This window comes from Perissodus microlepis, chromosome 7 (genome assembly GCF_051167445.1).
Source record: "Perissodus microlepis isolate ML-2025 ecotype Zambia chromosome 7, ASM5116744v1, whole genome shotgun sequence".
NCBI lineage: Eukaryota > Metazoa > Chordata > Actinopteri > Cichliformes > Cichlidae > Perissodus > Perissodus microlepis.
Window position 1 is genome coordinate 27,832,621 of NC_140467.1, and position 143,148 is coordinate 27,975,768.

Consider the following 143,148-nt stretch of genomic DNA (forward strand, 5'->3'; position numbering starts at 1 on the left):
ATCACAGCAACATAACTCACAACACAGCAACATAACTAAGGAAGGATTCAGGGTCACGTGGTCCAGCCTATAACTATATGCTCTACCAAACAGAACATTTGAAGCCTAATCTTAAAAGTAGAGATAGTGTCTGTCTCCTGAATCCAGTCTGGAAGCTGGTTCCATAGAAGAGGGGCCTGAAAACTGAAGGCTCTCCCTCCCATTCTACTTTTAAATACTCTAGGAACAACAAGTAAGCCTGCAGTGCGAGAGCAAAGTGCTCTAATGGGGTGATATGGTACTACAAGGTCATTAAGATAAGATGGGGCCTGATTATTTAAGACCTTGTATGTGAGGAGCAGGATTTTGAATTCAATTCTGGATTTAACAAGAAGCCAATGAAGGGAAGCCAATATAGGAGAAATATGCTCTCTCTTTCTAGTCCCTGTCAGGACTCTTGCTGCAGCATTTTGGATTAACTGAAGGTTTTTCAGGGAGTTTTTAGGACATCCTGATAATAATGAATTACAGTAGTTCATGTCCCTAGAACAACACTCTCGCCAGTTAATTAGGAACTGCCTTTTTCAGCTAAGAAACATCTCCAAACTGCGAACTTTGCTGTCTAAATCTGAGTTAGAAATGGTTATTCATACTTTTATTTCTTCTCGCTTAGATTATTGTAACAGCCTTTTTCTTTGTTTGAGCAAAAGGAACCTTGAGCGTCTCCAGTTAGTCCAGAATGCTGCTGCAAGGCTTTTAACTAAGACACAAAAAAGAGAGCACATTACACCAGTGTTACGTTCATTACACTGGCTTCCAGTACATTTTAGAATTCATTTTAAAATCTTGGTACTGACTTTTAAAGCTTTGAATTGTGATGCCCCTGCTTACATTTCTGATCTTTTAGAACCCCACGCTCCCTCCCGCAGCCTGAGATCTTCTAATCAAAGGCTGTTGGTAGTCCCACAAACTCGTTTTAAGACTAGAGGTGATAGATCTTTTAGAGCGGTGGCCCCCAGGTTGTGGAATGCTCTCTCTCCATCATTACGTTGCCTTGATTGTATTTATTCTTTTAAAAAGCAGCTTAAGACTCATTTATTTAGATTGGCTTTTAATTAGATTTGTGCTGTGTGTTTTATTATTAATGTATTTTATGTATTTCTTTTTTATATTACTGTGAAGCGTTTTGTGGTTTTTATCCTGTGAAAAGTGCTATATAAATAAATTTATTTGATTTGATTTGATTTCAGCCTAGAAGTAATAAATGCATGAACTAGTTTTTCAGCGTCACTCTGAGACAGGATATTTCTAATTTTAAAGATGTTGCACAAATGGAAAACAGAAGTCCAACATATTTGTTAAATATGTGCATTGAAGGACATATCCTGGTCAAAAATCACTCCAAGGTTCCTCACAGTGTTACTGGAGGCCAAAGCAATGTCATCCAGAGTAAGAATCTGTATAGCAGTGAAAATGTATGCTATGCCTAAGGGATAGTATACAACGATATTGCCTAAGGGAAGCATGTATAATGTAAACAGAACTGGTTCTAGTACTGAACCCTGTGGAACTCCATAATTAACCGCAGTGTGTGAAGAACATTCTCTATATACATGAACAAATTGGAGTCTATTAGATACAGTGGCTTGCAAAAGTATTCAGCCCCCTTGAACTTTCCCACATTTTGTCACATTACAGCCACAAACATGAATCAATTTTATTGGAATTCCACGTGAAAGACCAATACAAAGTGGTGTACACGTGAGAAGTGGAATGAAAATCATACATGATTCCAAACATTTTTTACAAATAAATAATTGAAAAGTGGGGTGTGTGTAATTATTCAGCCCCCTTTGGTCTGAGTGCAGTCAGTTGTCCATAGACATTGCCTGATGGGTGCTAATGACTAAATAGAGTGCACCTGTGTGTAATCTAATGTCAGTACAAATACAGCTGCTCTGTGACGACCTCAGAGGTTGTCTAAGAGAATATTGGGAGCAACAACACCATGAGGGCCAAAGAACACACCAGACAGGTCAGGGATAAAGTTATTGAGAAATTTAAAGCAGGCTTAGGCTACAAAAAGATTTCCCAAGGCTTGAAAATCCCACAGAGCACTGCTCAAGCGATCATTCAGAAATGAAAGGAGTATGGCACAACTGTAAACCTACCAAGACAAGGCCGTCCTGTCATGGTCCTGGGCCATGTTGGCCCAGTATTCTTAGTTTTCGTGTGTTTTGTATTTTGTTCCTTATTTATGCCTTGGTTCCTAGGTTGTTCTGTTAAGATGTTCCTTATTTGATTACCCCCTGTGTGCCCCTCTATGTATCTGTGAGCCCTCGTTTCCCCTCCTTGTGTTTTATTCCATGTTTTCCCCAGCCCGTTATGTCTGTGCTCTCCCCGTGCTCTCTCTCCTCCTGTCTGAACCTCTGTGTACGTCCTGTTTTACAGTCTCTCGTCAGTATGCGTCATGTTGTGTTCACTCCTGCCCTGTCTCATTATGATTATCCGTGTCAGCTGTGTTCCTCGTGTGCTCCCACTTCCCTCGTTAACCCTCTGTGTATTTATGTCCGCGTCTCCCTCAGTTCAGTGTCGTGTTCTCCCTCATGACTGTGTGCCCCTCCGTGTGTTTCCTCGTGAGTCAGTTCCTTTATGACTTCCCAGTTTAGTTTCATATTATTTTGTATCGCCTTAACTTCCGTCAGCAATAAAACTGTGTTTTGAGTTCATTCCTGCCTCCGTGAGCTTGCGTTTGGGTCCTCATCCTGCCTGCAAACAGCCTATTCATGACATGTCCACCTAAACTCACAGGACGAACAAGGAGAGCGCTAATCAGAAATGCAGCCAAGAGGCCCATGGTGACTCTGGACGAGCTGCAGAAATCTACAGCTCAGGTGGGGGAATCTGTCCATAGGATAACTATTAGTCGTGCACTGCACAAAGTTGGCCTTTATGGAAGAGTGGCAAGAAGAAAGCCATTGTTAACAGAAAATCATAAGAAGTCCCGTTTGCAGTTTGCCACAAGCCATGTGGGGGACACAGCAAACATGTGGAAGAAGGTGCTCTGGTCAGATGAGACCAAAATGGAACTTTTTGGCCAAAATGCAAAACGCTATGTGTGGCGGAAAACTAACACTGCACATCACTCTGAACACACCATCCCCACTGTCAAATATGGTGGTGGCAGCGTCATGCTCTGGGGGTGCTTCTCTTCAGCAGGGACAGGGAAGCTGGTCAGAGTTGATGGGAAGATGGATAGAGCCAAATACAGGACAATCTTGGAAGAAAACCTCTTGGAGCAAAAGACTTGAGACTGGGGCAGACGTTCACCTTCCAGCAGGACAACGACCCTAAACATAAAGCCAGGGCAACAATGGAAGGATTTAAAACAAAACACATCCATGTGTTAGGATGGCCCAGTCAAAGTCCAGATCTAAATCCAATCGAGAATCTGTGGCAAGATCTGAAAACTGCTGTTCACAAATGCTGTCCATCTAATCTGACTGAGCTGGAGCTGCTTTGCAAAGAAGAATGGGCAAGGATTTCAGTCTCTAGATGTGCAAAGCTGGTAGAGACAGTGCAATGGAATTCCAATAAAATTGATTCATGTTTGTGGCTGTAATGTGGAAAAGTTCAAGGGGGCCGAATACTTTTGCAAGCCACTGTAGATATGATACAAACCACTGCAGCGCAGTACCTGTAATACCTACAGCATGTTCTAATCGCTCTAATAGGATATTATGGTCGACAGTATCAAACGCTGCACTGAGGTCTAGCAGGACAAGCACAGAGATGAGTCCACTGTCAGAGGCCATAAGAATATCATTTGTAACCTTCACTAAAGCTGTTTCTGTGCTGTGATGGGCTCTAAAACCTGAGTGAAACTCTTCAAATAAATCATTCCTCTGCAGTTGATCTGTTAGCTGTTTGACAACTACTCTTTCAAGAATTTTTGAGATGAAAGGAAGGTTGGAGATTGGCCTATAATTACCTAAGTTGCTGGGTCAAGAGATGGATTTTTAAGTAACGGTTTAAGGCCTGTGGTACACAGCCGATTATAAGAGATGTGTTGATCATATTAAAGATCCATCCATCTATCCATTTTATTCCACTTATCCGGGGCCGGGTCGCAGGGGCAGCAGCCCAAGCAGAAAAGCCCAGACCTCCCTCTCCCCAGCCACTTCCTCCAGCTTGTCCGGGGGAACACCAAGGCGTTCACAGGCCAGCTGAGAGATAAAATCTTTCCAGCATATTCTGGGTCTGCCCCGGGTCCTCCCGGTGGGAAATGCCCGGAACACCTCACCCAGGAGGCACCCAGGAGGCATCCTTGTCAGATGCCTGAACCACCTCAACTGGCTCCTTTCGATGTGGAGGAGCAGCGGTTCTACTCTGAGCCCCTCTCGAATGGCTGAACCTCTCACCCTATCTCTGAGGGAGAGGCCAGCCACCCTTTGGAGGAAGCCCATTTCCAACACTTGTATCCGCAATCTCATTCTTTCGGTCTCTACCCACAGCTCGTGACCATAGGTGAGGGTAGGGACGTAGATCGACCGGTAAATTGAGAGCTTTGCTTTTACGCTCAGCTCTCTCTGCACCACAACAGACCGGTGCAGCGTGCGCATCACTGCAGCTGCAGCACCAATCCGTCTGTCGATCTCCCGCTCCCTTCTCCCATCCCTCGTGAACAAGACCCTGAGATACTTAAACTCCTCAACTTGGGGCAGAAACTCGTCCTGACCTGGAGTGGGCACTCCACTCTTTTCCGGCTGAGGACATTGGTCTCAGATTTGGAGGTGCTGATTCTCATTCCCACCGCTTCACAGTCAGCTGCGAACCATTCCAAGGTGAGCTAGAGGCCAGAAAGCTGGAGGCTTCAATTAAAGATTGAAGCATTAATTAATAGCAGGACTTCTTTGAGCACTGTTGTAGGAATGGGGTCTAAAAGCAGTGTTGGGGAGTAACGAAATACATGTACCGGCATTACGTATTTAAAATACAACATATGAGTAACTGTATTCCGTTACGTTACCATTTGGAAAAGGTGGTATTCAGAATACAGTTACTTTGTTGAAATAAATAGATTACACTGCGGGTTTTTTTTTTTTTTTTTCCTGTTTCATATGTTAGGCTGTCCCCTCTCTATTCTTGGTAATGGACTACTTGCACTAGGGCATGTGACGTATTTCCGTTTCCAAATACTACCGCTTGGGCGTTTCCGGTATGTTTGTTTATCTATCGGTAGCTATGCTAATGTCACTTCGGAATGAGTATAAAAAGGAAAGTATTTAAAACAGAACATTTTCAAAAACAGGAGAAGAAATACTCCGAGCATTGCTGTGTCCCACTTTGTTCGGCTTCAGCCAAATTTAACGGCATACTAAGTTTTCATGGCGTTCCGACCCATTCTGACTTGAGAAGACAATGGCTGGTAAACATATGCCGGGATCATTTCACGATTACCTCTCACACCAGGGTCTGCAGCAGACATTTCGCCAATGATCAACTCATAGTGCCAACAACCCTTGATGGTCGAAGGCGGCTTATTAAAGGTGCTGTACCAACACTTTTTGAGTGGAATGGCTATAAAGTTGAACCACCGTGGCGTAGTGTTTGGGAGAGAACGGAGCGACGCCTTGAACTAGTTCCTCCTGACGATCAAGAAGAGCACAGTCTTACAAGAGATCATGACTACTGCTCAGTCCCTGAGCCGTCTGCATTGGACATATCTGCATCAGCTGCAGAAGACCTGTCCGAAGACGTGGAGACTCTGAGGAAGGAAATACAGGAGTTACGTGTCCAGCGAGAATTTGGGTTACAGCGTTTTGCTGGCTCCGACACCGACATCCGATTCTATACCAGGTACACCTAAGTTCTATTCAAGCTAACTGTTTAAAATATACCAAGGTTAAATTTCAAGTGTTTCCAGTCTTAACGAAACACAATAGAAATTTACTTTTTCTCTGCTGATTGTATGTTTCATGTAGATGCTTTAGTATTTAAACGATATCCTAATGCTACAGGTAAAATACAACACCAAATAGACTCTTAATCAGACTATTTTATACAGCATACTATTAGCATATTTGTCACAGTTTATATTATTTTTATGTCAGTGTGTAATGTTAATTAATGATTGACACGATGTATGTCTCTCTCGTGAATAGATTTCCAAGGTATGATCATTTGATGGCATTTTGGTTTTTGATTGAGCCTTGCATCTATAAAATGATCCAGGTTTCAAGAGCCAAGTCAGCTGCCAATAGGAACAAAGAAGTGTTGACACCTGCACGCTCATCAACGGTAGGTTATGGGTTTGTTGGTAGTTAGAACTAGAGGTGTAATGTTAATGTATTTATGTACAATAACATTACATTATGTACAATAGCATAAAGGACTCAGCATCCTTTACATACATACACCTGTGTACTACAGCACCTCATTGTTTACCCCATGGTACAGTATGGTATGCATAACCATTACAAAACATTTAGCCAAGAAAAGCGTAATTTTACTAGTTCATAGCTTAAGGAGTAACATTTTCCCTTTTGTTTTCACCTTTCAGAGGCAGCTGCTTCAGCCAATTGACGAGTTCTTTCTTTTCCTGTCAGTTGGTTTGAAGGTGAGGGACCTGGCACATCGATTTAACGTACACCAGTCCACAGTGAGCCGCATTATTGCAACATGGACAAATTTTCTTGCCACTGCACTGGGGTCTCAATGCATCTGGCTTACATGTGCAGACGTGCAAGCTTACTTCTCTGAGGAATTCAAAGATTTCTCAGACACCCAGATGATCCTTGACTGTACAGAGCTGAGGTGTCAGACACCATCCTCACCACTTCTCCAAAGTGAAATGTACTCTTCGTACAAATCCCACTGTACGATGAAAGCCCTGGTTGGCATAGCTCCACATGGTCCAGTGACATTCATCTCTAATCTGTATGCTGGTTCGGTTAGTGACAAGGAACTATTCAAACAATCAGGCATCGCTGAGAAGTTGACTGAAGACATGGCAGTGATGGTAGATAAGGGTTTCCTAATCACCGATTGTTGTAAATGCAAAGTGTACTGCCCACCTTTTCTATCTAAGCGGAAGCAGATGCCAGCATACCAGGTTAAGGAGACGCAGGCCATAGCCAGACTCAGGGTACATGTGGAGCGAGTCATTAGGAGGATCAAACAGAACAAACTTTTTGATAGCATCATTACCATGTCACATGTTTACAATATCAACCAACTGTTTGCAGTAGCATGTATGCTGTCAAATTACCAGAACACAACATTAGTTAAAAAATGGGTTAAGTGAGACAAGATGGATTTTTCCCAAGACACCAGTGCCAGTACCAGGAACTTATGGAAAATGACCTGCAGCTGAGGCCACTACAGTTGCATTTCTTCCTTGACAATACTTGATTACAGAACTGGTACTTGAGTGCTGATAGTTGAGTTCCAGTTATTGATAATTCTAACTCATTGCAAATGTTGAATGTTAATAATACTGTTTAATAATACTACTATATTACTATTCAGAGTCAACAAAATTGTTTATCAAAATTATAAAGTTAAATCACTAAATCGTTGGAGAATCACATTTGCTCAACACCTGCCACAGGTGGATGAACCGGAATGCTGCTTCAATACCTCAACTCTTCTTTACGCTCATTGTTATTGTTATAAACAGCTGCACTCACAGTTCAGACCTTCACTGTGGCATTAATATTTATGTTTATTGTAAACTTTTATTCTGCATCTGCTCTGTGAAGTACATGTCCAGTAAAACAAGATAACTTGATTTTAATCGTTCAGGGTTGTAAACAGGTCACAGTAGGCTTAAGGGCTTTTATTTTGAAAGGCACAGAGAGGAATAATCCATCAGCTGGGCTGCTAAAGCAGCAGCTGAGGTTTATTTTGAAGGAGGAACATTGCTTTCAGGTATGCTTGGTGAAAGAAACGAGTCAGAGTCTTCTCTCATAACAAGTTTCAGGTTTATTAGAATTTTACTCGCGTGCCATCAGCTTCTGCTTCTTCAGCTTCTTCTGTGAAACCTGCAGAGAGAAAGAGGCAGGGTTATGACATCATCGATCAGAGAGTTTGCACCGCTGCCTTGGCCAACAGTCGCTCAGTTTTAACAGGGTTGTTTTCATGGAGAATCCAAAGGTGTCCTAAGGAGTCATCACTGCGACGGGTTCAGATGTGCAGCCAGAGGAGCAGGATTCACTGTGTTTGCTGTGGCATTCATGGGACCTTCAGTAAAAGGGAAATCACAGCTCTCCAGGTCCCTAGAGACTAAGCCAACTTTAATTCGGCCCCTAACCTCGCTCCGTGCTGCATGTTTGAAGCCCCACCCCTCGCTCTTCCCTCTCCACGTTCTCACCTTTTTCTTCTGGGCGACCTCCTCCTCGGGCTTGGGGACGATCTGCTCCTTTTCTGTCAGGATCATCTCAATGTGGCACGGCGAGCTCATGTAGGGGTTGATGCGGCCGTGGGCGCGGTACGTACGCCTCCTCATCTTTGGCGCCTTGTTGACCTGGATGTGCTCAATGACCAGAGAGTCCACATCCAGACCCTGAAAGCACAAACACGGGTCAGAACCACCACGAGAAAATAAGACGCCATCGATCCTTTCAGAGCTCAAATCATCAGATATTAATCATTTATTAATCAAAGGCTCTGATTGGTTCACCTATTGCTTCCAAACATTTGGAGATGAAGACTAAACGTCACCCGAGAAACCGACTGCAGATCAATAGATGCTCAGACATCAATAATCAAACTGAGGCCTGAAGCATATGATCATTAAAGTGGTGTTGTCCTCTCGTTCCAGCTGTCTGTGATTCTCAGATTGCTCAGACTGTAATTGTTCTTTTCATGGTTAATACAAAGGTGTCCTAAATGGTCATCACTGCAATCTGCTGCTCACCGATCAGCTCAACAACAACCAGCTCCACAGAGCTGAAACAGAGCTCAGGGTCATCTCAACGTCTCCGCCTGCCCTCATGTGGAAGCTCGCCTCCCTAAAGCCTGCCTGTGATCGCCACCTGTAGGCTGATGTCACGATGCAGATAATCATTTTAAACTTAAAGAACGCTCTTGTGTCATAACTTCATGAAATCAAAGCCAGTGTCCTCAGAGACCTGCTTTCTGTTGGACCAACAAAATCCAGATATGCTCAACAGATTTAGATCAAATGTGCATACTCTGTCACGTTTAAGAAGTTGAAACGCACGACGGAGTATCATTGAGAGAAAAATATTAGTGTTCAGTTTGAGAACCAAGTTAAAACGTGAGATTAAAGCTGTCGATAAGTCAAAGCTGCCACGGCTCCTTTAGTTCATAAAAACAGCGTGATGAGTTCAAGGACGTCACAGAGGCAGTACAGAAAGCTGCGTCTGGGAAACGCAAGGATGGATGTTACAGCTCATGCCATACAGAGGAGCTACGACTCATCACAGACATAAGACAGCTAACTCATTTGCAGAACAGTCCAACATTTGGACTTTAGTCTTAAAATAAACAAGTATTTTCCATTAATGCGACGCTGACATGCACACTACTTAAGAGACGCCACATTTAGAAAACTAACAACGATTCGATCACACAAACTACTTTGCACATCACTAGCACAGTTTCAGGTGTTTAAAGCTGCAGACAGACGGGTGCGACCTTCAGACTAAATTGGAATCGATCCTTTCAATATAAAAGTGTGTTCCAGGGAGTCCATCTCTCTGTCTGCTTGCTACACCCGTTGGCCCCTCACCTCCTCATGACCTCACCTTCAGCTCAGCGTTGCTCTCGGCATTCTTGAGCATGTGCAGGAGGAACTCGGCACTCTTCTTGGGCCAGCGTCCCTGGGTCCAGCCGTGCTGTTTGGCCTGAAAACAGAAAACATCAAAGGTGCTTTTAGACCATGCCTCCAAGCTCAGAGGCGGGGTCACTCTGGCCGCCTTCGCTGCTGCTCAGATTACTAGATTTAGTTTCATCTTTAATCCAAAGGTGTCCTAAGAAGGTCATCACTGCAGCTGTCAGAGTGATGCCACGCTCACTGGGACCTCACCTGAGCACAGCGGCCAACGCCGCCGTTGTAGCGGCGGAAGGGGACGCACTGGTGCTTGACGATGACGTCCCTCAGGTACTTGTTGGCTTTGCGAATGTGCATGCCTTTGATGGCCTGGGCCGTCTCACGGGTGTTCTGAAAGTGAGGACACAGACGGGTCAGAGACCGGATCAACAAAGTGGCACCTTTATGTCGTAACCTTCATGACATCAGCATGACGTCCAGATGTCGGGTCAGTTCTGAGGGCCTCGGCCGTCACATTAGATTTAATGAAAGTTGAACGTGTTTATAGATTTTAGGGGAGGCAAACAAACCATCAGAGAATCTGTGCAATCTGATCGATTCGACAGAAAACCAAGTCTCTTTAATCCACAGCCAAACAAACCTAGGAGCACTGCAGCCATCTTTAAAACTAGAGCTCCTCCCACTGACATAAATATTAGACCAGCAGCTCATTCAATCACAGCAGATTGTCTATTCAACATTTCTAAACACACAAAAGTTACTCAAGCCGTTCACAGTAATTTATTTTTCCTGTAAAATCCCGACTTATTCACTCCTTATCCTCGGGAGCAGAGCTTTAAGTATCTGAGCTTAAATATTAACTTCAAATTATATACACAGAAATTCTATTTAATTACAGGAGGATTACACCTGTATTCAAAAGAGAGATTAAAAGTGTCACCATTTATTTTCAGACATCTCACACATTCTGCAGCTGAAGCAGAGCTCCAAACAAACTGGGCTGTTCACAGAAACCAGGCTCATGCCGTTACCTGAAGCTCTAATGAACAGACCTCACTGAGGTTTATGCTTCAGCGAGACATCAACCTCAAAGGATATTTAACTACACATCACAGATAGCTCTTAAACACCACTGACCCCTCCTGTGTGGTTTTTACATGTATCAGTGAGAGAACCATAATCACTTCTATCAGGACAATTAACCACAGCATCAATGTAAGGATCACTCAAACTGGGTGTGAGGAAGTGGAAAAACTGGGGGGGACAAACGTGTCTGCGTGAAATAAACTGACCAAAGTACAGTGTTTCTATTGGCTGGGATCATAGATAGACATAATGCAAGAGTATAAAACATTTCAGTGCATCTCCCATCACTCCCCGCGACAACGAGCCATTCACAGTTTCATGACTCTGAAGTAAAATGGGATCATTTTTCTCTACTGAGTCAGAGCACCATATTAACTCTGAACCCACATCCACGTGTGTTTAATGAGTTATTAGAGCCCAGATTCAGAAGCCTGCTGCTGCTCATGTAACCTACTCTGAGCCTCTACACACCTTTACACCTGAGAGAATCTACTTTATCATGGACACGCGTGAGACTACAGATGAACCCTGTGATCCCCTTGGTCTGTGCCCACATGTGGACTCTTACCTTGAAGTGCACCCGGAGGTTGGATCCCCTCGACTTGCATGCTGAAACACAGAGAGAAGCCGTTAGCACCCCCAGCAAAGACCCGGATCACTCCACCAGTGAGTGCGGCAGCTCAGTTGTGTCATTAGTTTGTTTTCATGTGGAATCCAAAGGTGTCCTAAGAGGTCATCACGGCCACCAGCTAACCCCCACGCATAGCTGAAGTTCACCTTTACTCACATTTAGTCGGGTTCTCGGGGTCGAGAGAGTAGCGGACCATTGTCAGATATCTGTAAGAAGAGGCACACGTTAGTCTCCTCAGGCTAGCACACAGCAGGTAAGACCATCTTAGACAGCACCGTCTCAGGTGACGTTAAACAGATTTAAACCCCACAAACACGGAGAAAAAGAGCTGCTAGGGCCGCTTTACAACTCCTATCCACGCCACACGGAGCCAACATGGCGGACAGCCGCCGGAGCCACCAACCCGGCGTCTCCGCAAATATCTTCATAAAACTTCATTTAATGGCTCCAGACACACAATTCAACCATCAGCGCACACATTTACACACAACTGACACAATCCAGCGGCTTACAGCGCAGGATGCAGTATATTTACTCAGATTTAACATGGATTCTCCGCTTCGTGAGCGGGACAGAACTCCTACCTCTGAGGCCGCGGAAGGAAGAGGAAGTCTCCCGGACGGCGCTCCTCTACTTCTGCCTTCCTGTGAGGGTTACCGCCCCCTGGCGGTGAGGAGGAGGAGGACGGTGCTCGGGGCGCAGTGAGGCGGAATGGACAGCAGGGGGTGGTATTTCACACACACACACACACACACACACACACACACACACACACACACACACACACAAAATACGCGAGAAAAATTGTTTTCCCGTGGTTACGCCATGATTATGACGTAAACACGATAATAGTGATGGGAAGTTTGAATGCTCTGTGTGTTGATAAACCCTTTTGCATTTAGTCTTTTTATGAGATGCCTTATAATTGCCTAATATTGTGTATTTGTTCTGTTAGAAAAGCAGGCATTCTTACTTTTGTATAATATTTTAACTTAACTTTTGATTTTAATTCAACACAAAAACAAAGCACTGCAAACAAATCCACAGAACAGAAACAGAACCAAACTCAGCAGCCAAACAGTATGTCCTCAGGTTGACATTCAGAATAATCAAATGCCTCAGCTTGATGAGCTGATGCAGTTTCTCATCTTAGTTAGTATCTGCTTCTTCTTTAAGCTGGAGCGAGATGCTGCTTCGTTTACAGTTGTCAGTCATATTTACATGTTTTTACGATGCACTTGGACTCTCATTCTCACCGCAGTCTACTGTCTCACTGAGGAATATCGATACTTCCAATACCAGCATTTCATGTTGCAGGATCAGAATCAGAATCAGAAAGGGTTTTATTGCCAAATGTTGAGCAGGTTTACAACATTAGGAAATTGCTGCGGTGCTTAGTGCAAACATACTGTCATAAATAACGCTTAAATAGACATGAGAAAAAAATAAATAAAATAAGAATAAGAATTAAAAGTGCTAAGTAGATAGATATATACATGAGTGCAGGTGGTGATCAATGCCAAACATGGAATGATGCAGTAAACACAGCGTAGGGTCATGTGTTAGTGGTGGGAACAGTCATACGGTTATTGTTCATGTGTCCAACAGCAGAGGGGAAGAAACTGTTCTTATGGCGAGAGGTTCTGGTGCGAATGGACCGGAGCCTCCTGCCTGAGGGGAGCAGGTCAAACAGACTGTGTCCAGGGTGAGAAGGGTCAGCTGAGATCCGAGCTGCACGCCCCAGTGTCCTCGAGGTGTACAGGTCCTGCAGAGATGGGAGTCTGCAGCCAATCACCTTCTCAGCAGAGCGCACAACACACTGCAGTCTCTGTTTGTCCCTGATAGTGGCTCCAGCATACCACACGGTGATGGAGGAGGTGAGGATGGACTTGATGATTGCAGCGTAGAATTGCATCATCGTCCGTGTTGTCAGGTTGAATTTCTTCAGCTGCTTCAGGAAGTACATCCTCTGCTGGGCTTTCTTAATGACGGAGGTGATGGTGGGCTCCCACTTCAGGTCCTGGGTGATGGTGGTACCCAGGAAGCGGAATGAGTCCACAGAGGTGATGAGGGTGTCAGTCAGGATGATGGGGGGAAGTGGGGCTGTGTGCTTCCTGAAGTCCACAATAATCTCCACTGTCTTCTGGGCATTCAGCACCAGGTTGTTGTGGCTGCACCAGGACACCAGACGTTCAACCTCCCTCCTGTAGGCAGACTCATCCCCGTCCGAGATGAGTCCAATAACGGTGGTGTCATCTGCAAACTTGATTAGCTTGACAGACTGGTGGGTGGAGGTGCAGCAGTTGATGTACAGGGAGAAGAGCAGAGGAGAAAGAACACAGCCCTGAGGGGAGCCGGTGCTGATGGTCCGGGAGTCCGAGACATTCTTTCCCAGCCTCACGTGCTGCTTCCTGTCCGTCAGGAAGTCAGTGATCCACCGGCAGGTGGGATCAGGCACATTCATCTGGGAAAGCTTGCCTCGGAGATGGTCTGGAAGGATGGTGTTGAATCAATTCCCATATGAAAAATTATAATATCTAATTTGATTAAATTAGTTTTTAATCATAAATATGACATACAGACAAAAGTCGGCAATACCCTGTTAATAAGAACTACAGTCGCCTTCTGCCTCTCATTCATGTTTTTTTTTGTTTTTTTGTTTTGTTTTTTACAGCTCATTGTGTTCTACGTCCTGATTGGCTGTAGAGCATTGTCAATCAATCTCCGTGCTGTGTCGCCTGTACAGTACAGAATGTGTTTAACTTGTCAAATTTACATAAAGTGCTGTACTGTATGTTGTAAATTTTCTCTCCAACAAACACAACAATGTTGACGAAATGTGTTGCACCGTCGAAGGCAGAGGAAGATGCTAAGCATTGCACAAAAAGTTGGACTTCTGGTAATTGTACTTCATGGAATGGACTTCATGCTAACGGAATGTAGAAGTTACTGTATTTTTCAGATTATAAGGCGCATTAAGCAAAACAACACAGTCAGATAAGTCAAACTTTATTTAACTCATTCTTCTTGCTTCCTCTACTTCCGTACCATAGATTCATTGCTGTTGAATTCTCTCACAGCTGCTCTGTTCCCATATTCTGGACGTGAAAACAGGGTTTGATCTTTGGTTTCATTCTGTAATACTGGACTTATTTTTCTACGTAGGTTTGAACTTTGAGAGTGGTTAAATAAGAGAGAAAAGTGTGAAAATGTTGATGCCTGTCTGAGAACAGTGTATAAAATGTGTAGTGAGGGGTTTTACAGCCTTAAAATGTAATTGTGCCCAGAATGCACTTTGTGAATGATGATAAACAGATCAAACTACCAGCGTTAGCTTCTGCTCTTCAATGTCACAGACATGAAACTGCTGTAGGTTATTCCCACTGTGATAAATCCCCCACACTGAGGCTGTGACAGGAGGAGTGAAACAGTTTTTGACATTTTAAAGGTTTTTGTGTGGATATCTACTCGACTTATGAAATGAAAAATGCTGCTAATGATAAAGAACTGATTCTGGAACCACTCGTGTATTCGGAGGGCCTGAAATAAAAAAATATTCGTAGTATGAAGGTAAATCTTAGCATGACTTTATTAAAATAATGTGTTATAATGTGTTTTCCTGATTTTACTTTACTTGACTTCCCTCTAGTGGGGAAGAGAAATTATAATTAAAATTGATTCAGTGGTGGTCATTTTTTTTTTTTCACAAGCTGGAAACAAAATGCTGTATGAGGAATTTCAAGTGTGTGATGATTTTTCATTTTAAAAATATAAGTGCTTGTATTCACTTCAAGGACTCCTCCAGTTATCTGTTGCACAAAAATGCTCCACCCAAGAGTTCATAAATGAAGCTGTGGCACAAAAAACTGCAGTTCCTCTGACATCCAGAAGAGGCAGCAATGAGACCCATGTTGAAACTACAGCAGAAATAACTAGAACTCACCTGTTTAAACTGTATCAAGGCTTAAAATTTGCATTATTGGGGGTGTGGCCTTTTGACTGACAGGTGGATGGCGACACAGCTGGTTGTAGCTGCTAGCTGACTGCTAGTCTTCTCCTGATTGAATTCTAAACTGAACTGGGCCTCTGGACCATGTTTGTGCAGTTGTGACCTACAAACTGTACATTTTCCCAGTGAAAAGGTGAAACTGTGTTTAGAGCGTGAATGAATGACATGGCCTGCAGGTATTAAAGCAGTCATTGTTTATTTGGTATTTCATGATGAACTGTGAGACGCTGGAAGGAGCTACATAGAAAACCCCGTGTGCATCCTCACAGTGAGTCATGCACATCATTGCACTGTAAAGAAAGTCAAAGCTCGAGTGGCGACACCTCAGGCCTACATACAAAAATAAAGATATTATTTACAAACAACAACATTTTCCCATCAGCACGTGTCAGTGTTTTCATCAGACAGTGAAAAGAAGTTCAACGTGTAGAAATCACTGTGGTTTCATTAGAAGACGCATAAATATCTGTACACGTGCCATATCCTCGGCCCGAAGGCTCGTCTGCTACCTTCACATCAGTGTGTTCATCACAGTGTGTCTGAGAGCGAGTGCAGACCACAGGCTCCGAAACCTCAGCAGCCCCACACCATTGCACACCCCACACTGTGGAAATGTTTGAACAGCTCAGACAGAGGATCTCCACACTCAGCATTCCCGTTTCTCACAGCTGAAAAAAATCAGTTTCATCATCTTCACGTTAAAAAAAAAGTTGTATTTTTTTAAATAAATTCACTCTGAAACCTCGTTACCTGTTCAGTTCCGTTACAGTGTGTCGTGAATAACGTTTGTGTCACACGGTTAAACACTGTGATTGTGTTTATAGTTGCACACATGATAATATGTGATCATGTGACTGTTGTTGTCCCAGCCCGAAATGTTTTAGGAGAAATATATTCACGAGATAATAACAAAAAAAGAAATGTTCAGTGAACGGCTACATGGTCCTGCTAGTGCTGCTTTTTTCATGGGTTTCATGGGAGATGAACTGAACCTAATTTGATGAACGTCAGAGAAGGAGAGACAGTAAAAGAAAAAATGTCCCCCTCAAAGCCCTGATGCTCTCAGAGCTTCTACAACTTTGTTCATTTACTTATTTCATGAACTTAAGTTCATATATTAATTAAGGTCACAAATGGGGTAAAACACGGCAGAGGAAAAATGGTTGAACTTCCTGCTGTTTTTGTCACCTGTGGTTTTAAGACTTTTATGCGTTTCCCCGTTAGCTCATCCCCATTCTCCCAGAGCTAACAGAGCCAATCACCAATCATTTGCAATGTTTTCTAATTGTGAAACAGTAATTCTCATTATTTCTGCACTGCTAACAGTTTCTACACTGTTAGCTAGTAACCTAATTTTTAAATTGTGAATCATTAATTTTCATGATTTCTGCATTTTAACCCATAATAGTTTTGTAATTGTTACCTTTAATTTCCATCAATTTCTAATTGTGAAACATTATCCATTTATCCCCATTGTTCCCACTGCTTTGCATTGTTTTTTTGCCATTGCTTTTGTATTTTTGTATTGCTAACCATTAAATCCCACTGTTTCCCATTGGTAAGCATTATTTCCCATTATTTTCTCGCAGTCATGTGTGAGTTGCTGATATTTTCCATTGTCTGTGTGAAATGAACACTTCCTGATGCTTGATACAGCGTTGATGCTGTAACTGCGTCCGTCCCATCATCACCTGAGATCTCCCGCAGAGCGCGTCGTGATCAGAGTCGCTCTGTGTCTCCAGCGGCGACCCGAACCTCAGTTTCACAGACTCCTCCCAACAAACTGTACGAAATAACAGAAAATCCAAATGTCCTTCAGTCTTTACAGCCGTAGATTCACACAGGAGGAAGTGGGCGTTACTGTTCAGAGAGAAACGTGTGAAGCAGCGCGCCTCGGTAACGGGACCGAGGACGAGGAGGAGGAACCCTCATTAGATGCTACAGACTGTGTGGATCGCGTCGGGCTCACTGAAGCTCTTCAGATACCGCTCAGTGCGACGTGAAGAGGCGTCAGAGACCTGCATCACAAACAGGAAGTTAAATAGCCGCCAGGTGAAATCAAAGAGTCTTTAATTCACTTGGTCTGACGGTCACGTAAAAAATGTAACTGTAGCAACGTTGACATAAAATCAAAGTAAGAAAAATAAGAAAAGCAAATAAAACTTCAAAAGGAAAAATAAACTCCAGGAATACGACAGAGTACGGTCATTGTATAAAACATATACTTTTTTATACTTTGAAATATAAAAATATAAAGATAATAGTAAAAAAATTAATTTCAATTTAATTTGAATCATAAAGCTTCAAATCACAACAACAGTTACCTCCAGGCACTTAAGATAAGATAAGATAAAGACTCTACAACAATACAGTGAAGCCCCAACAATCAGACGGCCCCCTGTGACCAAGCGCTTTGGTGACAGTGGGAAGGAAAAATTCAGGTCACACTCTCCTCAGTGTAATATCACAATACAAGTAATATTTGTTCATACAGTATTATTAATTTATTATTATTATTTTTTTGAAATATAAAAAATAAATAACCTGATTAAACCGAATGTTTGGTGTTACAGATTATAAAATGTGGAGGTTTTCTATCCATCGCAGTGTCCGTTGTTTTTATGGAGCTGATAAACGAAATCATTATTTTTTTATTTGTATCACCTGAATGTTTGTAAACAAAAATACAAACATAACAAAACAAAAAAAGTGCATCTGGTGATCTCTGACCTTCGCTGCTGTGTTCTGTAATTACTGACGTACACGTGAAGCAGAGACCCGTCGAGCTGCTCGCTCTGACTGTGGAGGAGGCGAAGTGGTAGTTGGTGGCTCAGAAAGGTGACAGACGATGGAAGCCGGAGGTCGGAGGTGGAGGCTCTGGTGACGCAGTGAAGACGAGCCAGGTCGGGGTAGATGGGTGGGCGGGGCTTCATTTGAGACAGGGGCTGAGCACGGTGGGGGTCGGGGGGTAAACGAGGGCCACGTTGACCCGCTCCGAGCCATTCTTTGGACAGACGATCTCGGTGAGGCCTTCGGGCCGCGGCTGGCTCAGCAGCTCACCTGCAACAGCGAGAACATCAAAGACGCTTTAATACAGGAAACAGATTTTCTCTGCAGAGGAAGTAGGACATTCCCGAAACATCAAAGAGAAACCATCACACGTAAAGAAAGCAGGATGCTCTGGTTTTAGGAACAGAAGAGGCAGCTGCTCTGCTGTTATCAGGGAGGAAAAGTTCTCCTCCAGTATGTCAGATATAAAACAATAAATTATCTGATGTTGGACCAGGATGCTGGGTGGACACTGATCTGCCAGTCAGACAGATCTCGAGGCAAATCCGCCTCCAGCTTCTGGAAGTTTCTCCTGTTCTCGCCTCTAGATTTGTAGTTGTTTTTTTTAATAATAAACTGCTGGCACAAATTTAAATAACTGAAGACTCACAGACATCTACAGGCAACAATAATCCTTCACACTAAACTCCATTTACTTGTCTTTAGTAAGAACCTGCAGCAGCAGAAGCTTTTATGAATTCGGCCACAAGGTGGCAGCAACGTCCAGCTGTGACTTCATGCTGCAGAGCAGAGTCCCACCAGCAGGGGGCGCCTGGTCCTCCTCTGTAAACCACAGTTTAAGGTCAGTCCTGGGTTTAGCTGCAGGTTTAGCCAGTGCACACAGCCGAGGGTCTCTGAGGTCAAAGTTCAGCCTGGATTCAGATTCAGGATAATTTTTTCCCCTCATTTTTATGTAATTTAAAAGTGCGGAGGAATAGATGTGTTTGTGTTACTGGGGAGAATTTCATGACGAGAGCTCTGAATTTTCTTCAAGCATGACCTGCTGATAAAGATACTTAAAAGGGGAAATGGTTATAGGAGGTGAAAGGTTAAAGGTCGAGGCAGAGATGTTTAGTTCAGTGTCTCAGCTCTGGTGCTCTGCAGGGCGTTTTTCTTCTACTCTCTCCCACTGTTATTAGAACTCATAACAAGGCGCGATTTCTGTAAAGCAGTAACAGGTCTGAGCTCAGAGCTGCACACAGGCGGCTCTCTGACTTCAGTTTCCTGCAGGGCTGAACGCCGTTCCTGTGCACGTCTCCATTTATAAGGCGTCCTCTTCGTTTGTGTTTCCGCTGTGGATAAAAATACGATTAAAATCATGCACACACTTCCTGTGTGATCCCTCGTGTGTTTTTCTGGTAAACAAAGAAAAGCTGCCATCTGCAGATCGACACAGCCATCCTTTTTCCTTCATCATCATTATGGCTCCCTCCTCATCGAACAGCTCAGAGCCCAGCCGGCGACTGCTTGAGGAGGTTCACGCGAGCTCCGCCGGGATTCAGTTTCTTACTCAAACCATGTTTATAAATCATTTTAATATCTTTTTCCATCCATGTTTGTTTCTTGCTCTTCAGCATCTCAGTGTGTGAAAACTGGACTGGGTTAGTTTGAGTTTGTAGCCACGTGTTCTCTTTATAACTCTAAGCTGCACTTTATGAAATGATTAGCGCTCTCCATCTTTGGATGGATGTACTGATGAGGGTGGATGACGGATGACCTCAGGAAGCGTGTGACACGCCCTCCTGTACTGTTACCACTTGCCGTTCTAAAACACGTTTCAGTTGCTGTTATTTCCCGTTTTATTTTGAAAATCTCATCAGTTTCCACATTTTGAATTAGCATTCCTTATGTTCTCATAAGGAATGCTAATTCTGTTTATGTTTTTCATAATGTACTCTCCGACACTCAGCTCCACCTGGGTGTTTGTTGTTGCAGAGCGCTGATCATTCAGCCGCTAACAGAGACACGCCCAATGCATCACTCTGCTGCACGAACAACACTGAGCACGCTCCATAGCCAGTGCCTGGATTACACTCACTTCATTTTCAGGGCATCAGCAGAATAATACTGTGATCTGGCTTTATCTGACACACACACACACACACACACACACACACACACACACCTAATATCCTAACCTGCAGAGAGATAATGCAAGTCTCCTGCAGCTCGGCACTGAAGCCCTACTTTTTTTTCTGTCACCGTGAACATTTACACAAATTAAATGCCAGATGTGCTCGTGATGTTGGATGATTTGTGGCAGATGTGCACAGTGGTGACCTGCCACATTTTGAGCTGACTGATGTTGAATCTCCAGGATTTTCAGAATAATTCTTCCTGGTCAGATCAATCTGTTAATCTGGCTTTTCGTCCCAGTGTGCCTTCAGAGCAGCAGACCAGCAGGTATGGCAGATCATTTTGCTCTCCGGAGCAGGAAGGCCAAGGTTTCGAGCTGTGACCTTCTAGCAGCTTCCTGTCATCATTGTGAGTCACTGATATTACACAAAACTGCATCTCAAACGTTCAGCTGCAGTGAGAACCAATCATCTAGCTCCAGAGCTGAAAAGCAAAGTGATGGCTGAGGAGCCAAAACCTGCAGTTCCTCTAATATCCAGCGCGTTTTACAGAAGAAATAAGTTATTGTGAAGATTGAGAGTTTGTGTCTGTGAAGGTTCTCAGTCATCCAGGTCATCATAGTCAAAGGAGCTTGGAAAGAAAAGCATCTGGACTTCTTTAAGTTGCTTGAAGACGTTTCACCTCTCATCCGAGAAGCTTCTTCAGTTCTAAGGTCAAATGGTGGGGAGTCCCAGATTTAAACCTAGTGGGAGTATCCCCCCACAGAGGGACAAAAGGACCCCCTGATGATCCTCTAATCGCCTGAGCCAAGGTGTGAAACTGGGTGTGGGTCCCAATCAGCCAGGGTTTCGGGTGTGTTCATTGTGAAACCTGGCCCCACCTTATCATGCGAATTCCTGAGGTCAGATGGCCCAGGGTGTGAGTGGGCGTTAAGGCGTCTGGGGAGGGAACTCAAAACTGGATTATAGATGGCAGACAGTTGGTGTTGTAAACCACCGCCTCTGTTCAAAGATGGTCGCTCACAGTGGACATAGATGGCTTCTTTCACTCCTGAGGAGTGATTGAGAGTTTGTGTTAAGAAACATGAGTTCACATCTTTAATGATCCTCTAAAAATCCAGCCGTAAGTATTTTACACCCAAACCAGAGTTTTTCTGGAAGCAGTAACCATCAGAGTGGGTAACAAAAACCCAAAGGAGTTCCACAGGCATCTATTATCGATCCTCTGCTTTTTAAATTTTACTTTTGTTTGTCAAAGCACAAAAAGTTTCCTCCTTCATAACAACATGGAGCCTTTTGGAGCATTTTTAATGCCATCATCGAACTAAGCACGCCGCTAACTTACCTACAGGCTCCAGAACAGGTGATTATAAATCTACGGGTGGTGTCATGGTGGCTACGTCTCAAAGAAATGAAGCAGATTTGTTTCTGACGGATGTTTTCACATCAGCTGCCTCAGACATCACTCACAGCCCGTCTGTCCGTCCGTCTCAGCAGCACTTAAACCATTAGGCTTATTGATCGTGTGCGTTCTCTCAAAGTGTCTGCAGCTGCTGGCTCTGCTGGCCTGAAGCCAGCGTCACAGACACAGTCAGAGTTACGGTCAGAGACGATTATTTGTAAGGAAAAACAGCTCTATTATAACCATTTTATTAAACCCGAGTACTGCAGAGCAACCGGAAGTACTGGGATATTTTACATCTGAGTATTTCTGCAGGTCTTTGCCACCGGCTGTGTGGCTGCAGGAGCTCCTGCTCCTCAAAGTCACTTCAGCTACAGTTTGTTTCTAACCTGCTGCTGAGCTTTGCTGCCACAGCCGGAGATCAGATGTTTATTTCATCAGTGGACGCAGCTGACGGCTCACACATCCGGCTGTGTGCCCTGAATTAGGCCACAGCCTAATAACTCCTCCTCCTCCTCCCTCTGACTGAGAAGAGTCACGCAGAAACCCACAAAGACCTGATTTCAAGGAACAGGAATGTTCCTCCCCCCTCAAACACCATCAGCAGGTAGAGGAGTCATGTCCTCCCTCCTGCTCCTTTGCTGTCAGCCATAAAAGGGAACAGCCTCCACTCGCAGAGAGGAGGAGGAGGGGAAAGTGTACCCGTATCCAGGAAACTCCCACTGGGATGTTTGGAAAATGAGAGAAGTAGTTTCACTCCATTCAAAAACTGCCCAGACCTCCGATTTCATTTCCTCCTCTGTTGTGAGGACGACTTTGAGGATTTGTGAGAGAACGTGTGCAGCGGGAAGGTTATTCCAGAGCTGAAACAGGAAGTTAGTCTGCAGCCAGTCCGACCCTCTGGAAGTTTTTCAAGCAACGCTGACAAAAATCTGATGGTTCCACTTTTTGAAACAGTCTAATTTTTTAATTTTTCTCTGCTGAAGCTGAATGTTGGAGTCATTATGAAGAATTTCCAGTGCTCGCGCTCTGCTGCCCTGTTTTATTCACTTATTAAAGAGAGATTTTCTTTTATTTCAGTGACTTTTTTGGCCACGATTTAGCTCTCTACATAAATTCATAACACCAAACTCCCCGGTTCCGATTAGCCTGTAAACACAGCAGTCTGTTACTCTGACAGTTTCACGTTTTCTCACCCTAAACAGGAAACTGTGTTCACACAGACGAGCTCCTGCTGCCCCTCAGTAATGTGATGTGACAGTAAAGAACTGTATTTAAGGCTCATCTCATGTTTGAATCAGTTCATCACTGTGAACACAAACAGGTCTGCTGACTGTTCACAGTCTCGCCTCGCTCCTCCTGGCGTCACTCATCCTGCTGGAATATTTGCTGTTTAAATATTTACAGCCTTCGACCTGAAATAGAAATTTGTTCACAAAGCCGGAGAGGCCACACAGAGAAGTCTGCAGAGTCACCCTCGCTCCATATTGATGAGGGACGATCCCGTCTCTGCTTTCACCGCTGCACACAGAGCGAGGCGATAACTGGGCCACGGCGACGACCCGGCTCAGAACAAAACATCACACGGGAGCAGAAATCTGCTTAAATCGCTGCCAAGAGATTTCAGGGGACATCATCGACCTCAGCCGACCCCTCGCTGCCCCGCTGAGAGCCGTGAAGCTGCTGCTGTCCTCACTGAGACTCGTTGTTTACAGGGTGGAGATGCTTCAGCCCATAAGTTATTTTTTATTTCCATAACTATCTCATGAAGCAGCTGCAGAGCCAGCACCCATATACTGTATATAACAGACAAACATGGCCACTGTGACACGAACTACCCGCACAGCAGCCAAATTAGGTGATGCCATTAAAAATGCTCCAAAAGGCTCCAACAGCCAAGCAAGCTTTAAACCAAATACAGTTTAAAGAGGTGACTCACCGGAGTGCACTCTCCCGGTACACTTTATCATTTTTCTCTGATCAGGACTGAAGTTTGAACTTTGTGGTTGAGAAACATTTAGTCTCCATATCAGCGACGATCAGTATCAAAGGATCTGATTGATGAAGGCTTCATAGTTTATTAGAGCACACAGCTCAGATCATCTGGGGGTTACTGAGCACGTGCAGACCCACGCATGTGTTAACAGGAGCCGTTTGTCTTTTTCCAGGCCTCACTGTGTGTGTGTGTGTTCCTCTGTTTTAACACACTGAAGTGTTAATCCTCAGACTGAGCCGATGGCCTCTGTCAGCCTGGCAGCAGCTGCTCCTCATTCATTCATTCTCGTCGCTGCGCAGCTTTTCTCGTCGAGGACTATTTGAAGAGGATCTGCGAGGCGGTCGAGCTCTGGTTTCTGCTTTAAAGGTCACTGAATGTGCCTTCACATCTGCTGCTGCTGTCACCACTGTTAGCAGCTCAGGACTCAAAGGTCAAAGGTGAAAAACAGCAGCTCGCGATGTGCATTTCAACCAAAGACCAGCAGCAAAGCACCAGAAAACCTCCACGGCCCACAGTTGACACTGTGAAATACAGCCAACTATAAATACACAGAGAAGTGCAGACCCCGGACACCACACCAGGATCTCAGGCACAAAGAAAAGGCTCTGCTCCATCTCTAACACTGAAACACTCACGAAAAGGACATTTCAGGAGAATCTAGTAGATTATATTACCACATCATTATTAACTGGCTGAAATTAAGTTTCTCCACAGCAGCTGATAGGAATGAAAAACTAAATCTGCTGACTTCATTTCTGCTCTGTAACCTAACAGCAGCATCAGTTTGAACGCCGCTGAGCTGTGAGCTCTGCCGCCCTGAGCCAAGGAAGTGTGCGAGCAGGATCTGCACTCCATAAAATCCAGGATATGTGAAATGGAGCAGAATGAGGTGGCGGGATGAGTCTCAGAGAGCCGCCTCAGACTCTGGCAGACCCAGATACCGTGACCGCACCGCTAATCTCCTGTGATCAGCAGCTGTACTGGCAGTGAGGCCGATCCTCAGGAATGCGTGGCCTACTTCCAGAGCGCAGGAAAACCACCAGAAATAACTGCAGCCGGTCAGCCGGCAGGTCTGAGCGCAGCCACGCTACCCGAGCAGCAGGATTAACGGCCATCTCTGCTGTGGAGGTATGAGAGGAATGTGATCACGCTGCTGAGGATCCAAACGGTGAACGATGGACTGTCTGTGTTTCTGTTCTGGTGATTTACCTGCCAGAGAATCTGAGCTTCACAGGCAACTATTAAAACCGCTCAGGATCGGCACAGCTGCTGTGAAACTCACCAACACTACTACCACTGACATATCTCACTTCTTCTGAATGTAAGGAGGATTCATGATGAAGCATTTCTATTTCCTCTGATCGTTAAATAGAACAAACGTCAGAAACTTTCACTTCCCTGTGCAAAACAGCCTGAAGCTCCTCTCACATCCCGGCCTCGGCTTTCTCTCCAAAGCTCCGGGATTCCCCAGAAATCTGCTGCTAATAATCCTCCACTCGCCCTCTGTGTGTGTGTGTGTCCAGCTGTTGACATCTGCTGTGTAATGACATTAAATGGTTTACAGCTGAGCAGATAATTGGGGGTTATTTCAGCGTGGTGTATTTCCCACCTCCTCCAACATAAAACTGAATAAACGAGCTGATTATGTAAGCCGCTGAATGCCCCCGATGGAAATCTCAGTTCCAGGAAGCGTATTTCAGTGTTTCCTTTCAGTCAGACAGAAAGCAAACATTTTACAAAAGGGATCTTTTTTGGAAAGGTCGCAATTTTTCCACCCTGACGTACTCAGGCTGACGTGCTGTGACCCAACTTCTGGTTTCAATACGACAGAGTTCGCGTCACAGCGATGCGCTTGCACAAAAACAGTGAGCAGGTAGTAAAGAACGTTTCTGTTACACGACAGAAAGCAAGTGAGGCTCTGGAACAGAACCAGGATACACAGCAGACTAAACAAAGCTGCGCACCGAGCAGAGGAAAATACAGCACAGGTGAACCCGGGACAGTGAAGACAACAACAAGGGTGAGAACAGGAAGAAAGGAGAAAAGGTGAAAGAATGAAAGAGGGACAGTAACGCAGAGGTCAAAGTCAAATGAATAATAATAAGGCAGAAAATAAAGTAAAGATTGGACAGAACGGTTCAGGGGAACTCACTCAGGAGAAGAAAAGGGCAGTAACACAGCGAGGTACAAACAGGGAAACAGGAAGTAAAATGTTATAATGGTGCAGGTGAACTCAGGACAATACACAGGCGGGAGAGAAACATGAAATATGTCTGCATTTATCCTCCTTAACTCAAAGATCTTCATGCATACGATCACTCTCAACATCTATTTGTTTTAAAAACTGTTTGAATATAAAACCCACATCTTTTTTATTTTCATGTTCATCACCTCCCTGTGAATGCCGCGTTATCTTCTCTGTTTCTGCCACGCACCTTCACTCTGAACATGTCAACAGATGCCGAGGATCAACCAGCCTCAAATGAACCGACGCTGTCCTTCAAGGTCAGGCTCTTCTCATCACATCATGTATCTGGACTGTTTTCACTGTTTTAGTGAAACCAGTCGGAGCTTCTTCGACGTCCTCTGCTCTGCGAGGTCATTATCCTGCAGTCTGATCACATGACCCCACAGCGCTGTTACATAATCCTGATAATAAGCAGAGCGCTAAATATCAGACACACACACACACACACACACACATTTCCTGTGTTACTCAGTCTCAGGCCGACAGACCAACAGACAGCAGATCTCCTCATCCTCACACTCCAGAAACACTGCAGGCGTGTTCAGAGGAGAAGGCGATGAGAAACGCTCCAGCTGCTCCGACGAGAACCGACAAGAACTGGGGGTCAAAAAACCGAAAGCTCATTTTAACCAGACAAGAATCTGAAGGCCTGACCTCGTGGTTCAAAAACATGAATTACAGCTTAAAGCACCAAATCTGACTGAACTCAGAGGATGTTTAACAAGCTGGAAACAACAGGAAGTAGGAGGCAAAAAGCTTCAAGTGTGACACTTTAACCTTAAGCAGCACGTTGTGCCTGCTCCCTCTCTGATGACGGGAAAAGAAAAAGGCTGCGGTAACGTGTTGGAGGTCAGACTCATGGACTGTAAATGCTCAGGTTTAGTGAGTGCAGCGGTTCTCCTCACTGCAGTCCTGTGTTTGTATCTCAGTGGTTTTTATGGCTGAAGACTGTGTTCAGTTCAGCAAACAGTGGGTCAGCATGACGACAGCAGCTGTGGTGATTGGATCCATCTGTCCAGAGCTCGTAATCACTGAATGTGTAAAAGTTAATAAAGCAGCGCTCCTGTAGAAGAACTCTATGAGCAGGCGAGATCTCTGTGCCATCACAGGAGGATAACTACAAAGTAAATATGAAGCAAAGGCAAATATTCCGCCCGTTTCAGCCGTGACTTTTTTTAAATCTGCTTTTTGATCACAAAGCTGAAAACATGAAATAAAAGCAGCTGGTCTTCACTGGGTTAGAGGCCTTATGGGAGTGTGTCAGCCAAAACATTTTAAATATGGAATTTAATGAGACATGAAGAGTTTCTTATCTGCAGAATGGAGATTAGATTTAACTTTGTCGCTGTGCAAAGTGCTGAAACAGGAAATGGAGTTTGCTTCTAAGCAGACGTGCAAAAGAACAGTTTTACATACAGAGAGAGCCGGAATATAAGGTTAAAGGTTAAAGAGCTGCAGCATGAACAAAGTTTGTTTTCTGTACATAGTAACTGCAGAATGTACAGTTGGATGTATGTACAATACAAACAATGTAAACGTCAGAGGTTCAGCCAGTGGTGAAATCAGAGCAGGAATATGCTGCTCCAAAAATTGCAAACTTTTGTGTTCAGTAGTTGTTGGAAAGCAAGCCAAAAGGTGCAAAAAACCCAGGGACAGGTAGGTTCAGTGACAGGCCATTGATACTGCAGTGTTAGTGTGTGCTGCACAGGACACCAACACTGCAGACCAGTGTCAGCTCTAACTGTCTGCTGGGCTCAAAGTCCACATCAGTCTGTGCACAGAAACCATAAATCAGGCTTCTGGCGGTTTAACATCCCCATAAAAATCATCTTAAATACACACATTGTGTTCCAGACGTGGTTTGTGTTTGCATCCAGGGAACAAATGCGTTCCTGCAGCCCTCACTGAGCTGCTCCCACTTTTCACTTTCCACATTACCTTCTTAAATTCCACTGAAACTGTGAGCTGCGATCAATGAACGAGCCTCCCGCGGTGCGTTTACTGTCTAAGCTGCTGACTGAAAGATTGAGGCCGAGTTTCCACGTCCGGCAGGCCCAGTGCTGTCTAAATAAAGCTAACGGTGCCAGCAATAAACCTGGAAGGAAGCTGTAGAGACAAACGGATGTGTTCTTATTGTGAGCGGCGGCTGCTTTCTGAGTAGCTGCAGGGCTGATGTTAAGGGCGTCGGGATTCCTAATTTACTGAGCTGACAAACAGCTGCTCGCGGGGAGCAGACGTACTTTCAGCAGCCAAACACCTTGCTGCGGCCAGGCTGCGATTTAGCCGTCAGAGCTCTGAAAACTGATGAATGTTCAGTTACACTGTGTTCAGTTTTTTCAGAGTCAAAGGCCATGCTGCAAACAGCACCTCTGTGCTCAGCGTTTCTGGTCTAAAAGCAGAAGTTAAACGACTCATCCATTCTGAGCATGAGTAACTCTCTAACTCTGAGCTAGATTACACATCAGGAGTGGTCTTCAGCTCCTTTTATTTCCCATCCCTTCTCCTGATGACTCTCTTCAGGTCGACTCATCTGCGGTCAGCTGATGAGGAAATCCTCCACCCTGCCAGTCACATGTCTGAGCAAACAGAGCGGGATTACAGTGTGGTGATGTAACGGGATTGCCTCCTCACCATCTCATTACGTGTCACTCACATGAACAGAAAGAACACAAATGCCTGTCAGGTTGTCCCATCAAGGCGAAGCTCGAGTCTGATGCTGAAACTTCACAGAAACCGGACGTGTCTGAACAGGTGGCCTGAAAGCCAACCATCGCTCATCATCTGAGAACAAACCACAAACCTTCTGCTTCTTTATTCCAGCACAGACCAAAGTTCCCCAAAGTGATAACATCAGTGTTTGTCCGGTGAAGGTCACATGATCTCACCGAAAGCTCCCAAACAACCATAAATGGAGCGTCTAAAATGAACTGCTTTCATTGTTTATGACGTCAGATCCAGCACGAGTTCCTCTTTTAGGCACTCAGTGAAAACATTGACGAGTTCAGACATGTCGCTCCTCATCCTCACACACAGGTAACTGCTCACCTGAGACCATCACAGATGCTCTGAAGGCCTCACAGCGGATTCTTCACACACTGAGATGTTTATGAGCCGTGTGACAGCTGTGGACGCCTCAGTGACGGATTCTTTGTTCAAGCAAACATCACAAGGCAAAGAAAAATAATGACCCTTCATTCTCTGATGTCTTAATTAAAAAAAAAATCTTAAACTGCACATTTTCTTTTATTGCATTTTCCTTCTTGAAAGATATTTGAAAAATAAAATATGTCATGGATGACATATCTGAAATACGACAAAAAACTGCTGAGTCACAAAAGAGAAACAAGGGTTACATTTAGTAGGTGTTTAAGGGGTAAAGAGTTAAAAAGAAATGTTTTAAGTTTGGTTGAAAAATTAAATGTGAAAAGTTTTCGTCACAGTCTGATAATAGGATATGAACTTTACCCGAGTTTACCTCTGTACATTTGTTATAAAGGAAGAAACATTTTGTGTTATAATTTAAACATGAATAAAAAGTAGAGGACCGATAATCGAGCCCTGTGGAACGCCACAATGCCCCATTCTGGTTTTTGTTACAGTGATCTCTGAAGGTTACTGCTTCCATTAAAACTCTGGTTTGAGTGTAAAACTTTTCATACCAGATCTTTAGAGGCTCATTACACATGTGGACTCATGATAGAATTTAAACAAGTGATTTATAAAAATCACTGCTCCGTGAGTGCTCAGCCGATGCTTGGTGAAAGGCTGCTGACAGCAGTCACACAAAAGCCTTTAGCTGGCATACACAAGATTTATTATCTGCCAGACAATCTGTGACTCTGCTTTCAGAGTGAGAATCAGATGATGCTTGCTTACACACTACATCTGCTCAATGCCGAACTTGTAAAGTCAGTAAAAACCTGTGACATCGTCACGGTGATTAAAAAACATATGGAAACGTCTTTAAAATGTGTTCCCAGGAGGCTCCCTGTTTTCATATTTCCATATCAAATGATTTAAATTTGATTTATGTCCCGTCCAATAAAATCCTGCTCAGACAAACAGCTCAGTGAGTTAATCCAAAGTCGGAGCCTCCAGTCTGAACACGCTCAGACTGATACCTGGCTCAGGTTCAGAACGGGCAAACATGCGACGCCACGGCAGCCTGAGGCTAAACCACCTCTGTGCGGTGAAAACACAAAGCGCGGGAGGGGGGCATTTGGAGGGCGTGAACACCTGACGGGCAGGTAGGTCGCATACAGACTGCACTGACTGCAGCACGACAGTTAAAGAGGCTCTGCATCGGACCCGGGCTAATCCCAGCACATCCTCTAACTGGATTAACTGGAGATGCACAACAAGAGTGAAAGTGCTCAGACCACAGCCGCAACACGTCCTTCTCACACACACACACGCACGCACGCACACTTCTGTTAAAGATTAAATAAATAAATAAATTCTAAATACAGAATATAAACTCTTAGTTACTGTCAGTGTGAGTACAGTCTCTTTGGGTCTGTTTGGGTTTTGGGTTTCCAGTCTGAGGATTGTTGTGGGGGACACGTTGTGGGCATGTGCTCAGACTAAGTCTTTCCTGTCAGGTCCTGAAGCTCCGATGAGTCGGAGCTGTGAAGTCAGGATGTTCGAGCAGAAGCTATTTTGACTGATGTCTAATTTAGCACCAACATGACTTCCAATGAAGCTCAGAGAGGTATTTAACATCGACTGCTTCAGGCTGACAGAAATACCCACCAGTCACAGTGAAGGTCCAGACTCCCCGAGGAGCCGGCCCTCCAAAACAACGTGAAATATACAAGTTATTTTACAGCTGAGCTGATCAGCCAATGCCGGGCAACGCTCCAAATGATCAAACTATAGTCATCTTAAATTATTTCCCCAAATCATTTTAATGTTAGTTATACAACAAAAGGCATCTGACACTGGATCCAGGTCAGGACTGTCATACTGACAGTCAGGTGTGCAGTATATATATATATATATATATATATATATATATATATATATATGCTGCTCTCAGATGATGGACAACATACACCACATGCAGAATGTAGAAGAAAGCAACAGAATGATGAGCGCATGCATCACTACGAATCAGAAAGTGCATGATCTTACAATAATTCTTAGATTTTAAAATAACTCAACAGTTTTACAACTTTTCCCTCTTTTTTAACAGCTGGTCAGAGGTGAAATGCTATCAGAAGCAACCTTTAAACGACAAAACTGTTATTAAGGACCCAGAGTCGGGCTGATAAAGCCCGTTTTAGACGTTTCTGCACAGTCAATGTGAACTCTGTGAGGTGAAGGTAACGCGTCACAGGTTTACCACACCTGTGTGCACTCAGTCAAAAGCAAACAGTTGAGCCATCAGCGTGGCGTGTTTCACAGTGAAGAACAAACAGTATTTTTGCTCGATATGTGCACACAGAGCTCCTCTGACTAATTATTACCGTTTTATTTTATAGTCTAAATGTTTTTTAAAAAATCTGTAACAGATGATCTGTGCTTCAAAAAGATATATAGACTGAAAACTGACAAAGCAATCGCAAATAGGTGTTTCAGTTGGACGCCTCCATCATTTCCACAAGCCTCAGATCTCAGAGCTTGAAAACAACAAGTTTTCACATAAAAATGAATTTTAAAAAAATGGATCATCAAATATCAGAACTGCGGTCAGTTATACTGATATCACTGATAAATTGATGAAGAAATCATCCGAGCAGCTCACAGGTGAGTCAGGGAATAATGACAGTGCCGTGTACAGTGTGCACCCCGGGGCCCCAAAGGATGGGTCGAACCTGCTGCAGAGTTTGCATTGAGGTCACAGTGAAGCGAGACAAACGGAGGAAACACAACACAGTGTGAGAAAACGCAAACATTTTTCAGTTCCTTCCACAGCGAGAACAAACTATGTTTAGTCTGTTCGACTCCCTGGAGCCGAACTGATCAACACTCGGCAGCCAAAAATATCATGACCATAAAAGGCCCGAAGAAACATTCTGCTGACCAGCGTTAACGGGCAGATCTGCTTGCAAAGGTACGAGAGTGTGTGTGTGTGTGGACACTGTTAGAGGACCAAAACAAGTCCCTTCTTTTCCTCGCTGCCTGCTGATGTCGATTATCCAATAACAGCTGCTCCTCTCATCCTGTTTAACCGTTTAAAAAAACAAACAAACAAAAAAAAAAAACCAAACACCTGACCTCTATCGAAACAGACAAAAATACACAAAATATCAAAACCTGAGGAATAACTGTTACTTTTAGTGGGATAATAAAATAGTAGAATATCAGTTTTCACACATGTTGAAGATTTTCTCTTTCATTAAGTGATGATAATCAAACCACAGAGTACAGTTTTAAACAACCAGGTTAGTCTGCATCCACAGACTCAGAAACCTGCTAATTGTTCTCAGCAACATCCAATCAAAAACCTCAAATTTCACTCAGCACAACTGAAGCTTCATGGATGCTTTGTTAGTACAATTACCTCACTGCAGCCACGTTATTAATTAGATCAGGTCATTAAAAATGCTTCAAAAGTCTCCAACAGCACAAACACGCTCCACAGATCCAGTTCAGGTGAAGCCTCGAAGACAAGTAACAACTACAACCATCTACCTGTCAGCCACACCCATAATCATGCAAAGTTTAAGCCTTAAAACAGGTGAGTTATGAAAACATTCTCCTCCATACAGGTGTCATGAAGGAGGAAACATTTTGTGCTTTAACAAACAAGTATATCTTTAAATATGAATAAAAAGCAGAAGATTGATAATAGAGTGGATCCCCACAATCTCCTATTCTGGTTTTTGTTACCCACAGTAAGAAAACTGAGTCACTGCTGGACTTTCTGCTGGACGTCAGAGGAACTGCAGTTTGGCTGCTTCTGGCAGCAGCCGAGCTTTGACCAGCTAACCGTGACGTCTGCACGTTCTGTTCAGAGTTTACTTGTGTTCATTTTTTAAAGGATTCTAGATCTTTTTGTTTTCTTTTTTTTCCTGTGACATGAATCAAACCTTTACACCAAAATAATCATAAGAACTCTAAACTGTCCACATTCTGTTATCTAATCGTGAAGCGGGGCAGCACCTGCGTCCGCTCACTGAACCTGAAGCCTGTTTCCTCTGACAGCCGCTGCTGGACTTTCCCTGCAAAACAAACCCTTTTTTCTGAGTTTGATGTCTGGGAGGAAGTGACTCCACGGCTGCCCACTAACAAAGTTGTTCTCTTTAAAAAAAAAGAAAAAGAAGAAGATCTGCTTTCTTTTTCCACGAATGAAAGGAAAAAGAGAATTGCCTGACGTGTTCGAGCTCATGGAGCTCTCACGGAGGACTTTCTCTCCCTTATAAGCTATAAAACGACTCGTTGAACATCACTGCTGTCATCATGAATCATATTTGCATCAAATATTTCAGACCAGGCAGGGACCACCTTGAAATTACACAATTATTGATCTTTTTTTTGCTCATTTTAAAAAATGTGTTTCAGTTTTTACAGTCAGATATGATGGGCGGTTTTCATTCCCAGGGTTCATCATCCTCTGTTATCAAGCAGGGTGTGTTTACTTAACTTTAAATGCAGTTCTTTGTTGACCCTGCGAGAAAACTTACTCAAACTGACTCGACATTTCTCATTGCAGAGGGTTAATGAACCAACATGCTGATTAAAACTGAGCAGCAGGTGAAGATCTGCAGGGTCCATGTGACACCTCAGGATGAGAATGTTTTGAATTTGATTGCACCGACTCCAAAATGGGGTTGACGCTCAGCCACTTTATTAGAGATATCTGTTCAACTGCTCATCAGTATCTAATCAGTCAATCACGTGGCAGCAGCTCGGTGCATTTAGTCATGTAGACGTGGTCGAGATGCCTGCTGAAGTTCAAACTGGGGATCGGACTGATGAAGAAAGCTGATCTACAGTAAGTCACCGAGTGTGGCATGGTGTCGGTCTGAGTGTTTCAGAAACTGCTGATGTGCTGCCATTTCCCACAAACATCTCTGAGATTACAGAAAAAATATAATACTGCCGCTCTATGGAAAGCAAGCTGATAGAAGGTAACAGGAACTCAAATAAGCACCTGTTACATCCAAAGTATGCAGAACAGTATCTTTGAACCTAGCAGCAAATGAGCTGCAGCAATTGAAGAGCACACTGTGTCATTCCTGTCAGTAAGAACAGGAAAGTGAGGCTGCAGTTCACACAATAAACAAAACTGGACAACAGAAGGTGGAAAAACTAAATCATGACGTGTCAAACTGAAAGGTCAGAGAGAAAATGCAGACTGTTCTGTGCAGAACCCGGTGACAGTCGGGAGAAGAAACCCCAAAAACTCAGCGACACAAACTAAAGCATGAATGAAACAACGCAGATCAGCTTCATCAAGAACATCTACTTTAGATAATAAAAATGAATATCACAGCAGATTCACAGCACTAAAACTGAGAATATCAGACGACTTCTTTATCGGTACTGACCTCACGTGTTTGAGAAACACCCTTTGTGCTTCCACCCTTTTATTTTGTCCCCCAACTTGCTGCTCCTGATCAGAGCCTGAAGATCTCCCAGAGCAGACAGAGACTTTTGTCTGCATCAGTCTGATTATCATTGATCGACGTTCACGCAAACGATTAGTTTGATTATTGATTAGTCAGCTGGTTATTTGGCTTGTTTAAATGACAGTAAATATCAACTCCACCTCCTGGAGCTTCATGAGGACTAAAGAGAAACTTCTGGGTGTTTCCCCACAGGATAAGGGCCGTGGCGCATCTCCTCCTGTGGGAGTGTGTGTGTTAGAAAACCAATTTGCTTCCTTTAAAAAGTGCTCTGAGCTGAGTGAGCCTGCGCTGGGCTGCTGATGATCTAATGTGAATAAATCCAATAAAAGCAGCATGATGTAAGCGACACCTTACATCGCATCACGTGACTCTGCTGACCGCTTTACGGGTGCAGCATTGAAAGCAGGTCACTCTGCAGCTACAAACACAAGCAGCAGGATTAACTATGTCCCCGAGGCTGGGAGAGGGGGAGGGAGGGGGGCATCCTGCACCTCTGTGCACCTCCTCCTCCTCTCTGTCTAACCTGATGTCAGAGGCTTTTGTTCGGCTCTCTGAGGCATCCTCTGCATGTTTCATGGAGCCTCGTTGAGATTCAGGGCGTGACTGAATCTGATTAACAGGAGCCGCAGAAGCACTAAAGCGAATCTGTGGAGGTAAATGTCACGCTCGTGTTACAGTGAAGTCAAACAGGAAGCAGAAACACCGTGAAGTCCATTACACTCAAAGAAAACTCAAAACCCTTCGGTCTACAGCGTCGTTTGGAGAAACGTCTGCTTCCTCTTCAGTATAATGGAATAAACGGCCCAAAGTGCTAAAAAAGGCAATCAGTGAAGCACAAAGTCAGCGGCCCGCAGGGCGTCACCCAACCTTCCACTGGGTCATTAACCCATTGCTGCTGTTAGCCAGTTTTACCCCCATAAAAGTCACCCCAAAAGTCATAAAAGGGAATAAAAAGCAGGCACTGCTGCTGAGGTGAAATCAGAGATCAGACATCCATCATCTCAGACTCCAGACTCACAGAGCCACCCTGAAAACCTCTGAAGAAACGAGCTCAACTAGTTTCCTACATAAAGGAATTTTAAATGAAAAACATTTAAATCACCTCGATCTTCTTTAAACTATTACATTTAGAAAATGGAATAATAATAATAATGATAATACATTAAAGCACACTATACATATTATAATACATTATGTTTTCACTTCATTTTAACTGACTTTAATGAGCTTTAATATTTTTCATTTTTTTATTACAAACAACATATGCTTTTGTGTTTTTGTATAAGATCAACAGTGAGATTTACTCTCACTCAGAAATATAGTGAATATAATCAATGACAAAACAAAATAATGGTTCGATAAAACAGAATGTGACAAAAATATAACTAAAGTAGCTCTCAAGTATGAAAGTTCAAGTTATTTTACTTCTATGAGCTGTTTTAGTTTATTCTACTCTACTGAGCTGTTTCAGTACAGAAATTTCCTAATTTTTGACATAAAGAAAGTTTTTCTCTGTCCTTGCCATCTGTCTGTTTTCTTTTGAGAAATAATAATAACACACACATTTGTGTGTGTGTGTGTGTGTGTGGGGGGGGGGGGGGGGGGGGGTGTATCCCTGCCCAGTGGCCCTGCAGGAGTTTTTGTCCGGCCCTGTGCATCCAGCATTCAGGTTTCCATTAGCAGTTAAAGGGTCACACAGTGACTCAGAAGTACTTTTACTTTTACTCATATAACAGTGTTAATATAAACAGCTATAAGTGAGTCTGTGACTGATCTGCATGTATATGGGACAAAGCCCCATCCTGACTGTTGGTGAGTGAAACGGAGATTAATGAGGTCTTACCTGGGAAGGCGTGTGGGTTGGACGACCCTCTCTTGAGGCACTTGGAACAGAGAACATGTACAGAGTAGTGCAGACCGGGCCACTCCTGCAGCAGCATGTTCAGCTCCTCCACCAGTGGAGTGATGGCCTGCCAGGCAGTCCAGATGTTGGGCAGTGAGGCGTGGCTGGCGATGGAAAGAGTCTCCACCTGCAGCTTTCCTTTGGCAGGCCGGTGGCTGATCACCACGGGAACTTTACCCCGATAAGCGAAGATCTGGTGCTTGCTGTCTGAACGCTGCACCACGTGGCTGTTGATCTGCACGCTGAAGCGTGCGAACAGTCCAGGAGGAAACAGGAAAGGGAAACTGTACTGGATGTGCAGCTGCTCCACAGAGAAGAAGTTACACAGAGGCAGAGAGCTCCCGCCGGCTGAAGCATCCACCTGGACCTCCTCGCTGCTGACGTAGCTGGGGAACTTGTACCACACAGTCGCGCCATTCAGAGGCTTGCTGCGGGGTTTGTTGATGCAATAGCAGATCCCCATTTTCTCCAGTAGCTCCATGATGAGATGGAGGTCCTGCTGGGTCTGGATGAGCGGTCTGAGGAGCAAGCGGATGACATTAGAGGGTAGGAGTCCATGCTGGAGGAAGCCCTCAACGTGGTGCTGCAGATGGGTGACCCTGAGGTTCTCTCCCTTCTCGTCCTCTATGACCAGACTCACCCGCCCCTTGTCCCCCCTCTCCCCTTCAGAGAGGAGCCGGTCCAGCAGGGTGGACTCATCCCTCTGGAAGAACACATTGAGAATTGCGATGAATCGTGGAAGATTGTGAAAAACGTATTCCCTTAGCGTGAGGCTGTCCTCAAAGTAGAGCAGCTTCCCACTCTCGTGCAGGTAGGATAAAGCGCTCTGCAGCCGGTCCTCAGTGAGCCCTGCCTGCAGGCCCAGCCGGGCTGAGTCCCACCACGAGAGCCACAGGTCTTTGGGCTTAAAGTGCAGCTCCTCCAGCATCTGCCAGGACTTTGGCAGCACACGATGGAGGTTGGGGAAGATCTCCCTGTGTTCTGCAACAGACATGAGCTTCTCCCTCAGCCTTGGGATGTTCCTCAGAGCACCTGTGCAGCTAACTCTCAGGACAGGAGAGAGGATCTGCAGCCGGTGGTTCAGCATGTACTGCAGCTGGGCTTTTCGGCGCCTCAGGTTTTTGTCAGTGACACCGTAAAAGAGGATGTGAGGGCTGGAGGTGCGGACGTTGTAGCCCTGCTCCAGAGCCTGGTCCACCTGCAGTGCCAGCCCCCTTAAACTCTGGATGTCCCTCTTCTCCTGCAGGCCAATCTGCCTGTGGATGTCCAGAGTCTTCTCCTCCACCTCCACCTCTGCACACAGGTCTGTGTGCGTGCCCACCAAGCAGACTACAGCATGGGGCACTTTGGTGCAGAGCAGGTGGAGGAAATACCCAACATGGGTGTAAAAGTTCTTGGGCGAGTACGTTTTGAGGTTGATGACGAGAATGTAGAGAGCACCGGGGGAGAGAAAGAAGGGTTTGATCAGGTCGTAGTTTTGCTTCCCTGACAGGTCATACACGAGGAACGTGAGGTGGCGATCAGCGTCTGCCACCCAGTTGGTGACTTCAATTCCTTTGTTTCCCTGGTTACTGCTGGCGTCCTGCTGCGTGCTCACCAGGCTCTGCCTCAGCCGGGTTTTCCCTGCGTTTTGGGTCCCCATCAGGACCAGTTTGAGCCGCGGCTTCACGGCAAACTGAGAGTGTGCAAGCTCCTTCTGATACACTGCGATGTATGGGATTCCCTTCATGCACACCTCGTACGGTGGCTGGATCAGAGGGTTATCCTTCACTTTCCAAATGTTCACTTTGGAAAGCTTTCCAAAGTTATCTGGAAGAATGGCTATTTGGTTACCCTGTAAAACGAGCTCCTCCAGATTCTCCAGCTCCACGATGGAGTCAGGCAGATATGTGATGCTGTTATTGTCCAGCCACAGGTTCACCAGCTTCCCCAGCTGGCCGATTTCCTCTGGAATATGAATCAGTCTATTCCTGCTCAGGTAAAGCTCCTCTAATCCCGTTATGCTCAAAATAACTTGGGGAAAGTTTTCAAAGTCATTTGAGGACAGATTGATCATTTTGAGTCTTTGCAGGCTGCCGAAGGAGGGGGGCAGCTCTCTGAGGTGGTTCCCGTCCAACATCAGGCTCTCCAGGTGCTGCAGGTGACAGAAAGTGTGGGGTAAGGAGGACATGTGGAGGCTGCTGAGCCACAGGATTTTGATGGACTGCAGCTTCCGAACGTCCGCCGGTAACACCTCAAACTTATTCCCAGAGCAGTCGAGCTCCTCCAGCTCACTGAGGGCCATGATCTCGGGGGGGAACTGGTTCAGCTTGTTGTGATCTGCATCCAGAGTTCGCAGGTGGGCGAGGCCGGAGAACGACCTGGGGAAATCGTGCAGGTCGTTAAAGCTCATGTCGAGCTCCTCCAAAGACTGCAGAGCTCCGATCTGAGCTGGCAGGTGCTGGATTTTGTTGTGGCTGATGCACAACTTCTTCAGCCCTCTCAGCTGCCCCACGCCCTCAGGAAGGCTCCTCAAACAGTTGTGGCTCATGTCGAGCTCCACCAGCCGCCCCAGCTCAAACACTACCCTAGGGACAGAGCTGAACTTGTTCCTGCGGAGGACCAAGACGTGCAGGTTGTTCAGGGAGGATCCCAGGCCGTCCGGCAGCTCCTGCAGGGAGTTGTTCCCCAGGTTGAGCGCCTCGATGTCGGCTATGTCCTCTGGCAGGATGATCTGGTTGTTTTTGGAGCAGAGGGTGAGCTGCCTCAGGTTGCTCCGCAGCTTCCTGGAGCGGAGGGCGGCATCCCTCCACAGCCTGGCCGTTTTCAGATTGTTCTCCTTGTCCTCCATGGCGCTGCAGCCGGACCCCTCCTCCTCCTCCTCCTTCTCCTTGTTTTCATTGAGAGTTTTCATGGATCCTGAGCGGGCAGCATGGTGGACGGAGTCCCTCAGAAATCAGCGCACTCCTCACCCACAAACCCTCCTCCTGAGAGGGCAGACGATCCGCTTCGAGTCGGGAAATGATCGAGTTTGTCGAGAGGAGCGGGAGGCGTGTGTGCGGCCGCGGAGGCATCCTTTTCTCCTGCGCCACTCAGCACACAATAAAGGCAGACCTCAGCGCTCACAGCTCCGGCTTTAAACCGAAACTCCGGAGCCTCGCTTCTCCTCCAGTCATCACCGCCGCCCTCATCGCCTCCATTAGCCGTCCTCCGCCTCTTTCCGTCCTGGTGGATGTGCGCGTTTGTGAGCGCTCTCCGAGCCTCCGTGTCGCTTCCTGGGAGCGGGGAGTGGAAGTAAAGGAGCAGCCGCTCACTGCGTCAGATCTCTGAGCCCTCCTCCTCCCTTTCTCCTCCTCCCTGCACTGTGGGGAGCAGCAGGAGGAGGTGGAGGAGAAGGGAAAGTAATCGGAGGGTGAAAGCTCCCTAAACTGTGCAAAGAAATTCAGACCAAACACAAAAACAGTGAACAGTTCGACAGAAACATTTCTGCCGAGACAGAGAGAGACGATCAGCTGATGAATGCAGAATTTATAAATATAGTCTGAATATTCATGTTTACACATGCATAGGTTCAGAGTCCAAAGAGGATAAATGCGAGTAAAAAAAATAAAAGAATAAAGGTGATAATATGAGTGATAAAGTCTGAACATGAGCCCGAAAAGACTGTAAATGTGAGTTCTCCGACGGCAGAAGAAGGACTCTGCCTCCACGTGCTGGTCATGATGTGGAAGTACACCAAACAGCACGTTTAATTCCCAGGCGTCTCCTACAGAGCTGTTTTAGCTTAGTGTTTCTAATTAGTTTATTTTTATTTTCTGTTCTGCATTCACTTCAGCTCAGTTTCCAGAGTGTGTTCACTCATTTCAGTATTCTGGTTGGAATTTCATTAGTTTCTCTCTTTTTTATTATTCACAGCATTTTAGATGTTTTTGATACTGCAATCATACTGTTAAACTGAGTAACCTTGATAACCTGCAGTCTTACACACACCACTCAGGAGCTTCTCTCCTCCTGTCATGCTTACATCTGCAACACATGTAAGACCACATCTGTCTACAACACTGAAATCCACACACACAGATCTTTATTTGTCCTCTGCCTGAAATCTTTCTACCTATAAAAGCATGTTGGGACTGAAGCTGTTTACAGACTACTGCAAGCTGACAAAACAATAGGATATCTCATTGGCTTTGATGTTTCCATTAATGGCATAAAATCTAATATTGTGTTTAATTAAGTAGACCAAACTCAGTTTTTATCAACTTGTTATTAGAGCTCAGTTTAAGTAAGTTACCGGTACTTTTCAAAAAGCTGATCAACTCAGTTTATTTGAGTTGATATAAATTAGAAAAACTAAATAAACTGGAAATGTATTCAAACTGTTTTTGTGCATTCTCTCAGTTTAGCACCAGGTTTATGAACTTGCTAACTAGCCAGTTTTAGCCTAGCTTTTCATATCACCGATGCTCAGTGTGCATGCTGCTGTGTCTCAGCTCATGTTACTTAAAAATTAACCCTGCAGCTTTAAAAACCTTGTATAAAAATCGTATACATTTTTTGTTGATTGTTTGAAATAGAAAAGTGAGCAGCTATAAGAGCCCAGATGAAACTTATTCAGAAGATGCAGCCGTTAGGGGGCGGGGCTTGTTTTTAATCCATATAAACCTTTATAACATATGAACTGTATATTTTAACCCCTGTATTTATTTCAATGCTTTGTGATTGCTTTTCAACATCTGTGACATCGATTAATGTCACAGATCTCAAGTGGGGTTTTTTTGTTACAAAACGTGTTTAGACAGGTTTTGTTGTGAAAGTCCAAAGCCATAACCAGATTACCGGCTTGTTAAATAGTTAAAGTCTAGGTTGGCTTTATAGTTGAAAATAAAGTAATTCAGCTTGTCCTTCTAAAGAATTAAATTAAATCCCATGTTTGAATCATATGAAACATTTTGGGTAAGCACTGCCACATGTTTTATCAGGTCATTGTGCTTATTAGAAACTTTATATATTGGATGTTAGCTTTTAACAAGCATGTAATGATTACATTTAAATTAGGTGGTCTTTTTTAAACACGTATTTATTTAGGCCTAAACTGACAGTGGCAGTACCACACATTCAGACACAGTAATAGACGGTGTTTTTAATACTATATGTGTTAGTCTAATTTGGTTGTATGAGGTCTACACTGACCTTCTGTCTTGTAAGTTATAATGACTGCACAACCATTAGGGATCAAAACAGCTTCTAAATAATTTTTTGGTCCCTGTACTTGTTTCTTACTGTCTTTGAGGCTCGCGACCAGCACTCCCCACGTTACATCAAACTCGTACAAGTCTAGAAATGGAGCTGTTGGACAGAAAGACATCAACTGAGTGGTAAACATTATTGGGCAAGTTGCTACAAATTGTTTTTTAATTTAGTAGAACTTGAAATGTTTATCTGTGGGTAAACATTTAGTATTTCACAGTCAGAAACATCAAGTTATTCTTAGTATTGTATACTTGCAATGAATAAGCTGTCCTAACGTAGTTCTTTTAAGTAAGCTTTACTTAGATTTTTTCAGGCAACGAGTTTGCATTGTTTTTTTGTTTTTTTTGGTTCTGTGAACTAATTTGATTTTACAGTGCAGTTGTTCATGGGTGACTGGTGCATCTGTCATCAACAGAGACCTTAAGGCCAATTAACTGACCTGGTTTGCTCTGTTTTTTTCATATTTCCCCTCTGAATGGAATTAGTTCAACCTCTACCCCTTTTAAGGGAATAATTATTTATTCTCTGTTGAATTGTTAGTGTTCTCCTTCACAAAAAAATAAACAGTCTCTAATTGTTATGGTAGTTTTCATTTTAATGGAGAGCAACAGAATATCAACCAAAATTTAAAAAATAAAGGAAAAATCACATTACATAAAATGTATAAACTGATTTCCATGTCAGGGAGTGAAAGAAGTGTTTCAATGCCCTGTAATTTTTATTGTGCCAAATCACAACAGTCTCCTCAATGTGCTTCCTTTTCCAAGATGGCGCAGCGAATGGACGCCCTGGTACTTCAGTGCGTATTTTCCGTCTTGTTTTTTGCATAATTTGTGTTTCTGGACACTCTTCTGGATATTCTTACACCAGAGAAGCACTTCTTAACTACAGGACTACAACACCGGTGGACTTATTTCCAGTATTTGTCACATCTGCGGTGGATAAACTCCCACCACTTACTCTGATTCAAACACATGTCCCTGTATTGTGGTCTATGCACCTGTTCCATTCTTGCACTGATCATCACCTGCACTCATGTATATATCAATCTGCTTAGCTCTTTTTATTTTTAAGTGTTTGTCTTACCGTATGTCTTGCACAAAGTACAGCAGCAATTTCCTAATGTTGTAAATCTGCTCAACATTTGGCAATAAAACTCTTTCTGATTCTGATTTATACTGTAAGATGAGGACTCTACAGTAATACAAAGAAACCCAAAGAATCAGATGATGCCTGTTAACAAACACTTGGTCACAGTGGAAAGGAAAAACTCAGTTTTAACAGGAAGAACCTTCAGCAGAACTAGTGCTCAGGGAGGGGCGGCCATCTGTCGCCAGATGTTCACTCTCACTTCACTTCCACATATAGAAGGAAGATGTTTGTTTGCATGATTATTTAGTGCAAACATGTATTCTGTCAGATATCTCAGACTTTTATCTGAGTTAGTGCTCAGCTCAGATAAAATAATTATTGTTGGTAATTTTTACATCCATGTAGATGAGAGTCCCCTTCTGCTTTTGGATCATCTCTCCTCATCTCATTTCATTGATTTCTTTGCTCATGTAATGGGTGCATTAGAAAGATTTTATCATTATTTTTCATGAATATTTATATGTTTATTTTGTGTATTTGTATTTTTGTGAACTTTTATTTTGTTTGTGTGACCTTTGACTTCCCATGTGTGTCACTTCCTACTCTCCTCAGTCAGCCGAGGCCTCGCTGGGCAGAGGTGAGTTTCTGTTTCTGCTCCAGTTTACAGAACAGTTGCATGCAGTAAAGGTGCTAAAAAAAGGTTCAAACCCAGTTGGTTATATTTTTATAATATTGTTGGATGTTTTTAGTCTAAACTGTTTTTCTGTTGAGTGCAGCACTTTATTGTAATATGCTAATTTGCTGAACTTACGCTAGGTTAAGAGAACATGCAGATGGTTTCTCATGCGGCCTGCTACTTTTCCCTCTTATAAAGGTGTGCACGTAGAAAATTTAAATGGCAGCATTAAAAAAAGATCAAATAGAAGAAAGTCTATTAATGTTAATGTTTTTATTCATCAGAGCACAAATAAAAAACACAAGTTCACCTAAAGTATTTTCTTTCAAGTCTCCAAAAACTCAAAACCTGATAAAAATGAACACTGAGCAAAACTCAAACGTCTCATTTTGTGCCGATGAACTCTGCCGTGACCACTAGAGGGCGCCATCTCCGTATAACTGAGTGGACGCTGCGACTGTGGTCAGCTACGTTTAAGTGGTGTTACATGGAGAGAAAGCAAGTGAAGCGCAACAGAAGCAGTTACAATCAGATTGACAGACTTTAAACTTACACACCAACGCTCTGCTTCATTACATCCATGAAACTCCTTTTGGGTCCTCTTTTCCTCCTGTCTGGCAGGTCGAGTCTCAATTATACCTTTAAAACCATGAGAATAAAATCAAAGTGTGAATGAGAGTTCCTGATAATCAGATTCTATAGAAAACATGGAGACTGTAGAGTATTTACACTGAATATGTTCATTTGTTCCCTTCAATAAAAATCAATCAGTTCATCAAATAAAATCAGTCGTTGATCGACTCAGTTTGATTGACAGGACAGATGATCAGAGGTGCAGAGAATGGGTGGAGTTTGTGAATGAAGGAGCAGCCAGTAAAGGAGTGGATAAGAGCTGCAGCACCTACATCATAAAAGGAGACCAGACCCTCCTCATAATCCACAAACACCCCCACCATCTCAGGACCAGACTGAAGACAGAGGGGGACTGGGGGACCAGCAAGAGCTCTGTATTCATTTCCATTTCTCAGCCACACAGTCCAGAAACCATCCTGAGGACACACTGGGATTTTTCCCTTCCTGTTGATCGACTCTCTGGCCACTCCTAAAGTCCAGGCAGTCTTTCCTTTAACCTGAACCTCAAAGTAAAATCTGCCTGAAGAGAAACTCTGATTACAAACAGAGTTTGTAAACATTACAATAACGTGTAAATCTCTCTGGGTTGTCAGGAAGTTTCTTCCTCACATCACCACAGTGCACTTGTTTTTCATCATCAGACAGGATGAGTTTAGAATTTGCTGTATCCAGATCCAGAGTCACATCCACTGCATACTGCTGGACCCTCTTCAGCTCAGCCTCAAACAGCTTCTTCTTCATGAGTTTCCTGAGCGTCTCCTCCAGCTGAGCCACAGCTCTCACCACAGTCCCCTCATATGATGGTGGACGGACGCTGACTCCTCTCCAGTCCTTGGTGGGTGGAGCAGCTTTCAGGGACAAGAAGCTTTGGAGTAGGTGGAGGTGGTCTTCAGAGCATGAGAGCTGCTCCACCTCAGATCTTCTCTTCATCAGCTCAGAGATTTCCTGTTCCAGATCTTTGATCAGACCTTCAGCCTGTTTCTCTTTTGTTTCCTGTTTGTCTTCAATCTCCTTTATGAGCTCCTTCAGGCCTCTATCGACAGACTTCTTTAGAGCAGTGAAGACCTGAACACCTTCTGCTTTCTGTCTGTCTGCAGCACCTTTAATCATCTTCACTGACTCTTTGATCTGCTGAATCTTCTGTTGTCTCTTCTGGATCATCTGCTGAATTTCAGCCTCTGTCTTCTCCAGCTCTGCCTTCTTTCCTTCATATTCGTCCTTCAGAGGAACAAACTCGTGGTTCTTGTGGTCTGAAATAGAGCAGCATGCACAGACACATGTGTGGTCAGTCTTACAGAACAGCTCCAGAGGTTTATCGTGCTTCTTACACATTCTGCCCTCCAGGTTCTCCACAGCATCAGTCAGCTGATGTCTTTTCAGACCTTTCTTTGTGAGATGAGGCTCCAGGTGAGTCTGACAGTAGGACTCCTGACACACCAGGCAGGACTTCAGGGCCTTCAGTCTGGTTCCAGTGCAGATGTCACAGGGAACTTCTCCTGGTTTGGCAGCTTGTTGCTCTGAGCTACTGCTGCTGGATTTCTGCTGAACTTCACATTTGAACTGAGCGACCACCTCAGAGATGAAGGTGTTGACCCTCAGATGAGGTCTAGTGTTGAAAGTTTCATTACACGTGGGACACTGACACCTCTTATTTATGTCCCAGTACTCAGTGACGCAGTTTTTGCAGAAGTTTTGTCCACATGGTATACTGACTGGATCAGTGAACACATCCAGACAGATGGAGCACAGAAACTGATCTTCAGATCGCAAACTGCTGGCAGCAGACATGTCTGCACTCTGACGGAGAAAAAAAAAGAAACACTTTTTTTTTAATTCACAAAAAAAAGAAAAGAAAAAAGTGTCAGGTTTGTACTCTTTACATGTGTCTGTCAGCAGTTAGAGTTACTATCTATCTACTGTGATAGGATTTATATTCCTGTAAAAAGCAGAGTGATGAGCAATGACCAAAACTGCAGGTGAATATAAAAAGTGTGTAAATCTCCAAAATGACTCCATGTAGTCACCTGAGGTGACTGGCATATTATCAACCTCTGATGGTTCTTGAATAATGTGTAATGTACTTTCTGGTCCCAACAATTTAATAGCAAAATCTACAAAAGTTTAACTTATCCTTCTTAATTAAATATGTGTTTAGAGTGTTACAAACTATAAACTTTTCCTTCTCTGTGTTATATTCAGAGTATACATCCATTAGAATAGAATAGAATAGAATAGAATTCAACTTTATTGTCATTGCACATGCACAGGTACAGGGCAACGAAATGCAGTTTGCATCCATCCAGAAGTGCTTAGTTTATTTGATGCGTGACATACTTTTATAACATACCACTTTACAAAAAATAAATGTTTTTCCAATTAAAGCACATATTTATTTTGAAAATGGCTCAGAACATTTTATTAAGGATAAAGGAAGCAGACAATAACCTTGTGTTCTTCTGTGATGTTAGTGTTGGATGAAGGGAGCAGTATCCTGTCGGCCAAGGATCAAATGCAAACACATGACACTACAGAATGAAGTGAATGTGAGCCTTTAATGGCTGATGCAAACAGGAAGAGTGGATAATAAAAGCCAGAAGAGTCAAGAAAGGAGTAATTAAAAAGAAAACACAGCATGAAACATCACAGCAACACTGATGAGGCTACTTCTTCTAAATACTAAAAATGTCTTTCTTACATAAGTGGAAGTAAAAGGATATTGAACGTAGTCTGTGAGCAGTTGGCAAACTTTTGCAGACAAGTCTGTGTTTTCTATGCAAACTGCAGTGAGCTCGTCAGCCTGCAGACACCAAAGCGAGGGAGCTTTTCAGTGCAGCACCAATTTCACCAGAAGACTGCCAGTGAAGGAATCCACATTCTTCCATAGTGACCAGTGGTTACCAAGAAGTCATAAGCTGATGTCGAGGCCTGTTTGACTGCAGTGTAAATGATCCACATTCCAGTGTTACACTGTGCATTTTTAAAATGTTGCCTCACCGCCTTCCCTGGTGGGTGATCTATCTCTACACATTTCAGAATAATTAATGAAGATATTTGTTAGTGAGATGTGTTTACAGATTTAAGTCTTCAGCAGAAAACTGAGCTGATGGTCGCTCACATCAGCTGATTAATTCATGTGGCTGTAGGATGAGCTCTTTGGAGGTCCTGCTGAACTCCTTTATTTGCAGCCGTCCCTCCTTCACCTGCACAAACAGCCTGATTAGAGTCAAGCAGCTCAGTGTTCTGTCTGCTGGATTTCTGCCCCCTGCTGGCCTGGAGACAGATGACAACAGAGAGATCAGAGTGACAGCATCACAGGCTGAGGGCTTCATTCTCAGATACAAACACGTGTTCAGTACCTGACAGTAGAAATAAAGGGCAGTGATCACCAGCATCAGAGTCAGCGGTAGGATGAGCATTGTGATGAGAACTGTGAAATCTGTTGGAGCTGATAAAAACACATTCATCTTTGTATTAAAGTGAAAATAGTAGGATAAAAAGGGAGAAACAAGAACGTAATACTGTGGTAATTTCTAAGTTATTACCATTCAATTAATGCTGGTAGTTTCTTCTTGATGCATTCTCAATCATCCAGGAAAGTAAATCTCCAAAAAGTTGATTCTGTTCATCTGGACGTAGAGTTTTATGGGAGAAACGTTTCATCACTCATCCAAGTGACTTCTTTAGTTACTTCAGTTCAGTTTGTACATGGAAGAAGTGGAACAGAGAGGGTTTTCTATCCTACCCTAGAACACCACGAAGCCATTGGTTCAGATATGTGGATGACACCTGGGTGTAAATCAAATCTCAGGACGTACCACAATTCACGGATCACATTAACTCGGTGGACCGACAAATCAAATTCACCATGGAGGATATGAAAGTGGCAGGTTAGCCTTCTTAGACTGTGAGATTTCCATCAGTAATGGGGGACATCTAAAAGCTGACGTGTACCGTAAACCTACACATACGGATCAGTATCTAAGGTTTGACTCTCATCATCCACTGGAGCACAAACTGGGTGTCATCAGGACGCTACAACACAGAGCGAACACCATCCCCACTGACACAGTGGCCAGGGAGGCAGAAGAACGGCACATCAAGAAGGCCCTGAGTAAATGTGGTTATCCCAGCTGGACTTTTATCAAAGCTGGAAAGGCACCTAAAGAAAGCTCCAGCCGATCCAGGAGAGAAGGACAACCGCTGCCCAAGTGAAAACCTGTAGTGATCCCATATGTGTCAGGAGTATCGGAACAGTTGAGACACATTTTTTCTAAACACCGGGTCTCTGTGGCTTTTAAACCCCAAAACACGCTGCACCAAAAACTGGTCCACCCCAAGGATCGGGTCCCCCGACACAAACAGAGTAACATAGGAACGCTGGTTTGAGCGCGGAGTCGAGGAGGCCATTTACGTGAAAAGACCATCTCTGAATCGAGGAGGGGGCCTAAGGGTACATCTTTCGCCATCTTACAATGCTGTGATTGCAGCCATTCCCCAACTCTCTGTGAATGGTACTCATGGCCATTGATCAGTGGTCTTTGATCAGTGGGTTTTGGTCAGTGGTTGTTGATCAATGGTCATGAGAATTTGCATAATTAAGATTAAGGAACTGACCTCCCAGCCCATTGTTCCTTCAGTGGGCTGGTTTCAGTTATTATGCAAATGTACTGTTTATAAGATTGGGGAAACCTGCAGTCAGCTGAGACTGAAGAAGTCACTTGGATGAGTGACGAAACGTTTCTCCCATAAAACGCTACGTCCAGATGAACAGAATCAACTTTTTGAAGAGGCTGGTAATTTCTGTGTAATAAGCAGAGCTTATTACAGAGCTGCAAAATGCTGAACTGCCTGTTTTTTTTATTAATAACATATATGTGATTATTAGCTGGAAACACGTGTTAGTTTCTGTGTAATAAACATAAATGGAAAAAACCCTGCAAAGAGCCAACTGCCAGTAGGTGGCAGAGTGCTCACCCGAAAACCTTGGCTGATTGTGACCCACACCCATTTTCACACCGTGTAATTAGGTAGAGGATCATTAGGGGGTCCATGTCCCTCTTCGGTACACTCCCATAGGGCTTAAATCTGTGACTCTCCACCATTTAAACTTAGAACTCAATAAGCTTCTCAGACGAGATGTAAAACATCTTCAGGAAACTTAAAAAAGTCCAGACGCTTTTATTTCCAAGCTCCTTAGATTTTGCAGCTCTGTTTCCTCATTATTACACAGAAGCTACCACTAGTAATTGAGTAGTAATAACTTGGTAATAACTTGAGTGGTAATAACTTTATTATGTGGTAATAAATTACCACATTACATTCTTGTTTACATTCTTGGATTTAATTATATTCTGCTGAAATAAAAACATTTAGTTGGAAAAATAATTAGCATATAACAAACCACAGCTTCTACAGGCTTAAAAAGAATTCAAACCGACAGATGTCACTGAAACATCGATTTTATCTGGCTAATGTGGATTCAGGTCATAAACGGTATCATCAAAAATTCTGACAGCAAACTCAGAAATTCCAGCTTCCGACTTCAACTGGAATGTAACATATCCTTCAGGAAGCCAGGTGACCTGGTTCTTTGGGTCATCAACTCATTCAGCTTTCAAAGCTGTAAACATCTGAGAGTCTCTGCTTCAGCTTACCTGACACAGTGACAGACAGCAGGCGGCTCTCAGAGGAGAAGTTATGAGCGATAGCATAGATGTGATAAACACAGCTGTAGTTTCCTTGGTGGGCGAGCTTTGCAGCAGGAAACAGGAAATAAGCAGAGTGATTGACAGCTGGTTGGGTGTAGTTGTATGCTGTGTTGGAGGAGGTGAAGGTGAGCTGGAAGGAGCCTCCTGGGTACTGTGGCTGGATGGAGCAGCTGATGGTAAAGTTAGAGCCCCTTGATACCCGAAGCTCCTGCTGCTGGGCATTGGAGACCCCGTTCATGGAGGACACAGAGATGACTGGCTGAACCAGGAAGTCTGTAAACACAGAAAATCTTCTGAATCTGAGGTGAAAGAGAGAGGCTTGATTCATTCATGAGAGGTGGGACGGTGGAGCGTTTTGGTGTTAGCAATATTTAAAATGGTGAAATACCACAAGCTTGTTAATGCTACAATCCAAAATAAATCCAAATTTGTGTGTCCACTTCTTATTTTTAAAGTCATTAAAGATATATGCTGTGCAAACACTCCACCCTGGAAACAGAACAGCTCGAATAAATGATTGAAAGCTCCAAATGATCCTGACACTCACACCATGATGAGTGGATTTTGAACACAACTGTAGTTTTTGATGGTTGAATTGTACACCAGTGTAATTAATTTACACTGTTAGGCTGATATAAACACGTTTTATGTTCTTGTACAGACAGAAGGAATTCACAGTGATGGTTTAGAGAATCGTCTTTGAACTGTTACAGGCTGGGTTTCCTTGTTTGTATTTCTGATAAAATACTACTTATTATTAATCTATCCTCCTGACTACCAGGAAAAAAAATGTTGTCCAATCAAAATTTTTTTTAAATCCCCCAATGTTTGTAAGGTAATTAGAAGACTGAAATCATTTTTTGGGAAAAAAAAGTTTACATTTTTTAGATATCACATGTCCACTGTAGAGGACATTGGAAGGCCAAACATGTAAAAATGAACTTTGATGGCAAATATTTGATGCAACTCTTCACCAAGGAGAAGTTTGAACTCAAGGAACTGTAGTGGTTTCTTCCCCCAAAACTGCAAGTCATTGCTATACTGAAGCCATGAGTTGGTGATTGCCAGATCAAAAAGTAGAGAACTGCACATACTGTCAATTTCTGAGTGCGAGAGACCATCCTGTAGAAACTCAACATTCGGCAACAAGGTCCACGTCACCTATATTGGTAGTGTACTCAGCAATTGCCAGTGGACTTGGCACATGGACAAACCTTTTGTTTTTCTTAGACCATCTTGTGCGTCTGTCCTGAGGTTGATTGCCATAGGCAGAGGATGCCATGACAACTGGCTTGTTGTCCAACCACTTAATGACAGCAAGTTCAGGTCTGAGTACCATCTCTGATGCTCCTCCTTCTTTCTTCTTCAAGGGCTTATTTCCTATGATCTTCTTCATCAGACAACTCAAGATCTGAGTTTCCCTCATCAAACTGCAATAAATTTCTTTCTGCTTCTAAAAATGACTCCTTTTCTGGTCATTTAAAAAAAACAGAACAAAATGGAGGAAATGACTACAAATGTCCACTACGGAGGACATTTTTTAAACACTTCAATACTATACTAAAATGAAGTTAGAATTAAGCATACTATGTTTTAATGTGTTATCAAGAGACTTATTTAAAATATGTTAACAACATTTATAGCTATAAATTGCTCAATAAGAAGTTTTATGCACTTACTTTTCTTCTTCCCATAAAATGTGCTTGCAGCGATGGCTGCCATGTTCCTTAATGAAAAAACTAAAGTTCCCAAAGCTCCACTCCTTCACATTTGGTATCATTGGAAAGCCCTAAATGTCCTCTGTAGATACCAAAAGGAGGCAATTCTGTAGTATGCAGTGCATGGGAGATATTCAGGTTTAGAAAGGTGCTCTACAGAGGACAAAAGACATGCTGGTAGTCAGGAGGCTATTGCTCTCTTTCACAGCATGTCTTTTGTCCTGTCTTTCTTCTCTCACCCTAACCAGTGGCGACAGATGGCCTCCCCTCCCTGAGCCTGGCTCTGCTGGAGGTTTCTTCCTGTTAAAAGGGAGTTTTTCCTTCCCACTGTAATCAAAGTGCTTGCTCATAGGGGGTCATATGATTGTTGGGTTTCTTTCTGTATGTGTTACTGTAGGGTCTACCTTCCAAAACGACGCACCTTGAAGTGGCTGCTGTTGTGATTTGTTGTTATATAAATAAAACTTAAATTTAAAGGAATGGTAAAATGACAGCAACATGGTGGCACAGTAGTTAGCACTGTTGCCTCACAGCAAGAAGTCCCTGAGTTAAATTCTGCCATCGGACCACGGTCTTTCTGTCTGTCTGCATGTTCTGCCCATTTGTGCGTGGGTTCCCTTCAGGTACTCTGGCTACCTCTCACAGTCCAAAGACATGGAGTCAGTGGGGTTAGCTTGATTGGTAACTCTAAATTGCCCATAGGTGTGAGTGTGAATGGTTGCTTGTCTCTTTGTGTTAGCCCTGCAATAGACTGGCGACCTGTCCAGGGTGTACCCTGCCTATTGCAAAAAGACAGCTGAGATAGACTAAAGCCCCCTTGCAGCCCTGACAAGGATAAGAGAATGGAATGCATTTCTTTTAATAGCTAACTGAGGTTTCTGGAGAGATCTTGCATCTGTTTCTAAAAACTGTTTTGATTGCCGGTCTCTCACCTCTGACATTTGGGGCAGCTTTGAACTCCAATTATTTCTGATGGAACTCTATTCTCCTGTGCTGGGTGCACTTGTTTATCACCATCCCAAGTTTAACAAGGATTTCATTTCAAGACCTTTCTGTCTTTTTATCTGGGATCTTACCAAGATTTGACAGCATTCTAATTCCTGGGGTTTTTATATTCACGTTTGCTGCTACCAAAAATGTCTTGTGAAAGATTTCCCTTATCTTATTGACTCTTGTAATGTTGTTCAATCAGTCAGGGATCCCACCCATGACCATAGACATACTTTGGATTTAGTTTTATCTTGTGGTCTGCAGCTCCGCGATATTGACATTTGCAAGCTCAACTTTTCTGGTCAGATGCCTGTAATAATCCAAATTTCTGCACCATGTCCCCGAGTTAAACCTCTTTTACCTGCGTGCAAATTCTGCATCATCCCTCCTGCTACTGCTGGACGTTTTTCTGCTGTTTATCAGAATATTGGTGCACTTCCCTTGGACAATTACTCCCTTAAGCTCAGCGCTGATCATCTGCTCACTTTGTTCAGCATGTTCTTGATGCTGTTCCTCCTTTTAAAACTAAGTACATTAGACCTAAAACAAATCCCTGGTTAAGCAATATCACTCTCAGAAGGACCTGCAGAAAAGTGGAAGGAAAATGGCAAAAAGATCAAAACTACAAAAACGAAGTATTAAGTATCAGACATCATCTCTAATAACTGTTACAGGCCCTGTGTCCAGTGTGAAGGTTACTCCAGCCACCTGTGGAAGCTTTTTACAGTTTTTTGTTGATAAGGTTGCTACTACCAGGTCTAACTTTGCTTATAAATAAATGGATTGATTGATTGATTGATTGATAATTAGCTAAGACAGCTGGGTCATTTTCTCTAATGGTTACATTTTTACTTGAAAACAAATGTATTAAGTCATTACTTGGTACCCATAAGGCATTCAAATGAATTAAAACTCTGTCTGGGTCTTTGATTGAATACTAAGCTGGAGTTGAGGGTTGCTACCACACCCCCCGCCTGTGCTAAAGGATTCTGACAATGGTATAACTCCATCAAAGCTCTGTACTACTTACTTATTAAAAACAGAGGTTAGGACTTTTTAAACAGAAAGAGCTGATCCAGATGTGCTGTACTGGAGTGCCGGTTCTGCACATCAATAACAGAAAGATCTTTTCTTTATACTAGTCTAGCATTTGATTGTTCTAACATATGAAAGCATGGCACTCTCGTGATGCACCCACACAAAAAAGATACAACTCAAGTGAGCATGTGCAATTGGTGCGAACCAGAACAGGTGTGATCAGTGTGGTCCAGTATCACATAGAGCTACAACAGGACCAAGGTATGTTTTAGTTCCTGCTGTCAGCTCAGGTTCTCCTCCCTCCTGTCCTGTTCCCTGTTCCCAAACAACCTGTTAACTAGTTTAATTATCCTACAGCCTTTGTGTCTGTACTTGTCTATGAACTTTGAAAGCTGTTAGGCTGAAGGAGTCCTTCAGGCTGGTTGGACATTGGTTTAGAGGATTTCTTAAGTTCTGCCATGTTGTGACTGCTGGAGACAGTCTGTTGCTAATCTTGCTGCTATCTTTCACAGCTTCATAAATCTCTGTCATATATGAAGTCATGGATGATATCATCAGTATGATTACCTGAACAGGTTAGTTTCAGGATTTGGTAAGAATAATCTGTTGTTGCACAACCCCTCAAAGGAGATGTGGATAGAACACACTCAGGTGTAATCAACCATGCAGATGTGCGTGAGGAGCGTCGCTTTTCTATAGAAACAGCTGAGCCACAGTCCAGATGTTCACAGAAAACAGCTGCTTCTTTCAGGGTCCAGGAATCATGAGAGCCACACAATGGTCTCCATCCTGCCAGATGTTTCAACTCCAGTGTACCTGCACAGCGACTGGGTCCTCCTACCAGCCTGACATCATTATCTGAAGAGAAAGCAGAGAGGAGCAGAGAGTCATCAGTAAAAGAATAAAGTGAGTTTGAACCACATCAAAGCTGCAGCTCCTCTTCTACCTGAGCAGGTGAGTCCAACAGCTTTGCCAGGTGAGCAGCTGTTTCTAGCTAAGCTTGAGCTTCTACAGTCCAGGAGAGCAGACTCATGGCCTCCACACTGGAACTCTTTGCTCCACACTGGAGCCTCCACTTCTCCATAGAGCGCCCCCTGGAGGACCGAAGGAGGCCCACAGCCGAGCTGCCTACAGACCACCTCTGCATCCTGCTGGTCAAAGTCAGCTTCACACACTGAGGACCAGCTCTGGTTAGACTTCACCTCCAGTCTGCCTGAACACAGACTGGAACCATTCAGCAGCCTGACAGAGTCTGGAGACATCAGAGAAGATCAAACAGAGAGATTAGAGACAGCAGACACACAAGAAAAAGATGGCAGCAAACAACTATTCACTGATTCAACCTCAGCACAACTCATCATGACTTCATCATTAATAATAATAATAATAATAATAATGGATTGCATTTATATAGCACTTTTCTAGACACTCAAAGCACTTTACAATTCCACTATTCATTCACTCTCACATTCACACACTGGTGGAGGCAAGCTACAGTTGTAGCCACAGCTGCCCTGGAGCAGACTGACAGAAGCGAGGCTGCCATAGGATGCAGTAGGATGAAGTGTCTTGCCCAAGGACACAACAACCAGTACAGACAGAGCTGGGGATCAAACCGACAACCTTCCGGTTACAAGAGAAGCTTCCCAACCCCCTGAACCACGGTCACCCCCATTAACAACAGAACACATCTTTATAACAGCACACACTGGAGACATGTTAGCATAACAGTTAGATTTCATAATAAAACAGCTGTAGTTGCAGGCCCAGCCTACTGGTTCCCTTTGTGGATGTGTAGTATTGTCCCTTTTTCTTGTGGAACCAGTAAAATTGGTGCAGCTGATGCAGGGACATAACATGGCCAGAGAGACAAATTTGTTGACATATTATATTTTATGTTTCTTTATTTTCCTTTTGGTGGTGATGGTGTATTGTCTGTCTGTGTAAATGCTCATTTGATGGTTTTATTCCCAATTCTCCTTCCTATCTTTGTCTTGCCTTGAATATTGTTCTATGAACCCAGTACCCAAAAAGAGACGGTCTGAATCTCTCATCTTCTGAGTAGTTCCCACTAGGCAGTGCACAGCTAGAATAGAGCCAGGGGGTGATGGGACTCGTACTGTTCCAACTCCTTCTATCTTCCATTTTTATTCAATTCAATTTTTTTAAGTGCCAAAAAAAGTGCCACTCCCACCCACACTACCAACCAGGATCCACAAGGAGTAGTGGAGTCTGCCACGATGACAATATCTCGAACATCAAAACTTTTCTTGTTCTTTGACCACCACTGTCATTCCTGCAACAATGCTACATGTTTTTCTACCTTCTACCTCACACAAAAGGGTTTGTAATCATTTATCATCCACTCTTTGTGCTCCCACAGTATCCTAATTACTTATGAATGTGATGTAGAATGAAAGTAGAGACATGAGGAATCACTGGATGTTTCATATCATCATGCACAGCTAATTAATTAAGCCTTTCCCCAACTCTGAAAAATTAATTCTCGATTACTAGACCAAGCTTATAGAGATGAATGCTTTCCTTTCCTCCCATTCTGTATTTCAAACCAGATATTTCATCACCAAACCTTTTTAATAGTTAATGATGGCACGCCTTGCATCTTGCGTATCAAAGGATAAACACCAGCCATCCAACGTCGCCTGAAAGCTTTTAATATATTTTTCAAAAGTATTTGTTGATATATTTAGGCCACTTCATGGCCCAACATATCCTGGACTTCATAGCGCGGTGGTGGTGGGTGTGGATAATTTTGCGGAAAAAATGGCAGACAGCTGAAGCAGAGCGGCCGAAGAGTAAACTTTCAAAATTAAGTACCGAATATTATGTCACTTATTTATGTGCAAATGTTAAATAACGAAGAACATTAAAACATTACTGTTGGCCACATGTCAGCAAATTTATGTGACATTAGTGATGTTTGTACTTTCTGCGTTAACTTGGTTTTAAAGCCTTTAAAATATACACCGTTCAACAGTTGGCCTTAATCTTACAGAGAATCTGATGATTTTATGGATAATTAAAGTCAGTCATATATCCACAAACACAACAAGCTGAACGTCAGGTGTCAAAACGTGTGACTGTTTTGACACCTCTGCTGGATGCGCAGTCTGACTTTGGGACTGTTAACCTCACAGGGTTTTTTGTGTTTATTTAGGGAATGGTTTAGTGAAGGTTACAAGGTTACTGTTGACCATAATATTCTATTAGAGTGATTAGAGCATGCTGTTGGTATTACAGGTACTGCACTCCAGTGATTTGTATCATATCTATCTAATAGACTCCAGTTTGTTCATGTAGATAGTACATGACTTAATAATTGATCATCAAATCGATTTACTCTGCCTTACAGAAACCTGGTTGCAGCCGGATGATTATGTTAGTTTAAATGAATCAACACCCCCGAGTCATTCTAACTACCAGAAACCTCGAAGCGCAGGCCGAGGGGGCGGTGTGGCAGCAATTTTTCACACCAGCCTATTAATTAACGAAAGACCAAGACAGACTTTTAATTCATTTGAAAGCCTGATGCTTAGCCTTGTCCACCCCAGCTGTAAAACTCAGAAACCAGTCTTACTTGTTATCATATATCGTCCACCTGGGCCTTACACAGAGTTTCTGTCTGATTTCTCAGACTTTTTATCTGATTTAGTGCTCAGCTCAGATAAAATAATTATTGTGGGTGATTTTAACATCCATGTAGATGCTAAAAATGACAGCCTCAACATGGCATTTAATCTGTTATTAGACTCAATTGGCTTCTCTCAAAATGTAAAAGAACCCACCCACCACTTTAATCACACTCTAGATCTTGTTTTAACATATGGCATAGAAACTGAACATTTAACAGTGTTTCCTGAAAACCCTCTCCTGTCTGATCATTTCCTGATAACATTTACATTTACAGTAATTGATTACACAGCAGTGGAGAGTAGACTTCATCACAGTAGATGTCTTTCTGAAAGCGCTGTAACTAAGTTTAAGAATATAATCCACCCACTGTTATCATCTTCAATGACCTGTACCAACATAGAGCAGAGCAGCTATCTGAACGCTACCCCAACAGAGGTCGATTATCTTGTTAATAATTTTACCTCCTCACTACGTACGACTCTGGATACTGTAGCTCCTGTGAAAACTAAGGTCTCAAATCCGAAGTACCTGACTCCGTGGTATAATTCTCAAACACGTACCCTAAAGCAGATCACTCGTAAGCTGGAGAGGAAATGGCGTGTCACAAATTTAGAGGATCATCATTTAGCCTGGAGAAATAGTTTGCTGCTTTATAAGAAAGCCCTCCGCAAAGCCAGAACATCTTACTATTCGTCACTGATTGAAGAAAATAAGAACAACCCCAGGTTTGTCTTCAGCACTGTAGCCAGGCTGACAAAAAGTCAGAGCTCTGTTGAGCCAACCATCCCTTTAACACTAATTAGTAATGACTTCATGAACTTCTTCACAAATAAAATTCTTATCATTAGAGAAAAAAATTACCAATAATCATCCCACAGATGTAATATTATCTACAGCTACTCTTAGTACCATTGATGTTAAGTTAGACTCTTTTTCTCCAATTGATCTTTCTGAGTTAACTTCAATAATTACTTTCTCCAAACCATCAACGTGTCTTTTAGACCCCATTCCTATAAAACTGCTCAAAGAAGTCCTGCCATTAATTAATGCTTCAATCTTAAATATGTTCAACTCATCTCTAATAATCGGCTATGTTCCACAGGCCTTCAAGTTGGCTGTAGTTAAACCTCTACTCAAAAATCCATCTCTAGACCCAGCAGTCTTAGCTAATTATAGGCCAATCTCCAACCTTCCTTTCATATCAAAAATCCTTGAAAGAGTAGTTGTCAAACAGCTAACAGATCATCTGCAGAGGAATGGCTTATTTGAAGAGTTTCACTCAGGTTTCAGAGCTCATCACAGCACAGAAACAGCTTTAGTGAAGGTTACAAATGATCTTCTTATGGCCTCAGACAGTGGACTCATCTCTGTGCTTGTCCTGCTAGACCTCAGTGCAGCGTTCGATACTGTCGATCATAATATCCTATTAGAGCGATTAGAACATGCTGTAGGTATTACAGGTACTGTACTGCAGTGGTTTGTATCATATCTATCTAATAGACTCCAAGTTGTACATGTAAATGCAGAGTCCTCTTCACACACTAAGGTCAGTTATGGTGTTCCACAGGGTTCGGTGCTAGGACCAATTCTGTTTACATTATACATGCTTCCCTTAGGCAGCATCATTAGAAGACATAGCATAATTTTTCACTGCTATGCAGATGACACCCAGCTCTATCAATCTATGAAGCCAGATAACACACACCAATTAGTTAACTGCAGGAATGTCTTAAAGACATAAAGACCTGGATGGCCGCTAACTTTCTGCTTCTTAATTCAGATAAAACTGAGGTTATTGTACTCGGCCATAGAAATATGGTATCTAACCAGATTCTTACTCTGGATGGCATTACCTTGGCCTCCAGTAACGCTGTGAGGAACCTAGGAGTCATTTTTGACCAGGATATGTCCTTCAACGCACATATTAAACAAATATGTAAGACTGCTTTCTTCCATTTCCGCAACATCTCTAAAGTTAGAAATATCCTGTCTCTTAGTGACGCTGAAAAACTAGTTCATGCATTTATTACTTCCAGGCTGGACTACTGTAATTCTTTATTATCAGGATGTCCTAAAAACTCGCTGAAAAGCCTTCAGCTAATCCAAAATGCTGCAGCAAGAGTACTGACAGGGACTAGAAAGAGAGAGCATATTTCTCCTGTTTTGGCTTCCCTTCACTGGCTTCCTGTTAAATCCAGAATTGAATTCAAAATCCTGCTCCTCACATACAAGGTCTTAAATAATCAGGCCCCATCTTATCTTAATTACCTTGTAGTACCATATCACCCTATTAGAGCACTTCGCTCTCCCACTGCAGGCCTACTTGTTGTTCCTAGAATATTTAGAAGTAGAATGTCGGTCACGTGATGGTGTCAGACTGAGCGGAGGTCTTCCTGAGCTCCCGCCGCTACTGAGCATATCCTGCTTTATTATCGATACGTTCTGAACATCCTTGAGGGATAAAAACTTTAAACAAGAGTCTGTTAAAATGCCTCCTAGAAGAGCTGCAAAATCTGCATCCAACAAATCTCCTGAAGAATCAGAAGCGAAAGAGGGTATGTCGACGAGCACAGCTACCACTCCAAGTACACCTGTGGACACCGACGCGCTCGCTGCGGAAATATCAAAGACAGTCGTGGACAAAATATCTACTATGATGGAGAATAAATTCGACGAGCTCTCATTATCACTAAAAAGTATATCGGCACAACTGGAATTAAATTATCAACGGATCTCTGACACGGAGAATCGCATTTCAACTGCAGAAGACTCGCTGTCAGGTATGGAAACTAGACTGGCTGATATGGAGACTAAAGTGAATACTCTTATGGAAAAATGTCTAGACTTGGAGGGCCGGAGCCGAAGAGACAACATTGTAATTCTGAACTTAAAGGAAGGCGCTGAAGGTCGTGAACCGGTGAAATTCCTCGAAGGCTGGCTACCGACTTTGTTGAGTATTCAAACTAAACAGGGGAAAATCAAAATCGACAGAGCCCATCGGTCCATTGGATTATCAAGACCTAATCACCCTCGTGCAATGATTATTAAGGTGCATAATCCGGTAGACAAGATTAGGATCCTCACTGCAGCTAAAGATAATGGCCCCCTGACTTATGATGGACAGATCATTCATATTCGACAAGATTTGGCAACAGGAGTAAAAGAGATGCGACGTGCGTTTAACGGAGTGTGCCAAAAACTTATCCAGAAAAATATGCGCTTTTATATGCGCTATCCTGCTACACTTAACTTTTCTCACGGAGGGAACAATTACTCCTTCCGTAAATCTGAAGATGCTCTTGCTTTTTTGAACAATTTGAGTTAAATTGAACACCGACAGCAATTGATAGAATATGATTAGTTCTATTATGGCACTTAAATATTAGACATACTCTTAATTTAAGGATACCCAGTCCATGTTAAGGTATATTGGAACTGGAAGTTGTACACTTATTAAGGAATGATTTAACTGTCCCGTCCCTTCTTATTTGTTTTTTCTTACAAACTTTATAAAGTAAAACATGTTTAACTCAGAAATATAAATGAGGTTGGCTGGTTCTCTCGGTGGCATGCGGGAGTTTGGAGAGGAAGTTTTGTTTCTTTTTCTTTCCTTTTTGCCTCTCTGTCAGTGACTTTTGCTCGGTTTCACGAGACAAAGTTTTCTTTTTTGATGGATCGTAGGATCGTTTTTGTGGGGGGAGGGAAGGGGGATTTTAGGGGTTGTTTTTTTTCCTTTTTTTTTTATTTATTTATTTTTTTTTTATCATTAATATGCGTGGTTATTGTTTCTGTTGTTTATTTATTTATTTATTTTTTCATGTTTGTGTCTATATAATGTATCTAAAATTACCCGCATTCCCTTCTATGGAAACATCTGTTTGCTTAATTACAGTAGCGCACTCCGAGAAATGGTTTCCCACACATCATGTTATAATAGAGGGGGAAAAGAAACTATAACAAAAGAGATTGAGCTGATATGACTGACCTTAAAATAATTTCTTTAAATGTTAAAGGGCTGAATAATGTTGTTAAAAGACAAAAACTTCTTTCATTCTTGAAAAAGGAAAAAACACAAATTGCCTTACTTTCAGAAACTCATTTAAATGATTTGGAACACTCAAAACTAAAAAGAAATTGGGTTGGCCAAGTTTTTTACTCATCATATAACACAAAAAGCAGAGGAGTAGCCATCCTTATCCATAGCAAGTTGCCACTAACCATAGAAAAAGTCATAAAAGATAAGGAAGGACGCTACATTCTTATATCTGGTTTCTTATTTAGAGAATCTGTTTCTATAGGATGTGTTTATGGTCCAAATTCAGAAGATGTCTCTTTTTTTCCCAAATCTCTTAACCCATGTTTCAGCCATAGCTTCCCCATATTTGGTGTTGGGAGGTGATTTTAATTGTGTTCCTGATCCTAGGGTTGATAAATCTCCACCAGGGAGTGAATTGTCGCCAAGAAGCATTAGATTGAAAGAGTTCTGTTCTGATCTAGAAATTTTTGATTCCTGGCGAGTAGCTCACCCCACAGATAGGGACTTCACTTTTTTTTCTTGCCCCCACCAGAGTTTCTCAAGAATAGATTTGCTCCTGTCATCCAGGACGGTGTTGGATAGGATGGAAGAGTGCTCAATAAGGTCTTGTCCATTATCTGATCATTCAGTAGTAAGTATAAATATTCACCCACCTTATTTTGAGCCAAATTCCCGCCAATGGAGGATGAATCCTCATTTATTGAGTGACCCCTTATTTATTGAATATATCACTAAAGAGTGGAATGTTTTTATGACCACTAATAAAACGGAAGATGTAAGCCCATCTTTATTGTGGGAAACTGCTAAAGCCTATCTTAGGGGTAGTATTATCTCATACACTATAGCGCAGAAAAAGGCGTCAATGAAAGAACAACTCGATTTAGAGTACATAATACAAAAACTAGAAGTGCAGTTTAAAATCTCCAGGTCCAAAACTATACTTAAGAAGTTAGAAGCAGCCCGCTCAGCTTTAAATCAATTACTGACTAAAAGAGCAAAGGCAGCAATTTTCTTTGCTAAGCATAAATTATATGAATCTGGGAATAAACCTGGCCGTCTCTTAGCAAAAATAGCAAAAGGTAGGACAGATACAAATGTTATACAATCACTGTTTGATAATAAACATGTTAAGCATTATAAAACAATGGATATTAATCGAATTATGAAGCAGTTTTATATACACTTATACTCATCAGAGTGTAGTAATACAGATGGGAAGATGCGGGAATTTCTAGAGAAGGTGCCTGTTGTATCGTTATCAGAAAGTCACAGGAAAGAGTTAAATAACCCTGTGACAGAGGAGGAAGTGCGCCTTGCTATTAACTCCCTTAAAGGAGGAAAAGCACCAGGGCCTGATGGTTTCTGCCCAGAGTTTTATAAAAAACTAAGTCACCTTCTTGTAGGACCATTGACTGATATGTTTTTAGACTCTTTTAAGAATGAACAATTGCCCCCAACACTCAGACAGGCTAATATTTTGTTAATTCTAAAGAAAAATAAATCTCCAGATAGGTGTGAATCATACAGACCGATCAGTCTCATCAATGTTGATGCTAAATTACTCTCCAAGCTATTAGTAAGGAGGCTTGAGGGCATTCTCCCACTGCTCATAAACCCTGATCAAACAGGCTTTATCCAAAATCGTTTCTCATCTACAAATATTAGACGACTATTAAATATTATACAATACTCGAATCAGACAAATCATAAAGCCTATGTTATATCTTTAGATGCCGAAAAGGCATTTGACAGAATCGAGTGGACATATCTATTTAATGTATTAGAGAGATCTGGCTTAGGCGAGGGTTTTATTGCATGGATTAAAACTATCTACAAATTTCCAGAAGCTTGTGTCATAACTAATGGTATACAATCATCAGCGTTTCCATTGCAAAGAGGTACGAGGCAAGGCTGTCCCCTGTCCCCTCTCCTCTTTGCATTAGCACTTGAACCTCTAGCTGAGGCTATTCGCCAGCACCAAGATGTGCATGGTATAACAGTGGGTGGAACAAATCATAAGATAGCATTGTACGCTGACGATATTCTGCTGTTCTTATCAAAACCAGAACAATCAATACCAGCTATTATGTCTACCATACATGAGTTCAGCTCATTCTCTGGTTACAGAATTAATTTTGGGAAATCAGAAGTTATGCCGCTGGGTGATCAGATTAACTCTTTGCCAGATATCTCTAATCCCTTTCAATGGTCCCCCAGCGGCTTTTCATACCTTGGGCTAAACATTCCACCAGTTCTTAAAGATTTATGGAAACTGAACTTATCACCAGTCATAATAAAAATCAAAAAAGATTTAGATAGATGGCAAAAACTGCCGCTTTCTCTTATGGGGCGTGTGAACTTAATCAAAATGAGTATTCTCCCGCGTTTATTACATCCCCTACAAATGCTACCTTTATTGATCACTCAGAAAGTTTCTTGTGATATAGAAAAAGCCTTTTCAAAATTTATCTGGTGTGGCAAGAAACCTAGATTAAGGATTGGAACTCTACAACTGCCTATAGATAGGGGAGGCTTAGGCTTACCAAATTTAATTTTTTATAATTGGGCATGTCATAGCCGGGTCTTATGGGAGTGGCTACATGCTTATCTAAATTCTCATTCTCACCTAGACTCTTGGTCCACTTTACCTTATTCCCTTTGGAGCTTAGCTGTCTGTGACAAAAAAACAATATTAAAAATGGGGATTAAGAATAACCCAATCATTTATAATACAATAAGGGTCTGGGGGGAAATGCGTAAAAGGTTGGGTAGAGAAGATTGCACTTCATTCTTGACTCCTTTACTGAGAAACAAAGATTTTGTTCCAGGAATGCCTTGTAGCATGTTCGATAAGTGGCACAAAAAGGGATTAAGGGTAATTGGCGATTTGTATCAAAACAACACACTGATGAACTTTGAGCAATTGCAGTCAAATTTTAATATTCCTAGAGACCACTTTTTTGGCTTTCTCCAGGTTCGTAACTTCGTTCATTCTAGAATTCCACAGTCTTCAGAAATAGTTATATATGATGATATTGAGACATTTTTTATTAAGCAAAAAGACAGAACTCATTTTATCTCAGCTTTTTACTCTCTCCTATATACTCTTAGTAGCAACACACTGAGCGCTATTTATAAATGGGAGAGAGATCTTAATAATCAATATACCGAAGAGGAGTGGAAAGGAGCCATTAACATGAGTAGTTCCACTTTTACTTGTAACCACTTGCGAGAAACCCAATACAAAATCATACATCGCCTTTATATAGCTCCTAATGTCTTGCATAAGATTGCACCTCATATTTCCCATCTTTGTAGTAAATGTCAAAAAGAAACTGGCACTTTTTTTCATTACTTTTGGGAATGTAAATTAATCAAAAGATTTTGGAGCTTCATATCTCAAGAACTAAGTAATATTTTTAACAACCTGATTCAAAGGGACCCCGGGTACTTTCTTCTTGGCCTACCCTCAAAAGCATTAACATTGAATCACTTGCAGCGCAAATTATGTCACAAACTATTGCTGGTAGCTAGGAAATGTATTCTCATTAATTGGGTTAAGGATAAACCTCCCTCTGTGACGTTGTGGTACAGAGAATTATTTAAAGTTATTCCTCACGAAAGAACTGCTGCTATTTTAGGAGGAAATGAGGGTCTCTTTCTCAATGTTTGGTCCCCTTTGCTTTCTTATTTGCCAAATGATTTGTCCCAACTGTTGAGGGGGGGTGGTTGCGATTAAGATGTTCTCAGTTAAATAGGAAGCAAGTGTAAAGGACAATTCATTCTTGGAGTTTATCTTTTTCTCTTCCTATATCTGTGGGTAATTGAGTGAAAATATGTTTTTTTGTGTGTCTGTGTGGATGTGTTTTTTTTTTTTTTTTTTTGGGGGGGGGGGGGTTGTTTGTTGTTTTTTTTTTTTTTCCTTTCTTCTTTTCTTTTTGGTTGTTATGTTTTATGCTATTCTTGATAACGAATAAAAATTGTATATCTTAAAAGTAGAATGGGAGGGAGGGCCTTCAGTTTTCAGGCCCCTCTTCTGTGGAACCAGCTTCCAGTTTGGATTCGGGAGACAGACACTATCTCTACTTTTAAGATTAGGCTTCAAACTTTCCTTTTTGCTAAAGCATATAGTTAGGGCTGGACCAGGTGACCCTGAATCCTCCCTTAGTTATGCTGCAATAGACGTAGGCTGCCGGGGATTCCCATGATGCATTGAGTTTTTCTTTTCCAGTCACCTTTCTCACTCAGTATGTGTTAACAGGCCTCTCTGCATTGAATCATATCTGTTATTAACCTCTGTCTCTCTTCCACAGCATGTCTTTATCCTGTCTTCCTTCTCTCACCCCAACCGGTCGCAGTAGATGGCCCCACCCCTCCCTGAGCCTGGTTCTGCCGGAGGTTTCTTTCTGTTAAAAGGGAGTTTTTCCTTCCCACTGTCGCCAAAGTGCTTGCTCATAGGGGGTCATATGATTGTTGGGTTTTCCTCTGTACCTATGAAGCGCTTTGAGGGGACTTTCGTTGTGATTTGGCGCTATATAAATAAAATTGAATTGAATTGAATTGAATTGAATTAGATGGAGAGTCCTCTTCATACACTAAGTTTAATTATGGAGTTCCAGTGGAGTTCAGTGCTAGGACCAATTCTGTTTACATTATACATGCTTCCCTTAGGCAGTATCATCAGAAGGCATAGCGTACATTTTCACTGCTATGCAGATGATTTATTACTTTATGATGTCCTAAAAACTCTCAACTCTGGATAGTCAGATAAGATATACCAGAACACCAATGTGCATTTTTAAAGGAACAGAAAGTCAAAGTCTACAACAAAGAGAGCACACAGTCATGGATAATATCTTCAACATAATTACCTGAGCAGGTGAGTTTCAGGATGTAGTCAAGCTGATCTGATATTGCACAATCCCTATTGGACAGAGGAGTTTTGGACACAATACAGGAAGACCTGATCAACCACACAAATTTGTATGAGGAATGTGCCGCTTCTATAGAAACAGCTGAGCCACAGTCCAGTTGTTCACACACAACAGCTGCTTCTTTCAGGGTCCAGGAATCATGAGAGTACCCCATTGGTCTCCATTCTCTAAGATGTTTTAACTCCAGTGTACCTGCACAGCGACTGGGTCCTCCTACCAGCCTGACATCATCAGACTCTGAACAGAAAGCAGAGTCATCAATATACAAATAAAGTGAGTTTGAGCCAGATCAAAGCTGCAGCTCCTCTTCTACCTGAGCAGGTGAGTCCAACAGCTTTGCCAGGTGAGCAGCTGTTTCTAGCTGAGGCTGAGCTTCTACAGTCCAGGAGAGCAGACTCATGGCCTCCACACTGGAACTCTTTGCTCCACACTGGAGCCTCCACTTCTCCATAGAGCGCCCCCTGGAGGACCGAAGGAGGCCCACAGCCGAGCTCCCTGCAGACCACCTCTGCATCCTGCTGGTCAAAGTCAGCTTCACACACTGAGGACCAGCTCTGGTTAGACTTCACCTCCAGTCTGCCTGAACACAGACTGGAACCATTCAGCAGCCTGACAGAGTCTGGAGACATCAGAGAAGATCAAACAGAGAGATCAGAGACAGCAGACACACAAGAAAAAGATGGCAGCAAACAACTATTCACTGATTCAAACTCAGCACAACTGTAACATGACACTGGAAACATGTTAGCATCACAGTTAGATTTCATAATAAAAAAAGCTGTAGTTGCAGCCCCAACCTACTGGTTTCCTTTGTGGATGTGTAGTATTGTCCCTTTTTCTTGTGGAACCAGTAAAATCGGTGCAGCTGATGGAGGGACATGACATGGCCAGAGAGACAAATTTGTTGACATATTATATTTTACGTTTCTTTATTTTCCTTTTGATGATGATAGTGTATTATCCATCTATTTAAGCGCTCATTTGATGGTTTTATTCACAAATCTCCCTCCTGTTTTCGTCTTCCCTTAACATTTGTTCTGTGAAACCAGTGCCCCAAAAGACACGGTCAGATAGAAAGCAGCAAGATACACAGGGCTTTTTTTTTTTTTAATAAAGCAGCAAACTATTTCTCCAGGCTAATTGATGGTCTTCTAAATTTGTAATACACAATTTCCTCTCCAGCTTATGAGTTATCTGCTTTAAGGTCTGCATTTGAGAGTTTATACCTGGAAGTCAAGTGCAACCCCAATTCCCAATGAAGTTGGGACATTGTGTAAAATGTAAATAAATGCATCAACACTACATATGAGCGGGCGGAGGGAGGTTTTGGAGTCTTCTCACACCCCCGTTCTCTGCGACCTGCTGGAGCGGGGGGCCGGGAGGAGGAGTTGGCCATCCGACTGGGGTCTGGAGTGTGGGGCCTCCCTGCTGCTGCGGAGTAGGGGCGGTCTGCTTCTCCCCACCGCAGGGAAAAAGGGTAACACCACCTGGGTCTGGGTGCAGTTTCCCCCTCCAGGGGCAAAGGTACCTAGACCCGGTTCGTAGAGTACGCTTGGGGAGTGTGATTGTGTGTACAGTGTCTCTCTATGTCTGTCTCCACGTTGGGTGAGTGTTGAGTAATTGCATATGAGAGCATGAGGGTGGGAATGGATGTTTGTATCTGTGTGTGCCTGTATGTCTGTGTCTATATGTCAGGTTGGGTATCAGACGCCACCTCTCTGGGGACATCTCAGGCCCTCTAAGGTATGGAGGCCTATCTCCCCCCACCACTTCCCCTGCCAGTGGCAGACGCCTTCAGACATCGGCATCGGTGCGTTGGTGGTTCTTTGTGTCCGGGGGGTGGGCGCCCAGGTACATACTGGCTCACTCCTTGGTGGCTGCTTATCGGGGCCTGGAGCCTGGGGCTCGCTCGGGCCACTTTGGGGGTGGGGTGCCCTCGGCCTCTTGTCCTGGGGCTCGGTCACTCTGGCGCAGCTGGCTGCCGGCAGAGCTCACGGGCACGTCACTGCAACCCCCCCTGGCTTCTGCTCCGCGGCTGCTGGGTGACCCCTCATCTGGGACTCTCCTCAGCTCCTTCTGGGATAGTGGCGCGGCTGCCCCTCTGTTGGTCTTCCTTGGTCTCTTGTGTTCTGAGGGCCTCTGGATGTCTGGAGTCTTGATCTCCTCCATTCCTGCTTCATGCCCTGGAGGACGGGGCTGTGGCCCCCCACACCCTCTAGCAGATCATTACATGAAGGAACCTTTTAAAAACAAACGCGTTCATGCTCACAGGTGTACACATAGGTGCTCACACACACAAACTACACCCTTTTTGGCTCCTACCTCAAAGCACACTGTGCGTTGTCAATCTTACGTGCTGCACAATAATGTTTAATATTTAGTATTTACTGTTATATTCCCATATATCATCGTGATGTTGTTTATTGTATTGCTCTCGTTTCCTTCTGCTTGTTTTCTTTTTTCTTTCTCAACAGGTGATCCAGGTGATTGATATATGTATTTTTTTTGTGTCTGCTTATTTAGTTGGTTTTTGTTTTTTTGCCCTTTATCCCCGTCCCTCTTCTCCGCTGTTTTTTTCCCCCTCTTCCTTTCTCCCTTTTCTTTTCCTCATTCAAGTCTGTCCCGTATCTAGCAAGTGAAAATTAAAAATAAATAAATAAATAAACAATAAAAGGTGAATCAAATAGACCATTACGGCAAGGCTGGGATGGTCAATTTGGTAAAGTAAATCCGTTGGGCATCTTTCCTCGCCTTTAGGCAATAATTCTGATGGCAAAAGAACCAAACGGGACAGGCAAAAAAAAAAAAAAAAAAAGTAAATAAAAACAGAACACAGTGGTCCTTTCTAACGTATATTCAATTGAATACACTAGAAAGACAAGATATCTGTCTTCAAACTGACAAACTTTATTATTGTTTTGTGTTATTTTGAATTTGATGCCTTCAACCTGTTCCAAAAAAGCTGGGACAGGGGCAGCAAAAGACTGGGAAAGTTGAGGAATGTTCAAAAAACACCTGTTTTGAACATTCCACAGGTGAACAGCTTAATTGTCATGGTATAAAAGGAGCATCCCCAATAGTCTCAGGTGTTCACAAGCAAGTATGGGGTGAGGTTCACCATTTTGTGAACAACTGAGTGGACAAATTCAGCAGTTTAAGAACAATGTTTCTCAACGAACAATTGCAAAGAATCTAGGGATTTCATGATCAACTGTCCATAATATAATCAAAAGATCCAGAGAATGTGAAGAAATCTCTGCACGCAAGATGCAAAGCCGAATACCAACACTGGATGCCCGTGACCTTTGATCCCTTAGGTGCATTAAAAACCGACATCACTCTGTAAAGGATGTTACCACATGGGCTAAGGAATACTTCAGAAAACCATTGTCAGTTAATCCAGTTCATCGCTACATCTACAGTGCAAGTGCAAGTTAAAACTCTACCATGCAAAGCAAAAGCCATATATCAACAACACCCAGAAACACTGCCAGCTTCTCTGGGCCTGAACTCATCCGAGATGGACTGATGCAATGTAAATGTGTGCTGTGGTCTGACAAGTCCACATTTCCAATTGTTTTTGGAACTCATAGATGTTGTGGCCTCTGAACCAAAGGGTAAATGGGCCACCCGGATTGTTATCAACGCAAGTTTAAAAGCCAGCATCTGAGATGGTATTGGGGGTGTGTTAGTGCCCATGGCATGGGTAACTTGCACATCTGTGAAGGCACCATTAATGCTGTAAGGCAGCGGTCCCCAACCTTTTTTGTGCCACGGACTGGTTTATGCCCGACAATATTTTCATGGACCGGCCTTTAAGGTGTCGCGGATAAATACAACAAAATAAAACTAGTACCGGTACCAAAAAAAAGAAAATTTATTCATAACACACGTGAAAAGACCAAGGAAAACCGAGTAAACGATAAAAACGATAACAAAATAACGCTCAAAACCGATAAAAACCCTGAAAACTATACATTTCACACCTGAGCCTCACTCTCGCGGCCCGGTACCAAACGACTCACGGACCGGTACCGGTCCGAGGCCCGGGGGTTGGGGACCGCTGCTGTAAGGTACATACAGGTTTGGGAGAAACATATGCTGCCATCCAAGCAATACATTTTTCACAGACCTGCCTTCTTATTTCAGCAGGACAATGTGAAGCCACGTTCTGCATGTGTTACAACAGTGTGGCTTTGTAGCAAAAGAGTGCAGGTACTAGAGTGGCCTGACTGCAGTCCAGACCTGTCTCCCATTTAAAATGTGTGTCCATTATGAAGCTTCTGTCCTGTGCCACATCATCAATAAACACTAGTGTTCCACTGCCACTGGCAGCTATGGATGCCCGAGCCATCACACTGCCTTTGCTGTGTTTTACAGATGATGTAGTATGCTTTGGATCATGTTCCATGCCTTCTCCCTTCTTTTTTCTCGCTGTCATTCTGATAGAGGTTGATCTTGGTTTTATCTGTTAAAAGTATGTTTTTCCATGTTTTTCTATTCTTGAGGCATATTAGTGGCTTGCACATTGCAGTTAAACCTCTGGATTTAATTTCATGCAATCTCCCCTTTATGGAAGACTTATATATCCATACGCCTAACTCCTGGAGAGTGTTGTTCCCTTAGTTGGCTATCGTGAAGGCAGGGCTCTAGACTAACTTTTTGCCACAGCACAGGGGACCTTTGGGCAGTGCATTTATCGCGGCATATAATGTGTGCTTTAATTGTGTGTTTCAGTTCGAAACATACTAGCGCCAGTCACAAATGCAGTATTGCCAGCCATGATCTTTCCACACTCACAACAGTAAATGCAGTGCATCATGTTGTCAGATTTACTGTATCTTAGCCAGGGAAACTGGTCAAGCCACTTTCTTCAATACAGGGAGTGCAGAATTATTAGGCAAATGAGTATTTTGTCCACATCATCCTCTTCATGCATGTTGTCTTACTCCAAGCTGTATAGGCTCGAAAGCCTACTACCAATTAAGCATATTAGGTGATGTGCATCTCTGTAATGAGAAGGGGTGTGGTCTAATGACATCAACACCCTATATCAAGTGTGCATAATTATTAGGCAACGTCCTTTCCTTTGGCAAAATGGGTCAAAAGAAGGACTTGACAGGCTCAGAAAAGTCAAAAATAGTGAGATATCTTGCAGAGGGATGCAGCAGTCTCAAAACTGCAAAGCTTCTGAAGCGTGATCATCGAACAATCAAGCGTTTCATTCAAAATAGTCAACAGCGTCGCAAGAAGCGTGTGGAAAAACCAAGGCGCAAAATAACTGCCCATGAACTGAGAAAAGTCAAGTGTGCAGCTGCCAAGATGCCACTTGCCACCAGTTTGGCCATATTTCAGAGCTGCAACATCACTGGAGTGCCCAAAAGCACAAGGTGTGCAATACTCAGAGACATGGCCAAGGTAAGAAAGGCTGAAAGACGACCACCACTGAACAAGACACACAAGCTGAAACGTCAAGACTGGGCCAAGAAATATCTCAAGACTGGTTTTTCTAAGGTTTTATGGACTGATGAAATGAGAGTGAGTCTTGATGGGCCAGATGGATGGGCCCGTGGCTGGATTGGTAAAGGGCAGAGAGCTCCAGTCCGACTCAGACGCCAGCAAGGTGGAGGTGCACTCAGAAAAATTATGGTTCTTAAATGGTTCTTCAGATGTCTTCATGGTTCTTTAAAGAACCATCATACATCAAAGAACCTTTTTATTTTGTGGATGGTTCTTCAGCTATTACAAATGGTTCTTTAAAGAACAAAAGGTTCTTCATCCTTAGCAATCTAAGTTTGATGGTGTAAATGGCATAAATATTTATTCACTATAACGAGGCTGTGAATTATACTGTGTGTTTTCTTTGTGTGCATGTGTGTGCGAAGGGGGAGGGCGGGTTACCTGGCAATTACCCTTTAAGAGAAGATGGTAGGAAACTGAATATTCAAATAAAAGTTAGAAATATTTGCTTAAAAATATACTGGTGGCAGGGGTGGGTGGGGGGGGGGGGTGGAAGCCTAAAGACCCAACCCCCCCCCCCCCACACACACACACACCCCTAACCCTGCAAACCCATTATGAATATGGTGAGTTAACAAACAGTAGACACAATACACACATTCAAATACTGTACTTTAGTTTTAAATGTTAATAAAGTATTACTATTTTCTACTCCAAGGCATTACTTTTGAGATTATTATATATTTTTTGAAAATATAGCATAATGATAATACTAGTTATTGTAAAAACTTTACAAACCACCCAGCAGTATGTAAGTCAAATTATAAAATACAAGTAAATAACAATTGCAGAACAGAATGTCAGTGTAATGAACACACACTTTGTTTTGACAAAGCACACTGCTTAGGTAAATGATCTGAGTAGTTGTTCATCACTGAGCAATTTGTTAATATGTGTTTCGAGCCAAATAAATACAGGGAGAGAGAGAGAGAGTGACGTCAGAACACGTCATACTATAACCTCCCGGGAGCGGACGGAGGGGGTCAGTCGTTGGGATGCGCATGCGCAGACAGTGCGCGAGCGGCGGGCCTTGACCTTTAGGGGAAAGAAAACACTTTCTCACGGCCGGTGACAGCGAAACGGATAACAGTCTTCAGTACCTGCTGGACTTTGAAGCTCTGGATTCTGGGACTGTTGGAAAAGGTAAAACATTTTCATTAAAACCTTATTACTGTTTTGTTTTTGTTACTCGTCATTGTAGCTTGCTGTTAATGTTGTGCTAACAGTAGCGATTAGCTAGATACGTTAGCCGTTGACGTCAGCGCAATTTAGTATCCGGTATACAGAAACTGTTTTCCTAACAAAACCACTGTTATAATTAAGTGAAGCTGCTCCCAACTATTTTGAACCTTTGGCTTCTAAAATATGTGGTTCAATTGCGAGCTGCGTACATAACCTAATGTCAGCTAGACCGATATTAAAATTTAATATATTGTTAAAGTCACTAAAATGGCGCCTGAAGCCTGTTGTGACGTGAGCTCTGTGTCTGCTCTAGAAACTCTGTAGATCTGAGCCGTACATTAAATACTCACATGAACCTGTACTTTGAATTCTGTATGAGCTGTATAAAATACAGCTATGCATAAGTGTTTTGAATGAATAATTAGATTAGATAACTCTAACTCTAATTATATAGAAATGAATAGAAATGTGACATGAGAAGGCGTGTCTTTGACTGTTCCTGTATAACTTATTTTCGGACTAGTTGACAAGTTATGCTCCGGTCTTTTCTTTGTATATTTCATTTATCCACCATCATACATACAAGCTAAGAAGAGGTCGTTATACTAACAAGAGGTATCAACGCTGGGCTAAAGTTCAGCACATGGTTAAAGTTTGTAATCCAGCCAGGGTGTAAATATCACTCAGCAGCCAGAGCTGAAGCAGGTAGCATCAACACATAAATCTACCCGGCTTAAATCACAAGAGCACCTCTGACCAAAAAGCTGTAGATTTTTCTTGTTTGCACAAATTAATCCAGATTCACATTAATTGTGTTCACAGCTCCAACAAAATGAGGAAGAGGAGGGGGAGAAACACAATTAGGTTGAATTACAATTGGATGGAAGGCGAGGACAAGGAGAAGGAAGCTTAGGATGACGAGGAAGAGAAGCAGCAGGAGCATATTTAGGGATCCCTATGATGTCATTGAGGTTTGTTTCATTAATATGGTCCTCTCACAAAGAAAGATGACTTGTTTTAGTTCACTTACTTCCTGTATTAAATAGTGATGTGGAAAACGTTGTGGAAAACCACAGAGCAGGCACGTATAGGGCATCTGCAGGTAAATGAACATCAAATCTCTAAGACAGACTGAAATCTGTATATTTATCACCCTTATGATGAAACCCATGTCAGCCATTGGTTTATGGACTTTGTATTTTGAAGCCTCAACATTTGCTTTATTGCTGTTGCTATGTTGGGACCATATAAGGATGAGGGATCAGAATCTGGAGTCATGCACACTATTGTTTCATTTAGTGTGTATCCATAAGATTCGTACAGCAGATCCAAGTTGTGCCTTGAAAACAGGAAAGTCGTCTGCATAGAGGAGAACTTTAATAGCAGGCTTGTACAAAGTGAGGCTTTGTGCTCACATTTGCTGCAAACACTCGTTTTACCCTGTTTTGATGCAGAATTCATTTGAAATCAGGCAAGAACTGGACTTGTTTTTTATAATGTGTTCTTGTGAATTGATTGTGTATCGCATATGTTTGAATGATTTGACTTTCTGCAAGACAACAGTCGTCCGCTGGCCAAAAAAGTTTTCCAAATACCTCCACGTGATCTAGCCTGGATTTAGAAAAGAATAGCAAAAAAAATCTGCACCTCCTGCTTCAGATGCAATTTGTGTTTCTGTGTTCAGAGGCAGCGGCGAGAGGGGAGACCTCGGCTCATCCAGCTGGAGAGCCTGACCAGGAGGAGTCGAACATTAGCTCAGCTCTTCCAGGGCACCCTGCAGACTCGGCTGCTGGCATCGGCGAGGGATGACGTGAACGCCAAACTGGAGTCCATCACAGGTCAACTGCAGGTATGCGAGTCAGACCTTCTGAGGAGGGTTTCACTTTTCTCTCTTCTTTATAATTGACTCTTTTCTCTCTCTTTCAGCTCCTTGTCTCAGAGTGGGAGGGATTTGAAGCACAAAGGGAGGAACTTGTAGTTTGGTTGGCTGATATGGATGTCCACCTGAGTGAGGTTGACCACCTAACAGGAAACACCAGTGAAAAACTGAAACAACTGCAGGTGTGGGCTTGTTTTGATACGAAATATATTTGATATGATACATACGTCAGAGACATTATCCTAAACTGGACTAACAAAGGACCATGAGTACAACATGAAACGTACATTACATAGCGTAAGGCTGAAGTTCATTGATCATTTTAATCATAAACTTGTTGTTGAAATATTTTTACTGAACATGCAAACATCTGCTGATGAAAATGTGTTGATTTATTGGTCTGTTATGAAGCTATTGCTATTTCTAATGTGTTTTATCACTTTCTGATGTTTTATTAATTAAACAATACATGTATTCATTGTTGTGTTATCTGTAGATATAGTATTTATATATATTTATAGTATAGCAAATATATTTAATTATTACTGTTTAAAACACTAATATGTGACATGTATTAGTAGTGATGTTGTGCTGAGGGTTAAAATGCCTTTTTGTCTTTTGGTAACTACAAAATGACAATAAACCATTAATATATGTCTATGCTGTGCTCGTATTTATTTTACCCTACTCAAATTCAATTTATGATACATTTTATTTTGAAAGATTTAAAATGGTTTTTTAAAGAACCACTCAAAAAAGGTTCTTTAAAATGGTTTTTTTAAAGAACCATTTGAAGGACCTTTTTAAAAATGGTTCTTTAAAGAACCATTTTTAAAAAGGTTCTTTGAAAAACCATTAAAGGTGCCCCAAAGAACCATTTCTTGATGGTTCTTTTGGGCACCTTTAAAGGTTCTTCAATGAACCACTGAAAGAAATGGTTCTTCAAAGAACCATTGTTTGAAAGGTTCTTTGTGGCACCAAAAAAGGTTCTTCTATGGCATCAGTCTAAAGAACCACTTTTGGTTCCAGTTGGCACCTTTATTTTTCTGAGTGTGGAGTACTGGTTTGGGCTGGTATCATCAAAGATGAGCTTGTGGGGCCTTTTCGGGTTGAGAATGGAGTCAAGCTCAACTCCCAGTCCTACTGCCAGTTTCTGGAAGACACCTTCTTCAAGCAGTGGTACAGGAAGAAGTCTGCATCCTTCAAGAAAAACATGATTTTCATGCAGGACAATGCTCCATCACACGCGTCCAAGTACTTCACAGCGTGGCTGGCAAGAAAGGGTATAAAAGAAGAAAAACTAATGACATGGCCTCCTTGTTCACCTGATCTGAACCCCATTGAGAACCTGTGGTCCATCATCAAATGTGAGATTTACAAGGAGGGAAAACAGTACACCTCTCTGAACAGTGTCTGGCAGGCTGTGGTTGCTGCTGCACGCAATGTTGATGGTGAACAGATCAAAACACTGACAGAATCCATGGATGGCAGGCTTTTGAGTGTCCTTGCAAAGAAAGGTGGCTATATTGGTCGCTGATTTGTTTTTGTTTTGTTTTTGAATGTCAGAAATGTATATTTGTGAATGTGGAGATGTTATATTGGTTTCACTGGTAAAAATAAATAATTGAAATGGGTATATATTTTTTTTGTTAAGTTGCCTAATAATTATGCACAGTAATAGTCACCTGCACACACAGATATCCCCCTAAAATAGCTAAAACTAAAAACAAACTAAAAACTACTTCCAAAAACATTCAGCTTTGATATTAATGAGTTTTTTGGGTTCATTGAGAACATGGTTGTTGTTCAATAATAACATTATTCCTCAAAAATACAACTTGCCTAATAATTCTGCACTCCCTGTATGTATACACTTTTAAGTCAAAGGAGCTTGCAAAGAAAAGCGTCTGGACTTCTTTAAGTTACTTGAAGACGTTTCACCTCTCATCCGAGAAGCTTCTTCAGTTCTAAGGTCAAATGGTGGAGAGTCCCAGATATAAACCTAGTGGGAGTATCCCCCCACAGAGGGACAAAAGGACCCCCTGATGATCCTCTAATCGCCTGAGCCAAGGTGTGAAACTGGGTGTGGGTCCCAATCAGCCAGAGTTTCGGGTGAGCTCATTGTGAAACCTGGCCCCACCTTATCATGCGAATTCCTGAGGTCAGATGGCCCAGGATGTGAGTGGGCGTTAAGGCGTCTGGGAAGGGATCTCAAAACTGGATTATAGATGGCAGAGAGTTGGTGTTGTAAACCCCCGCCTCTGTTCAAAGATGGTCGCTCACAGTGGACATAGATGGCTTCTTTCACTCCTCTTTCAAACCATCTGTCCTCTCTGTTCAAAATGTGAACATTGGCATCCTCGAAAGAGTGTCCTTTATCCTTAAGATGCAGATGGACTGCTGAGTCTTGTCCTGTGGAGGTGGCTCTTCTGTGTTGTGCCATGCGCTTGTGAAGTGGCTGTTTGGTCTCTCCAATGTAGAGGTCTGGGCATTCCTCGCTGCACTGTACAGCATACACCACATTGTTAAGTCTGTGTTTTGGCGTTTTGTCTTTCGGGTGAACCAGTTTTTGTCTGAGCGTGTTGCTGGGTCTGAAATGCACCGGGATGTCATGCTTGGAGAAAACTCTCCTAAGTTTTTCTGATACACCGGCTACATAGGGGATGACAATGTTGTTGCGTCTGTCCTTCTTATCCTCCCTCGTTGGTGTCTGGTCTTCTTTTCTGTGCCTCTTTGCTGACTTTAAGAACGCCCATTTAGGATAGCCGCACGTTTTGAGTGCTTCCTTTACATGTGTGTGTTCCTTCTTTTTTCCTTCAGGCTTAGAGGGAACATGTTCTGCCCGGTGGTGTAGGGTCCTAATTACTCCAAGTTTGTGTTCCAAAGGGTGATGGGAGTCAAAGAGGAGGTACTGGTCCGTGTGTGTGGGCTTCCGGTAAACTTCGATGTTGAGTTTGCCGTTCTCTTCAATGTGCACAGCGCAGTCCAGGAAAGGCAAACAGTTGTCCTTTGTGTCTTCCCTGGTGAACTTGATGTTTTTATCCACAGCGTTAATGTGCGCAGTGAAGGATTCCACTTCTTGTGTCTTGATTTTGACCCAGGTGTCGTCCACATATCTGTACCAGTGGCTGGGTACTCTTCCTTTGAAAGAGCCAAGAGCCTTCCTTTCCACTTCCTCCATGTAAAGGTTGGCTACAATAGGTGACACGGGGGAGCCCATGGCACAGCCATGTTTTTGTCTGAAAAGCCTTCGTTGTATTTGAAATATGTAGTGGTGAGGCAGAGGTCTAACAGTGTGCAAATCTGATCGGGTGTGAAGTTGGTCCTGTCCTCCAAGGAGCTGTCTTCTTGTAGTCGTTTTCTGACAGTCTCCACGGCCTCCGTGGTGGGCTATGCAAGTGAAGAGAGAGACTACATCAAAGGACACCATGGTTTCATCTGGATCCAGGGTAAGTTTCTGGACCTTGTCAGTGAGGTCGGTGGAGTTCTTGATGTGGTGTGGGGTGTTCCCCACAAGAGGAGCAAGGATGGTAGCAAGGTGTTTAGCAATGTTATAAGTGGCTGAGTTTATGCTACTGACTATGGGTCTGAGTGGGACAGCTTCCTTGTGGATTTTAAGAAGTCCGTAGATGCAGGGTATGGCATCCCCTGGGTAAAGGCGGTGATATGTAAGGCGGTCAATAATTTTGTCCTTTTCAAAGTCTTGAAGGCACGCTATAACTTTCTTTTTGTAGCTGCTTGTGGGGTCTCGCTTTAAGGCTTCGTAGGTATTGTTGTCACTGAGGAGAGAAGTGATCTTTGTATGGTAATCTGTAGTGTTTAGGACCACGGTGCATCTTCCCTTATCAGCTGGTAAAACAGTGATGTTGTGGTCTTTGCTCAGGGAAGCGACGGCCTTCTTTTCCTGTATTGTGAGGTTGGATGGAGGGACTTTGGCACTGGAGAGCGTGGCTGAGACTTTCATCCTGATTTGCTCTGCTTCTGTCTGTGATAATTTATTAATCCGTATGGCAGATTCTGTGGCTGTGATGAGGTCCACTATGGGCAACTGTTGTGGAGAAATGGCAAAATTGAGTCCTTTGGCTAATACTCTCTTTTCAGGTTCAGTGAGAATCCTGTCTGAAAAGTTCTTAACCCATTTCTCCTGACTGACTTCAGGTGTGTTTTCATCTCTGGGTTGTGTAGGTTCAGGATGAGGAGTGTGTGTTTTTGAAAGCAAGGTGTGAAATTTCCTGCGTTGTCTTTCTTTTCCTTTAGAGTGTTGGGCCCGCTGAGCCTTGTCCACAAACTTGTAAACCTCTTCTAAGATTGGAGAGGGTAGAAGGATTTCCAGTTCCTGCAGGGTCTGGCTGATCTTGATCTGGAGGGCATCTATGGTGAAATGGACCTGTCTTATCCTTTCACTTAAAAGGTGATTTTGTGCTCTCTGTAGAATCAAGTCTGCTCTGTATCCCCTGACAGTGGATCCAAGGCGCAGGCTCTTAGGAGTTCAATGTTCACATTTTGGACAGAGAGGACAGATGGTTTGAAAGAGGAGTGAAAGAAGCCATCTATGTCCACTGTGAGCGACCATCTTTGAACAGAGGCGGGGGTTTACGACACCAACTCTCTGCCATCTATAATCCAGTTTTGAGATCCCTTCCCAGACGCCTTAACGCCCACTCACATCCTGGGCCATCTGACCTCAGGAATTCGCATGATAAGGTGGGGCCAGGTTTCACAATGAACACACCCGAAACTCTGGCTGATTGGGACCCACACCCAGTTTCACACCTTGGCTCAGGCGATTAGAGGATCATCAGGGGGTCCTTTTGTCCCTCTGTGGGGGGATACTCCCACTAGGTTTATATCTGGGACTCTCCACCATTTGACCTTAGAACTGAAGAAGCTTCTCGGATGAGAGGTGAAACGTCTTCAAGTAACTTAAAGAAGTCCAGACGCTTTTCTTTGCAAGCTCCTTTGACTACGATGACCTGGATGACTGAGAACCTTCACAGATATACACTTTTAAATTAAATTCCCCCCTGGGCTTTAGCTTGGAGTCTATCATTTTTTGGCTTTTTATAGCATATAACTGCCTTAAAAATATTCTGCAGTGAATCAAAAACTGAAGAACACATTGAATCAACATATGACCATTACCTAATGCTACTGAAGTGAAGCAGAGGAAAGTTAGAGGTTTTGCTAAGTGTTTTGCAATTTTGGCAAAAAAACAAAACAAAACAAAAAACAGTGGCCGACAGCACTGTCCATGACTTGTGCGTAATCATTGACTGTAGAAAACATGGACGATGCGACAGCTCCCCAAAAATGAAGCCAAAACATCTCTATCGACCCCTGGTGTCTGGCTGCAGTATAGGTCATAAACCCTGCCTCTTCCATGTTAGCGGATGGGACTGGGGTCAGACTAAAATAAATAAATTCTCCTTAGATAATTTTTTTCCAAAGATTCTTTCTTTTGTTATCAGTAGTTCTCCTCATGCTGATTGATGTCCAAGGGTCATCATGTCCAAGGCATCTCTGTTCCCATAAGTTTGATTCTAATTCCTACTGCGGTGATGTTAAATTGGGGTGAAACGTCATCATAACAGCTTTGACTGGCAGCTGCAGTCACAGAGAAACTTGCGTATATCTGTTCGGGAATAGCAGATAGAGCGTAGGCTCTGAGAGGAGGGCCAGCGTTTACGCTACGAAAACACGACCGAGTGTTTTAACCTGACAGCCTGAGGTGTTCTTCAGTAAACTGGACTAGCTGCCAGAAGGACCCGAGGCCCCGCTGAACTTTTTCGGTAAGTTAAATGTGTTTGTAAGCTAATCTGTAACTATCATCCTTAGCTAGGTCCTCAGACCTAGCTAGCTAAAATGAGCACTCGGCTGTCAGGGTTCGTTTAGCTAATCTGTGCAGGTGAATGAATTTACTAAAGAAATTTACTAAAGAAATCAAGAGAAACGCCCCGGGCTACTCAGTCACTAATTACTGTTACTGTTGTAAGATGGTGCCGAGTATGGCAGCCTCGTCGTGAGCTCCCCCCAAGCAACAGCTGTTTTTTGTGTTTAATTTTCCTTTTCCTTTATTTTTTCACAAGTAGCACATGTCTCCTTGTGTACGACCGACAAACCTTACTGGACATAAAAGACTGACTTTCTCATTACTTTCCGGAGTTCAAGTTTTGCAACACGGACCCTCCGTTTGCAGACCCCCCATTCATCTCACCTGAGACGCCTTTGTTCTCTTGCCCTGGAGGCCGCAAACGCCGACGCAGAGGGAGAAGATCTGGCATTCTAGTTCGACTGAGACGGCGCACTAACAGACCACCGTTGCCCAGTTTATTACTGGCTAATGTGCAGTCTCGGGAGCACAAGCTGTGCGAGCGTCGGGCACGGATCTCATTCCAGCGAGAGATGCGGGACTGCTGCGTGATCTGCCTTACAGAAACCTGGCTATCGGATAAGGTACCGGACTCCGCAATACAACTACCGGGGTTCTCTGTGCACCGCGCGGACAGGTCACAGGATCTTACTGGGAAAAGCAGAGGCGGTGGTGTGTGTTTCATGATCAACAACAGCTGGTGTGATTATGCGAACGTGCACCCGGTCAAATCCTTCTGCTCACCGGACCTGGAGTACCTGATGATTAAGTGCTGGCCATTCTGGCTACCGAGGGAATTTACAGCAGTGATTATTACGACTGTTTACATTCCCCCACAAGCCGACACTGACCGAGCACTCAGGGAACTGTACAGCGCGATCAGCAGTGAGGAAACCGCACACCCAGAGGCGACGTTTATCACGACCGGGGACTTTAATAAGGGAAACCTGAAGAAAGTTTCACCAAAACTCCACCAACACATCCATTTCAACACTCGTGGAGACAGGCTACTTGACCACTGCTACACCTCTTTCCGGGATGCATACAAAGCCCTCCCCCGCGCTCCATTCGGCCAATCAGATCACCGCTCCATCCTGCTCCTGCCCGCCTACAGGCAGAAGCTGAAACAGGAAGCTCCAACCCTGAGGGCGGTGCACAGTTGGTCGGACCAATCGGAGTCTACGCTGCGGGACTGTTTTGATCACGCGGACTGGGAAATGTTTCACGTGGCTGCTAATGACATTGATGAGTACACAGACCCAGTCTGCGGATTCATCAGGAAATGCGTGGAAGATGTCGTCCCATCCAGAACAACGGCGGCGACGTGGAAACAGCTCAGGGGGCCGACCGTGCGCACGGCAACGGCGGCGACTCAGGCGAAGGAGATCTTGGGGACGAGCCGGCCGTGCAAAGTGTGGACGAGGAAGTGGCGAGTCAACCGCAGGACCAGGCGAGGCGGAAGGCAAGGAGGCTGGACCAGGCGGCGTGGATGAAGCTGCTGCAGGCGGCGTGGATGAAGCTGCTGCAGGCGGTGGTGGAGCCGGTGGCGGCTGAACGGTCTCGCCAGAACCGTCAGCAGACATAAAGACGTGCTGGCTGGGTCCTCCTGGACCCCCAGCTGACGAGGCAAGAGACTGGACAGGTTCCTCGGGCCCTCCAGCTGACGAGGCCGCTGCAGGCGTCGATGACGGTGATGGCTGAACGGGCCCCTCGGACCCTCCAGCGGAGACGGGTGGCTGGCCGGGCCCCTCGGACCCTCCAGCGGAGACGGGTGGCTGGCCGGGCTCTCCAGAACCCCCAGCGGAGACGAAAAAGTGCTGGCCGGGCTCTCGAGAACCCCCAGCAGACACGAGGAAGGGCTGGCCGGGCTCTCCAGAACCCCCAGGGGACAAGGCAGGTGGCGGCGTGGGAACCGCGGAGTGCTGGATGGGCTCATCCGAGCTTCCAGCAGGAGCTGATTTAGAAGTCCGAACGTCCGGCTGTGGGGTGGTGCACCGGCGGCGCAATTGTCGTTTCTTCCCCGCAGAAGGCTCCGACGGGCCAGGCAAAACCACATCCAGCCGGTGAGGCTGGCGCGGCTGCTCCAGGGTGGCTGTTGTCTGTTGCTGCTGGGCCAAGTCCGATATTTCCAGAGCTCGCGCCGCCTCCCGGGCTTCTTTCAAATTGGCCAATAAGTCCAAACATCCTCTGACCTGTCGGAGATAGGAATTTCCTTCGAGGATTGCTTCAATAGCATTTATCCCCACAATCTTTGCCCTTGTATTAGAAGTGTGGGTTATCCACTCGACTAGGCGTTGGACTCGTATCAGATCGCTCTCCCCAGGTAAGTCTGCTGGGTCCATGTTGTGGTCGCGTCGTTCTGTCATGAATCGCTGTGCGGCAGGCAGGAGTTGGACCCAAAATGCAGGCACGAGGTTTAAACACAAAGAACTCAGCTTTATTTGCTAGCAGGGGGAAGTTATACAAAAGCAAACTAAACTCACAGGGAGACACAGGGAGCTCCACACAGCATGAGGGACAATGCGACACTGACTCAGAGAAACACAGGGTTTAAATACACTGGGAAGTAACGAGGGGAATGAGACACAGAAGGAGAGCACAGCTGGGGGAAATCAGAACTGACGAGACAAGGAAGCGCAAATTGAACACACTGAGATCAGACACGGACTTTCAAAATAAAACAGGAAACACAAACACAAATACAGACTCAGAGACGCGGGCTTAACACAGAGACCTGACTACACTACAGGGGATACACAGGCAGGGATGACGGAAAACAGAGGGAGCACAGAATAAAGACTGGGAAACCAAAACACAAACTGTCATAATTCATAATATCAAAAATAAGAGTACAAAAATCAAAAACACTGGGTCACCAACCCAGAACCATGACACATCCAGTAATGCATACACTCTTATATTGTACATATATCTATTACTCTCAGATTTAGCCATTCTTATATTTTGCTTGTTTTATGTTATTGTATTTTTTTGCACACCTCTGTTGCTTGTGAAGCTCGCACACAAGAATTTCACTCGCATGTACTGTACCAGTGTACCTGCACATGTGATGTGACAATAAAAGTGATTTGATTTGATTTGATTTACTTTTATTACAAGTATTATACTTTAAAAACAACAGGCTGCACCCTGCTGCAGCTCCTGTGCAGAGCTGAATATTAAATATGTGCAAACAACAGCATGTTTTCAGTCTCTTGCCACATCTGTAAAGACAGTAACATCTTTTTTAAAAGCTTGTACTTCAGTAACTCCTCATTAATCAGGAACTATGGATTAAAGTACTGTAGCACAGGCACAGGACAGCTGTGATGAAAGAAAGGGAAGAAGTTTCTCCAAACCTCTGGACACAGGAAACCCAGCTTGATCCTGATGGTCTCCCTCACTAGTTTCTCTCCAGGGTGAATGTAGCTGTTGATATAATATGGACTATTATTAAATGAAAAGAACAAATTAGACTACACTACTGAAACGTTCTGCTGATTTTTTTAAAGTTTCCATGTTACCAGGCTGTAGACGGCTCTGAAGATTTAAACAGTTTTGGATCCATTACACTCACAGTCTTATGTTAAAATCTCAAAGGACAGCATTATATTTTTGATATTAACAGTAACTCTGGGACTCTGTGGAGTGTGCAGCTGATCTCATCGCTGTCTAAAAATGGATAAAAAAAAAACATAAGAAGTGCTGAATCCTTCAATAACACAGACTATTAGAGTATTAGGTGTGTAGCATCGCTAACTAGCTAGCAACAGCTAGGTAGCTAGTGTATGCTAGCAGCTAATCTAGCAAACAAATTAACAACAGAGTGATTTTAGAACTATAAGATGATAAGCTGTGTGTCTTTTTTTATAACAGTGACATGGTTGTATTGACCTTAATTAAACGAGTCGTCAGTCGCGGTAAACCAACAAAAAAACTCGAGCAGCCGAGCTACGTAAAAAGTGTAGGGGGGCATGTTTGCGGTCACGTCCAGCGGGTGTGTGGGCGGGAGCGTTACACAGTCGCTCCACCTCAAGTCACTACTGCGCAGACTCTGGCTCCAAATTTGCCAGATGGCAGCCTCCACAAGCGGGATATTTTGGCTTCATTTTTGCACAATGGTAGGAGGTGGTGTCGCGTTGTCCATCTTTTCTACAGTCAATGTGTGTAATAAACAAACGAATAATGCAGAAAACAGAGATTTGAGATGGGAAACTGGTCTTGAAGTACACTGAGAGAGAGAGAGAGAGCGAGAGAGAGGGAGAGCTGTGCATGAAGTGGGATTTTAAAGTAAAGTGTGTAAGTCCCCATAGGGAAATAGTTCCTCTGCATTTAACCCATTCAAGCAGTGGGCAGCCACCAATGCAGTGCCCGGGGAGCAGTGTGCAGGGAAGGTACCTTGCTCAGGGGTACCTCAGGGTAGCCATTCAGTGGAGTCGAACCCCCGACCTTCCGATCATGGGGCCACCACTCTACCTACTGAGCTATCCCTGCCCCCTTTATCCCTGCCCCCTTTATCGCGGTGAAAGCAAAACGGGAAAAGTAAGAGGGAACTTATGACGATGTTTAGCAAATGTGAAGCGTAGTTTTGATCTTCTTTTGCTGCTGGTTCAGTGAATTTTGGTTGGAGAGAGAGAAAAGCTGCAGTTTCAGAATCTAGAGCAAAAAAAAAGACGTAAACACGAAGCATGGACCCGACACATCAGAATCTGTGAGCTGTCAGCTTTCAGCACCGACGGCGTGTCCGTGTTCATGCCGTCGGGTGAGAAAGCTGCCATCTCAATGATGTTGACGTTTACCTGCTCTCATTTGCTGTTTTAGCTGTTTGGTGGTTGTTGAAATAGATTTGTCAGGTTTAACCTGAGATTATAGCATTTCTGGCAAAATACCTTTATATTTAATAGTCGATTCAGGATTTAATAAATCGATATCACCTTATTCAAGCTACTTGCCTCTCTCTATCCGCCTCCACTTTCAAACGTACACACGAGTAGGACTACAGGTCCCGCCCTCACTATCTCTAATTGGGTTTGACCACCCAAATAGAATGGGCGTAATGTGTGTCTGTTGTTGACCACACGGAGACTGTCAGAGTTGCAAAGTCCTTTTGTTTTTAGGAATTTTTTTTGTCGCACCATTGAGAAATTAGATTGCATGTCCAGGGTGTCTCTTCCCCGTGGAAATTATTCTGGGATCATCCACCACTGTTGCCTTTCATGCACATCCAGGTTTTTTGCGTTGCTGAGTTCACCAGTGCTTTCTTTCTTTCTTAGGATGACGCTTGAGGTCCACATAGGCAGAGCGGGCGATGCAGCCCACGAAATGGTCCGTCAGGCAGTATCCCATGCAACTGGTCATAACTGAAGGGATGAACCTCAGGGGTGGGCGGAGCAATGCAGGTAGAGCAGGACCCTTGGGCAGAGGGTATTTTAATAACATAACAAAGGAATTTCTCGACACTTTCACATGTGATGTCTTTTAAATTAATTGTCCTAAACCCTTCATCCAATTTGAATGTGGATACCCTCAATTGAAAGCTGAGAGTCTAAAAATTATGTCCATTATATAACTACAATAACTACAATTGGCATATGTTTCAGTAAACAGGTTAAAAAAAACCTTTTGCTGTCAGTGTTGAAATATATACAGTGGCTTGCAAAAGTATTCGGCCCCCTTTTCCACATTTTGTCACATTACAGCCACAAACATGAATCAATTTTATTGGAATTCACGTGAAAGACCAATACAAAGTGGTGTACACGTGAGAAGTGGAACGAAAATCATACATGATTCCAAACATTTTTTACAAATAAATAACTGAAAAGTGGGGTGTGTGTAATTATTCAGCCCCCTTTGGTCTGAGTGCAGTCAGTTGCCCATAGACATTGCCTGATGAGTGCTAATGACTAAATAGAGTGCACCTGTGTGTGTAATCTAATGTCAGTATAAATACAGCTGCTCTGTGAGGGCCTCAGAGGTTGTCTAAGAGATTATTGGGAGCAACAACACCATGAAGTCCAAAGAACGCACCAGATAGGTCAGGGATAAAGTTATTGAGAAATTTAAAGCAGGCTTAGGCTACAAAAAGATTTCCCAAGCCTTGAACATCCCACGGAGCACTGTTCAAGCGATCATTCAGAAATGGAAGGAGTATGGCACAACTGTAAACCTACCAAGACAAGGCCGTCCACCTAAACTCACAGGCCGAACAAGGAGAGCGCTGATCAGAAATGCAGCCAAGAGGCCCATGGTGACTCTGGACGAGCTGCAGAAATCTACAGCTCAGGTGGGGGAATCTGTCCATAGGATAACTATTAGTCGTGCACTGCACAAAGTTGGCCTTTATGGAAGAGTGGCAAGAAGAAAGCCATTGTTAACAGAAAACCATAAGAAGTCCCGTTTGCAGTTTGCCACAAGCCATGTGGGGGACACAGCAAACATGTGGAAGAAGGTGCTCTGGTCAGATGAGACCAAAATGGAACTTTTTGGCCAAAATGCAAAACGCTATGTGTGGCAGAAAACTAACACTGCACATCACTCTGAACACACCATCCCCACTGTCAAACATGGTGGTGGCTGCATCATGCTCTGGGGGTGCTTCTCTTCAGCAGGGACAGGGAAGCTGGTCAGAGTTGATGGGAAGGTGGAGGGAGCCAAATACAGGGCAATCTTGGAAGAAAACGTCTTGGAGTCTGCAAAAGACTTGAGACTGGGGCGGAGGTTCACCTTCCAGCAGGACAACGACCCTAAACATAAAGCCAGGGCAACAATGGAATGGTTTAAAACAAAACACATCCATGTGTTAGAATGGCCCAGTCAAAGTCCAGATCTAGTCAAATCCAATCGAGAATCTGTGGCAAGATCTGAAAACTGCTGTTCACAAATGCTGTCCATCTAATTTGACTGAGCTGGAGCTGTTTTGCAAAGAAGAATGGGCAAGGATTTCAGTCTGTAGATGTGCAAAGCTGGTAGAGACATACCCTAAAAGACTGGCAGCTGTAATTGCAGCAAAAGTTGGTTTTACAAAGTATTGACTCAGGGGGCTGAATAATTACGCACACCCCACTTTTCAGTTATTTGTTTGTAAAAAATGTTTGGAATCATGTATGATTTTCATTCCACTTCTCACATGTACACCACTTTGTATTGGTCTTTCACGTGGAATTCCAATAAAATAGATTCATGTTTGTGGCTGTAATGTGACAAAATGTGGGAAAGTTCAAGGGGGCCGAATACTTTTGCAAGCCACTGTATGGACCTAACTGTAGAGGAGGAAATGATGAACTGAGCCAGTAATCGAGTTCCTGTCTAACCTCGGTTAGGGTACTAACTGTTAAGTCAAATTGTTGAATGTGTCATAGTGGTTCTTAAATTTGTAAAGTCTTAGTTCAAACTATAGGATCAAGACATTCCTTTGTCCCCCTCCCCAGCCTCTCGAGGTTCTGGGGGGAGGCTATAGCGTTTTATCACAAGCACATCCCTTGTGAAGATTCTGTTTGATGTTGCTTCCTGCTTTTATGACCCGTTTTGGTGAGCAGGAGGTCACACAAACGCACCCCCAGGACACACACAAACACATTCTTGCACATGCACACACACACACACACACACACAGACACAGACAGTGCCTTGTCTTTGTAACCACTGGGGGGTTCTACGGTGGGAGGTGCTTGTGTTGTGTTGTATTGTGTACTGTAACTATCATGGGAATAAATAGCTGCGAGGGAAGCTGCTCTTTGAAGGATTTGGGCTTGAGACAGGTGAGGAGCGTGAGCTCCAAGAGCTGGTTCTGACCAAAACTTCCCTTGTTAGCGAGTAAAAAGCCGGTTGAAGATGTTCTGTCTTGTTTTCCGTTCTTCATGAGGAATAAGTCTCTAAACTAGTGGGGCTTGTGGAAACACAGACCCAACACTAACCAACACTGAACACAGGGTACGCTGGAGGAGCAAAAAGTTCTTATTGATTACGACAGCAATCGCATTTAGTCTGATTAATTTTGTCATAATATCCAGGGCATGGGAGATGCAACTAATAAGTCTTTGTATTAAGGCAAGATTCGACCCGCATCCTTGCAGGCCCGAGTCGACTGGCTACGTGACTGGTTGGGTCGAAGTGAAATCATGCTAAGTCACAAAAACCCAGATGCTGAAAATAATTTTTCAGGCTGAGCTGAGCCAGGGTCTTATATATTTATTTTTCTATACAACAGAGCACTTCATCAGAAATATGGAAGTGTGCCTTTGTACTCCCTCTACTGAAAGGTGGCGATTCTTCAAAATAATAATTACAGGGCAAATAATTGAATTAAACGTTATCTGGAAGAAAATAGTATCTTTACGCTACGTTATTTACCATTTATATCAACAGTATTTGACAAAATCTAGATGCATTGGTTCATTTTTATGGAGATGATGCAATTATTTATTGTTGTGCTTGTACCATCGACATGATTTTCAGACAACTACAGCTAGCTTTTGATAGTTTTCAGTCACATCTGAGTCAGCTCAGACTGGTTTTAAATGCAGAAAAAAACAAAGTCAAATTGTTCTCAAACAGTATTTCCTTTTTTTGTATCTGCTCAAGGCATTTCTATTGAAACTATGGCCTCATACAAATACCTAGGTATTATAATTGATGACTTTCCTTTAAGCCACACATTGACCACCTATTAAAGAAACCTAGGCTACAGTTGGGGTTCTTTTTTAGAAACATATTGTGTTTTCTTTCACCATAAGGAAAAGTCTTGTTGCTACCACTTTTTTTTTGCTCCTCCTAGATTACGGTGACATAGTTTACATGAATGCCTCTGCTCATTCTCTTCATTTGTTGGATTCTGCCTGTCATGGGGCATTAAGATTTATAACTGGCTGTAAACATGAACACACCACTGTACTCCATATTCGCTCATTAACTGGTCCTTATTGGGCTTACACAGGATGGTTCATTGGTATCATTTTATCTATAAATCTATTTCTAGTTTACGGCCCTTTTTTAAAAAAAAATCAGAGTACATGTTACGCAAACAGTTTAGTCATAGACTGCGGTCTTACATAAAAGGATGGCTGTTAAGTCATTTAACCCTCTCTTAGATTTAAAGAAAGTCTAGCTGGTGGAACTTCAATTCCTTTCAGTCCCACCTCGAAAGACATGTCCCTGCTTCCACAGGACCTTTTCTTGGTCTTCAATATGTTTTCAGACAGAGGGAGGATTAAGTGTCATCCAGGGAAGGACGGATGTTGTTTTGCTTTGCTGTATTTTAATGTGAAGTGTGCTTATTTATTTTTTATATTGCATGTTTTGGTTATATCTTGTGGAGTGTTTTATTTATACTGCATGTTTTGGTTGCATCTGTCAATTTGTCCTGGAGAGACTCCGCCCTTTCCCCCCGTTTTACTAATTTGACACACCTGAGAGGAAGGGGAGTGGTAATTTACAGAGAGTGCTCAGTGACACATAAGACTGTGTGGAGCTTGGCGTTCGAGGGAGTAGAATACAGCGCCAGCAACCAGGGACGCGGAGCGAGCGGTCCAACTGCTGCAGCAACAGGAGGCCAGATTACGCGTCGGCAGGGAATTAGAGGCGGCGAGGCGGGCCGGTGCCGATTGGCGGTTACAAAGAAGCGGCGGGCAGAGTTAAGAGCTCTGCCCACCCGGGGTAAGTCTTTTGACTTGTCCTCTTTAATGAATGATAGCTGCCTAAAAGAATAGTGACTGCCGCTGCCTTCCTTTCTTTAGCGCACCGGGGCGCAGAACGCGGAGAGGAAGGCGAGGACGCCGCCGGGTTTCCCTACTGCACCGCTCCACTGGATTTTTAATTCTTAGTGACTCTTATACCGTGGCGGACGCCACTGGACTTTTAATGTTGTGTTTTATTGATTTTTACTGTGTTGTCCCCTGGCCAGGGTTGTTTTAATTCATTTTATATTTTTAACTATTTAAATATAATAAATTATATTTTAACTATACAGTCTTTATTCGTGTGCTTTCCCTTGGCGGCTCCACTGCTCTGTCCGTTTGGAGGAAGGTTTCCCTCCTTTAAAAAACACTGGAAATAAAATCACCTTCGCTCCGTTACATAAGTAGTGGCAGCATAGTAACGTAAATGGGAGATCTGCACAAAAGCCACAGTGAAAGCGACAGGGATTCCAACTGCCAAATGTTATGAAGCCACAGAACTTACACTAAGGCTACGTTCACACTGCAGGCGAAAGCGCATCAAATCTGATTTTTTTTGACCCTATGTGACCCACATCCGATCATGTTATGACAGTGTGAACGGCACAAATCCGATATTTTCAAATCCGATCTGGGTCACTTTCGAATGTGGTACTGAATCCGATATATAGCCGATGTTTTAGAAAACGACTGCTGTTTGAATGGTCATGTCGCATTAAATAGTCTTTTACGTCACTGACACAAAACAGACGCCAATTATCAGCGCCCGAGAAGACATCGCGAACACTTCCTGGCCATCCAGTGTAGATGTTAGTCAAACTGTTGGGAAGACAACGTGAACATTTTATTTGTACTGTATAATCTGCGGATTCTGACAGAAATCTGCAACTATCCTTTGAAGCACCGCTCCTCTCTAAAACAGCAATAAAGATAACTATTAGGTTATGTACATTATTATGTAAATAACAAAATAACTTCAAGCAAAAATTGGGAAACGTAAAGTCCGAAGTCTTTATATTAACGGCCATCAGTCAAACAGTACTGTTGGGTCTGGGTCTATACAGAGCGCGTTGTGTGTGACGTCTTCTTTTGCGCGTGCGGGCCGCTTTGAGCGTTCACACTAGAGCGCGTTTGCTGTCGCATTTTATTTGTAGTGTGAACGAGCAGACAAAAAAATCGGATTTGATCAAAAAATCGGAATTGAGCATCAAGACCTGCAGTGTGAACGTAGCCTTAGACTCTGCTGTGTGACTTTGATGATACTAAAAAAAAAAAAAGCCCAGGTGATCTGTTCAAATACGTAGACATTAGTTTGTTAGTTCCCTTCATAATGACAATTAAAGAAGCTGCTGTTGAAATGTAGTAGGATCCTGAAAGAGGAGATGTGAGAGAGATGTAGTTGCTGATGAAGATGGACAGACATAAACAGCAGAGGATTTCTGAAGCTCTGCCAGAGTGTGACTGATGGAAACAGTCTGCTGCTATTCTTGCTGCTGTCTTTTGCAGCTTGGTACATTTCTGTCAAATATGAAGTTGTGGATGATTTCATCAATACGATTACCTGAGCAAGTGATATTCAGGATGAAGTGATTGTAATCCGATGTTGCACATTCTCTCAGAAGACATCCTGGCTGAACACAGTCAGGACTAATACTCCATTTAGATCTCCATGTGGACTCCTTCCTCTGTGTGACAGAAACAGCTGAGCCACAGTCTAGATGGTAACAGAGTAAAACTGCCTTCTTAAGGGACCAGAGAAGGTCATATACTGGTCTCCACTCTCCCAGATATTTCAGCTCCAGTGTTCCTGCACAGTGACTGGCTCCTCCCACCAACCTGACAGGCTCTAATGGAAAGCAGAGAGTCATCAGTCAAAGAATAAAGTGAGTTTGAACCACATCAAAGCTGCAGCTCCTCTTCTACCTGAGCAGGTGAGTCCAACAGCTTTGCCAGGTGAGCAGCTGTTTCTAGCTGAGCCTGAGCTTCTACAGTCCAGGAGAGCAGACTCATGGCCTCCACACTGGAACTCTTTGCTCCACACTGGAGCCTCCACTTCTCCATAGAGCGCCCCCTGGAGGACTGAAGGAGGCCCACAGCCGAGCTCCCTACAGACCACCTCTGTATCCTGCTGGTCAAAGTCAGCTTCACACACTGAGGACCAGCTCTGGTTAGACTTCACCTCCAGTCTGCCCGAACACAGACTGGAACCATTCAGCAGCCTGACAGAGTCTGGAGACGTCAGAGAAGATCAGTTCTTTCCACACACTCCTGTGTTCTTCTGTGTTTATTCAACACAATACAAAGTCATGTATGTAGACTACTATTTAGAATATAATAGAATCATTGTACAGCTACAGCATCTCTGACCCAGTGTTTGTGCTACTGGTTAATTAATGTTCTTTCGTTTAGTGTTATTCATGGTTCAGTTTCCTTGTTTTTCCTACTGTAGTCCTTTGCATTTCTAGTTCTCTTAGTTACGGTTGTTTTGTTTTCTCATGTATCGCTGTGCGGTTCAGTTCATGAAAAGTTTAACTCAAAGAGGCAGCTTTTACTTGCTGTGACAAAAAAAATTTAAAAACATTAGATGCAAGAAAACATAACCCGAAACTGGAAACTGAAACCTGGAAACTAGAACTAGGAACAGACTAGGAATCTCAAAGTTGATTCAATTCATCTGGACGTAGCGTTTTCAGTGGGAGAAACGTTTTGTCACTCATCCAAGTGACTTCTTCAATCTCAGCTGACAGCAGGTTTCCCCAATCTTATAAACAGCACATTTGCATAATGACTGAAACCAGCCCACTGAAGGAACAATAGGCTGGGAGGTCGGGAACTGATCTAATGGATTGCATTTATATAGCGCTTTTCGGGACCCCTCAAAGCGCTTTACAATACCACTATTCATTCACTCTCACATTCATACACTGGTGAAGGCAAGCTATAGTTGTAGCCAAGACACAGGTACTCAATATGCGTACTTGCGTTCTCGTGCACTCGTGATACGTCATCAGTCGGAGACCAAGTACTGTTCCAATTCAAAGTATGCATCAAGCCGAGAACGTGAAAAATTCCCGGATGTGTTCCCTCTTCTGCCTGTTTTATCGAGCATGCATTGGTGGTGACTTGTGTGTACTTGGTACAGCTAAATATCCAAATATCCAAAACCCAAACGCGGCAATGATGGAGGAGCGCGGCTAAAAACGTTTAAATATTACTTTTTCTGGGTCACAAAATAAACTTTTAAGTTATTTTCAAGCGAGAATGTAGATGATTCAAATATCTGCTTGATTTATCAAGATATCATATATTTCCAAATTTGGTTTATTTCAGTGTTTTATTTGTTCCTAAGTAAATCAGTTTGGCTGAGATTAAAGTTAAGCTTCATAACATATTAATCACAGTTAATTTAAGAGGGGACAGTAGTAAAAACTCCAGACCTGTGACATCCTCGGGTACGCTGGTGTTCCAACTGTACAAATCGCGAGTCCGTGCTCGCGTTCTCGGCAAGTCTGGACTCACCAAGAACGCGAGTACGAGAAAGGGCCACAGACTGGGACTGGGAAAGAACAGACATGAGAACACAACTTACTGGGTGACTAGACATGACAGGTGGAACACAGGGGAGGCACAGTAACAAAAGCTAAATACTAGAAATTATAAATAAACCACAAAATAACTAAGAGAACTAGAAATACAAATGACAACACTAGGAAAAACAAGGAAACTGAACCACATATAACAATAAATCAAATATATTAATTAAGCTACACACGAAGATAGGACCATGACAGTAAATCATGTTTCCTAGTTTAATTTCCAGTTTACTTGAAAAAATAAACATTCTCATGTTTAATGTGGAAGGTTAGATGTTTATAGTGCAACTTGAATTCACCTCACATTTGTGGATCTGTGCAATGGTTAAATTAGTCTCAAAACCCCACTTGGGAATACAACCTGATCTGTGTGTATTGCACGATTTGTCGACACAAAGGTAAGATTTTGTAAGTGAAAGAGACATTATGTGTAGTTTTAGACATTTGTATTCAAAGAAAGGTTTTTGTTGGGGGTGGTTGTTTAAATCAGTGGTCCCCAACCTCCGGGCCACGGACTGATACTGGTCCGTGAGTCGTTTGGTACCAGGCCGCGAGAGTTGAGGCTTGGACGTGAAATTTATGGTTTTCAGGGGTTTTATCGTTAACTCTGTCTTTTCCCATGTTGTAGTTGTGTGTTTTGTTTTGAAATAAATATTTACGCGTTGCCATAGCGAACAGAGAGCGTTAAGGGGCAGAGAGGTGGATGTTACTCTCAATGATGTTGGCGCATTTCAGGAGGACGCTGCTAATAAAGTTACACAATTACGCAGTGAATTCACACTTATTATTATATTTACAAAATATCAGTTTTTGTCTTGGTCGTATTATTTAATTTTGTTGTATTTATCTGCGACACCTTAATGGCCTTTCCGTGAAAATATTGTCGGACATTAAACCGGTCTGTGGCGCAAAGAAGGTTGGGGACCGCTGGTTTAAATGATTTTTGTGGTATATTTGAGTTATTTATTACACTTGAAGGTATTCATGCTTTAATAAAAAGGCAAATGGAACTTAACAAAATATTTACATAAAACTAATTTTCTGTTTCATAAATCTGTGGTCTTGTGTGTTGTGTGGGAATGAGGTGTTATTTACTCTTACAGAGACTGCTACTGCCAGTCTCCTTCCCAAACCTAGCAGATCAGTGAGCGTGAATCTGAGAAAGCCTGAGATAATTCTAAACTGGAAGAGCCTAGGTCTAAGATTTTTGATACAAGCCCTAGATTCAGATATTGTAGATGTTATACTTGGGGTCAGCAGTATAGATCTCTTTATATAAGATAGAGGGACACACGTCCCCGGTTTACGTAAGCATTAGGCTTTCAAATGAATTAAACCTCTGTCTTGGTCTTTGGTTGATTAATAAGCTGGTGTGGAAGATTGCTGCCACACCGCCCCCTCGGCCTGCGCTTCGAGTATTCTGATAGTTAGAATGACTCGGGGGTGTTAATTCATTTAAACTAACATATTCATCCTGCTGCAACCAGGTTTCTGTAAGGAAGAGTAAACCTATTTTGTTGATCAATTGTTACTTCATGTACTAACAGAGACTTTTGTTTTGTTTTTTTCTGTCTTTGGGATTTTTTTCTGTTTAAGTTGTTTTTTTTTTTGGTTTTTTTTGCTGATTTTTAGCTTGTTTTTTTTTGTTTGTTTAGGAGCTGACACAGTGGGGTCTAAGGGGATTGGAGATAACAGTAGGAGAGAAGCTGCAGAGAGGCGTGTAAGACTGCAACTCTGCTTCCTGGTCCCAACTCTGGATAGTCACGTTTTTGGGGGTTTAATAAATTTGGCCAGATTTCTAGAAATGAGAGCCGCTCCATCCAAGGTGGGATGGATGACAGCTCTCCTAAGAAGACCAGGTTTTCTCCAGCAAGTTTTCCAATTATTTACAAAACCCACATTGTTTTTTGGACACTCAGACAGCCAGCAATTTAAGGCAATTTTAGTGATGTTTGATTGACGTAACTGGGTGTCATTACTGCCGACGTGAATAAGAACTTTACTGAATTTACATTTACCCATAGCCAGCAGTTTTAATTTCGCTCAATGTTGCCTGCTCTGGCCCCTGGAAGACAATTGACTGTGGTTTCTGGTGTCTTTAGCTTCACATGTCTCAGAAAGAATCACCAGTTCCCATGGTTTGACGCAGTGGGTGTGTCGCAGAGTGGGGAAAAGTTAGTTAGTTAGTCACACGGTGCACCGGGGGCTTCTATTTAAGACCAATCTACCTCTGCTTGCTTTGTATTTGTGTGTGGATTAAAGCATGCACTTGTGAGTCCTCAAAAGTTCAACACAAATAATTGTACTCATTTGTAAATCTTTGTTTACATTTGTGGATCATATCATACGCATATGCAACACTTTTGAAGCAAAATGCTATTTATAATGCAAAGACAGATGATCTGTTGATGAAACTAGTATAGATTTGATTATGCGCAATCATAAACATACCACTATAGTGATATAACCTCAGAAACTAAACACAACTCACATACAGATGGGTTGGGTGGCCAAAAGCGTAACATACCAACAATTTGTCACATATGTTACATTTTGGGATGAGAACGTGATGGTGCTATCATATGTAAACATGCCACTATAGTGAATATACCCTAAGAAACTAGACACAACTTAAATGAGCATGTATATCTGATATGTACCTGCACAGGTGTGCTCATTGTGCTTCATTAACATATAGATCTACATCCGTGCTGACTTCTGTTCTAGTTCCTGCTCTCAGCCCAGCTCCTCTCCTGGAACATTTCCCACTTCCCGTCTTGCTCTCTGTTTTACAATAACAATAACCAGTTTCACTTCCTCCAGCCTTTTTGTTTGTACTTCTCCATAAACACCTGCTGAAAGCAGCAACTTGGAAAGTTTAAATCCCAACTCAAAACTCCTCTGTTCAAATCTGCATATTCACTGTGAATCCACTGCTTTTGTTTTATTATTTTTATTCTGCCATTGTTTTACTAAGTGTTTTATCCTATTGTAAAGTGTCCTTGGGTGACTTGAAAGGCGCTCATAAATAAAATTTATTATTATTATTATTATTAAGCTGTTAGGCTGAAGGAGTCCTTTCTGGCTGGTTGGTTGGCTGCTATTCTTGCTGCTATCTGTCACAGCGTGGTACATCTTTGTCAAATATGAAGTCACGGATGACTCAGTATGATTACCTGAGCAGGTGAGTTTCAGGATTTGGTCAGTGTAATGCGATGTTGCACAGTCCCTCAGAGGAGATCTGGACAGAACACAATCAGAACTGATCAACCACCCAGTTGTGCGTGAGGAGTCTACCATTTCTATATAAACAGCTGAGCCACAGTCCAGTTGTTCACAGGAAACAGCTGCTTCTTTCAGGGTCCAGAAAAAGCCATACACTGGTCTCCACTCCCCCAGATGTTTAAACTCCAGTGTACCTGTACAGCGACTGGGTCCTCCCACCAACCTGAAACCAGGCTCTGAACAGAAAGCAGAGAGTCATCATTAAAAAAATAAAGTGAGTTTGAACCACATCAAAGCTGCAGCTCCTCTTCTACCTGAGCAGGTGAGTCCAACAGCTTTGCCAGGTGAGCAGCTGTTTCTAGGTGAGCCTGAACTTCTACAGTCCAGGAGAGCAGACTCATGGCCTCCACACTGGAACTCTTTGCTCCACACTGGAGCCTCCACTTCTTCATAGAGCGCCCCCTGGAGGACTGAAGGAGGCCCACAGCCGAGCTCCCTACAGACCACCTCTGCATCCTGCTGGTCAAAGTCAGCTTCACACACTGAGGACCAGCTCTGGTTAGACTTCACCTCCAGTCTGCCTGAACACAGACTGGAACCATTCAGCAGCCTGACAGAGTCTGGAGACATCAGAGAAGATCAAACAGAGAGATCAGAGACAGCAGAGACACAAGAAAAAGATGTCAGCAAACAACTATTCACTGATTCAACCTCAGCACAACTCCAATATGACTTTTAGCATCACATTTACACTTTGTAATCCAACATCTGTTATTACAGCCCTAGCCTACTGGGATTTTCCTTTGTGGGTGATTATTGATGATCATTTTTCCCTTTTCTTGTGGAACCAGTAAAATGAGTGCAACTGACTTCACTAAACAGTCAGCTCTGGTACCTGTCCGAGGGACAGGACATGGCCAGAGAGAAAATATTTTATATTTTAAGCTTTTTATATTTAAGCTTTTTCATTTGTCCTTGGTGATCATAGTGTATTGGCTTTTATGTGTTCTTTTGATGGTTTTATTTTCAAATGTCCCTTCTGTCTTCTTGTTCACTTTGACCTTTTTATTGTTATATTCCACATCCACAGGATCTTTTAATGGTCTTCAGTGTTTTTTCAGTGGCCAAAGAGAGGACCGAGTGGAGGTGTATTTGTGTTCCTGGGAGAGCTGCAGAAAGGCCTCGGGGCAGGGAATCTAACTTCCAACTTTTATCAACCACAGAAAGCTGACTCATTCTATTTTATCCTTGGTATAAGCAAAATGTGCAAATGCAAGAAACATAAGAAACAACCATGGTTGTTGACTCCAAATCTCCCGAACACTACGTCGATTTGAGAACGCAAGACCGAGAGAGCGAGACCAAGACAAGACTGAGACCAACGTCCGTCGAGACCAAGACGAGACCAAGACCACGTAAAAGTGTTCTCAAGACCATGACTGGTCTCAAGACATCCAACTCTAGTGTGTATGGATAATAGCAAACACTGAAATACATGTTTTGCACGCAGCAATGATTTTTTTTCACTCAAATTTAGCTTTTCTTCGTTCAAAATAAATTTCTCCTCAAAATGTAACACTTGCACCTGCAAATTTATTTTATGTGCGCTCAGAATAGTGGCACAAAAATAATGCCATACTTTTAAAGTAACGGTTTGACAACTGCCAGCTTGAAGGCCTGTGGTACATAAATGATTTGTCATGGTTTACGGAGCAGGCTGTGAGGTGTTAGTGAAGGAGGAGCCAAAATGGTAAATGGCCTGTATTTGTATAGCGCTTTACTTAGTTCCTATGGACCCCAAAGCACTTTACACTACATACAGTCATCCACCCATTCACACACACATTCACACACAGGTGATGGCAAGCTACATTGTAGCCACAGCTGCCCTCGGGCGCACTGACAGAGGCGAGGCTGCCGGACACTGGTGCCACCGGGCCCTCTGACCACCACCAGTAGGCAACGGGTGAAGTGTCTTGCCCAAGGACACAACGACCGAGACTGCCAACTCTTGAGCCACGATTGCCCCATGCGAGCAAAGGCTGATGATATGAGTGAGCGTTTATTTACAGTGGAGGATAACAAACAAATGCGAGAGCGAATTCATTACTAGTTAAGGTTTAAAAAATGGTTGGTTCAACAGAGCTCTGACTTTTTGTTAGTGTGGCTACAGTGTTGAAGAGAAACCTAGGATTATTTTTATTCCTCCAGCATTTATTTTTGTACTTCTTTATAAACACCTTGGAAGGCTGTTAGGCTGAAGGAGTCCTTTCAGGCTGGTTGGAGGATGGTTTAGAGGATTCCTGAAACCCATGTTGTGACTGATGGAGAGTCTGCTGCTATTCTTGCTGCTATCTGTCACAGCTTGGTACATCTCTGTCATATATGAAGTCATTGATAACTTCATCAATATGATTACCTGAGCAGGTGAGATTCAGGATTTTATTCATGTAATCTGATGTTGTACAATCCCTCAGAGGAAATCCTGGTTGAAAACAGTCAGAAAGAATCGACCACACAAATTTTAATGAGGAGAGTGCTTTTTGTATAGAAACAGCTGAGCCACAGTCCAGATATTGGCAAACAAGAGCTGCTTCTTTCAGGGTCGAGAGAAAGCCTGGTCTCCACTCTCCCAGATTTTTTGCCTCAAGAGTTCCTGCACAGCGACTGGGTCCTCCTACCAGCCTGACATCATCAGACTCTGAACAGAAAGCAGAGTCATCAATAAACAAATAAAGTGAGTTTGAGCCACATCAAAGCTGCAGCTCCTCTTCTACCTGAGCAGGTGAGTCCAACAGCTTTGCCAGCTGAGCAGCTGTTTCTAGCTGAGCCTGAGCTTCTACAGTCCAGGAGAGCAGACTCATGGCCTCCACACCGGAACTCTTTGCTCCACACTGGAGCCTCCACTTCTCCATAGAGCGCCCCCTGGAGGACCGAAGGAGGCCCACAGCCGAGCTCCCTACAGACCACCTCTGCATCCTGCTGGTCAAAGTCAGCTTCACACACTGAGGACCAGCTCTGGTTAGACTTCACCTCCAGTCTGCCTGAACACAGACTGGAACCATTCAGCAGCCTGACAGAGTCTGGAGACATCAGAGAAGATCAAACAGAGAGATCAGAGACAGCAGACACACAAGAAAAAGATGTCAGCAAACAACTATTCACTGAATTAAACTCAGCACAACTCAACATGACTTCATCATTAACAACAGAATACATCTTTACAATGGTACACACTGGAGACATGTTACCATCACATTTACATTTCATAATCTGACAGCTGTTATTGCAGCCCTAGCTGCAATAACTTCTTTGTGGGTGTGTATTATTGTCCCTTTCTTTAGTGGAACCAGTAAAATGAGTGCAGCTGACTCAACTCAAAAGTCAGCTTTGGTACCTGGCTCAGGGACTGGACATGGCCAGGAAGAAAAATTAGTCAACATATTACTTTTTATTCTTTTTAATTTGCTCTCGGTGATGATATAGTGTTTATGTAGTGTGACATAGTGTGTAGTCTATCAGTGTGTTCTTTTGATGGTTTTTGTTTCCAAATGTCTCTCCTGTTTTCTTGTTCACTTAGACAGTTTTATTGTTATATCCCACATCCACAGGACTTTTTAATGGTCTTCAGTGTTTTTTCAGTGGCCAAAGAGAGGACCGAGTTGAGGTGTATTTGTTTTCCTGGGAGAGCTGCAGAAAGGCCACAGGGCAGGGAATCTAACAACCAAAGATTGAGACTTTACTTTGTGACTTTGATCATACTGATAAGCCCTGGTTTAAGTGATCTATTCAAATATGTGGACAGTAGTTTATAACTGGGTAGACTAATGTTCCTTTATTAATTCATCGCCATATTATTGTGTTAAGTTGCACTGGGTTGGGAGTGGTTGTGTGCGTCACATTTGTGGTGAGCCAATGGCTGTAATGGGGTTGGACTAATTGGAGGCAGGTATAATTGATTGCACTGATACGGTAGTCTACTTATAGCCCAAACTACAAACACCTCTGATGACACGATATGTTGGGGATGGATGGGTTGTGTGCTGTGAATTATATAGTGAACCGTGTTATCTTCTCTCTCTGTGCAGGCCAGGTCCTACTATATGCCGCAGCCTTAAGGCAGCTGTGTTGCAGAGGCCGGAGTGATCACTGGCTATCTACTTACAGGGTGGTGGGTCTCAGAAGACAACTGCTAACCCTGTTGAAGTTAACAAGGTGTGGAGAGCTTTGTGGCATAGTTGGCTCTTGCCTTGGACTGTGTTTTTACTTTATATGCAAATGGGACACTGGGCTGTATCTTCTTTTTGATCATTGTGTTAAAAATTTATTTTAGAATTTCATTGACTGTCATCTTTTTGCCCACGGCTGAGATGGTTGGTCAGAGCTAGAATCTTTTTGTGTCTAACAAGTTTGTTAGTTTCTATCATGATGCCAACTAAACAAGCTGCTTTTGGAACACAGCAGAAGGATACTGAATAACGAGCCCTTTTAGAAAGGTTGGTGGTTTGTTCGGAAGACTGCTGTAAACCTTTCTGAAGGTAAAGGATGGAAAAGAGAGGACAGAGACATGTAGTGGCATGATGAAGATATTCAGACCGACAGATGATCTGGTAATGAAATTAGTGTGGGATTTGGATATATGCTAGCAAATGTAAACATGCCAATCTAGTGACATAGCCTCAGAAACGAGACACGACACAAATGAGCATTTGCAAGCAGTGGCGGTCCTAGCCTGTTTGGCACCCTGGGCAAACACTCCCCCTGGCGCCCTGTTAACTAATTTCACTTCCTCCAGCCTTTGTGTTTGTACTTCTCTATAAACACCTGCTGAAAGCAGCAACTTGGAAAGTTGTTAGGCTGAAGGAGTCCTTTCAGGCTGGTTGGAGGTTGGTTTAGAGGGTTTCCGAATCTCAGCCATGTTGTGACTGATGGAGACGGTCTGCTGCTATTGTTGCTGCCATCTGTCAGAGTTTGGTACATCTCTGTCATATATGAAGTCATGGGTAACGTAATCAGTATGATTACCTGAGCAGGTGAGATTCAGGATTTGATCAGTGTATGCCGATGTTGCACAATCCCTCAGAGGAGATCCTGGCTGAAGACAATCAGAACTAATCTTCCATCTAGATCTCCATGAGAAATTGTGGCTCTTTTTAACAGAAACAGCTGAGCCACAGTCCAGATGTATGCACACAACAGCTGTTTCTTTCAAGCTCCAGTCAGAGCTATACACAGGTCTCCACTCTCTCAGATTTGGCGCTTCCAGTATACCTGTACAGCGACTGGCTCCTCCCACCAACCTGAAATCACTCTCTGAACAGAAAGCAGAGAGTCATCAGTAAAAGAACAAAGTAAGTCTGAACCACATCAAAGCTGCAGCTCCTCTTCTACCTGAGCAGGTGAGTCCAACAGCTTTGCCAGGTGAGCAGCTGTTTGTAGCTGAGGCTGAGCTTCTACAGTCCAGGAGAGCAGACTCATGGCCTCCACACTGGAACTCTTTGCTCCACACTGGAGCCTCCACTTCTCCATAGAGCGCCCCCTGGAGGACCGAAGGAGGCCCACAGCCGAGCTCCCTACAGACCACCTCTGCATCCTGCTGGTCAAAGTCCGCTTCACACACTGAGGACCAGCTCTGGTTAGACTTCACCTCCAGTCTGCCTGAACACAGACTGGAACCATTCAGCAGCCTGACAGAGTCTGGAGACATCAGAGAAGATCAAACAGAGAGATTAGAGACAGCAGAGACACAAGAAAAAGATGGCAGCAAACAACTATTCACTGATTCAACCTCAGCACAACTCAACATGACTTCATCATTAACAACAGAACGCATCTTTATAACAGGAGATATGTTAGCATCATGTTTATATTTCATCTCCTCAGCGGTTATTAAAGCCCTAGCCTACTGGGATTCTCTTCTGTTGATATGTAGTATTGCCCCTGTCTTGTGGAATCTGTAAACTGAGTGCTGCTGACTCCATTAAGTAGTCAGGAAAAAAAACATGTTGGGTCTTCATCTGTAACAAAACACTGGAAAACCATACACAACAGCTGAAAGACAAGACAAAGGAAAGTACCTAAATAAAGATAAAATGTTGCTATTTGTTTGTCTGTACAAGTGAGTGACAAAGAGAGAAAGTGAGAAAGAGAAATGTGGCTGTATATGAGTTTCTGTCATGAAGCATACTACAAAATTAGGGTAAGACATTGCAACAATGAACCCAAGAGCCAGAGGCTGACAGGAAAAGACCCCAGAGGCCCTGGCAGGCCACAACCACCCAAGAGTGGGGGGCTCTTTGCCTCCAGTGTACCTGCACAGGTGAGTTTCAGGATTTGGTCAGTGTAATCTGATGTTGTACATTCCCTCAGAGGAGATCTGGACAGAACACAATCAGAACTGATAGACCACGCAGATTTATATGAGGAATGTCTTTCTTCTACATGAACAGCAGAGCCACAGTCCAGATATTCACAGAAAACAGCTGCTTCTTTCAGGGTCCAGGAATCATGAGAGGCACACAATGGTCTCCACTCTCCCAGATGTTTTGCCTCCAGTGTTCCTGCACAGTGACTGGCTCCTCCCACCAGCCTGACATCATCAGGCTCTAACAGAAAGGAGAGAGTCATCAGTAAAAAAAGTGAATTTACTTCTGGAAATATTTAATGTTAGTGCTGATTCTGGTTGTGTGAGCCTTAATTTCTCTCTGATTTCTCCTTTTACCTGTAGAACTGTGTTTTCCCCCAACCTGGACTCCTGAAGAGAAAAAAAGAGTAAAAACTGTAAGTGTGAAGATGGAATTTGATTGGAGGTGAGATGAGGACAGGAGTAGAGACAGTTACATTTTAGTAAATTTCTGGGACTACAGATGTTGAAAAAAGTCAATAGATATACTAAAATCCATTCAGTTATATCTAACCGATATAAATCTATATATATGTCTATATATAAATCTAACTCAAAATTTGAAATGACAACTTAGAATTCATGGTTCGTTTTAATGATGATTTGCTACAACTAATATATGAACTGTAATGCAGACAGTCTCAGTACATGAGGTCAAAGATGTTTCTGTTCTTTGATTTTCATATCCTGAGATTTTATATAACCATCCACACATATGGACAGATCTTAGCAGGCCAGTGGTTTCTGTCACTTCTGGGAGTAAGGCAGATGGTGAGGAATAGAGTTTCAGTCAGGTTTCAGAGCTCATCACAGCACAGAAACAGCTTTAGTGAAGGTTACAAATGATCTTCTTATGGCCTCTGACAGTGGACTCATCTCTGTGCTTGTCCTGCTAGACCTCAGTGCAGCGTTCGATACTGTCGACCATAATATCCTATTAGAGCGATTAGAACATGCTGTAGGTATTACAGGTACTGCACTGCAGTGGTTTGTATCATATCTATCTAATAGACTCCAATTTGTGCATGTAAATGGAGAGTCCTCTTCACACACTGAGGTCAATTATGGAGTTCCACAGGGTTCAGTGCTAGGACCAATTCTGTTTACATTATACATGCTTCCCTTAGGCAGCATCATTAGAAGACATAGCATACATTTTCACTGCTATGCAGATGACACCCAGCTCTATCTGTCCATGAAGCCAGATAACACACACCAATTAGTTAAACTGCAGGAATGTCTTAAAGACATAAAGACCTGGATGGCCGCTAACTTTCTGCTTCTTAATTCAGATAAAACTGAGGTTATTGTACTCGGCCCTGAAAATCTTAGAAATATGGTATCTAACCAGATTCATACTCTGGATGGCATTACCTTGGCCTCCAGTAACGCTGTGAGGAACCTTGGAGTCATTTTTGACCAGGACATGTCCTTCAACGCACATATTAAACAAATATGTAAGACTGCTTTCTTCCATTTGCGCAACATCTCTAAAATTAGAAATATCCTGTCTCAGAGTGACGCTGAAAAACTAGTTCATGCATTTATTACTTCCAGGCTGGACTACTGTAATTCTTTATTATTAGGATGTCCAAAAAACTCACTGAAAAGCCTTCAGCTAATCCAAAATGCTGCAGCAAGAGTACTGACAGGGACTAGAAGGAGAGAGCATATTTCTCCTGTTTTGGCTTCCCTTCATTGGCTTCCTGTTAAATCCAGAATTGAATTCAAAATCCTGCTCCTCACATACAAGGTCTTAAATAATCAGGCCCCATCTTATCTTAATGACCTTGTAGTACCATATCACCCTATTAGAGCACTTCGCTCTCGCTCTGCAGGCCTACTTGTTGTTCCTAGAGTATTTAAAAGTAGAATGGGAGGCAGAGCCTTCAGTTTTCAGGCCCCTCTTCTGTGGAACCAGCTTCCAGTTTGGATTCGGGAGACAGAAACTATCTCTACTTTTAAGATTAGGCTTAAAACTTTCCTTTTTGCTAAAGCATATAGTTAGGGCTGGACCAGGTGACCCTGAATCCTCCCTTAGTTATGCTGCAATAGACGTAGGCTGCCGGGGGATTCCCAAGATGCATTGAGTTTTTCCTTTCCAGTCACCTTTCTCACTCACTATGTATTAATAGACCTCTCTGCATTGAATCATATCTGTTATTAACCTCTGTCTCTCTTCCACAGCATGTCTTTTATCCTGTCTTCCTTCTCTCACCCCAACCGGTCGCAGCAGATGGCCGCCCCTCCCTGAGCCTGGTTCTGCCGGAGGTTTCTTCCTGTTAAAAGGGAGTTTTTCCTTCCCACTGTCGCCAAAGTGCTTGCTCATAGGGGGTCATATGATTGTTGGGTTTTTCTCTGTATCTATGAAGCGCCTTGAGGCGACTTTTGTTGTGATTTGGCGCTATATAAATAAAATAGAATTGAATTGAATTGAATAAAGTTAGACAAGAAATGTTCCATTCATGTCACAATCACAGTATGCAGGAGGGTTAAGCCAGTCTCTTTTGTGGCTTCAAGACAAAACATTGTAAACTGCTCCTCCTTTGAAGTTTGTGTGTTGTACCTTTCTGACCAGTTGATTTTGTACACTCTTTCAAGATCATTGAGGTCTGTGGACCAAATGCTCCTAGCTGTCCCAAGGATCCACAAAGGAAGTCAGGCCTTTGCTGTTGCTGCTCCTAAACTGTCATGGCCTCCCCAAAATTAGACATTTCTAAAACCTGTTTCAAAACCAACTTTTATTCTCTTCATTTTTGTGAAGGAACATATTTGATACCAAACCAGGACAAGATTGTCTAAAAATAATTTGATTGGTCAGAAAAACTAAAAGTCTGTGAAATGAAAGAGTTCAGAAGACAAGCATTTTCAGGAACATGTTCCTAATAGTATAACAGCAGACGTTTGTTCTGTTTGATTTTGTTCTGTTCACAAGCAGCTGATGCAGTCATTACAGAGCAGTCTATAAGTTTTTTTGCAGTGGACTAAAGTTCATTCCAGCTGGTGGAAACAGCCTTTAGGTGTGTTCAGCTGGTTGTTCAGTGTGGGCTTTAGAGAGAGATGAGATTAGTTTTGTCAGAATGGAATTATTTGAAGTGCCTCAATTCTATGCTTTATATTAACTAAAATGCCATATAACCATATAATGTAGTATTAAGTGGACACGGCCCTGAAAATAAAGGCGTTAGACTATGTGTCCTTGGTGGGTAGAGAGCTGTAGACTCTTGCTCACGCTTGCCTGGGAGAAAGTAGATAACAGGGGACCATCTTCTAGTGGAAAGTTACTGAAACGTTGTTTAGACTAGAGAGGGACCAGCAAATTGATTGATTGTTTGATTGTAATTGATTGTTTATTCTGACAAAAAACAGGAATGGGATATTACACTGTTTTATGATGCATTATACTGCTGATTTATAAGAAATGTTGTTTTCAGAGAATCATGGCCTTATTTGTCTGATTAGAAAGAACAAAACATACTGCACAGGAAGCCAAGGTCATAACTTAGGCTCACTGAGAGAGAGAAAGAATGTGAATGCTTAGTATGAAGGGGGGAGAAGTTTTTCCTTTCCAGTCACCGTTCTCACTCACTATGTATTAATAGACCTCTCTGCATTGAATCATATCTGTTATTAACCTCTGTCTGTCTTCCACAGCATGTCTTTCATCCTGTCTTCCTTCTCTCACCCCAACCGGTTGCAGCAGATGGCCGCCCCTCCCTGAGCCTGGTTCTGCCAGAGGTTTCTTCCTGTTAAAAGGGAGTTTTTCCTTCCCACTGTCGCCAAAGTGCTTGCTCATAGGGGGTCATATGATTGTTGGGTTTTTCTCTGTATCTATGAAGCGCCTTGAGGCAACTTTTGTTGTGATTTGGCGCTATATAAATAAAATTGAATTGAATTGAAATTGAATAAGAGTGTGGGTAACTCAGACATTTTGAGATTTCCCTGTGCACATCTCCCGTCCGGACGTTTGTAATGCTCAAAGTGTTGTATAGAATAAAGAGAATTTTATTGATTAAAGTGATTGTTGATTGAGCATTAAACACAGAGTGTTGTTCTTCCTTCAGCCCAAAGATGAAAGAATTGGGGTATTTAACAGTTTCCTTTAAAACTGGATTACAGCCTGCGTCACTCCTACATTTGTCATGAGTAAAAGCAAAGTGAGTCTAAATTATCATCACTGAATTTGAACCCATGTGACACTGCAGGAATATCAGGATACATAACTGTGAAAAGAATAAAATCTGTCCTAAATTTTCTGAAGGATCTTTTTACTTTTAATGTGTGTGTCAGAGTCCTACCTGAGCTCCGCAGCAGCAGCAGCAGCTGCAGCATCAGCATCAGCAGGTGATCCATGTCCAGGTAGAAGTCTCCCTGTCTGCTCTTTGTTCTGATCGTCACCTGTGCCATCCTCAGTGTTTACCTGTTGCACTTTTACTCAGCTTGTTGTCTCCACTTGAACTGAGTGCAGAATCACAGACAGTTAGCTCTGATCCATGATCAGCTTCTGCCTCGATTTACTTTCTCTTTAAGTTTCATAACATTTCAGTAAAGTTGAGCTGCTGAACTCTGAGACACATCATCAATCTGTGAGGAAAACCACAGGGAAAAAAGAGGTGTTACTGTTGATCCATGACGTGGTCACGAGGGAATACAATGATGTGTTGATTATTGTTAAATGAGCCAGCCTAACTGTTGAAAACAGTACTATGCATCAAAAAAGAGAAATGTTGCTTTGTAAGTTCACATCTGAAGATCAATGTTTATGTAAAATCCTAACTCTGTTAGGATTTTACATAAACAGAGCTCCAAAGACAGAAAGCTCCAAAGTTGTTCCTGGGATCTGCTGGAGCCACCCGCCTAGTTTGGGAGTCACTGCACCTAGTACTCCGATTAATTTTTCTTAAAACACAAACTCACAACAAAGTAGAATTTAGAGAGGAATATTTAACCAATCTACTCCCTCGGACTCAAACCGTTTTAGTAGTATTTTCTCGAGATCGTCTCTGAGCGCTTGGTATTTCTCAAGCTTCTCGTGTTCCTTCTTCCTGATGTTGCTGTCATTCGGAACCGCTACATCGATCACTACGGCCGTCTGGTTCTTTTCGTCTACCACAACTATGTCTGGTTGATTAGCCACCACCATTTTGTCCGTCTGTATCTGGAAGTCCCACAGGATCTTAGCTTGGTCATTCTCCACCACCCTAAGGGGCGTCTCCCATTTTGACCTTGGGACTTCCAGGCCGTATTCGGCACAGATGTTTCTGTACACTATGCTGGCCACTTGGTTATGGCATTCCATGTATGCCCTGCCTGCTAGCATCTTACACCCTGCAGGTATGTGCTGGATTGTCCCAGTGGCATCTTTCCACAGCCTGCACCTGGGGTCTTACTCTGTGTGATAGACCTCAGCCTCTATGGATCTTGTGCACAAAGCTTGTTCCTGTGCTGCCATGATTAGTGCCTCTATGCTGTCTTTCAGACCAGCTTTGTCCAGCCACTGGTAGGACTTTTGGATATCAGTCACTTCTGCTATCTGCCGGTGGTACATACCATGTAGGGGCCTGTCCTTCCACGAGGGTTCCTCATCTTTCTCCTCTTTCTTGGGTTTCTGCTGCCTGAGGTGTTCACTGAGCACAGGGTCAGTTGGGGCCATCTTACTGATGTATTTGTGGATGTTTGTTGTCTCTCCTGGACCGTGGTGCTGACACTCACCAGTCCCCAGCCTTCTTCCTTCCGCTTAGCGTACAGCCTCAGGGTGCTGGACTTGGGGTGAAACCCTCCATGCATGGTCAGGAGTTTCCTTGTCTTGATTCAATTCAATTCAATTCAATTCAATTTTATTTATATAGCGCCAAATCACAACAAAAGTCGCCTCAAGGCGCTTCATAGATACAGAGAAAAACCCAACAATCATATGACCCCCTATGAGCAAGCACTTTGGCGACAGTGGGAAGGAAAAACTCCCTTTTAACAGGAAGAAACCTCCGGCAGAACCAGGCTCAGGGAGGGGCGGCCATCTGCTGCGACCGGTTGGGGTGAGAGAAGGAAGACAGGATAAAAGACATGGTGTCCATGGCTTCTATCTCCTCCTTTGGCCAGCATATTATCCCGACAGGGTATCTGATCACGGGTAGGTGTTACCGTTCAGCGAACTTCTCAGGACTTGCCTGACCCTCTGCAGGTACTTGGTGGTTGCAGCTTTTCGAGCGACCTCTTCATGGTTCCCATTTGCCTGTGGGATCCAGAGGTACGTGTAGCTGTCCTCTATGTCTGTATTGTTGCCTTCTGGTAGTTTGATCCCCTCAGTTCTGACTACCTTCCCTCTTTTTGTTATCATCCGACTTAATTTCTGCAGTCTGAACGGCATTCAAATGTTATTGCTGTATATCCTGGTGGTGTGGATCAGTGAATCGATGTCTCGTTCACTCTTGGCATACAGCTTGATGTCATCCATGTACAGGAGGTGGCTGAGAACTGCTCCATTCCGTAGTTGGTATCCGTAGCCAGTCTTGTTAATGATCTCACTGAGGGGGTTCAGGCCTATGCAGAACAGAGAATCTCTTTGGTAGATCTTTGGTAAATCTCACTCATGAGGAGATTTTTGAAAAACAGTAAAATCCAAAAAAGGTGGAAGAGATTCTGCGGTGAAGACAACAGGGGTGTATGACGTGGTCTGCCCCTTTCAACCTACAGCAGCGTTGGAACGGACGAGAGATCGGCGATGGAATTATGACTCTTTAAACACCACAGACACAAGGAGCCCGGACCCTGATTAAAACTGACTGACAAATTACTTGTGCACATTTTTTATAACATTTAGGCAATTTCTTTACTGTGCCGTAGATCCTCATTCTTCTCAGTAAGCAAAGATGATTGGACATGAGCAAAAGGGGGTGAGGGAATAGCCAAGTGAGGATGCACAGTGTGAACTTGTTTCTGATTCTGATACTGGTCACATTATTTTACCTTATAAAGCCCACAAGGGTGACTGCTTCACACCACCCTATTCAAGCAGTTAAACAGATGGTAACTCAGGAAGTGGGGAAAGCATTCACACCAGGAGAGTCCCTCAGGTATAGGAAAGTAGTTCTGCCCCAGGATGAAGGAGAGCTGTGATGTGATCTCCCAGTGGAGAGATCAAAAGGGGGATTGTTGAGAATGATAGATTAATAAATATAAATTATAATTAAAGAGACTATAGTTTGGGATTGCTTGTAATATTGCAATATTACAATTAATGGGATGGGTGTAATAACACAAATAGAGGAGATTCCTGGAATTGGAACAAAGAACTGGGGTGCAGAACAGCCAATCCCCACCCCCAGGACAGGAAGCCACAGGTACAAGCCTGGGGGAGGGCATCCCCAAGGTGAACAATAAAGAGAAGTGAGAGTAGTGGAAGAGTACTGAGGAGGGGTGCCAAAGGACAGCAATGCTCCTCAGATCAGCCTTTAGATAGGACTGTAGCGTGCTGATCTCCATATGCATCTGTAAGGGAAATGGGTGATAAAAGAATTTTGTGAAACTTGGTAGAATCTCTGTGTAATCTCTACCAATGCAATCCTTGACACGAAGCTCTCTATGCACTATTTTTAAGCTAATCTAAAGGCCACATGAAGTTTGGAGATTTGCAGAAAGTTGATGACCTCTATACACAGCTGACCCCGCTCTGAGATTTTATGTGATCTACCACACGCTGGCTGAGTTGCTTTTGTTTCCAATCGCTTCTACTTTTTTAGAATGCAACTGACAACTGAGTGTGGAATATTTAGTAGTGAGGAGAAATCAAAACTGGACAGGTGGCATTCTTTCACAGCAACAAGCTGAAATTCACTGAGCTCCTGAGAGCAGGCCATTCTATTACAGATGTTTGTAGAAGTAGTCTGCATTAAGGGAATACTTTGGGTAATATAGTATTGCTTTTCTTTGTCAAGCCATCTTCCTAGGTTTTGGTTTCTCCAATGTATGATTCATGGTAATCCTCTCAACACTTCACCATGTATATTATATTACTCTGTTGACCTGATCTTTGGGATGAAACAGTTTTTGGCATAACATTTTTTGGGTTTGAAAGCCACAGAGACCCGGTGTTTAGAGAAAATGTATCTCAGTTGTTCTGATACATAAGGGATCACTAAAGGCAGCAGTTGTCCTTCTTCTCTCCTGGATTGCCTGGAGCTTTTTTTTTTGGTGCCTTCCCAGCTTTGACAAATGTCCTGCTGGGATAACCCCCTTTACTTGGGGCCTTATTGACACAATGTTCTTCTGCTTCCCTGGCTGCTGTGTCTGTGGTGATGGTGTTTGCTTTGTGTCTTAGCGTCCTGATGACACCCAGTTTGTGCTCCATTGGATGGTGAGAGTCAAACCTTAAATACTGATCTGCATGCGTTAGAGTTGGATGTCTCGAGACCACTTTTACGTGGTTTTGGTCTCGGTCTTGGTCTCGACGGACTTTTGTCTTGATCTTGTCATGGTCTCGACGGACTTTGGTCTCGGTCTTGGTCTCACTGTCTCTGTCTTGCTTTCTCAAATCGACATAGTGTTCGGGAGATTTGGAGTCAACCATCGGCGGAGCGGGGTGGGGGGTGGCTTACTGGGCTTAAGCCCGGGTCATTTTTTCAGAAGCCCGAGGTCTTTTGGAGTGTAATTTGTTTCATAGTTAGATGCCTGACTGACAACTGTATAAAACAAAAACTACACACAATATTCGAAGCACATAGTGCACCGTTGTAAATTCCCCCTGATTTTGGTGTGATCCGAGCTTGGACACTAGGCGACTGAGCACAGCACTTACACATGTGAGCGAGGGGGGAGAAGCTGCTGCCTGCGAGTTTGCTGCAGACAGAGGAGAGCTTAAGTTTGACCAGGTACTAAAGCAAATCATTCGTACTGTACAAATAATGTAAATATGACGGTGTATCACAAAAGATTGATATCAAACTGATCACGTGACCCATATTACGTTACTTGCTCTTCGAGTGAATCAACAAATGGCGAAATGAAAAGCCGAACAACAACAATGCTGTTGTTTTTTTAGAGAGTCTTAGAGTGTGTTTATTTCATATTTTCAGTTGTTACCCTCCACGGCTAAATAAAGCACTTTAAATTGGTTTCAGTTATGTACTGATGAACACAACAATGGACATAAGGGGCTTCTTTCAAAGAAAAAACTCTGGTAGATGTTATTTTATATATTATGCTTTGTATGTTGTTCAGTATATTTCTATGCAAAACAAGAGGAATTTCAATACACAGCAGTATATTCACAGCTGAAACCAGATATTTACATAGACTTTAGGAAGAAAACATAAAAACATTTTTTTTTACTGTTAAATGTCAATTTAGAGTAAACTTGTTTTGTTTAAGATAAATAAATGTTGAAATATTTTTTGAATTAGTTAAATGTCAGAATGAAAAGAGAGAGCTGCCTATTTTTTTTATCACTTTCATCAAATTTAGGAGTACATATACACTAAGTTTATTGTTAATTAATAAGAAAACTCCAGAGGATTCCATTCTGAGCTGAAGAAGCTTCTGATAGGTTAGTAGAGTCCATGTGAGTAAATTGGTGGAACACCTGTGGATGCATATAAGGCAAAACACAGAGCCTGTTTCTTTGAAATGGGAAAATCAAGAGATGTCAACCAAAACACCAGGAAAAGAACTGTGGAGCTCCATAAGTGTGGCTCAATTTTGAATACAATTTGGTGCCATTTGCAATTAAGAAATACAGACAATTTCTCTCTATCTGGTTTCTCTCTAATATCTGGTTTCCACTGTATATTTGATGATGTTGGTGTTTGGTTTGATTGTCAGCACAGAGAGGGAGAGAGAGGAACAGAGAGGGAGAGAGAGGAACAGAGAGAGAGATGGAACAAGAGCAGGTGAGACACACATGTTAGTCAAATGGTTGTTTGCCAAAACTCATCAGAACATGAATCCAGTACCTAATGTACCTTTTTAGATACCATTTGTTACTTTTCAAATTCTATATTTATTAAGTTTTGCAGGCTTGTTTGCACAACAAGGCTAAATAATGATATGAACTTTTCTGAATCTAAATAGTGGACTTTGGTAGAATTAAAAAATAAGTGTAGTGCAGGTCTATGATGATTTTCAGTGCTACTATCATCTAGTTTTGATTCTGGTTCTGTCTTGGTTAAGTCCTAAGTAGTCCTGATTTTTGAACTGTTGTAGTCCTGTTTTAATTCCGGATCAGTTCTGGGTCTGGTTGAATTGGGGTTTAGTCCTCGTGTCTTGATACAGCCCCGATTTTGTTCTGCCTTGCTGCTTAATTAAAAAACTAGTTTAAGGTGTCCTGCATATGTGATATATTTTTTCCTATATGAAGTCATTCTTTTTTGAGCAAAACTCAAAACTCAGCCTAATAATCTTTCAGTCATTTCTACCCTCACTTAATTTCCTTTCGCTGCTCAGCTCTCACACAGTGGCTCAGCTATGCTCCAATCCCTCCATATTGTGGCCAATCACATGCGAGGATATAGGATAATATCATTGTGTGAAAAACAGAGAGGGTGATGGATGCGACAGTCAAGTGGAGCGTGCGTCTGTCCTCTCAGTAAGTGAGTGAGACAGTAGGCAGCCGTGAGGAGGGCTGTGCAAAAGCAAAAACACATAAATATGCCTTTACACCCGTAAACGAAGCAGCATCTGGCTGCAGTTTAAAGACTTTTTTGTCTTGGTCTTGGTTTAGGCGGTCTTGACTACAAGTCTAGTATGCGTTGGTTTACGGTAAGTAAGTAAGTAAGTAAGTAAGTAAGTAAAGTTGATTTATTAAGCGCTTTTCATAGACAGGTAGTCACAAAGCGCTGCACACAGAGATTAAAATAAACAGTACGATAAATAGCAAAATGCACAATATACACAATATAGAGTTTAAATGTAAATTAAAATATAAAAATGTAAAAAGCATTGGTCAACAGAAAGCTTGTTTAAACAGTAAAGTTTTTAACTGTTTTTTAAAGGATTCCACAGAGTCAACCAAACGTAGTTGTAGAGGTAGACTGTTCCACAGCCTTGGTGCCACAGACTGAAAGGCTCTGTCCCCTTTCGTCTTCAGACGTGTTCTGGGAGCAACCAACAAACTCTGAGTCTGTGAGCGGAGACGGCGAGCAGTAGTGTATTTTGTGAGAAGCTTGGATAAATAATCTGGGGCTTGGCCATTTAGTGCTCTGTACGTTAAAACAATAATTTTAAAACGAATTCTAAAATCTATTGGGAGCCAATGTAAAGAACATAAAATAGGAGTGATGTGAGCTCGCTTGCTAGAGCGAGTTAGTAGTCTGGCTGCTGCGTTTTGTATAGCTTGGAGGCGAGAAAGAGATGATTTATCCAAGCTGGTAAACAGGGAATTACAATAATCTAAACGCGATGACACAAATGCATGGACAATTTTTTCCAGTTCAGCTAAGGAGACCATATGTCGCAGTTTAGAAATATTCCTTAAATGAAAGAAACAGGAACGAGACAGAGATTTTACGTATGAGTCAAGGCCCAAAGAAGAGTCAAATATTACTCCAAGATTTCGAATATTTGGCTTAGCAGAAGAACAGAAAGGGGCAAGAACCTGACTGATTTTAGAATATAGATCAGGAGGAGCTATGATCACGGTCTCTGTCTTGTTCATGTTTAAAACAAGGTAATTGTTAGAAAGCCAATCAGAGATTTGAGTTAAAGCCTGGACTAGGGTGGACAGCCTATCCAGCTGATGAGGCTTAAAGGACATATACAGCTGAATGTCATCGGCATAGAAATGATAAGACAGGTCACTAAAAGACTGAATAATGCCAGCTAAAGGAAGCATATAAAAAGAAAATAATAATGGACCCAAAACTGAACCCTGTGGAACCCCACAGGTTAGGGCAACAGTGTTAGAGGAGAACCTATCAGTCCTAACAGAAAAACTCCTGTCTGATAAGTAGGAAGAAAACCAGTCTAAGGCGGTGCCAGATATACCAGGCAGACCCTTCAGCCTGTTGAGTAGGATTTTGTGGTCGATGGTATCGAAGGCTGCGCTAAGATCTAGCAAAATGATCACGGAACAATTTCCTGCATCAGATGCCATTAGTAGATCATTATAGACCCTTAAGAGAGCGGTCTCCGTAGAGTGCTGCTTTTGAAAGCCAGACTGAAAAGGGTCAAAAATCTGCAATCGGCATAGTAAGGACCTGAACTGATTTTCTACAATCTTTTCTAGTAATTTATTTATAAATGGCAATCTTGAAATAGGACGATAACTACTAGGGGAGGTAGGATCTAGATTCTGTTTTTTTAACAGAGGGGTTACCTCAGCATGTTTAAAATAGGACGGAACACAGCCTTGCCTCAGTGAATTGTTGATGATGGATAGTAATGTGGGACCAATGCTGGTGAGAGTCCCAGACAGGACAAAGGGAGGTAATATATCTAAGGAGCATGATGAGGATTTCATTTTACCTATTACTGCAATTAAGTCATTGAGTGTGATTGGAGAAAAGGAAGTAAATGACCCGGGACAACAAGGGGCATCTTCATAAGGGGAGGCACTTGAGGAGATTTTGGATCTCAAGTCCATCACCTTATTTACAAAGTAATTGAGGAAAGTGCTACAGTCTTTGTCAGAAAGTAACACAGCATGCTGAGTTGGAGGAGAAACAATACTATTGATAGTATCAAATAGAATTCTTGGGTTATTTTTATGACGATTTATGAGATTATTGAAGTAAGAGGATCTGGCCTCTTTAACTGACTCATTATATAAGTGAAGAAAACGGTACACAACAGCTTTTAAAATTCACCCATTACTGATGAGAATCTCACAGTCTAAGAAGGGTAACCTGCCACTTTTCCTATCCTCCCTGGTGAATCTGATGTGTTGGTCCACTGAGTTCACATGATCAGTAAATTGTGGTATGTCCTGAGATTTGATTTTCAACCAGCTGTCATTCAAATACCTGTTCCAGGGTAAGATAACAGAGCCCTCTTTTCCACTTCTTCCATGTACAAGTTGGCCACAATGGGTGAAAATGTAGCATCATACGATTGTTTCATCTGCTTCCATAATGATATCTCTCACCTTCTCTACAAAAAGTGTTCTGGATGAGGTGTTTAGAGCTGCCTACCAACCGGTTGAGAATCAAAGCCACAAACTTAAAGATGATATAGGTTACCAAGACAATTGGTCTTAAAGGTACACATCCTGTTTATCCTCAAATCATACAGACTTCCCCTGGGTATAGCCTGCAGTATGAGGTCTGGTCAATAGTAAAGATGGCACGATACCACTTTTTTATGTCTGATACCGATACCGATATCATAAATTTGGTATACCAATATGAATCCGATATAGTGTGTTTTTTAATCAATAAAACTGTTTTTTTTAATATCTTGCCGCTTTTTGTATAAGTTCATACTCAAGTTAAAAAACAAAACAAAACACTAAAGCTATTCTGTTATTCCTGTATGTAAAAAATACACTGCACCCAAAATATTTCATAGTTCAGCAACACTGATCAATCTAATAAAGTTAAACCTGCACCATCCTTCCTATTCTGGTATTTTAAAGAGTAAGCAACCTAACTAATAGGGTTGCAAACTCCCAGCAAAAAAATAAAAAATAAAAATAAGGAACCACCCCCCACCTCATGATGCTTAATCGACGTAATCAACTTTAATTTGATGCAGTGTGAAAAAAATGCCCAGAAATAAATTATTTTTCAAGAATAATTAAATAGATTCAACATCTTTCTTCAACAGAATTGCAGAGGGCACAGATGGTACCTTCCCAAAGGAAAAAGTACTATAGCTTACTAGGGTACATTAGACTTAACAGTTACTATATACAGTAATGGACTTCTATTCATTTTACATCAGATTAAAACTTTGGGTGTAAGACTCAGATAATTATTTAATAAAAACTAGACATTTTAAATGAGAATAAGAAAGAAAAGTATGTCTTTGTGCCCCCTTTTCCCTGCTAATGCCCTATCGGCCCCCTGGCTAAACTTTGCAAGACCCGCCCCTGCACAGTTACCAGCAGTCAGCTACCTAGAAAAGGATCCTGGTGTAGAAAGTAATATTAAATAAATTCTAACAACAGCTTATCAAGCTTAAACGTGCTGGTGTTGTTCAGCCGCTGGATTCCTCTTTCTGGTGCAAAGTGGGCGATAAAAAAACAAGAGAAACGGACTTGCGGCAGAAAAGCTGATCAGCTGATCATTGATCAGTTTCACGATTGAAGTAGCAGCAGGGGAGGCAGGGAGAGAGAGGCAGTCGCTCCATATATCGGTTGTTAAGCTTAACGCGGGAATGCTTTACAAACACTCAGAGATGAACTTACACACTTGCTTTACTTCTCTCTGGGATCACTTCCTCTGAGATGAAATGCCGGTGTCGTGCCAAAGTAGGTATCCCTGACAGAATTTGTTTCCCCTGTGCTGGGAGCTTGCAGGAAGTACTGATGTTTTCATTTTGTGAAAAAGTGAAAAATTAGTATCGTTACGTTACCATTCAGTTTGAGGGTTACAACAGAAAATTATATATTTATTGCTCACGGGGTATCAGATGGGATTATTTTAATAAACCATTAACATTTTGGCTGATAACTATTTTTATTCTCCTGTAACTTTACTATATAAAGAGCTAAATCCTCCAAAGTTTCAGGAGTAATGCGTCATAATAAGAAGTGTTTGTGAACGAAAAATCAGCAATGTGGGATACTGTTTGTCTGTGATTTACACAGGGGGAACAAATTGTGGCAGGATCAGCCTGATATTATTTGTATCCCACTATAACTTTGTTGTATAAAGAGCTAACATCTCAAAAATGTCAGGAGTAGTTAGTCATTATAAGAAGTGTTTGTAAACTAAAAATCGACAATGTGGGATACTGTTTGTCCGTGATTTGGACAGTCCAGCATGTGCTCCCAACGCAGGGGAAACAAATTCTGTCGGGGATACCTAGTTTGGCACGACACCTGATTGGTAGCGAGGCTACAAATACACACAGCCGCTCTATCACATGAGGCATACTGCTGCAACGTGCTACGGTTATGAGCCGAGTTACGCCATGTCGCAAGTTTTGTGAGGTGCTTTTTTGATATTTAATGGATCGGATTACATTTTTTTATTTCTCTCCGATATCCGATCCAGTAATTTACGTCAGTATCGGACCGATACCGATACGTAATGTCGGATCGGTTCATCTCTAGTCAATAGTGTTGTCCTGTTCTAACTGCTTCAATCTATCGCCCTCTTCCTGTATCTACAACTTGGATGTTGTTTCAGGTGCTTATAAGTATTTTGTCGCTAAGCAGTGACAAAATGTTTTCATGATAGTCTGTCTGGTTTAGCAAAACTGTGGATTTATACGTGTATACCTTTGTTGATGATGTTGTTTTCCTGACTACATGATTGGAGTACCTTCAGCATGAGATCACAACAACAGTGAGCTCAAGGTGTTTTATATCGTAAGATAAAGACCCTACAGCATTAGAGAGAGAAGCCCAGTAATCAGTTAGCCCCTTGTGAGCAACAAGCTACACCACATTCAACAGTCAGGCAGCTCTCCTTCCCTGTTTTTTTCTGCCTCACAGGTTTGTCAAAGCAATTGGTCGACAGCTGTAACGTAATGTTCTTGTGATTACAGCCTGAACAGGAAGCTCCAAGCTTGTCACTGGGGTTTCTTCTGTGTGTTAAACAAGTATGCTTTTATCCAAACCTGATTACGTGTGGTCAATTGGCACCAGCCGAACACATTTAGGAAGTTAGTGGCTGCAGAGGGGTGTAACAAAGGCCGCATAATGCAAAAATATGAAATGGATGAAGAAAATATGGCTATGCATGTGCAAACTGTTTTAAAAACCAGAGAAGCTTTAAAGGACAACAATTGTACTTTACTTTCACAACAATGTTTCACTGCAATGTTTCACAATGGCAGGGTGTGATAAATTGCTCTAAAAAACGCCTCCAGTGTATTATGGAATTTAAAATAGACTTTAAAAACATATGACATCACTTTACTTTCTGCCTCTACTCGCACATTTTTTTATCAATTCAAAAACTTTCATGAGGTCACAAATTCAGACTCTGTGACAGACTGAATTGATAAAAAATCCACTTTCATTGTGATTAATGGAGATCCAAAGTCCAGAAAACAGGGAAGAACAGCAAATGTCAGGATAAGCAACATGATGCAGAGACAGAGACTAAACAACAGGAAGCAACTGCTGTCATACAAAACTCAGAACTCCAAACACCAGAAATACAAGAATCCAAAAACAAAAAACAGAAACATTTTTTTTCATTACTGAGTAACATCACTCTTATTAAGATTGTTATTAACTGACTGTTTTTAATGAATGTGAGAATACTTACCGGAATTTTTCAGGATAAAGGTACTTATTGTGTTTTAAAGATTTCCTGAGTGTCCCTGAGCCCACGCTTGTGTGTTCTGGCCTCACAGCTGTGCAGCTGTTACTGACATGAAAGGAAATTAATGACCTACACATGAAAATACTCTGAGGTCTCTTGAGAAGGTTTGTTCTCTGCAAAGATTTTGTTTTGGAATTCAGCTTCTTTCAGCTGCAGGGTCGACAAGCAGATCCACATGTTTGATTTTGGTGGAGTTAACAGTAAAAAATGTACTAAAGTTTAATCAAGTACAAACTTAGAGAACTGATGGTTATAAGTGATGGATTTAGACCTTTTATAGTTTAACATTTATAAGAATCTGACCTGCTGCCATGAATTTCCTCTTACTTAATGTTTTCTTTGGCTTTCCTTTGCCTTTTTTTTCTCTGACTGCTGCAATTTAAGCCGCACAGAAGTTTAATAAGCATCAGTTTAAATATTACAAAGTAAAGTAATTAAATGCCAGTTTGTAAAAAATAGTCTACAAAAACATCAACACTGTTTCAGTAACTGTAATCTGTTGCTTCAGTCCCAGAGGAGTGACGGAGTAACTGTGGGAACCATATGGGAACACAGAAACACAATTAAACCTGAAAAACAACCAAACAGTTTAAGGACTCACCTGTGGAAGGATTCAAGGAAAAGAGATCAGCAAACAGACTCAGATATTCAGAGCAGAGCTTTGTAGAGGACAGAGCTGCTTCACAGATCAGTCTTTGGACCTGATTTTGTATTTTGTCTGTTCTGTCTCTGTCTGCACTGCTCGCTTCCTTCCTCAGACCGCTGTGCTGTGGACCTGTCTGTTCACACTGCAGCAGAAATATACCAAAGCACCACCCACTGAAACTATGTGAGACGTATATAGTGTGTCATCTGAGCCTCAGCAGAACGTTTGAATGGATGGCTGTGCATTTTGCACCCCTTTCTTAAAGTACTGAGGTTCTCTGGAGGAATATCTTCATGGTTTTATTTTGCCTCTGATGTCAAACAGCTGCTGATGGTGCTGGTTGGAGCTCTGAGAGAAAACAAAGGCTGAGCCTATGAAGGTTTCATCAGCAGGAATGAAACAGAGCATCCAAGCTGAGAAGAAAGAACACATTCAGCCTCAGCCAGTAGCAACTTTCTCTTGTTTCAGACTCTCAGCTGTCTTTCTTCCTGCTGCCTGGCACGTCCATCTTCATCATCCTTTTTCCAGTATTTCCTCCCTCCCTGCTCTGTACATGTCCTGACCCTTTCAGCCTCTCTGACTCTGAGCTGTCCCTCTGATGAACTCATATCTAAATCTTCAGCTCGCCCTTCCGTCTTTTTGTCAGTGCAACTGTCTCCAAGCCACACATCACAGCAGCTCTCACTACTGTCTGTTATGGCTCTAGCAGAGCCTGCTTTGTTGTTTGGCTGTGTGGGTGGGTCCTGCCCTCTGTCCAGCCTTTGGTACCACCTCTCTGAGCAGCTGTTTCTACTTAGCAAACATGCCAGAGAGAGAAGAGCTCCAGTGTCAGATAGTGATGGGAATTCCGGCTCTTTCTAGAGAACTGGCTCTTTCGGCTTGGCTCACTAAAAAGAACCGGCTCTTTCGGCTCCCAACCGGCTCTTCAGGTTGTTTTGTTGCTTTAATTAATTTATTATCGACAACAATATAAAATTATGCACCAAAGGAATTACTAATGTAAACAAATGAGGTTTTATTTATATATGTTTATATAAATATATATGGTGGCCCCTAGAGACAAAGCACGTACAAACTCCAAAACACGTTTCTAGCGTTAACTGAACTTCCAAAACAGAGCTACCTAGATCACTTAAATTACACAATTGGAAGCATATGTCTATTGTGTGTGTATTTATACACAAACACTCATATATATTCCTATACGTCCTGGCTTGTGTAGCCACTAGGTAACCAAAGCTCAACACTGCCCCTAGCATCCTGGAACACCTCCATTGTGTTTTGGAATTTGTATCTGTTTTGGAGGTTTCACGTGTTTTGGAGTGTTACGTGCTTCAGAGTTTGTATTAGTTATGTGTCGGTAGCGAACCAATGCGTCTTAGAGCCGACGCATTGAAGTGAACGCTCCTTATTGGGAGCTGTGTTTTTTTGTTTTTGTTTCTTTTCCCTCTCACCCACTCTCTCGCACTTTATTTCGCTTCACTCTGCACGTGAGCCTTGTGCTTGTGCTGAGCAGAGGGGGGAGGAGCAGTATTTACACTCGCAGTAGCACAGGAACAGAGCTGGAGGGGAAAGAGAGCCAGGGACAACAACAAGAGACAACGTCACATTAGAAAGGTATAGTAATCATTCACAATTATTTTCAGTTGCAGATGATAAAGGATTCAGAAAGTTTATTCATGCAGTGAATCCTATGTATGTTCAAATAAACATTACTGAACTTAAATCAACAGAAATTATGGTCAAAATGCACACAGCTACACTGACCTGGTCCTTTCCCTGAATACCTGCATTCATCTGCTTAAATAGTCCATTCACCCCTGGACTATTCCAATATGTAGGTGAGACAAACATTTCAATACTCAAACCTATACTGCTACTCCTTCCTAGAAATAAAACTCTGCAGTGTATAGTCGATACATATTGCACCAATAAATCCATTTCTGTATAAACACAGTCTAAAATCAACTTTATTAAATTACAAAGATTCTCCCCCTTCTTATATAGGAAGTAAAGCTATATTTTCTCCTTTTGTTCCTGGAACACAGGTAAGTGAGTTCAGACTACACAGATTAACAGTTAAAATAAATAACATGTTAACTTAACACACTTGTCAGAATTGATTTAAACAAAGATGTTAGGTTATATAATCTGTAAAAGTGCAAAACATAAACAAATCCGGGATAGTAGATGTTTGTCTATTACAGAATACATCTGAAATATGGCTAAATCAAAACAAGAATGTTAACTAAGACTATGGACAAATGGGGTTCTCACCCACTTTGTCACATATTAATCATGATTAGTTATTACAGCAGTGAATTTGAACTCGGTTTCAAATAATGAGCTTAAGTAAAGATTTAAGTTGCAGTTATTTATTTCCTATCAACTTAAATCTTCACTCAAAGTATCTTTTACAGTGTATATATAGATGTATAATATACAGGACACAAATATTGTTCTTTTAATATCTTTGAATTACTAAATTTGGCTCAGTGCTTACATATATGAAAATGTACGAGCTGTGAAAACTGTTCCTGATCAAATGAAGAGTAGACTGATATATTAAATATTCCTTTATTGGGTGAGAAAATCAGACCATGTCATAACTGCTTTAAGTCATACAGAATAGATATCAGAGCCTTAAACAGGCTGACTTCTGCTAAATGGGCCAAACTGGGCAGAAAGTATACAAACACATAACATCCTTATAGAATATGATGTAACACTATAGATCAACTTACCTCAGAATATATAAAGCATATAAACAATTACAGCAATATGATGCAACAAACACAGCAGTACTACTAATCCAAAATACTCAAAGCTTCATAGTACTGAAACAAACATTTATTTTTAGGTTCATTCTGCTGCTGATACATACTTTAGGTTTCTGAATATTAAACTTGTTGCTGCCTTTCATAGTGTGTAACTTGAAGGCCCTGAGTACTTTCTCCCACACTGAAAACACTGGAATGATAACAATTATTTGAACATTACCTAATAAGACTGATTCAGGACAGACTGTTAGTTATTTTAAACTTTTCTAGCCGTCCTTCACAAACAGGGAACAGTCTGTCTGTTCTCTCCACCTGTCAGCTGCTGCTGGCTTCCTCCTCCTCTTCCTCACACACTGCTGAGTTTGTCATGGTGGATCATCAGGGGTGCAAAGCCTCACAGATGATGTGCAACAGTGGGTCCCTCAGTCTGTCCTCACTCTGGACACTTGCAGTTGTCACACATGGAAATCAAATGTTTGATAAGCTTCAAATGCGACCTTGAAGGATGCAGACCCTGAATTAGGCTGTATCCTTCGGAGCCTGCATTTGTAGACCAATTACGTTGCAGTGACACAACGAAGGTTTCCCAGTGTGAAGGCTGCTCCAAATGTGGCCGACAAATGCGTCCTTCATTTCCCTGAATTTGAAGGAAGAGTCGGGTGTATCCTTCATGGCCCAACCTATCCCAGAATTCATAGCACGGCCCAGCCAATTCCAGTTTCCAACAATGGTGGCAGCGACTTACTTTTAATATTACTCTTATTACTCTTTCTGGTTCACAAAATAAACGTTAAAAATATTTTTAGGCGATGATGTAGGTGTGTAAACTTCAAATATCTGCTCAATTTATCAAGACATCACATATTTGCTAAAGTGTTCCATCGTTTTCGGAGACGTCTGTTACCCACCAGCTCGATAGCTAGCCGGGATTTCAAGGCTCACTAGAGCCGGTGAGAACAGCGGACGCCCGGCACATCATTGTCAACCCCCCCCCCCCCCCGTAGTCTTTCGCTAATTAGGTTAAACATGATATACAAGTCATTTAGATAACTTAAAAAGGTTATCGTTTGGCTTTTTCTCAGTGTTTTATTTGTCCCTGAGTAAATCTGTTTGGCTGAGATTAAAGTTAGTTTAGATTAAATAAAACTTTATTAATCCTCCGGGGTTTTCACACAGCTGAATAAATGTCAAACAGAAAACTGATTAAACAGAAGTGTGGGATGGTCGAGAATTTACTCCAGTGTCCTGTTATATTTTAGATAGCAAGGAGCAGACGGCTGAGTTTGTTAAACTCAACTGAGACAGCTGGTGACGCAAATCTGAGGGCTAGACCGTCCAGTTTCACAGCCTCTCACTTCTTGCCTTCTCGGTCTGCAAAGGACCCAGCCCACTTCGACCGCAAAGGCTGGGTTCTCTGAAGGATGCGGCTGAGGTTTTGGGACACAGTCAGTCTCTGTACTGCACGTACGGCTGCTTCCTTGTGCTCTGTGTTGAGGAGGCTGCTGATCATTTAACTGTTCTGACTTATTTTGTTTAGACCAGCTTCTAGGTAGTTTTATTTTGATGATGTTATTTGATTAACCATCTGCATTAGTTGAAGTATTTAATAATTTAAAAAAAAAAACGCACCCATCTTTGCTCTCTTGCTTCTTTTTTCAACCTCACTTTTTGTAACTTCCTTTTTTTTCTTTTGCTGCTCTCCTTCTGTCACAAATCCCCCCTGACACTCCACCCTGCCTCCACCTCTCTTCTTCCCCTCTTATGTTTGGATGGTTGCCCCCAGATATTTAAACTCATCTACCTTCAGCAGTAATTGACATCTCTGCGAATGTAGTGAATTTCACAATTCAACAGAAAACCCTGAAATAGTTCAAATGTTGCTCAGTTATTATAGTAGTTGACAAATGAGCTGTAACAGAGTAGCCCTTTATATTAATTATATTGGTACATGTAAAATCATCATTTTTAGAAATGATAATTTTAGAATTGATAAAAAACCTTTTCTAATATTTGTGAAAATTACTGTTTTTTGTCAGTTTATTTACAGTTTCTAAAACAATTCTAATGTGTTACAACCCAAATGTGTTCTATGGTGTGACGTACAAAAAATCAAACAAAATATTAAATATTAAATGCAATTATTTTTTTGTCATTTAAAATTATAGTAATAAATAAAAAATGGCTCAAGTCAGATAGATTTCTATACATTGTTATTTTCAGCTTTATTAATTTAATTAATTAATATGAATATTTTTTAAACCAGGAATGCTGACCTCTGACTTTTTCCACAAATGCGTGAAAAACTTTTTTTTGATAATGCATAAACACATTTTAAAATTCCTTTTGTCTAAAAAATTCTTCAAAGAGTAGTTATCAAACAGCTAACAGATCATCTGCAGAGAAATGGCTTATGTGAAGAGTTTCAGTTTCAGCTTAACCCAAAACAGCAGAAAGCAGAACACTGCTCAATAAGGTCTCTTTTCTTTTTCATGTATTGGGCACAGATATCAACAGGAATGCTCAACTACTCTGACCTTCCCTCCTCCGATTTTGAGGTCTTCTACAGGGTGGGCCATTTATATGGATACACCGTAATAACGTGGGAATGGTTGGTGATATTAAAGTCCTGTTTGTGGCACATTAGTATATGTGAGGGGGCAAACTCCTCAAGATGGGTGGTGACCATGGTGGCCATTTAGAAGTCGGCCATCTTGGATACAACTTTTGTTTTTTCAATAGGAAGAGGGCCATGTGACACATCAAACTTATTGGTAATGTCGCAAGAAAAACAATGGTGTGCTTGGTTTCAACGTAACTTTATTCGTTCAGATCGGACAAACCCATAGACTTTTCCACAGTCAAAGAGGATGCTAGTATACATGTGCAAAACAAAAATGAGAGATCTGGATCTGCACATGAGTTATTTGAGGTGTTACAACTGTACTTGGTCTAACCTGCATGTGGATGTCGTGTCTTGTGGAGTGAACGTGATGTTTCAGTGTAGAGGATGTAGAGATGTTTGAGTCTGAGGTTTTGATTAGAGTGAGCCTGCATGGCTTTTATGAGATATTTACACCAGAAATCTCAAAAATCTCTCTGTGACTGATTGATTGAACAAGTCAAAGAGAAGAAAATAAGAATTAAGAATTAAGAAAGAAAAGAATATAAAACTGTGACAGCAGGCCGGGGTTAAAGGTACAGCTCCAGTTTGTCTTTTTAGTTCCAAAAACAAAAACAAAATGAATCCAACAGTTAATTTTATTGTATTTTGTATATGGATATACAGACTAATGACAAAATATGAAGATGGTAATGTTCTGAGTGAGTCACTATTTTTCCATGACATTCCTGTTTCCTCTCCTGGGTGCAGAGATGGGCAGTAACGCGTTACTGTAATCCGATTACCTTTTTCGAGTAACGAGTAAAGTAAGGGATTACTATTGCAAAAAAGGTAATTAGATCACTTTACTTTCCCATAAGCACGCTGCGTTACTGCGTTACTAAAACCATGATTTTTTTTGCGAGAATGTCTCATGACAATGACGTAAGCGAGTGCGACGTTCGTGGCAACGGCTGTGTGCAGATCAATCAATAATATATTGAGTGCAGGAGAGAGTGTGAGCGTGCAGCGTTTAAAGCGCGGACATACTGACCTTACTTTGAGTTTGATTCTGTAAAAAGTGACAAAAACATTAGCATCTGTGCGTGGGAAGAAAACTTCTCTTTACAGTAAAAAAACCCCCTAAACTTCCGAGCAAGCACAGAGTGCGCTACCACGGAATGGGAAATTCAGACAAACTCGCAGATTCTTCCACTGACCGCTGTGGCACACCTGCACCGGGGCAAACATCCGCCTGCTATACAGGTGAAAATAGAGCAACAGGACCGCTGAGTCTTTGATTTTATTTATTTTCTGCTGTGTTTCACTTGCATCTATTTGAAAGACTGAGTGTAAACACAAACAAATATTTTATTTTATGTGCTGGAATGTGCAGAAAATAGGTTTAAATGTTAAACAAATTTCTTCCAGTCAAAGAATGTTGCATATAATTAAATTTTTGTTTGATACATAAAGTTAAAAGATTAAATCTAATAAAACAAGTTTTAAAAAGAGACTTTTCCATTTGATTACATTTTGTATGATGGATTATGCAGAAAAAGTAGAATTGGGCTGAAAGATCTATCGCTTTATCACCTATTCAGGTTGTAAATCATGTTTTTAAAAAGTAACTAAATAATGAATTACTTTTGACAATAAGTAATCAGTAAAGTAATGGGATTACTTTTTGGGGGAAGTAACCAGTAATTAGTTACTGATTACTTTTTTCAAGTAACTTGACCAACACTGCCTGGGTGAAGCATTCACTCAGTGCCCCTGCCAGCCTCACTTGTGGAAGATCCTAGTTAATCTACAGGCAGTATTTAACCCTTGTGCAGCCCTGGGCCTGGACCAAAAGAAAAAAAAAAGAAAACGCTCAGGGAGCGGGGTCATGCAGGCCCCCACCCCGCGGTGCAGCTGGACCTTGCGCAGAGGCTCGGTGAGGGGGGTGGAGGGAGAGAGGTGTGTGCGTGTGAGGGGGTCACGCGGACCCCGGCAGCGCGGACCCAGGTCTCGTCGCGAAACGGGAAAAAGGGCTGCGGCGGTGGCTCGGGGTGGGGGTCAGGTGGACCCCCGGCTAAAGCGGGTCTCGTCGCAGCATCGGACAAAGACACCTAAACGTCTGTAGCCCGCCATCGATCGCGACGGCGGCCACGCGGTTGCGGCGGATTGAAAATCCACGCATAGTGTCGGAAGACGTCTCTCGCTGTGTATCTCGCTGTTTCTGGGGTGGCGTTTGAAGCGCACGGAACACGCGCACGTCCCGTCGAATGGAGCCACGGCTTGGACCGGTGCGTTTCTTTTGTGTTTGTCCCAGTAGCGACTGGCGGGTGACCCCTGAAGCACACGGGGACGCTCGTTCGGTTTCCGCAACGATCACTCCTCCCCCGGTTCGCGCTCTCCGAATCGGACCGAATCGGACCGAATCGGACCGAATCGACCGGGATCCCCTCGTCACCGTTCTCGCCGTCGTTGCTGCTGTCGTGACCGAACGGCTCGTAAATGTCCCGAGTCGTCGACGCAGACGTGCTCGGCCTACGAGTAGTCGGTGTGTCAATAGGTAGCTTTTCTCGACCATCTTCGGTGGTGGCGAGGGAGAGAGAGAAAGAGAGAGAAAGAAAGAGGGGTCAAGCAGACACTGGTGGGCCCCGGAGCTCGTCGTCGGAGCGGTCTCGTCGCGAAACCGGAGGGCGGGCCGCGGCGCAGTTGGGGCAGTACGTGAGCGCGCACTTCGAGCGCACATGCACGCGGCAGGCGAAGCAAACGATCCTTGCTCCTGGGACAGACGCGGCACCTCTGCCTCTTGACCGGGTTTTCCCGCGGCTCGTCGCAGCGGGAATCGGGAGCGGAGAAGGCTTCTCCTTCTCCTTCTTGCCTTCCTCCTCGCGTTCCTCGTTGTCGCCTGGCCTCGAGCATCGGGAGAACAAGCGCTTTGCCCAGACGCTCGAGGAACAGCCTTCGTTTGTTGAGTTTGCCTGACATCCAGTCCGGGTGGATCTCCCTCCAGAGGACGAACGCGTTGTAGGCCGCCACGTCCACCATGTTGTGGAAAAGGGCCACGGGCCACCTAGAAGTGTTTCTCCTGCAGCTGTAGGTCCCCACAACCTTGTCTAGGTTGTCGACGCCTCCCTTGGTGCGATTGTAATGCAGCACCATTGAGGGTTTCGCGGGGCCGCCGCCGCCGTCGGGGTTGCTGCTCGGCTCCAGCAGTGACCCGGAGGGCCCGACGTAGCGGGGAGAGGTGGTGAGGAGCAGCACGTTCTTGTTCTTCTTCGCCACGTAGGACAGGACGACCGCGTTGGGCGACCAGCCGTCCGGGCCGCCGCGGAGCACCGCGGCCTCGGCGGAGCCAACAGCCCTGCCCTTGACGCAGAGCAGCTCTCTGGGGATCTCGGGCCTGTTGGCTCGGAGGGTGCCCAGCATTGTGTGGCCTCTTTCGTGAAAAAGCCTCGTCGCGAGCTCGCGCGACGTGAAGAACTTGTCGCAGGTGACGTTGCGTCCAGGCGCCAGTCCCTCGGTGAGGTCCATGACCGCTCGGGCGGCCAGGTTCTTTTCGGGAGGACCGAGCTTGTCGGGCTTGCCGGCGTACACCTGCATTTTCCACGCGTAGCTGGACCGGGCGTCGCACGTGACCCATATCTTGATCCCGTACCTGGCCGGTTTGCTGGGCATGTACTGCCTGAACGGACACCTTCCTGTGGGTGATACGACAAGAAACCAAGAGAGAGTTCAGAAGGTGTCCGAGTTTCACAAACACACAGGCAGAAAACCAAATAAAAGTACACAAAAAAATACATTGAAGAATTGAGGAAAGCCTAATATCCGTCCCATACATGCCAATATCATCACAATCACCACAAAGAGACAGTCGGACACACATGCACGAAGAGAGTGAAAGAGTTCAGAACGTATCTCAGTTTCACAAGCACACAGGGAGAAAAACCAAATAAAAGCCCCCCAAAAAATACAAAAAGTACAAAAAAAAATACATTGAGGAAAACCGAGTATCCATCCCATACGTCCCATCATCATCATCATCATCATCATCACACAAACCTCTAAACGGCACCAGTCTCTCGTCCACGGTGACCTCGGGTCCCGGTCGGTACATGAGAGGCAAGCGCCCGCACCACTCATCCCACACCGCTCTGACCGGGGCCAGCTTGTCGTATTGACCGCGGTCGTTGCGACGCCTGGCCTCTCTGGTCTCTCGGTCGTCGAACCGCAGGGCGCTCGAGTAAGCCCGGAAGGTCTTGAGCGGCATCGTGGCTCTGAACACAGACCTGCCGCTCTCTGCATCCCACAGGCTCTCGCAGGCCTCGCCTCGTGACCTGTACACGCCGGCGAGTATCAGCAGCCCCACGTAGGCTCGGAACTCGGCGCGGCCCATGGGCTTCCAACCGTCGATGGCGGTGCGGCGCCTGGACGCTTCCAGGTTGGTCATCGCGACCACGGCGTCCTGTATCTCGGGTGGAAAGTACGCCATGAACGAGGACACCTCGTCTCGGACCTCGGCTAGAGCCTCTTCGGTGGGGCCTCCTCGCTGCTTGAGGTCGCGGGGCTTGGGATAAATCGACCGCGACGATTGCTCGTCCTCTTCTTCTTCTTCTTCGTAGTCGTCGTCGTCGTCGTCGTCGTCTTCGTTGCTACCATCTTCGTGGTAATCGTCATCGCCGTCATCGCCGTCACCTTCGTGGCAATCGCCTACAGCTTCGTCGTAATCTACGTCGTCGTCTTCACCATAATTATCATCGCGACCATCATCACCGCCATCCTCAGTGCCCCCCATAGCATCCTCGTCACGAAGCTCGGCCTCAGAGTGCTCGTTGTCATCTTGCGACTCTTTTTCAGAGTCATCTTCCGAGTCGTCACCCTGGTAATTTTGCGATGAGATTTCAAAGCCGGATGCTTGCGCCTCGGCCCAAACAAAGGCAATTTTCTCGTCATGTTCAACCCCGTCAGTTAGATGGACACTGACTTCTTCTGTCTTTCTGGAAAAGGTTTCGTGTGCGGACCTGTCTATTACGTGACCACCGGCGACCGTGTTGTCTTCTGCGTCTTTGCTGGCTAGGCCTTGATAATGAAACGTAGCGGGTCGTAATAGAGTAGCAGGAGCAGCAGCAGCAGCAGCAGTGCACGATGCGCCTAAGTTTCTTCCGCTGAAGGAGCCGCGGTTTCCCCAAGAGGTTTGCGACGCTGACACAGATGCTGATGCCCTTGATGCTGCTACGCCTCGATCCCTCCTCGCCACCCACGGCCTGGTGCGGGACATGTGCTTGTCGGTGGTGTGCGCTCTTTCTGTCTTTCTGGCTGGCAATTCGTCCGCAACCCCGACACGCTTAGTAACTCCTATATCGCTACCTTTACCGATGTTGCGGTGGGGTATTTCGCTACCCCGCGTTACTCGCATCGGGGTATTTCGTTACCCCTGTCTCATCACCTCGGGGGTATTTGCCGACCCCTTAATAGCCACAATGGGGGGTATTTCGTTACCCCTGTCTCATCACCTCAGGGGTATTTGCAGACCCCTTAGTAGCCACAATGGGGGGTATTTCGCCACCCCAACGCACATTCGTAAGTTACGATGGCAAACACTGGGGTCTGGAGGGACCCCGAACCGCCGGGGCAAACAACTCTCAACTTCACATCATCGTCATCATCATCATCATCATCATCGCCTCCTTCTCGTCCTCCTTCTCCTTGGTCCTTCTGCCCCGCGCTTGCGAACGCTCAGCTTTACAGAGGGCGGCATTCGTGTAAACAGGCCTAAGTGGGGACCTCGGACTCTCCCTGCCTCCTAGTCCTCCTACCCCCTTCTGCTCCGTTCTCCTGTTCCTCGCAGGTGAGCGCTCAGGCGGATGGGCCCCGAGTTACGCGTAAACCGGCCTAAGTGGGGACCTCGGGCGCTCTGTGTTCCGTGGGTACTGTGTGACCCCTTAGTAATCACGATGGGGTATTTCGCAACCCCAATGCACATTCATAAGTTACGATGGCAAACACTGGGGTCTGGAGGGACCCCGAACCGCCGGAGAAAACAACTCTCAACTTCACATCATCATCATCATCGTCTTCTTTTCGGCAGTGTTCGCGTAAACGGGCCTCAGTGAGGACCTCGGACTCTCCCTGCCTCAGTGTCCTCCTTCTTCGTTCTGCTCCGTTCTCCTGCTTCTCGCAGGTGAGCCCTTAGCCGGATGGGCCCCAAGTTACGCGAAAACAGGCCTCCGTGAGGACCTCGGACTCCCCTTTTCTTTTAGTCCTCCTACCTCCTTCTGTTCCTTTCTCCTGCTCCTCTCAGGCTAGCGCTTAGCCGGGTGGGCCCCGGGTTACGTGTAAAAAGGCCTTTGCGAGGACCGGGGGTGCTCTCTCCTCCGCGATTACTAAGGGGTCAAAGTGTACCCACGATGGGGTATTTCGCAACCCCAATGCACATTCGTAAGTTACGATGGCAAACACTGGGGTCTGGAGGGACCCCGAACCGCCGGAGGAAACAACTCTCAACTTCACATTATCATTATCATCATCATCATCATCATCATCTCCTTCTCGGCAGTGTTCGCGTAAACCACCCTAAACGAGGACCTTGGACTCTCCCTGCCTCCTAGTCCACCTTCCTCTTTCTGCTCCGTTCTCCTGCTCCTCGCAGGTGAGCGCTTTGCCGTATGGGCCTTGGGTTACGCGTAAATGGGCCTAAGTGAGGACCTCGGGCTCTCCGTTGCTCCTCGTCTTCCTTGCTCCTTCTCCATCGTTCTCCTGTGCCTCGCTAGTGAAAGAGCAGCTGCTTGCCCTGCCTAGTACGTGAACACCGCCCTCCGTTTATGCTCCTCGCTAGAGTACGCTTAGGTCTGCGGAGGGCCGGTTTCGTGAACACCCCCTTCGGTGAGGACCTCGGGCTCTCCGTTGCTCCTCGTCCTCCTTGCTCCTTCTCTACCATTGTCATGCGCCTCGCTAGTGAAAGAGAAGCTGTTTGGCCTTCCTATTACGCGAACACCGCCCTCCAGTTGGACCTCGGGCTCTGCGTTGCTCCTCGTACTCCTTGCTCCCTCTACATCGTTCTCAAGGGCCTCGCTAGTGAAAGCGCAGCTGTTTGGCCTGCCCATTACGCGAACACCGCCCTCCGTTTATGCTCCTTGCTAGCGTACGCTTATGTCTGCGGAGGGCCGGTTTCGTGAACACCCCCTTCGGTGAGGACCTCGGGCTCTCCGTTGCTCCTCGTCCTCCTTGCTCCTTCTCTACCATTGTCATGCGCCTCGCTAGTGAAAGAGAAGCTGTGTGGCCTTCCTATTACGCGAACACCGCCCTCCAGTTGGACCTCGGGCTCTGCGTTGCTCCTCGTACTCCTTGCTCCCTCTACATCGTTCTCAAGGGCCTCGCTAGTGAAAGCGCAGCTGTTTGGCCTGCCCATTACGCGAACACCGCCCTCCAGTTGGACCTCGGGCTCTGCGTTGCTCCTCGTACTCCTTGCTCCCTCTACATCGTTCTCAAGGGCCTCGCTAGTGAAAGCGCAGCTGTTTGGCCTGCCCATTACGCGAACACCGCCCTCCGTTTATGCTCCTTGCTAGCGTACGCTTATGTCTGCGGAGGGCCGGTTTCGTGAACACCCCCTTCGGTGAGGACCTCGGGCTCTCCGTTGCTCCTCGTCCTCCTTGCTCCTTCTCTACCATTGTCATGCGCCTCGCTAGTGAAAGAGAAGCTGTGTGGCCTTCCTATTACGCGAACACCGCCCTCCAGTTGGACCTCGGGCTCTGCGTTGCTCCTCGTACTCCTTGCTCCCTCTACATCGTTCTCAAGGGCCTCGCTAGTGAAAGCGCAGCTGTTTGGCCTGCCCATTACACGAACACCGCCCTCCGTTTATGCTCCTTGCTAGCGTACGCTTATGTCTGCGGAGGGCCGGTTTCGCGAACACCCCCTTCGGTGAGGACTTCGGGATCTCCGTTCTTCCTCGTCCTCCTTGCTCCTTCTCTACCGTTGTCATGCGCCTCGCTAGTGAAAGAGAAGCTGTTTGGCCTTCCTATTACGCGAACACCGCCCTCCAGTTGGACCTCGGGCTCTCCATGCCTCCTCGTCCTCCTTGCTCCCTCTACATAGTTCTCATGCTCCTCGCTAGCGTATGCTTAGGTCTGCGGAGGGCGGGTTTCGTGAACACCCCCTTCGGTGAGGACCTAGGGCTCTCCGTTGCTCCTCGTCCTCCTTGCTCCCTCTACATCGTTCTCAAGTGCCTCGCTAGTGAAAGAGCAGCTCTGTGGCCTGCCTATTACGCGAACACCGCCCTCCAGTTGGATCTCGGGCTCTCCGTTGCTCCTCGTCCTCCTTGATTCAAATGTTACCATCATTTCCCCAACCCTGCAGGCTCTGCGACCCGTGAAGAACTGAGACTCCTTATGGACGGTAAAACAGGATCGGGAAAGAGTGCGTCCGGAAACACCATCCTGGGGGATGCGAACGCTTTCAAAGAAGACGTTTCGCCCGAGTCTGTCACTGACGGCTGTCTCAGAAAAGAGGCAGAGGGCGAAGACGGAAGAAATATCGCTGTGATCGACACTCCGGGGCTGTCTTCTGGATGAAATAAATGAAATGGTGGATTTCAGTGGAGGAAACCACTACACCGACGAGATGTATAAGGCGGCCCAGAAGAAACTCGAAGGAGAAAGGCTGAAGAGGAGAAAGGAGGAAGAACAAAGAAAAAGGGAAGAAGAGGAGAGGATCGAATTGAAGGAGCGGTGTAAATTCATCGGCCTCCCTTCCTTGGGATTATTTGGCGCAGGAGCGTACTTTACATCTTATGTTCTCATGGGGCTCGGTGGAGCCCTTGGATATTCTCAGTTAAATTGTACACTGTCAATGTTCGCTTAGCTAAACCCACCCCGTTTCTCCTTGTTAAACTATGAAGGCTGAGTTTCATTTCACTTGTTTTCTAGGATTTCTAGTTCCAATGCAGTCTATTTACTTACTTACTTACTTACTTACTCACTGAATGTTTGCCTATGCTGTAGCTGTTCTATGAAGTCGCTATAAAACAACAAAAAAAATAGAAAAAGATGGACTTATGCACCCCTGCGTCGCGACGAGGAGGACCGTTCCTCGGACGGCTCAACTGACAGTTCCTCGGAAGAGGGGGAGATACTGTCCGACGCGGAGTGTGATGCGGCGGCGGCGGCGGGCGAGCGGCAAGACGCCGAGCTTGACGGTTGGGCGTCTTCTTTACTCGTCGATACCGTGAAAACTGCGGTGTATCACCTACTCGACCTAGTGATCAACGAGTACCGCACCGAAGCGTGCAACGGGTGCAAGACCAATCACCCCAGCCAGAGACAACACGAGTGTCTGCGAGTCTTGGACGATGACTTTTACGCTGAACATTATTACAGCATCAGGAAAAGACTCCTCACACCTCGTTTCAGTCCTTCCATTCAACGTCTCCTGATCGCCCGCAACATGGAAACGGACGACGTCAAGGTCGGCACCGTGGCGGAGACGCTGTTGTATGAGCTGAAATCGGCGAGGAAAATCTTCGACGCCATCACCGAGGCCTACGACAAACTGGTGGGAGTGGATGTGGTGAAAATCGGCCAGCTGCAGCTGGTCACAGAGTGTTACAAAGGAGATTGCTGAGATTCGTTTGTCACGAAAGGCTGATTCTTTCAATGCACGCATCCTACGGTGATATTTTTATCATGTATTCACAGCCACCGGAGGCGCTGTACAGCACCGAGCGCCTGAAACACGGACAGTTTGTTGATATTGTAATCAAAAATACAGCCCCGGGGGGGAGGGGTGGGGCGTTTTAAAAACGCACCCCCCCTATTGCGCATGTCCCTAAATGGTATGGCCTGGATAGGTCATCATTTCCCTCTGTGGCTGCCACTCCCGTTTCAATTTTTCTCCTAGTTTCGGGCAGGCTCTGTGACGTTCGTCCACAGGAGGCGCTGTACAGCACCAAGCGCCTGAAACACGGACAGTTTGTTGATATTTTTTCATGTAAACCTTTTTTTTCATGTAAACCTGTTCTTGACATATCTACTGAGATTCGTTTGTCTTGAAAGGCTGATTCAACCCCGTTGTTGACTTTTATTTTGCCTTCCAGATTGCCTCAGTTGTATCGCGAGTGTAATTTCAAATAAAATAAAATAAACTCAGAAGCGTCTGTGTGTTGTCTTCTTCTTCTTCTTCTTCTTCTTCTTCTTATTATTATTATTATCATTATTATTATCATTATTGTGATTATGCTTCATTTTCATGTACTGGGGTATCAATGACCCCCACACTGCCGCAGCAGCTTCTGTGCATGGCCCCCAAGTGCTACGTTTTCTTTCCCGATCCCCTGACGAAACCCATTAGAATCGCTCTGGGGCACTCAACGACCCCAAATGATCGTTCTGTTTTGACTCTAAAACGGCGGCCGGAAGGCAACAACTCAAACTCACTGTGAAGTAGATGGTTCAAACAATTAATAATAGAATGAGCTTTTCTAAGCACATTTCTATTGTAGATGGCCAAAAGTCTATCTTGCCAGCGCCCTGAAATTTTGCTAGCAGTTTTTACCAGAAGTCCCAACTGATTCTTATTCTTCACCGTCAGGTTACCAAACCAGGCAGCGATACAAAAAGACATCACAGATTCGATAAAACTTCTATAAAACAAAGACAGCATCTCAGATGAGACATTAAAAGATCTAATTTTCCAGACCCCTGTTATCAACAAGTGCCCAGTGGAGAGAGTGGAAAGCTTCAAATACCTCGGGGCTCACAACACGCAGGACCTGTCATGGTCCTGTCACATCAACACCGTGGTGAAAAAGGCCCGACAGCGTCTCTACCACCTCAGACGCTTGAGAGACTTCCGACTGCCCTCCAGGGTGCTCCTGCACCATAGAGAGCATCCTGACGGGAAACATCTCAACCTGGTTCGGGAACAGCACCATGCAGGACAGACGAGCTCTACAGAGGGTTGTGCGATCAGCCGAGCGCACCATCCGCTCTGAGCTCCCTGACCTGCACTCAATCTACAGCAAGCGGTGCTGGACCAAGGCCAGGAAGATCGTGAAGGACCTCAGCCATCCCAACAAGGGACTGTTCTCTCTGTTGAGGTCAGGAAAACGATTCCGCTCCCTGAAGACCAACACAGAGAGACTGAGGAGAAGCTTCTTTCCGCAGGCGATACAGTCTCTTAATCACACCACCTCATAGTACTGACCCACACATATGGTTTTTACACACACACTGGACATTCTGGACATTTGTTTACACTAGTTGCCACTGTACAACTACACTGCATGGTCATCTAATCAAATCACTCACTTAGTCACAAGTCACTTAAACAAATCACTTTTAAGCATATTTGCACTGCACAAGACACTTAAATATGTGGACTGCACAACCCTGGACATTACATTTCTTACCATTACCATTTATTACTTGCACAGCTGCTCTTACTGTTCTATATTTCTTAATATATTCTTATATATTTTCCATATTTTATATTTTGTGTATTGTGTATTTTGTTGTACAGTTATTTTATTTTAAAATTAAATTTTTATATTTTATTTTATTCTTTCTTAGTTAAATTTACCCTATTTATTTCCTATCCTATTCATAGTCTTTTATTTTAGGTCACGAGCAGTTGTCTAAGCATTTCACTGCATATCATACTGTGTATGACTGTGTATGTGACAAATAAAATTTGAATTTGAATTTAAAAAGAACAGTGTTTGTCATCAGCATGAGATTCAAAACACAGTTTATGGTCAAGTACCACACCTAGATATTTATAACTCTCAACTATCCCAATATCAGCACTTTTAATGATAGTAGGTGATGAGTTATAAGAGGACTTCCTAAAATCAATAATCATGCCTTTAGTTTTTGACACATTAAGTGAAAGGAAGGACTCATCACACCAATTCACAAAATCATCTACAACCTGTCCATGGCCTGACTCATCCCCCACTAGAAGACTGACGATCACTGTGTCATCATCAAACTTCAGGATGTGTCTGTTCATGAAATTGCTGCAACACTCATTTGTGTACAGAATGAACAGAAGGGGAGAGAGGCAGCAACCCTGGGGTGATCCAGTAGAGGAGGAGAGCACATCAGAAAATACATGATTCATCCTCACTCATGGTGTTCAACATGCATTAAAATCTATTTCTTAATTATCTTCTCAAATGACTTCATCACAAAAGAAATCAGAGCCACAGGCCTAAAATCATTCAGTACCTTAGGAGAAATGCCCTTAGCAACAGGAACAATGATAGCATGTTTCTAAATCTTAGGTACTGTCTATAGCTCTAAAGAAAGTGAGAAATATGGTGAAAATCCCACTCAGCTGATCAGCACAAGTTCTCAGTACCTGTCCACAGATGTTGTCAGGTCCAGGACTCTTGCTTTTAGTGTGTCTAAAAAGATTAGCTACCCCCCTCTTATCAATAGAAATTGATGGGGGAGTGATAGTCTTTTCCCTCAGTGTGCTGGTCTGCCTAGAACAGTCAAAGTTCTCAAAACGAAGGTAAAAACTGTTAAGACTGTCTGCCAGATGTTTGTCAGAGGTAAACCCCTCTAAGGTAATATTACTTTTACCTTTCGTCTGTAGCCCTGCCATTGTTTTCATACCAAGCCAAGCTCTTTTGAGGTTGTTACTACTGAGTTCTGCCTCAATCTTATTTCTATACCTCATCTTGGCAATCTTTATTCCAGCCCTCACCTCCTTCTTCAATATTCTCACAAAGCAAATTTCCTTTTAAGAATCAGATCCCTAATATCTTTAGAGAGCCATGGTTTGTTATTGGGGAAAGTCTTAAATTCTCTGACTGGAATCTTTGCAAAAAGAGATGTAGCTACACACCACATCAGTGAGTTCATCCAAATCAGAAGTGCTCTCTTGAAACAAGGACCAGTCAGTGCGGTCAATACACCCCTGAAGGGCAACACAACTGTCTTTTGTCCAGACATTAGTCCGCTTCACACAGGCCTTCTCCCTCCTAATCACAGATCTGTAAGCAGGGAGGAGGTGAATAACATTGTGATCCGAAGAACCTGGTGCAGGTCCGGCCACAGACTTATATGCCCCCTTAATTGGTCCATAACACAAATCCAGTATTTTGTTATGCCTTGTAGGACAAGTGACATATTGAAAGAAATTGTTCAGTGATTTCTTAAGATTACAATTGTTAAAATCACGAAGAATAAAATTAGGAGCATCCGGAGAGTAGGGATGGGTACCGGTATCCGGTGCCATTATGGCATAAACGGTAGTAACCAGACCGATTTATGATTTCGGTGCTTTATTTCGGTGCTTTTTTTTTCCTGAGATGTGATACACTTCAGATTCTAGCCAATCATTTTACGTTTCCAAGGATAGTAGGTGGGCCAAAAAGGCTAAAATGACCAAAGAAAAAGTGGGAAACAGCTGAACATGAGAGGTTTTTGGACAAAGTTTGTGTTTTTTCCATTGTTTAAGCACTGCTTCCAGCCAAGAGTGATACCATATATTCCCTATAGCTGCAGAAAAGGCTAACATTGTTATCTTTTTACAAAAAAACAGCTAAACATGAGAGGTTTTTGGACAAAGTTTGTGTTCTCCATTCTTTAAGCACCAGTTCGAGCACTGTTTAAGCACCGGTACCGTTTCAAAAGTACCGGTTTGGCACCGGTATCGGATAAAACCTAAACGATACCCATCCCTACCGGAGAGAGAGTCTGCAGATTGTGTACCACTTTAAAAATGGCGTCAGCAGCAACTTTAACCAGCTTTAGGATGAATGTAAACAACAGTGACAAAAATTTGAGGGAATTCCCTCGGTAAGTAAAATGGCCTGACAGATACTGAAAGGAGCTCGATGTCAGGAAGACACAACCGCTCCCGCACAGTAAAATTATTACACCAGCCCTGGTTGATATACAAACATACCCCTCCTCCGTGAGATTTGCGTGTTACACCATAGTTCCGATCCAATCTGACAGGGGTCCCAAAGCCGCTGATTCACAGTGAAGTATCACTGTCCATATCGGTAAGCACCATCAGACAAGCCTCCCTGTATTCCAGTAGATGAAGCAAATTCCGTTGTAATTCATCCGTTTTGTTCCTAAGAGATTGGACATTGGCCAGAATCATAGAAGGCAGAGGAACACGATTCTTCCTCCGAAGTTTTCTTACACGCTGACGCACACCGCCTTTCTTTCTGCGTTTTATCAAGCTGCCGGGCTTTCCAAAATTAGTCTTTGACCAGGCAAATAAATCCTCACCAAGAATCACATCTGTCCGAGCATTAGAAGAATCGTACATAGACAAACAGGACCACCGTAATCCAAGTAGTTCCTCGTGTGTATAAGTACTAGAGATTGACAGACCACGTGACTTTTGCGCATTGCTTTGTGGGTACCTGTGGCAACAAAATCAAAACAGTGCATCAAGTGCTAGCATTTCCAGCACCGGTAATCATTAATTCTGTGGTTTTAATCCCTTCTTGCATTTTATTTGCCCCAAAAACAGTTATGTACAAAACGACTGAGAACACGGCAGGTCCGTACAAAGACAGACTTAACGAAAAGGCAAAAAAAAAAGGACAAGGAAAAAATCAAAGGCGTGAAAGGGTCAGACACATACGAGCATACAGAGTGGAGTAAGGACGTTAGCGTGCTGCCCAACTTTCATCACGGACATATTTATTATTATATGGTCCTAAGTGTGAGTGCATACAGGTTACTTTGGTGATTTGGACTATTCCATTTCACAGCTGTTGTTATTTTTTTTTCCTTTATCTCCTGTACAGGCCAACGCAATCTATTTATCGTTTCAGGTTGTAGTATTACACAACATTTTTAGATCTAATAGAAATAAAATGAGTGTTTCGTAATTCATTCAATTTATTGTCTTTATTTATAACTGGCATTATTGTTTCATTCTATTATAGAATCTTACAAGAAAATTGTATTCCATTGTGCTTTATTAGCTGCTTCGGTGAAAAACAAATCAACAATGCAAAAAAAACCCCAAAAACCCATTGCAAAACAACATACTGGAAAACAGTTATTCATCACTTGATTGCTTCAATACAACCCTTGGGCACATATATACGAGACATTTCGTGGCTGTTTTGATATCGCTCTCTCTCTTAACCGATCAAACTCGCTGTGGTAGCAGCTTTAAACTCAGTATGACCCAGGTTGATAGAGGCTTCCCAGTCTGGATCGCATTCCAGCATTTTGTAGGCTGGTTTTCCTGCAAAACACAACAAACATTAGCCCGCAAAGCCACCGGGAACAAAGCAGCATAGCGCAACAAATAGACTATGTGCACGTTAGCATATGCTACTTCCGGTGCGGAAACTCCCGTGGGGCGCTTTGTTTCCGGTGTAGTATACGCGCCTTGTTTATGGTCCAAAACAAGTTAACCAAATGAATGAATTAAGCGGCGATTTACATTTCTTTAGATGTCTTGGGCATTTACCCAATATATCTGTAAATGATGTTCATCGACGTGTCGATATTTTTTCCCCCGCGCCTCAGAGCAAAAGAGAAAAGGGATTCAAATTTTATATTTCTCAGTATCTGTATAATTTTGAAGGTAAGTCACAACATATCCTTCGGAAATACTAATATGTAGAGACCCTTAACAGCAGTCATTCATTTATTTATTTTTATATAGGGCTTTTTTCACGGTTTGTTGACATGCTGTGTATGTGTGTATTTAACTGTGCTCGCTAATATTGACATAATGGGGGAAACATCTGGCTTTCACTATTGTTCACCTGTAGTTTGCATGCTGAACATTTGCCTGTTTAAATCATAAGAACTGTAACTATACAGAGATGTGCTTCCGAGTGTGGACGATGTGTCTTCTCATTTTGTAATGCAGTTCTGCTTGCATTGAGTGATGTAAACAACCAATCGATCTACACTCATCAAACATCAAAATTTATCATTTGATTTTTTTTATGAAAATGTCTGCTTCAAGGGTCTATATATGTTTTTATTACAGTTTCTATGCTTATACTTACCAACTAACACGTTATTCTATTACTAACTTTACTGAAATTGTTGTTTTTCTGCAATGTCTGACAAAGATCAGGGCTCAGGAGAGGTGGTGGTCAGGGCAGAGTGCTTCAGGTCTATGAGGAAAACAGAGAAATCTCACAAACTCAGCGTATGATCATGAAAAAGAGGCAGTGTGACATTGTGTTTAGTGTATATAGTGCATAATGTAATAGGTTGCAGGCTATTGATATTGTTAATAGGATCATGTCAGGCTGTCATATCAGGGAGGTGTTCAGACATAAGTGCATCGGGCAAACATGGATAATACTTTCTAAGGATATTAATTGATGACATTAAATACATTGAAATATTGTACAGGGTGGGCCATTTATATGGATACATCGTAATAAAATGGGAATGGTTGGTGATATTAAAGTCCTGTTTGTGGCACATTAGTATATGTGAGGGGGCAAACTCCTCAAGATGGGTGGTGACCATGGTGGCCATTTAGAAGTCAGCCATCTTGGATACAACTTTTGTTTTTTCAATAGGAAGAGGGCCATGTGACACATCAAACTTATTGGTAATGTCACAAGAAAAACAATGGTGTGCTTGGTTTCAATGTAACTTTATTCTTTCATGAGTTATTTACAAGTTTCTGACCACTTATAAAATGTGTTCAATGTGCTGCCCATTGTGTTGGATTGTCAATGCAACCCTCTTCTCCCACTCTTCACACACTGATAGCAACACCGCAGGAGAAATGCCAGCACAGGCATCCAGTATCCGTAGTTTCAGGTGCTGCACATCTCGTATCTTCACACCATAGACAATTGCCTTCAGATGACCCCAAAGATAAAAGTCTAAGGGGGTCAGATTGGGAGACCGATCTGGGGCCATTCAACTGGCCCACGACGACCAATCCACTTTCCAGGAAACTGTTCATCTAGGAATGCTCGGACCTGGCACCCATAATGTGGTGGTGCACCATCTTACTGGAAAACCTCAGGGAACGTGCCAGCTTCAGCGCATAAAGAGGGAAACACACATACATACACACATACACACACACATATATACACACACACACACACACACACACATATACACACACACACACACACACACACACA

General features: G+C 43.3%; 6 protein-coding genes, 4 non-coding genes and 1 pseudogene across 13 annotated transcripts; 2 read left to right on the top strand and 9 right to left on the bottom strand.

The window, feature by feature from the left end:
* The first annotated feature begins 5,191 nt into the window (after nt 1-5,191).
* Nucleotides 5,192-8,544, top strand: LOC146383259 (uncharacterized). The gene is made up of 3 exons (XM_084934507.1): nt 5,192-5,838; nt 6,144-6,279; nt 6,542-8,544. The coding sequence occupies exons 1-3, from the start codon at nt 5,243-5,245 to the stop codon at nt 7,283-7,285; spliced, it is 1,476 nt and encodes a 491-aa protein (XP_084790633.1). The 5' UTR covers nt 5,192-5,242; the 3' UTR covers nt 7,286-8,544.
* On the bottom strand, nt 7,943-12,145 carry rpl17 (ribosomal protein L17). Its single transcript, XM_084934508.1, has 7 exons — nt 12,080-12,145; nt 11,652-11,701; nt 11,433-11,473; nt 10,034-10,168; nt 9,753-9,851; nt 8,354-8,545; nt 7,943-8,024 (listed from the first exon to the last, which is right to left on the bottom strand). Exons 2-7 carry the CDS (start codon nt 11,689-11,691, stop codon nt 7,977-7,979), a joined length of 555 nt encoding a protein of 184 aa, XP_084790634.1. The 5' UTR covers nt 11,692-11,701; nt 12,080-12,145; the 3' UTR covers nt 7,943-7,976.
* Nucleotides 8,094-8,161, bottom strand: LOC146383261 (small nucleolar RNA SNORD58). Its single transcript, XR_014800941.1, has one exon. It is a non-coding gene; the product is annotated as a small nucleolar RNA SNORD58 (small nucleolar RNA).
* On the bottom strand, nt 8,821-8,887 carry LOC146383262 (small nucleolar RNA SNORD58). The gene has a single exon (XR_014800940.1). It is a non-coding gene; the product is annotated as a small nucleolar RNA SNORD58 (small nucleolar RNA).
* LOC146383263 (small nucleolar RNA SNORD58) lies at nt 9,931-9,998 on the bottom strand. Its single transcript, XR_014800939.1, has one exon. It is a non-coding gene; the product is annotated as a small nucleolar RNA SNORD58 (small nucleolar RNA).
* On the bottom strand, nt 11,540-11,609 carry LOC146383264 (small nucleolar RNA SNORD58). Its single transcript, XR_014800942.1, has one exon. It is a non-coding gene; the product is annotated as a small nucleolar RNA SNORD58 (small nucleolar RNA).
* Nucleotides 12,146-15,683: 3,538 nt separating the features above from the next.
* On the bottom strand, nt 15,684-39,863 carry mfhas1 (multifunctional ROCO family signaling regulator 1). Of its 2 annotated transcripts, none has more exons than XM_084936789.1 (3): nt 36,474-39,863; nt 18,268-18,564; nt 15,684-17,522 (listed from the first exon to the last, which is right to left on the bottom strand). In XM_084936789.1, the coding sequence occupies exons 1-2, from the start codon at nt 39,424-39,426 to the stop codon at nt 18,434-18,436; spliced, it is 3,084 nt and encodes a 1,027-aa protein (XP_084792915.1). In that variant the 5' UTR covers nt 39,427-39,863; the 3' UTR covers nt 15,684-17,522; nt 18,268-18,433. The 2 variants fall into 2 exon arrangements, with proteins under 2 accessions (XP_084792915.1, XP_084792914.1); XM_084936788.1 differs by having other exon boundaries at nt 18,235-18,564.
* Nucleotides 39,864-44,318: 4,455 nt separating this feature from the next.
* Nucleotides 44,319-45,954, bottom strand: LOC146383266 (E3 ubiquitin-protein ligase TRIM21-like; annotated as a pseudogene).
* A 238-nt stretch (nt 45,955-46,192) lies between these two features.
* Nucleotides 46,193-121,339, bottom strand: LOC146383267 (scavenger receptor cysteine-rich type 1 protein M130-like). Of its 3 annotated transcripts, XM_084936783.1 has the most exons (19): nt 120,621-121,339; nt 107,888-108,173; nt 103,908-103,940; nt 103,498-103,791; nt 102,578-102,883; nt 102,212-102,499; nt 99,964-100,269; nt 99,606-99,887; nt 97,501-97,806; nt 97,138-97,422; nt 92,292-92,597; nt 91,930-92,214; nt 66,558-66,863; nt 66,182-66,481; nt 54,567-54,872; nt 54,188-54,478; nt 49,821-50,147; nt 47,523-47,611; nt 46,199-47,436 (listed from the first exon to the last, which is right to left on the bottom strand). In XM_084936783.1, exons 2-19 carry the CDS (start codon nt 107,994-107,996, stop codon nt 47,296-47,298), a joined length of 4,560 nt encoding a protein of 1,519 aa, XP_084792909.1. In that variant the 5' UTR covers nt 107,997-108,173; nt 120,621-121,339; the 3' UTR covers nt 46,199-47,295. The 3 variants fall into 3 exon arrangements, with proteins under 3 accessions (XP_084792911.1, XP_084792909.1, XP_084792910.1); XM_084936785.1 differs by lacking the exons at nt 99,964-100,269; nt 102,212-102,499 and having other exon boundaries at nt 46,193-47,436; XM_084936784.1 differs by lacking the exons at nt 46,199-47,436; nt 47,523-47,611 and having other exon boundaries at nt 50,057-53,165.
* On the top strand, nt 72,322-75,482 carry LOC146383268 (nesprin-2-like). Its single transcript, XM_084936270.1, has 4 exons — nt 72,322-72,330; nt 72,806-72,907; nt 74,631-74,795; nt 74,873-75,482. Exons 1-4 carry the CDS (start codon nt 72,322-72,324, stop codon nt 75,038-75,040), a joined length of 444 nt encoding a protein of 147 aa, XP_084792396.1. The 3' UTR covers nt 75,041-75,482.
* A 6,782-nt stretch (nt 121,340-128,121) lies between the features above and the next one.
* Nucleotides 128,122-130,410, bottom strand: LOC146383269 (uncharacterized). Its single transcript, XM_084936777.1, has 4 exons — nt 130,101-130,410; nt 128,729-129,739; nt 128,467-128,622; nt 128,122-128,381 (listed from the first exon to the last, which is right to left on the bottom strand). The coding sequence occupies exons 1-4, from the start codon at nt 130,306-130,308 to the stop codon at nt 128,122-128,124; spliced, it is 1,635 nt and encodes a 544-aa protein (XP_084792903.1). The 5' UTR covers nt 130,309-130,410.
* Between the last annotated feature and the right edge of the window lie 12,738 nt (nt 130,411-143,148).

Coding starts and splice junctions, on each gene's coding strand:
- LOC146383268 (XM_084936270.1), top strand. Junction 72,908..74,630: donor TTCTGGGACTGTTGGAAAAG/GTAAAACATTTT, acceptor TTCTGTGTTCAG/AGGCAGCGGCGAGAGGGGAG. Junction 74,796..74,872: donor CCATCACAGGTCAACTGCAG/GTATGCGAGTCA, acceptor TCTCTCTTTCAG/CTCCTTGTCTCAGAGTGGGA.
- rpl17 (XM_084934508.1), bottom strand. CDS start 11,691: ATGGTCCGCTACTCTCTCGACCCCGAGAACCCGACTAAAT. Junction 9,852..10,033: donor GCGTTGGCCGCTGTGCTCAG/GTGAGGTCCCAG, acceptor TTCTGTTTTCAG/GCCAAACAGCACGGCTGGAC. Junction 8,546..9,752: donor AGAGCAACGCTGAGCTGAAG/GTGAGGTCATGA, acceptor TTGTGCTTTCAG/GGTCTGGATGTGGACTCTCT.
- LOC146383269 (XM_084936777.1), bottom strand. CDS start 130,308: ATGCCGCTCAAGACCTTCCGGGCTTACTCGAGCGCCCTGCGGTTCGAC. Junction 129,740..130,100: donor GAGACTGGTGCCGTTTAGAG/GTTTGTGTGATG, acceptor TATCACCCACAG/GAAGGTGTCCGTTCAGGCAG. Junction 128,623..128,728: donor GCGCCGCGGCCCGCCCTCCG/GTTTCGCGACGA, acceptor CCACCACCGAAG/ATGGTCGAGAAAAGCTACCT.
- LOC146383267 (XM_084936783.1), bottom strand. CDS start 107,996: ATGGCACAGGTGACGATCAGAACAAAGAGCAGACAGGGAGACTTCTAC. Junction 97,423..97,500: donor TGTTGGACTCACCTGCTCAG/GTAGAAGAGGAG, acceptor CTTTCTGTTCAG/AGCCTGGTTTCAGGTTGGTG. Junction 50,148..54,187: donor CCTGAAACTAACCTGTTCAG/GTAATCATACTG, acceptor CTGTGTTTACAG/ACTTCCTGGTTCAGCCAGTC.
- LOC146383259 (XM_084934507.1), top strand. CDS start 5,243: ATGAGTATAAAAAGGAAAGTATTTAAAACAGAACATTTTCAAAAACAG. Junction 5,839..6,143: donor GACATCCGATTCTATACCAG/GTACACCTAAGT, acceptor TCTCGTGAATAG/ATTTCCAAGGTATGATCATT. Junction 6,280..6,541: donor CACCTGCACGCTCATCAACG/GTAGGTTATGGG, acceptor TTCACCTTTCAG/AGGCAGCTGCTTCAGCCAAT.
- mfhas1 (XM_084936789.1), bottom strand. CDS start 39,426: ATGAAAACTCTCAATGAAAACAAGGAGAAGGAGGAGGAGGAGGAGGGG. Junction 18,565..36,473: donor CAACCCACACGCCTTCCCAG/GTAAGACCTCAT, acceptor TCGCTGTTGCAG/GTGAGCTGCTGAGCCAGCCG.